The sequence below is a fragment of the Myxine glutinosa genome, chromosome 2, assembly GCF_964187855.1.
Source record: "Myxine glutinosa chromosome 2, kmMyxGlut1.1, whole genome shotgun sequence".
NCBI lineage: Eukaryota > Metazoa > Chordata > Myxini > Myxiniformes > Myxinidae > Myxine > Myxine glutinosa.
The window spans coordinates 191,957,184-192,101,362 of record NC_136262.1 but is presented as its reverse complement, the minus strand read 5'-3'; the positions used below and the strand labels follow the sequence as shown (position 1 = coordinate 192,101,362).

At 44.2% G+C, this 144,179-nt stretch overlaps 1 long non-coding RNA gene across 1 annotated transcript; it reads right to left on the bottom strand.

The window, feature by feature from the left end:
* Positions 1 to 52,638: 52,638 nt before the first annotated feature.
* On the bottom strand, positions 52,639 to 100,170 carry LOC137422185 (uncharacterized). The gene is made up of 3 exons (XR_013622595.1): positions 100,112 to 100,170; positions 52,837 to 52,907; positions 52,639 to 52,695 (listed from the first exon to the last, which is right to left on the bottom strand). It is a non-coding gene; the product is annotated as an uncharacterized LOC137422185 (long non-coding RNA).
* Positions 100,171 to 144,179: the final 44,009 nt, after the last annotated feature.

The following is a 144,179-nucleotide window of genomic DNA, read 5'->3' as shown; positions in this document are numbered from 1 at the left end:
CCTCACACCGGATGCCATCGCCTCTGCTGAGAAATTTCTGTGCAAAGCGTACAATGTGCCAAACTCTGTGGATACAGGAAACCAGGCTCGCTGTCTACGTTTCTCCACGACAAAGAAACCGGAAGCATTGCCACCAACGAGTGATGCCTTGAAGTACCACATAATGAGGGCGCAAATGACGCGCATAATGACGCGCAAAGTGCGCACAACCCATCCTTCCGTTGCCGAGGGACAATGGATGGACATCGGATGGAGAAGGTAAAAACACACCTATTCTGACTAAGCTCAGTGCTATCACAGATGGCTGCATGGAGATGCTGGCATGCCAATGCAAAACTGGTTGTAAAACTATGCGGTGCAAGTGCCGAAAATCCAATGTTTTCTGTACGCAGGCATGTAAGTGTACAGGTGCTGAAGTGCCGGATTTCATGTGCATGAATATTAGAGATAAGTGGGTGTGCGGAATCGCAAGGTATTACGAGGATATTGGAAGGAAACTGCTGTCGTGGATCTGACCTTTGTTACCCGGTGGTGCGAGTTAAATATCTGAATCCTAAATAGAGATCAACCTGGGCTGTAAATTATTTTTTTGTAAATTAAATCATTATTTATAATCATCGGGATGCCGTTTTTGTTGTAATTGTCTGAACAGAGAGGTAAATAGCTGTTGACGTAGACTTGCTACGTACAATCACAGTGAACAATGACAACTGTAGGAAGACAATGCTGCAATTGCTGCACAGTAATTTAATAGTATTGCCTGGACATGCAATTGCAGATAGCGTGAAGATCAAAGAACCGCTTGTTGGCAGTATATTCAACCTTTTGAGATATGACAAATCACAATACAACATCTTCTAAACCCAATTTTGCCCAATATTTAGACGTATATCAACAGAGTGAAAATGTGTGTCATTATAGTCCTTCATAGTGCCGCAATATGGACACGAATGAACATAAAAAGTGCTGTTGTTCTACAAAGGTAAAAGACATTCATAGAAATACCAAGAAATAAAAGCTGACATTCTGTCCTCTTGTCTCATATTCATCTTTTGATCTCAAATCCAAATTTCTTGAGTATATCGCAATAAGAACAAATTTGACTTAAATGGTTGAACACTTATGGAGGGCACTGTATGTGGGGATTGCTTTTCTGGGAAATGTTGGTTCCCTCTTAGACAAGTTGTACAAGATATTTTTAAACAATGAATAAAGTAAAATGAAGGTACAGTATCAAAAGCATGTACAGTCGTTTCACACTCACCAGTGATGGTTGGAGAGATGACTTGAGGAGGTGTAATGAGGTGAGAGTCACATGGAGGTAGGGGAGGAGAGCAGTGAGTCGTCTGCCTCTTCCTCCTCTACCTGCTGAAGTGATGGTGGTGTTTGTGGTGCATTGGCACAAAAAAAAACACACTTAACCAGCAGCTGGTGCTTTGTGTTGTTGTTTTTCTTGTCATCTTGATGTTATGGAGGTTACTGCATCGTTTAAACCGTTCAAGGAGAGCAGTGAGTCGTCTGCCTCTTCCTGCTCTACCTGCTGAAGTGATGGTGGTGTTTGTGGTGCATTGGCACAAAAAAAAAAACACGGAGAGCTGCTCTGCTCAAACCAACTTCAAGGTTGCACTTTTACTTGACTCACCTCATTTGCCTTTCAGGTCGTTATATAAACTGCGGGCTTTTGGTGAAATGATTTTTGGTGAAAAGGAAATACCTATTTTGGGGGGCAACCCCTCATAGACCCTCTTAGACCTGGATTTTATGAATGCCATGAACAAATTTTGGTGCATCATGGGTGATGAAGGTTGTGGTCAAGTTTAATCAGAATTGCATGTGTAGTTTCAGAGGAAAAAACAAATTCCTATTTGGGGGGGGGGGGGGGGGGGGGATAGGATCCACTTTGACCCTCAGTGTAGAACCCCCTAGACCCTGATTTTTTTTCATGCCATGAACAAACTTGATTTGCAACACCAAATATCATTTGTACCAAGTTTGGTCACAATCCCATCAGCATTTCGAAGAAGTTGCTGCAAGTGTTTATGGACGGACTGACGACGCGCCATCACATAAGCTCACCGGAATTATGTTCCAGGCGAGCTAAAAATATTGTAAACCACAAACAGTCAAAAACACCCATATGATTACCTTTTGAAACAGTCAATACTGCTGTTTATCACGAAATAGAAAGGGAGGAAACTCAGGGTGTGTTCAGTTACTAAGCACGCTAGCTAGCGCTTGCCAAGCCAGCTGTTCCTTATCATCGGTTTTGATGGAGTCATTGTGTGCTTGTTGAATGCTTGGCCACTTGTCGAGCAATCTCCAAGAAACCTGGTAACTGAACACACCCCAATGTTCTTGAGGCCAACCCTAGATCTACTGTAATATATATATCCCAGAGAGGAATGACCCTTGCTGCCACTCCCATAGGGAACGGATGTATCAGTATAAACAAATATACACACTTTTCATTGTTTATATACTGTATTTTACGTTGTAATACAGTACTGTAAATATATGTGAAATAAATGAGAAAAAAAAATATTACCGTTGAGTCAAAAAAAACAAAAAAAACAATCTACTTGTGGATGGTGAAGAGGAGAGTGGTGGGTGGGAGATCGGCGAGGAACATGGTGGAGAGGAGAGTGGTGAGTGCGAGAGGTGCGAGTCACTGAGAACCGTAGGGATCTCCCCCTTGCTGTGACAGTGAAGGCTTCTGTTGGCTGTTGAGATGATTATTTTCCTCCCTCCCTAAAAAGCATCAATGGTCGACTGCTTGCTACTCTGCCTCAAAGTAGCACCGAAGACATTCCATGACATTTATATAACCGACGATGTAATAGTGATAGATTGCCAAATAATCATGACGTAATGTGAAGCCTTGGTATCTAATTAGGATAGACGTTATAACGAAACAACGTTAACTGGGACGACGTTAAGCAGGGACACCCTGGATTTTGATTTCCGGAAGCAAGGATGGAAAACAGAATGATGTTGAGGAGGTAGAAGTAAGATATTTGGGAAGAAAGAAGCAAAACGAGGAATATGGTGGAAAGGCCGATTCCGAGAAATAAAAAGGCCTCGTCAAGATCTATTTTACACTTGTTAAAAAACCCCCACAACTTCCAAAATTTTGCTTATGTATCCATCTTGTCCACTTTTTGCATGCTCCTCTACCTTTCATCATTACCTGCATCCCTTGTTTGTCTCTCTCTGTCTATTTCTTCTTTTGTGCCCTGCTGTTTGCATTTCTCCCTTCTACTCCTGCTGTTACTTTAGTTATGTTGTGTCCTGCTCCCTTCTGTGTTCTAACTCTTCCACGAGCCTTGACTATGTACACAAAAAAGTGAAGACTTTCACGAATTATATTTTGTGAAAAGTGAAGACCTTCATTAAATAAAGTATTGTATGTATTTTTAAAAGCCTGGTGTTGGCTTCGCGGTTAGGGTGCCAGCTTGGGATCCTAGGATCCTGGGTTCGAATCCCGGGCGATCGCTGAATTAACGCCAGGGGGGTTGACTCAGCCTGTCATCCTTCCGAGGTCGGCAAATTGAGTACCAGCTTGCTGGGATGAATGATCCCGGTGTGTACCCCGGTTTAGAATAGGGACACCGTATCCCTGCGCATCGTAAGAGGCGACCAAGGGTTGGTGTCAGGAAGGGCATCCGGCCATAAAAACATTGCCTCAAACAGGGAACCATGATTGTCATGGGGGCCTGCCAGGCTAACCCCCGCTCAAGCGGGGAAAAATGGCCTTAAAACGACCATTCATTCATTAATTCATGTATTTTTAAAAGTCCATTCTCCTGAAGAAGGAAACATTTATGCCAACACAAAATACCGACAATAAACATAATAATGCAGCATGAATTACATATAATGATAAACTCAACTGCCACATTGTGCAACAAAATTATGATGTCACTTCAAAATACACATGGTTTAGTTTTGGAAGAATAAAGTACACTGTGCCAAATTAAAGTTCATAAATGAGGAGGAACAACAGATAATAAGCGTTACACCTAGGTCCCACATCGGTGAAGTGATGAGAGTTGACAAAGTGGAAGACGCAAGGCGGCCATCTTGGATTTTGACGTGGCGACCCAATTTTTAATAGCGTTCTCCCTTATGCGTAGATACACCCACACACCAGATTAGAAGTTAGTAGTTCGTTTATTTTTCAAGATATTTCGCTCACAAGGTTCAGACATACAGTCACGTGAAAAAGCAAGTACACCCCATGGAAAGTTTTGACATTTTCAACATATTTCAACATACAGCTATTTGATCTTCATTTCAACAATATTGATAGATAAAGGTGATATAATATAACAAATATCATGAAACATTTACATTTTGTAGTCCATTGTATAATTTAAATAAACATAAATGCAAATTTCGCATGTGGAAAAAGTAAGTACACCCTTGGCTCCAATAGGTGGTATTGCCCCCTTTGGCAGAAACAACATCAAGTAGGCATTTCTTATAACTGTCTCCCAGTCTCTGACATCGACTGGGAGAAATTTTTGCCCACTCCTCCATGCAGAATTCTTTCAGCTGTGCGATGTTTGAGGGGTTTCTTGCATGCACAGCTCGTTTCAAATCCCCCCCCACCCCCCACAACATATCGATGGGATTTAGATCCGGGCTTTGACTTGGCCATTCCAGAACCCTCCATTTCTTTCTTTTCAGCCATTCCTTGGTGAATTTACTGGTATGTTTAGGGTCATTGTCATGTTGCAAGGTCCACCTTCGGTTGAGCTTCAACTTTCCGACAAATGGCCTCACATTATCCTCAAGCACCCTCTGGTACAATGAAGAATTCATAGTGGATTCTATGATGGTGAGCTGCCCAGGCCCTGATACAGCAAACCTGCCCCAAACCATAATATTTCCACCACCATGCTTTACAGTTGGTATTCGGTTCTTGTGGTCAAATGCTGTCTTTGGTTTTCGCCAAACATGTCTTCTGGTACTGTGGCCAAATAGCTCCACCTTTGACTCATCTGTCCAGAGCACATTGTTCCAGAAGTGCTGGTCTTTGCCTAGGTTTTCATTGGCAAACTTTAGTCTTGCCCTGATGTTCTTTCTGGACAGCAAAGGTTTCCTCCTGGCAGACCTCCCATGGAGATCAAATTTGTGCAGCCTCTTTCTAATGGTAGACTCGTGCACTTTGACATCAACAGTGGCAAGAGCTACACGTAGGTCCCGTTATGACATTCTGGGGTTCTTCGAGACTTCTTTCAGAATCTTGCGGTCTGCTCTCGGGCTGAACTGGCTGGGGCGGCCTAGCCTGAACAAGTTTGCAGTTGTTTGGAATCTTCTCCACTTGTAGATGATCTTCCAGACAGACAAATGATTGATTTCAAATTGTTTGGAGATCTTTTTAAATCCCTTCCCAGACTCGTAGGCATCTATAACCTTCTTTCTGAAGGCCTCAGAGAGCTCTTTTGATCTAGGAATGGTGACGCCGCACACTTCAACAACAAAGAGCAGACCAAACTAAATGTCTGAGGTTTAAATAAGACAGGTTCCTCCAAGATCCTCTCTAACGATGTTCTAATCATTTGCACCTGAGCTGGTGCACTTGATTCAAATTTTAGGTATTTGAAGTAGTGATAAATGTAGGGGTGTACTTACTTTTTCCACATGCGAAATTTGCATTTATGTTTATTTAAATTATACAATGGACTGCAAAATGTAAATGTTTCATGATATTTGTTATATTATGTCACCTTTATCGATCAATATTGTTGAAATGAAGATCAAATACAGCCTTGGCATTTAATATGGAATATATTTTTTTCTTGACGGGTTTACTTTCTGAACTCAGTATATCAATCTGGTGAGTTTCTTTTACCCTTTGGTGATGTCTTTGTTGAAAGAACCATGTCACTGATTGTCTTTCGCAGCAAGAAGTCAATGACAGGATTATATCACAGGTGGCATGACAAAATGTAAGGACAGGTACATTTGACGATTGGCTTCACAATCGGGTATATAAAGGTTGTTGCGTTCTGTATTAGTGGAAAACAACTGCTGCACGTCTACAAAAGTTATTGCCGCTTCCTCTGGAGATGGTCCGTCAACTTGACAATGTTGTTTGTCATGGAGTAGTGGCTTTACGAAATTCTGGCATGAACCAGCGTGTTATTGCTCGGCAGTATGGCATCACTCAAGGTCAGGTGTCAAAGATCCTGAAACGAAATGCTCAGAGGGGTGTCCCCACTCCAATACCGAGGCCAGGACGTCCACGCAGAACCACAAGGAGAGATGATCGCCAGCTGCACCGGTTAGTCTGCAATGGCCGTACCAAGTCAGCTAATCAGCTTAGGGCTGAGTGGCAGCAACTGACAAATGTGCCTGTATCCAGAAGGCTAGTCAACCAACGACTGGTTCAAGCAGGCTATCGTGCCAGGCGTTCCCCGAGAAAGCCACGCCTGACCAGACAACACAGCCAGCGCCGATTGCAGTGGGCCAGAGAGCACCGTCAATGGCACCCAGGACACTGGAATCACGTGACCTTCAGTGACGAGTCTAGATTTCTGGTCTATCATCAAGATGGCCGCGTCAGAGTGCGCAGACAAGTGCATGAAGCCCACAACGAAGATTTATAGTGCCAAGAGTCCAAGGTGGAAGTGGTGGAGTGACCGTTTGGGCTGCTTTTCAGGCAGGGGGCAAAACTGACCTGGTTGTTCTGAATGGAAACCTGAACCAGTTCAAGTACAGGGTCATTCTGGAAAAAACATTGCTTCCATTTGCTCGTGCAGCATTTCGAGGAAACTTTGTCTTCCAAGATGACAATGCACGGCCTCATCATGCTCGCATGATCCAACACTTTCTTGCTGACCGTGGTGTAGAGCATATGGAGTGGCCTACCATGTCCCCGGATATGAATCTGACAGAGAACTTGTGGGCAGAATTAACGCATCAAATCGACAACTTGGACCAGAAGCCTACCTCTGTGCGTGAATTGCAGCAGGCTATTGTCACTGCATGGCAAGCGATTCCTGTCCAAACCTTGGCAAATCCCGTGAACAGCATGCCTCGACGTGTATGTGCTCTCCTGAATGCTCGTGGCGGTTACACGAAGTACTGAACTGTAATTTTAATGTCTGTAATCCCAGTCATAATTTAGCTTTTGTTTGTGTTGAAATTTTTTTTGGCTATTGTGCAAAATAAAGAGATACTTCTGGAAAACGTACAGAAGTTTAACACAGTACTGTCCATGAATTGAGTTCGATATCAGTTTACATCACTTTCAAGGATCAATTTATTTGCTTTGAAATGTCAAATGTGGTTTTTGTTTCTTTTAAAGGTCACATTAACAAAATCTAGAATAATTTCAACATAATTCCAATGAACTTTTGGTTCTAAGTCATCTTTAAAAGTAAGTTCACCCCCACAAAAAAAACATTCCATATTAAATGCCAAGTCTGTAGCTGCATGTTGAAATATGTTGAAAAAGTCAAAACTTTACATGCGGTGTACTTACATTTTCACGTGACTGTATATATGGTGACGGCCATCTTGGATTTTGACATGGCGACCCAATTTTCAATAGCGTTCTTCTTTATCCCTAGATACACCCACACACCAGATTAGAAGTTGGTACTTCGCTTATTTTTCAAGATACAGTATTCCACTCACAAGGTTCAGACATACATGGCGGCGGCCATCTTGGATTTTGACGTTGGTTGCACCCACACACCAAATTAGAATTCGGTCCTTCGCGTACGCACGTACGCACGCCCGCTCGCACGGACGGACTTCAAAATACACTTATGGTTTAGTTTTGGAAGAATAAAGTACACTGCGCCAAATTAAAGATTATAAACGGGGAGGAACAACAGATAATAAAAACAAAGGTCTAACCAGAGTGGCCTCAAAATGAATATCACTTGTTAGATCTCTACCTCAAGGGTGACCATCCTCACGAAGGCAACCATACCCCACTAGAGCAACGTACACAACTGCCATGCAGACTTCACCGTGCTGTTTAACCCTCCGGGGATCTTTGCCTGGACGAGGGTTAACCATGACCATCACCGCCGCGCCTCGGCACAATGTACCATTTCCTGTGTGTTTTATATTTCACGGCGATGGCCCCGCTTCACACAGGGGGCACAAAGGCTTCATCGGCTTGATATGGGTGGGAGAGGAGGGTGGGGTGGGTGGGTGGGGGATAGAGAGAGTGAGAGGAGGGTGGGTGGGTGGGGGATAGAGAGAGTGAGAGGAGGGTGGGTGGGTGGGGGATAGAGAGAGTGAGAGGAGGGTGGGTGGGTGGGGGATAGAGAGAGTGAGAGGAGGGTGGGTGGGTGGGGGATAGAGAGAGTGAGAGGAGGGTGGGTGGGTGGGTGGGGGATAGAGAGAGTGAGAGGAGGGTGGGTGGGTGGGGGATAGAGAGAGTGAGAGGAGGGTGGGTGGGTGGGGGATAGAGAGAGTGAGAGGAGGGTGGGTGGGTGGGTGGGGGATAGAGAGACTGAGAGGAGGGTGGGTGGGTGGGTGGGGGATAGAGAGAGTGAGAGGAGGGTGGGTGGGTGGGGGATAGAGAGAGTGAGAGGAGGGTGGGTGGGTGGGGGATAGAGAGAGTGAGAGGAGGGTGGGTGGGTGGGGGATAGAGAGAGTGAGAGGAGGGTGGGTGGGTGGGGGATAGAGAGAGTGAGAGGAGGGTGGGTGGGTGGGGGATAGACAGTGAGAGGAGAGTGGGTGAGTTTGATAGAGAGAGTGAGAGGAGAGTGGGTGGGTGGGGGATAGTGTGAGGAGAGTGGGTGGGTGGGTGGGTGGGTGGGGGATAGTGAGAGGAGAGTGGGTGGGTGGGTGGGGGATAGTGAGAGGAGAGTGGGTGGGTGGGGGATAGTGAGAGGAGAGTGGGTGGGTGGGTGGGGGAGAGTGGGTGGGTGGGTGGGGGAGAGTGGGTGGGTGGGTGGGTGGGGGAGAGTGGGTGGGTGGGTGGGTGGGGGAGAGTGGGTGGGTGGGTGGGTGGGGGAGAGTGGGTGGGTGGGTGGGTGGGGGAGAGTGGGTGGGTGGGTGGGTGGGTGGGGGAGAGTGGGTGGGTGGGTGGGGATAGTGAGAGGAGAGTGGGTGGGTGGGTGGGTGGGGGATAGTGAGAGGAGAGTGGGTGGGTGGGTGGGGGATAGTGAGAGGAGAGTGGGTGGGTGGGTGGGGGATAGTGAGAGGAGAGTGGTTGGGTGGGTGGGGGATAGTGAGAGGAGAGTGGGTGGGTGGGTGGGGGATAGTGAGAGGAGAGTGGGTGGGTGGGTGGGGGATAGTGAGAGGAGAGTGGGTGGGTGGGTGGGGGATAGTGAGAGGAGAGTGGGTGGGTGGGTGGGGGATAGTGAGAGGAGAGTGGGTGGGTGGGTGGGGGATAGTGAGAGGAGAGTGGGTGGGTGGGTGGGGGATAGTGAGAGGAGAGTGGGTGGGTGGGTGGGGGATAGTGAGAGGAGAGTGGGTGGGTGGGGGATAGTGAGAGGAGAGTGGGTGGGTGGGTGGGTGGGTGGGGGATAGTGAGAGGAGACTGGGTGGGTGGGTGGGTGGGGGATAGTGAGAGGAGACTGGGTGGGTGGGTGGGTGGGGGATAGTGAGAGGAGAGTGGGTGGGTGGGTGGGGGATAGTGAGAGGAGAGTGGGTGGGTGGGTGGGGGATAGTGAGAGGAGAGTGGGTGGGTGGGTGGGGGATAGTGAGAGGAGAGTGGGTGGGTGGGTGGGTGGGGGATTGTGAGAGGAGAGTGGGTGGGTGGGTGGGTGGGGGATTGTGAGAGGAGAGTGGGTGGGTGGGTGGGGGATAGTGAGAGGAGATTGGGTGGGTGGGTGGGGGATAGTGAGAGGAGATTGGGTGGGTGGGTGGGGGATAGTGAGAGGAGATTGGGTGGGTGGGTGGGTGGGGGATAGTGAGAGGAGATTGGGTGGGTGGGTGGGGGATAGTGAGAGGAGATTGGGTGGGTGGGTGGGGGATAGTGAGAGGAGATTGGGTGGGTGGGTGGGGGATAGGGAGAGGAGATTGGGTGGGTGGGTGGGGGATAGTGAGAGGAGATTGGGTGGGTGGGTGGGGGATAGTGAGAGGAGATTGGGTGGGTGGGTGGGGGATAGTGAGAGGAGATTGGGGTGGGTGGGTGGGGGATAGTGAGAGGAGATTGGGTGGGTGGGTGGGTGGGGGATAGTGAGAGGAGATTGGGTGGGTGGGTGGGGGATAGTGAGAGGAGATTGGGTGGGTGGGTGGGGGATAGTGAGAGGAGATTGGGTGGGTGGGTGGGGGATAGTGAGAGGAGATTGGGTGGGTGGGTGGGGGATAGTGAGAGGAGATTGGGTGGTGGGTGGGGATAGTGAGAGGCGAGTGGGTGGGTGGGGATAGTGAGAGAAGAGTGGGTGGGTGGGGGATAGAGAGAGTGAGAGGAGAGTGGGTGGGTGGGTGGGTAGGGGATAGATAGTGAGAGGAGAGTGGGTGGGTGGGAGAGAGAGAGTGATAGGAGAGTGAGAGGAGAGTGGGTGGGTGGAGGAGAGTGAGAGGTGGGTGGGTGGGTGGGGATAGAGAGAGTTCTGGGAGGGTGGGAGAGAGAGGGAGAGAGAGGAGAGTGAGAGGAGGATGGGTGGGTGGGGGATAGAGAGAGTTAGAGGAGGGTGGGAGAGAGAGGAGAGAGAGAGGAGAGTGAGAGGAGGGTGGATGGGTGGATGGGGGATAGAGAGAGTGAGAGGAGAGTGGGTGGGTTGGTGGGTGGGTGGGTGGGGGATAGAGAGTTAGATGAGGGTGGGTGGGTGGGGGATAGAGAGTTAGATGAGGGTGGTTGGGTGGGGGATAGAGAGTTAGATGAGGGTGGGTGGATGGGGGATAGAGAGTTAGATGAGGGTGGGTGGGTGGGGGATAGAGAGTTAGATGAGGGTGGGTGGGTGGGGGATAGAGAGTTAGATGAGGGTGGGTGGGTGGGGGATAGAGAGAGTTAGAGGAGGGTGGGAGAGAGAGGGCGAGAGAGGAGAGTGAGAGGAGGGTGGATGGGTGGGTGGGGGATAGAGAGAGTGAGAAGAGAGTGGGTGGGTGGGAGAGAGAGTGGGAGGTGAGTGGGTGGGAGAGAGAGTGAGAGGAGAGTGGGAGAGAGAGTGAGAGGAGAGTGGGAGAGAGAGTGAGAGGAGAGTGGGTGGGGTGGGTGATAGAGAGAGTGAGAGGAGAGTGGGTGGGTGGGTGATAGAGAGAGTGAGAGGAGGGTGGGTGGGTGATAGAGAGAGTGAGAGGAGGGTGGGTGGGTGATAGAGAGAGTGAGAGGAGGGTGGGTGGCGTGATAGAGAGAGTGAGAGGAGGGAGGGTGGGTGGGTGGGTGATAGAGAGAGTGAGAGGAGGGTGGGTGGGTGGGTGATAGAGAGAGTGAGAGGAGGGTGGGTGGGTGGGTGGGTGGGTGATAGAGAGAGTGAGAGGAGGGTGGGTGGGTGGGTGATAGAGAGAGTGAGAGGAGGGTGGGTGGGTGGGTGATAGAGAGAGTGAGAGGAGGGTGGGTGGGTGGGTGATAGAGAGAGTGAGAGGAGGGTGGGTGGGTGGGTGATAGAGAGAGTGAGAGGAGGGTGGGTGGGTGGTGATAGAGTGAGAGGAGGTGTGGGTGGGTGGGTGATAGAGAGAGTGAGAGGAGGGTGGGTGGGTGGGTGATAGAGAGAGTGAGAGGAGGGTGGGTGGGGTGGGTGATAGAGAGAGTGAGAGGAGGGTGGGTGGGTGGGTGATAGAGAGAGTGAGAGGAGGGTGGGTGGGTGGGTGATAGAGAGAGTGAGAGGGGGTGGGTGGGTGGGGGATAGAGAGAGTGAGAGGGGGTGGGTGGGTGGGGGATAGAGAGAGTGAGAGGGGGTGGGTGGGTGGGGGATAGAGAGAGTGAGAGGGGGTGGGTGGGTGGGGATAGAGAGAGTGAGAGGGGGTGGGTGGGTGGGGATAGAGAGAGTGAGAGGGGGTGGGTGGGTGGGGGATAGAGAGAGTGAGAGGAGGGTGGGTGCATGGGGGATAGAGAGAGTGAGAGGAGGGTGGGTGGGTGGGGGATAGAGAGAGTGAGAGGAGGGTGGGTGGGTGGGGGATAGAGAGAGTGAGAGGAGGGTGGGTGGGTGGGGATAGAGAGAGTGAGAGGAGGGTGGGTGGGTGGGGGATAGAGAGAGTGAGAGGAGGGTGGGTGGGTGGGGATAGAGAGTTAGAGGAGGGTGGGAGACAGAGAGAGAGAAGAGGAGTGGGAGAGAGGGAGTGAGAGAGGGAGGAAGGAATGGGAGAGAGAGGGAGAAGGAGAGAGAGAGAGAGAGAGAGAGAGAGAGAGAGAGAGACAGACAGAGAGAGACAGAGAGAGAGACAGAGAGGGTAGGGGGAGAGAGAGGAAGAGAGACAGAGCGGGGTAGGTGAGAAAGAGGGAGAGAGGAAGAGAGACAGCGAAGGGTAGAGGAGAGAGAGAGAGGTTGGAGGGGAGAGAGGGAGAGTTTGGAGGGAGAGAGAGAGAGAGAGGAGGGTGGGTGGGTGGGTGATAGAGAGAGTGAGGGGTGGGTGGGTGATAGAGAGAGTGAGGGGTGGTGGGTGGGTGGGTGATAGAGAGAGTGAGAGGAGGGTGGTGGTGTGGGTGATAGAGAGAGTGAGAGGGGGGTGGGTGGGTGGGTGGGGGATAGAGAGAGTGAGAGGGGGTGGGTGGGTGGGGATAGAGAGAGTGAGAGGAGGTGGTGGTGGGTGATAGAGAGAGTGAGAGGAGGGTGGGTGGGTGGGTGGATGATAGAGAGAGTGAGAGGAGGGTGGGTGGGTGGGTGGATGGATGATAGAGAGAGTGAGAGGAGGGTGGGTGGAGTGGGGATAGAGAGAGTGAGAGGAGGGTGGGTGGGGGATAGAGAGAGTGAGAGGAGGGTGGGTGCATGGGGGATAGAGAGAGAGAGAGGAGGGTGGGTGGGTGGGGGATAGAGAGAGTGAGAGGAGGGTGGGTGGGTGGGGGATAGAGAGAGTTAGAGGAGGGTGGGTGGGTGGGTGATAGAGAGAGTGAGAGGGGGGTGGGTGGGTGGGGGATAGAGAGAGTGAGAGGGGGGTGGGTGGGTGGGGGATAGAGAGAGTGAGAGGGGGTGGGTGGGTGGGGGATAGAGAGAGTGAGAGGAGGGTGGGTGGGGGATAGAGAGAGTGAGAGGAGGGTGGGTGCATGGGGGATAGAGAGAGAGAGAGGAGGGTGGGTGGGTGGGGGATAGAGAGAGTGAGAGGAGGGTGGGTGGGTGGGGGATAGAGAGAGTTAGAGGAGGGTGGGAGACAGAGAGAGAGAAAGAGAGTGGGAGAGAGGGAGGAAGAAATGGGAGAGAGAGAGGAAGGAATGGGGAGAGAGAGGGAGAAGGAGAGAGAGAGAGAGAGAGAAGAGAGAGAGAGAGAGAGAGACAGAGAGAGAGACAGACAGAGAGAGAGACAGACAGAGAGAGACAGAGAGAGAGAGAGAGACAGAGAGAGAGAGAGAGAGACAGAGAGAGAGAGAGACAGAGAGGGGTAGGGGGAGAGAGAGGAAGAGAGACAGAGCGGGGTAGGTGAGAAAAGAGGGAGAGAGGAAGAGAGACAGCGAAGGGTAGAGGGAGAGAGAGAGAGAGGTTGGAGGGAGAGAGAGAGAGTTTGGAGGGGAGAGAGAGGGAGAGAGAGGGGTGGATGAGAGAGAGAGAGAGGGTGGATGAGAGAGAGAGAGAGAGAGAGAGAGAGGGGGGTGGATGAGAGAGAGAGAGAGGGGTGGATGAGAGAGAGGGATAGAGAGAGGAGGGTGGGGGGGGGGGGGAGTGAGAGTGAGAGGAGGGTGGCTTGGCGGGGCACCGGGGCATAGAGAGACTGGTGGGGCATGGAGAGACTGGTGGGAGAGAGCGAGAGAGGGGTGGATGAGAGAGAGAGAGAGAGAGAGAGAGAGGGGTGGGTGAGAGAGAGAGGGGTGGGTGAGAGAGAGAGAGAGAGAGAGAGAGAGAGAGAGGGGTGGGTGAGAGAGAGAGGGGTGGGTGAGAGAGAGAGGGGTGGGTGAGAGAGAGAGGGGTGGGTGAGAGAGAGAGAGAGAGAGAGAGGGGTGGGTGAGAGAGAGAGAGGGGTGGGTGAGAGAGAGAGGGGTGGGTGAGAGAGAGAGAGAGAGAGAGAGGGGTGGATGAGAGAGAGAGGGGTGGGTGAGAGAGAGAGGGGTCGGTGAGAGAGAGAGAGAGAGAGAGAGGGGTGGTGAGAGAGAGAGGGGTGGGTGAGAGAGAGAGAGAGAGAGAGAGAGAGAGAGGGTGGGTGAGAGAGAGAGGGGTGGGTGAGAGAGAGAGGGGTGGGTGAGAGAGAGAGAGAGAGAGAGGGGTGGGTGAGAGAGAGAGAGAGAGAGAGAGAGAGAGAGAGAGAGAGGGGGGTGGGTGAGAGAGAGAGAGGGTTAATAAGGGAATTATTGTGCAATACTATGCACAACGCATGAGTTAAAGCATGCGAGTTAAAGCATTAAAGTATACAAAAGCCGAGGGAAGCAAGCAAAACAGAAAAGAACTAGAACGGCACTCAGCAGCGAGCATACCTATGCCAGGTGAACAGTTTACGTTATTTATCCCAGAGTTGACCAGAAAATCATAATACAGAATCACATTTAATGAAAATCATCCGTTCACAACTTTTTGAGATATCCTGTTATATATCATTTTTGGCCATATCACTCAATGGTGAAGAAACACATCAAAAATTCTCCTCGCTGGATCCAGATCCGGATCTTCACCAAAATTGATTTAATTCTCCCTTCAAGTCCAACAAGTTTCGTCCAAATCCATGCATAACTTTTTGAGATATCCTCCTATGTATCGTTTTTGGCCCTATCTCCCAATGTTGAAGAATCACTTGAAAAAATGAAATAATTCTCATATCCGAATCCATATTCAGATTTTCACCAAAATCGAATCGTCCTTGTCAGACACCCAACCGGTGCACCAAGTTCGTCCAAATCCGTCCACAACTTTTTGAGATATCCTGCTATGTTTCGCTTTTGCCCCATCTCCCAATGGTGAAGATTCACTGAAAAAATTGTCGTATCTGGATCCAGACTTTCACCAAAACTATTTCGTTCTTTTCACATACACGTCCTCTCTGCAAAATGTCGTCCAAATTGGTGCACAACTTCTTGAGATATCTTGTTCACAGACAGACAGATAAACAGACAAACAAACAAGAAATTTGTTGTGCACAGCACGATACTTGCGAAATCCCGAATAAGTTGTTGGCCTGTGGTGACCTCCAAAATAATTGGTGGTGGTATTCAGTGACCTGGTATGCAAATCCTCTTAAAACTTCGTCAATCGGATGAAAATTCAGGATTTTAGAAATTCGACCTATGTTGACCTTTGGTATATGTTGATCTCAAAAATAGTTGGGGGTTGAATTCAGTGACCTGGTAGGCAAATCCTCTTAAATTTCAAGTCAATTAGATGAAAATTGAGGATTTTAGAAATTTGGCCTATGTTGACCTTTTGGCCAAGGTTGACCTCAAAAATACTTGGTGGCTGAGTTTAGTGACCAGATATGCAAATCCTCTTAAAATTTCAAGTTAATCGGATGGAAATTGAGGATTTAAGAAATTTGACAAAGTTGGTGACCTTTGGCCTATGTTGACCTAATGACCTTTTGACCACAAAAACAATAGGCTTCTTGCTTATGACCAAATTAACCATTTGGTGAAGTTTGGTGAGGATTTCTTGAAAATTGTGACCTGTAGGCGACTGACATACAAACAGACAAACAGATAGACAGCCAGAATAACACCAATATATAGTCAGGTTCACTATGTCAATAAATTATATTTCGTTCAAAACCATGGTAGATTAGCAAACCTATACATTTTTGGAAAGGTTATAGCATAAGGAAACTAAAAATCAATGTTTACATTTGGAGAGATACCTGTATGGCGGCCATTTTGGATTTTCAAAATGGCCACTGTAAAATACATATTTTGTTCTATTTCTGCCTCTAATTACCCTAAAAACTTTAAAAAATATACTAAACCTATATTTTCAGGGACAAGGAATCCAATGAAAGTATCAAATTAGTGCTATGGGGAATGGTAAGACACGAATCAAAGGTTTTGAATTGCAAAATACTGTCTTTATATTCGCGATAGGTTGCATAATCAAATACATGTTAACATTTTGTACAGGCAGTTAATAACATCAAAATGTGTCACAATAATTCAAAATAGGTGTGAGGAATTCAAAATAACATCAAAATGTGTCACAATAATAATGTAAAATAAATATATTAACGGAATTTTTTTTGTATCAATGGCTGCTCCCTGGATGCATATTTCCTGAAAAAAGAAAGAACTGTTACAGTCAGAAGTCTGATTATGTCACCAATGGATTCCTTGTACCTGAAAACATAGGCTTAGTATATTTTAAAAAGTTTTTAGGGTAATTAGAGGCAGAAATAGAGCAAAATATGTATTTTTATGGTGGCCATTTTGAAAATCCAAAATGGCGGCCATACAGGTATCGCAAATCTAAACATTGATTTTCAGATTTTCCATGTAATAACGTTTCCAAAAATGTATAGGTTTGCTAATCTACCATGATTTTGAACGAAAAAACATAGTGAACCTGACCTAATACTTGAATGAGACCAATAGAATAAGTTCAACCAATATACATGAATGAATGAATGAATGAATGAAAAATCTTCAATTTTCGCAAGTAATAATAATGATAAGTAATAATCATGAGTATAAATCGTGCAATAGCCCAAAAGGGTTTGGCTTTGTTTGGACTCAAAGTACGGGGAATTTTAAACACTAGGGCATGCCCGTACTATATATATATCTAAAATTATATCCCCCCCCCCTCTATTTACATGAAATGGTTTGGTCCATTCGCAAAGCCAAAGCGAACGGCTTGCAAGTACGGTGACAATCCCCCCCCCTCTATTTACATGAAATGGTTTGGTCCAAAGCGAACGGCTTGCGAGCACGGTGACAATCCCCCCCGTCTATTTACATGAAATGGTTTGGTCCAAAGCGAACGGCTTGCGAGTACGGTGACAATCCCCCCCGTCTATTTACATGAAATGGTTTGGTCCAAAGCGAACGGCTTGCGGAGTTTGGTAAATAAATCGCCATAGCTCGGTAACTACTTGTCCGATTAATATGAAACCTTGAAAAGGCACATCCTCGGGTCCCCAGCAATATACCTGGCAAGTTTCAAGTATATCAGACCCGTGGTTGTCGAGAAACAGCGGTCACAGACAAACACACAGACACACAGACACACAGACACACAGAGATTACTGGAATTATAGATAGATGAATAAGATCAAACCTGAGACCCCACAAACATACCACTTATTTATTATTCTCTGTAAACAGTTGTCTCTCCAAATATCCACACGCACACCTACTCAGGTAACCACAGCAACGACGCTGGCAACTTGCAGCAGTTCATGCACACCCGAGGCCGATGAGGAATGAGAACAGACATGGAGAAAAAAAAATGTGGTGACTTGATTTTGAAGCCCATACCTGAATGGGGAAAGCTCCTCCCGATAAGGACAGACATCAGGACAGAAAGACAAACTGGCAAAGAATATACACCACCGGTCAAAAGTTTTAGAACACCTCAATTTTTCCAGTTTTTATTGAAATTTATGCAGTTTAATGTCTCGATGTACTCTGAAATTAAGCATAGAACAAATAAACAATTGGAGATAAAAAAAGAAATCATTGAATCATTTTTTGAACAAAATTTAATTTAAAATTTTGACTCAGCAAAGTAGCCACCATTTGCAGATATAATCGCCGAACACAATCGTGGCATTCTTTCTACAATGGAAATCAAATATTGTTCAGGAAGTTCTTCCCAACACTTGCAGAAATTCCCACAAATGTGTTGCACTTGTAGGTTGCTTTGCTTTCACCCTTCTGTCCAGTTCATCCCAAACCAGCTCGATGGGGTTTAAGTCTGGAGACTGTGCTGGCCCCATTCCATGATTTGAAGCCTACCGCCTTGTTCTTTTCCTCGAAGGTAGTTTTGACATAGCTTGGAGGTGTGTTTAGGGTCATTATCTTGCTGTAGGATGAACCCCTGACCAACTAGGCATATACCAGAGGGTATTTCATGGCGCTGCAAAATGCAGTGGTAGCCCTTTTGGTTCAGGGTGCCAGTCACTCTGTGCAAGTCGCCGACTCTGGATCAAGCAAAAGAGCCCCAGACCATCACGCTTCCTCCTCCATGTTTGACAGTCGGTGTCACACACTGAGGAACCATCCTTTCGCCTACTCGATGGTGTACAAAAACCCTGCGTGATGAACCAAAATTTCAAATTTTTGATTCATCGGTCCATAAGACCTTCTTCCAGTCTTCAGTAGTCCACTGGTGATGCTTCATGGCCCAGACAAGCCTCTTTTTCTTATTTTGCCATCTTAGCAATGGCTTTCTTACTGCCACTCGACCTGTCAAACCTGCAGCTCGAAGTCTTCTCTTTGCAGTTGAAACTGAGACTTGCTTACTTCGACCAGTGTTAAGCTGTGCTTGAAGCTGTTGTCCTGTGAGCCGCCTGTCACGCAAGCTGTTGACTCTAAGAAACTTGTCTTCTGATTCTGTTGTGGCTTTGGGTCTGCCAGACCTCTTCCTGTCAGAGTTTCCTCCAGTTTCCAATATACTACTTCCTGCAGTGCAATATTGTCCAAATAATGCTTCAAAGGGTGTAATAACAGTCTATTCCAAGACTGCTTTTATACAGACAGGGGGTTTGTAATCAAGTAATCAGCAGAGGTTGGGACACCTGTAGGAATTGTTTGCATCAACTTTCAAGACTTAATTTACTTACATTGCTGCAGAACAGCTGTAAGTTGTTAACCCATTACTTGTTCCCTGAAGAAGCCCTTCTTTTTTTTTTTACAATATAACTGTGCAATTTACATTATTTTCCCGTTTTTGCTAACTTAAACTTTTTTTTTAACCTCGAGCAGTTTACTGCTTACCTTTGTACCATTTCAGGTTATTCACTGGACATTAAACTGCGTAAATTTCAATAAAAACTAGAAAAATCGAGGTGTTCTAAAACTTTTGACCGGTAGTGTATAAGTAGGCTGGAACGGGCACTCAGTAGAGCGCATACCTTCACCAGGCTAAACAATTTATGTTTTGTATTCCACTGACAGGCCAGATCTCATTCCAGACCTGAATCAAAATCGAATTGACTTGTTCTTGCCACATCATTCACCAACTCATTCACTGAATTTTCTCATAACTCGACCACAACATTTTGAAATATCGTGCCACATACAATTTTGCCCCCGTTTCTCAATGGTGAAGAATCGCTTTATTAAATTTAAAAAATTCTAAAATCCGGATACGGATTCAGACCTTCACCAAAATAGGAACAATACGTCTCTCAATGGTCAAGAATCACTTGGAATACTAAAAAAGTTTCGCATCCAGATACAGATAATCACCAAAATCTAATAATTTTGTCCTTCTCACACACCCAACCTCTCAGCCACATCTTGGCCGAATCCGTCCAAATCCGTCCAAATCCAATTTTTCAGATATGTTGTTCACAGACAAACAAACAAACAAACAAGCAAAGACAGACAGACAGACAGGGGTGACAACAACATAACCAACACCCACCTTTGATGGCAGAGTATCAAACATGGAGAGACAACGGATCTCGTCCGAACACTTCGCTTTGACAAACTGGAAAGACACATGGCACGATTCAAGTTTAACGCACTTGGACCTGGAACCGGAAGTTCATGTTTATTTTGTTCAAGACTTGCCCTGCTGCCCTATTATCAGTTCACGCACTCCATCACCATGCTCTTCCATGAGGATCCATTTTACAAAGAAACTATAAGAACGGAAGATATAAAAAGAGTACAAAACAAGTCAGATACAAAGTACCAACACCCTCTCTCGCACGATCCCACACCCCCTCTCGCACGATCCCACACCCCCTCTCGCACATTCCCACACCTCCCGAGTGTGCGAGATTGTGGTAGTTCTCCATAATGAATGAATGAATGAATGATCGTTTTAAGGCCATTTTCCCCGCAAGAGCAGGGGTTAGCCTTGCGGGCCCCATGACAATCATGGTTCCCTATTTGAGGCAATGTTTTTATGGCCGGATGCCCTTCCTGACGCCAACCCTTGGGCACGCTCTTACGATGCGCAGGGATACGGTGTACCTATTCTAAATCGGGGTACACACCGGGATCATTCATCCCAGCAAGCTGGTACTCAATTTGCCGACCTCGGAAGGATGACAGGCTGTCAACCCCCCTGGCGTTAATTCAGCGATCGACCGGGATTCAAACCCAGGATCCTAGGATCCCAAGCCGGCACCCTAACCGCTAAGCCAACACCAGGCTAGGACTAGGCTCTTAATTAATAAAATTTATTGCAATGACAACAAACAACAACACAACATGCATTTTAAGGCCATTTTCCCTGCTAGTGCGGGGGTTAGCCTTGTGGTCCCCATGACAATCTTCTCCATTTTGCCCTATTTTCTGCATCTCTCCTTGATAACCCCCTTGCCTGCATTTCTTCTTCCACCATCTTTAGCCAAGTCTTTCTCGGTCTTTCCCGTCCTCTACTTCCTTCTACATTCATTTCCATCACTCTTCTCAAGCAGTCACTTTCATCCTTCCTCAACACATGACCAAACCATCTCAACCTCTTTCTCTTCACAGCATCCATCACAGGCTCTATTCCCATCATCTTTCGCAATTCATCATTTGTCTTCCTCTCTCTCAACGATACTCCACACATCCACTGAACCATTCGCATTTCCACCCTTTCCAGCCTTCGTTGCTGCTCTACGTTCATTACCCATGTCTCACTCCCATAAATCATAACACTTCTCACACATGCAGCATACACCTTTCCCTTCAGCTTCAACGACACTCCCCTCCTCATCAGCATGCCATTCAGTTCCCGAAACTTCTTCCATGCACATCTCACTCGAGCAACTGTTGCCGAGTCTGATCCACCTTCTGCATTCAGCACGTCTCCGAGGCAGCAAAATGTTTTCATACCTTCCAGCTTCACGCCGTCTCCAAGATCCAACTCAACATTTCCTCCATCTGTAGCTCCCTCTGTGCACACCTTACATTTGAATGTAGCTGCCACACTAGTTAATGACCCTCTCAGACCACGACATTTTTGATGAACCCACTCAGCGCACATTGTACATTGAATGGAGTTCACTCCGACACCCTTCCTGCACACAGCACACGGCACTTCCCAGTTATTTCCACCTCACCACATGCTTTACCACTTGCCATCACTTTCGTCTTTCCGATATTCACCTTCAGACCTTTTGTCTCCATACATTCCTTCCACTTGTTCATATTTTCATTCAGTCCATCCATACTTTCCGCAATCAACACCAGATCATCTGCATACGACAACTCCCACGGTAAACCCTCCTTTATGTTCTGAGCCAGCACCTCCATCACAGCTACAAATAGTAGTGGACTTAGTACCGACCCCTGATGCACTCCCACCTTCACCTCAAACTCACCACTATTCCCGTCCTTCGTCCTGAAAGCGGTGCGTGCTCTTTTGTACATTGCCATCACTACTCTGATCAACCATTCCTCCACTCCTAACTTCCTCAATGCCCATGTCACTACTTCGCGTGGAACCCTATCGAATGCTTTCTCCAGATCAACAAACCCAAGAAACAACTTCTTCCTCTTCTCCATGTACTTCTCCTGCAACTGCCTTGCAATAAAAAGCATGTCTGTCGTTCCTCTTCCTGGCATGAATCCAAACTGCATTTCGTCAATCTTTACTTTCTTCCTTATCCTCCTCTCCAACACCCTTTCCAATACCTTCATTCCATGCTCCAATAACTTTATCGCTCGATACGAGCCACAGTCCAGAGGGTCACCTTTCCCTTTGTATAGACTATAGAGTGACGAGCGTACTCAGTTCCCAATTCACTGGAATGCGGCCTTCTTTCACCACCAAATTGCAGATTACTGTCATTCTCTTCATACCCCAACATCCTGCTGCCTTCAACATATCTCCCACAACTCCCGTCGGCCCTCCCGCTTTTCTACTCTTCATTGCTTTTATCGCTTCCTCAACTTCCTTCTCAGTTATCTTCTCTGCTGGTCCTAAAACTGGGTGACTCTCTATGTTGCCATCCCATTCATTCTCTGCATTCAACAGCATTTCCATATATCTCTTCCATCTTGCTTTAATTCCATCTGGGTCCACAACGATTTGTCCCACTTCATCCATCAAGCAACTCACCCCCATCACATCACACCTCTCTTTTGCTATCTGCTTTGCAATCCTGAATACTGCTCTCTGACCCTCTTCTGAATCCAAGCGTTCTCCGAACATTTTCCTACATGCCTCCTGCGCCTTTGCTACCTCTTTCTTTGCAGCCTTCTTGGCTGCCTTTTCACTTCCATGCTCAGCTTTTTCTGCCCCCCGTACCCTTCGCCTTCTGCCACTCCTTGAACTTCTTCCTCTTCTCGTCAATCCTCTATCCAACTTCATCATCCCACCACCATGTTTCCGAGTGCCTCGGTGGTCCTTTTGTCCATCCACATACCTCACCAACGGCTCCCAACAGACTATCTTTCATTGACATGCAACCACTTTCAAGCTCAACCACATCATCCTCTACCCTACTCAGCCTCTCTTTTAATGCCTCCATCACCGTGTTAGGGTTAGGGTTAGGGTTAGACCGTCACCGTCACCTCTTTCAATCTCCACATCTTCATTCTCAGTTGGTACTTCACCCGCTGAGCTCTCCTCGCACCTTTCACCATTATGTCGCAGACAACCAAGTGGTGCTGTGAAACAGCCTCCTACCTACTCCGAACACCTTCAGGGATCCCACGGGATCGGGATCAGGATCGTGGGTCCCCACGGGATCACCTTCGTGTCCCAGAGGTGCCCCCTATCTCGCATACGCACCATCAGGTAGTCAACGGTTGTCGTCGACCCACCTGACGTGTATGTAACAAGCTTATTATCCTCTTTCTGGAACTGAGTTTTTCAAATCAACAAATCAGCTCCATCAGCAAACTCCAAAATCCTTTCACCTTCGCCATTTCTCACACCATATCCGTAATCCCCATGAATTCCCTCAAAACCGTCCATACTTCTTCCCACATGTCCATTTAGGTCTCCTCCTACCACAACAACTTCCTCATCTTTCACATTTTCCATCAGCTTCTCTATTGCACACCAGAACTTGGCCTTCTCTTCATCGCTCCGACCAACCTGCGGAGCATATCCCGAGATGACGTTCACCAAGAGCTTTCCAATCATCATTTTCACCATCATCAACCTATCACTCACTCTAGTCACTCTCACCACATTGTCTACAAACTCCTCAGAAAACAGGACACCAACACCATTCACGCCTTCTGGGCACCCTTGCCACACAAACTTGTATTTCTGTCCCTGCCTACCCTTCACCATTCTCACACCACTTCCCTTCCATCTCGTCTCCTGCACACAACATATGTCCACTCTTCTTCTGACCAATACTTCCACCACTTCGCCTGATCTCCCTGTCATTGTCCCTACATTCCATGTCCCAAACCTCAGAAACCGATCTCACGTCGGGCATCAGACTTTTCGTCGTCATAAATGGAGTGATTTCCACCCTTGCTTCGATCGGGTTCCCCACCTTGAGTTTTGACGAGAGGGAGTGGGGTCCCCCACGGGGTACTTTGGGCTGTACCCTGCCCATTGGAGTTGTAATTGTCGTGGTTCTCTTTTTGAGGCAATGTTTTTCTGGCCGGGTGCCCTTCCTGACGCCAACCCTTTTCGTCGCTTCTTACGACACGCAGGGATACGGTGTACCTATTCTAAACTGGGGTACACACCGGGATAATTGTAATGACAATGAGATCGAAATAGTTTAGTTCTTTGATGAATCTTAATAATACTATGCTATAGTTCATAATGATCTTGGAGAAAAGGATTAATTATATTATTGAGATGTGTGTATTTCTATGTTTTACAAACTTAGGAATTCAAGAGTGCAACTCAGACTCTGGTGGACTCAAAGGTCACCTTGTGATGGGAAGATATACATATCTTTCATGTGCAGTCTTGTGTAAATACTAAGTAAGGAATGGAGTTTGTGAAACAAACAACAGAACTTCTCTGTCATCAAGTTACCCATTGAGAAGATAATGGCTATCAAACTTCCTCGGCCCCCAATCAATCCCGTCCCTACTTCTTGCTTCCTAATCAGTGATCCCCATCCCCCAGATCTACCCCTCCCTAATCCCTTATGAGAATCCCTCAGCCCCCGATCTCCTCCCCCCTACTCCCTCCTACTGTGAAGACCCAATCATCATTCCCCTATTGTTCAAAATGATATAAATTGAGCTAAGTTTGCTCAATCGGTGAAGAATGCTCATTTCGATCAGGGTCCTGTGCTGTGAGTTTTATATATAATGTATTTCTGTTGTAACCAAATGAGTATTTTCCCAGTGTTATTAAAAATATTCACAAGTGTTCATGGTTTTGTTTATGTACACAAACCTGTTCTTCAACAATTTAAGTGTTCATGCCTTTGTTCATGTAAATCTTCTTCAACAATTCATTTGGTCGATTTTCCTTGAACCACATGTGGTTCACAATCTCCTGCAAAACAATGGATGTGTTGGAATCAAATATAAACACGATCAGGAAACACTGGTGAGCTGCTGTATTGCATTTTGATCCACAAAAACAGGTGGTCAGCAACCCCAACATGTGTAAAGATTCTTGTTCATGCAAATAAAACACTGCAGTTGAAAACTATCAATCCCTCACCGTCATCGTGAGCCTCTCCATTGGATGCTGCCAAAGCATCGCAGTCAGAAGGGAAACCAATGTTTTCCTTGCAAAGGTTGGTGGACTGTTTCCCACATTGAAGTCAGTCTTGTCATGTGATCTCTGCAAAGAAGAAAAACGAATGTATTTGTGACCGAATCAAAACAATCGTCACGATGTAATACTTATATTTGCTTAGTCAGTATATTCCAAACAAGCACCACTGATGCAATGACCAAGGTTTACTCGAAACTCTGCACAACACAAAAGGTGCACAACACAAAAAAATTCTTAGCTTAAAAAGAAACCCTCTCAAATCAATAATGATTGGATATTAAGTATTGTTACGTTTGTGTGGGGTAAAAGAAGAAATGCCTTACCCGAGATAGAATGGCATAAATTAGCATGCTCCGAGTGAATCCAAGAACCCACCCCGATGTAACTAAGTATGGACTCTGTGTAGAATAATATTGTATATGTGTCTCCATATGAGGGGTGGAGTTATGCTAATTAGGTAGGGCTTAAAGATAACCCCCAGTGTGTAATTGCCCTGTGATATTTCCCTTCGCTGTTATTGCATCAAAAAGGGCCGACAACACTAATCGCCGACAGTATGCCCGGACATGCTGATCGGCAAAGGAACCCCGCCCAGCCGAACATTCCTGAAGGACGATTAGACTCCGCCCCCCAACGACTCATAACGGGGAGGCCATGCCTAGCCTTTTGTGATTGGTGGAGGCGCGATGGGATGATTGAGTAGAGCTCGGTGATCGGGAGAGTGTGACATCAGCGTGGAACATCCGGGAGCTGATGGAAAGAGAACGCGGTCTCGCCATCATGCTCTCTCTGCCCTGGCGCTGGGGCTGGAGGCAGCGCTGGAGGCAGTCGCATTTCCTCCTTGTTCCGGCTTGTGGTCTTTGGTTTCTGTACGCTCTTGGGAAAGGGCTGGTGAGAAACAGCAGTTCGGGACAGTCGGGACAACAAGGCACAGGATCGACGTCGGTGGAGGACTGGGTCCATGTTGTGCGACTCCGCGCCATTTTGCACGTTTCCCACGCGGTGGTTTGGAGGCGACGAGCGACCAGCAAGCCTTACCAGCCATTTGGGGACACAAAGTGGAGTACCAGCCGATTATAAAAGGGATTTTATTTTCATTATCTTTTCCCCTGTTTGTATACGAGTCTGAGTGGAGACATCTCAATGAGGAATTTTAGTTTTTACCTCACCTTCCATAATTGCTTGCATTCTTTTTAATAAATTCATTATTTGTGAATTTTACTTTTCTCGTCCTGGTTCGTTTGTTTGTGGGTTCGGATTACCCCTGTGTTTGTTCCCGATCAGGTAAGACTTCGAACCTTCCCGCGCGTGTCACTACCGCCAACTTGGGTATACGCCTCGGAGTTAAAGCTAGTTTCGGTCATTCGTCTTCTTGGGGTCTCAACCCAGGGGACACGCCAGTATAAGTGGGTTTATTCGGCCTAGGGCGAGAGAAGAAAGGACACGGCTGTTTATTTCTGATACAGTGCCTTCTGAAAGTATTGTTACGTTTGTGGGGGTAGATGATTAATCTCATGGGGAAAGATAGGATCGTAAGTTTAGCTTGGACCATGTACACGAAGAGGAATAATCTCGATGTAATAAGTAGGGAAACAGGTTTTTTTTTTTTTTTTGTATACAAGATCGAGGCTCGTGCAAGAGCGAACATTGATCACAAAAAAGACAAACTGACGCATAAAACATAAAACATATGATAAAGGGAGCGGGAGACAAGATGGAGAGCAGGGATATCAGGAGATCTGTGGGAGGGAGAGGGCTTGGTGGGAGGAGGCATGGGAAGGGGGGTGGGGGGTGGTTCGAGGTTAAAAAAAAAACACACATGGACACTGCTTGGACTTCCAGGAAAGAAGATGGTATTTCAAAAAAGTGGATCTGGGGTGAATTAAAGGGGGTAGAAAATGATTAAGTGGATGGTTATTTATTATTTATTTATTATTAAATATAATAAGGTTATTAAATATAAGAGATGGTGGTGAACAGCTGTTTTAAAGACCTGGAGGGAGGAGTGGGATTGAAGAGAGTGAGGGAGTTTGTTCCAGAGGATGGTTAAAAGAGGAATGAAAGAGTAAAGGTGAATAGAGAGTCTTGATTTTGGCAATTTCACCAGAAGAGGGTTGCTGGCAGTGTGCGACCTGTAGGAATATTTGGGGGACAGAGCACACAGAGAGCTGGGGGAGCAAGGCTGGAGAGGAGTCGGTAGAAGACAGAAAGACCACAACCTGCCTGCGGTGAGTGAGTGAAAGGCCCTCGGAGTTAGTTTCATCGTGGGAGATTCCAATGATTCTGAAAGCTCTGGTTTCAACAGCGTGAAGCCGAGCTAGGTGTGAGGCAGGAGCACCGGCCCAGAGGGGGGAACAGTATTCCATTGAACTGCGGATGAAAGCCTTGTATGGGGTGAGGAGCTCAGGTGTGCCAAGGAAGGACTTCGCACGACGGAGGATGCCCAGTCGGCGACTGGCTTTGTAGGCCAGCTTGGAAATGTGGTTTTCCCAAGAAAGATCATGGCAGATAGTGAGACCCAAAAGCTTGAGTGACAGAAATTCTTGGAGAGGATTGTTCAGAAAGTAGATGGGAGGGTTTTCCAGTTGGTCTTTTCGGAGAGACATTGCAAGAGTGTGAGATTTGTCAGGATTGAAAAACATGTTCCACTTGTTTGACCAGTCTGTGATTTTGTCCAGGTCTGCAGAGAGTGAGGACGCTGCAGACTGCCGATCTGAGGGATGAGGAATGGAGCGGCAGATAGTGGAGTCATTAGCAAAGCGATAGAGAGGATTTTCCAGAGAGTCAGAGAGATCATTGATGAAGACCAGAAAAAGCACAGGGCCCAGAACACTACCTAGGGGAACTCCAGCCAGAACAGGAAGGGGAGATGAGAGAAATCCATTCAGGGCCACACATTGACTACACCCAGAGAGGAAGTACGCAAGCCATGCGTGGAGATTTCCATGGATACCATAGGAGGAGAGTTTGGTGAGCAGAGCTGGGTGCCAGACCGTATCGAAGGCACGTGATATGTCAAGGGAGACAGCTCTGATTTCCTGTTTGGCTTTGAGGACCTCCATCCATTGTTGAGACGGCAGAAGCAACATGTCCAGAGTAGAATGACCTGGTCTGAATCCAAATTGATGATCGGAGATCAAGCCATTGGAGAAGAGTAAGGATTTGATATCCGAAGCAATGATGGATTCCATGACCTTGCTAATAATTGGGAGCAGGCTGATTGGTCTGTAGTTGCAAGGATCTGTTTTTGCCCCTTTTTTGTGTAAAGCGGTAATGTTTGCTGATTTCCAAGATGCTGGCAGATGACCTTGAGCAAAAGAGAGGGTGAAAAGAACAGAGAGAGGGTGAGATAGAGCGGCAGAGCAGGATTTTAGGACCAGTGGGCTGATGCCGTCTGGTCCAGTTGCAGAACTGGACCAGACGTTGATCGTTATGATACAAGCAATTAGAAATCAGACAACAAACTATTCTCTACAAAGAATAAAAAGGTTTTTGGAAAGTTTAAAGATGAATTGGGTGGAAAGATAATGAGTGAATTTGTGGGATTGAGAGCAAAGGCTTATGCTTATAAATATATTGATAATAATATTGAAAAGTGTGATAAAAAGTTAAAGGGGATAAATAAAAATGTAATCAAAGAAACAATAAACTTTGAACATTATTACAGCTGTTTAACCTTTAAGAAAGAAGAGTATTGAAAAATGAATACAATACGAAGTTATAAACATCAATTATATACAGAGGAGGTAAATAAGAAGGCATTGGGGGCTTTTGATTATAAGAGGTTTATTATGGACAATGGAATTGACAGCCTCCCTTATGGTTATAAAAGTTAAGATAAGCATAAATGTGAAGATAAGTATAAGTGTTAAGATAATCAGAAGTGTGAAGATAAAACACAAGTGTTAAGATAAACATAGGAAATAATTTAAAAGGGAATGGGGGGTTTTAACGGGCTGCCTTCGCCTTTTTTACTAGTATATAAATAATAGAACCCAGCAATAACCAAACCAAAGAATGGAGAAAATCACAGTCTTGGTATAAAAATGGAAAACATAACAAATGTGGTGAATATCAAAAAACTCTTATTGAAGAGATAATCAAGACCAGCCTAAATAAATCAGACAGACTGAAGGGTTTAAAAAGATTTAATTGATGTCAAGAAATCAATGAAAAAATAATGTACACTACCGGTCAAAAGTTTTAGAACGCCTCAATTTTTCCAGTTTTTATTTAAATTGACACAGTTTAATGTCTCAATGTACTCTGAAATTAAGCATAGAACAAATAAATAATTGGAGACCATTATAACCAAAGTGTAGGTCTTTCCTTCAAATAAATTGCAAAGAAAGCCAAGGTGTCAGTGAGTACAGTTTCCTACACCATCAAAAGGCACTTGGAAACTGGAGGAAACTCTGACAGGAAGAGGTCTGGCAGACCCAAAGCCACAACAGAATCAGAAGACAAGTTTCTGAGAGTCAACAGCTTGCGTGATCGGCAGCTCACAGGACAACAGCTTCAAGCACAGCTTAACACTGGTCGAAGTAAGCAAGTCTCAGTTTCAACTGTGAAGAGAAGACTTCAAGCTGCTGGTTTGACAGGTCGAGTGGCAGTGAGAAAGCCATTGCTAAGCATGCAAAATAAGAAAAAGAGGCTTGCCTGGGCCATGAAGCACTGCCAGTGGACTACTGAAAACTGGAAGAAGGTCTTATGGACCGTTTAATCAAAATTTGAAATCTTTGGTTCATCACGCAGGGTTTTTGTACGCCGTCGAGTAGGCGAAAGGATGGTTCCTCAGTGTGTGACACCAATTGTCAAACATGGAGGAGGAAGCGTGATGGTCTGGGGCTCTTTTGCTGGATCCAGAATCGGCGACTTGCACAAAGTGACTGGCCACCCTGAACCAAAAGGGCCACCACTGCATTTTGCAGCGCCATGCAATACCCTCTGGTATACGCCTAGTTGGTCAAGGAATCATCCTACAGCAAGATAATGACCCTAAACACACATCAAGGCTACGTCAAAACTACCTTTGAGGAAAAGAACAAGACGGTAGGCTTCAAATCAAGGAATGGCCAGCACAGTCTCCAGACTTCAACCCCATTGAGCTGGTTTGGGATGAACTGGACAGAAGGGTGAAAGCAAAGCAACCTACAAGTGCAACACATTTGTGTGAACTTCTGCAACAGTGTTGGGAAGAACTTCCGGAACAATATTTGATTTCCATTGTAGAAAGATTGCCACGAGTGTGTTCGGCAGGTTATATCTGCAAAAGGTGGCTACTTTGCCGAGTGAAAAATTTAAATTAAATTTTGTGAAACAAAATGATTCTATGATATCTTTTTTTTAATCTCCAATTGTTTATTTGTTCGATGCTTAATTTCAGAGTGCATTAAGACATTAAACTGCGTAAATTTCAATAAAAACTGGAAAAATTGAGGTGTTCTAAAACTTTTGACCGGAAGGGTACTATAATTGTAAAATGATATGTGGTTCAGGTGGTGCTCAGACAAGAGCAATAAGAGAGGAATATCATTTCATCTCTGCCCAACAAAGATACTTAAACCAAGAACCGAGTTGAAACATACAATTATCAATATTCTCGATGGTGATGAGTTCATTGAGAAAATGAAGTTATTCCCTGAAATAGAACATAGTCAGATATTTTGGCTTTTAGTCAGAACATAGTCAGTTGGCTCTCTATATGAGTTCAAAGAAAATACCAATACAGGGTTTGGGGGTTGTGATGTATGTGAGTCCGGTGTGCGTCACCCATCCCATCCTCTACCTGAACCACCTTTAGAGTCCATTTTTCACTGCACAGCAAGGATTGGCCTTTTTCGGGAACAGTGGTCCCCTTTTTGAAGCAATGTTTTATGGTCGGGTGCCCTTCCTGCCACCAACCCTGTTAGTCACCTCTTGTGACACACAGGGAAATACCAGTGAACTGGTACTCAATTTGCCGACCTCAGAAGGATGACAGGCTGAGTTAACCCCCCTGGCGTTAATTCAGCGATCGACCAGGATTCAAACCCAGGATCCCAGGATACCAAGCTGGCACCCTAACTGCGAAGCCAACACCAGGCTTCCATCCTGCACATAAACATCCTAAACATAGTACCCATCCTGGTATTGTTATGATGAAAGCTATTGCAAGGTTTCATGTTTGATGGCCTGGTATTGATTCCGAACTTGAATCTTGTGTTCATCGTTGTGATACGTGTACGCAGCTCAGTAAGTCGCCAGCGAAATCGCCGCTGAGCCTGTGGTCGTGGCCTTCCAAACCTTGGTCCATGATTCATGTTGACTTTGCAGGTCCGTTCATAGGGAAAATGTTCCTTGTTTTCATTGATGCATTTTCCCAGTGGATTGAATGCTCTATCATGTCTACCAGCACTTCTGCTGCTACCATTGAGAATTACGTGTCATGTTTGCTACTCATGGTCTACCAGATGTGTTGGGAAGCGATAATGGTTTGTGTTTAACATGTCAGGAATTTCAGGGATTAATCAGGTTGAATGGCATCAGACATGTCCATTCTGCTCCATTCAAACCCGCTTCTAATGGCCAGGCAGAGCGTGCTGTGCAGATCATCAAGCAGGTATTAAGGCATGTTACTCAAGGTTCGCTTCAAACGCGTTTGTCACGCATGTTGCTATAGTCCGGGAGCCGTGGGGTCAAACCTGGTTTTGTCGGAGAAAGTTTTTTTTCTCTGCTGTTTCTTGTAGCCTGGGGGTAGCTCAATAAGATTCAGGAGGGTGCCTGGTGAGATCCCCTGGGCAACTCAAGATATCAACCCCTTCATGCCCTATGTGCCCAAATCATGAAAAAATGTGAACTTCCCATAATTTCATGGTGAATACTCACAACAAATGCATCAAATTTGCTGTCTCAGATATTTATTCACACCGTACTTAATGTACAATCAAATATGATTCAAATTTGAAACAATTAACCCTTTTCTGGCTGTTCCAAATCAGTGAATTTCCACAATTCTGATTACACACTTTAGAAATCGACATTTTGTAGATCAGAGTAAATGAAGAGAGAAATCTACAGAATAATGTCACAGTGCTTATGAGGAATTTTGAACCCTTCTTAACCCTTCTCTACCAACCCACAATAAAGATGTATCAAATCACGTTTATGTACGACAGGGTGGCCCAAAACGTGCCCCTGTCCAAAATTTGAAACGAGCAAGGACAAGTTCTGAAACCTACTGACAGATTGTATTGTGCTGTTTCATGTCCGACAATACATGGTAGAATTAGAAACACTGGCATTCTGATAATGGCCTAGTTCAGGCTACTTGGGTGTTGAGCATCCTATCCTGAAACATGCACAAAACGTTGTGCAAGCTAAGCCTTTAACCTGACAACTGCATCTTTTGGAGTTACAAAGGGGTTCACTTTTGCAGCCGCATCTGATCATTTCCAAAATGTAGTCTGGGGCAAGTTTGGCATTTTCTGGTATATTGGTTGGGCTCAGTGACCTGTTGATTGTGTCTTTCTTCCATCCAAATTCTTCATCTGTCATCACAAACCACAGAGACTTGATGGGCTTCTCCAGTAAACTCCAAGACTTGTTGGACAATGATGATATTGGCTTCTTCATCATAAGTCTCTAGATCATACCGGCTCCTTCTTTCTTCCTTCTTGATTTCGATGGGACAAGGGTCCTCCCCTGTCACAACCAACTTGTGTTTCTCCATGCTCCGTAGATGGAAAAGCCTGTCCTGAGTCAGTTCATCACATAATATTCGGATAAGCTGTTTCTTGTTTTCAACAGATGACAAGACAACCTTCTGGGCTGGAAGCTTCATTGTCCGTAGCAGATGATGCTTCCTGCTAACCCATGTCTCCCTGCCATCCCTCGTGACGGACTTTATACTGTATTCATGGTACCTGTCAAAGATGAGGTAAACGTCACTGTCTGTCAGGTATGAAGTTATCCGCTTCTTGACATTCGCAATGAAATCGGCTACTGTGCCATCTGCTGGCCAATGGATGGTCCAAAGAAGGGCTGATCCCCTAACCAACGTGACGTTTGCATCACCGGCATTCCTCCTGGAGACTTCAACCTGGAGCAACCTCTTGAGTGTGGACTTGGCTTTACAAATCCGTATTCCATCCTTCGTGAACATTGCGGTTGGGACAGGTGCAAGCTCATAGGAAAGGACATCCTTCACATCAATATCGTGGTCACTAGATAACAATGCGATGGCCCTTGAGTAGATGGCATTCAGATCATAGACTTTGGAGTCACCAACTTGGACAGATTTGCTTGTTGCTGCCATAGTCACCACTTTCTTGGGGATGGCATTGTAAAATCCCTCAGGCCAGGTCTTCTCAAAATCTTCTAACATTGCCTCTCCAATGTTCACGGCATTGTCTACATTGACAGATGGTGGAGTTAGCTTCCTGCTGATGATGTTGACAGTACTCCCCCCTGGATGTGCCTTGGGATCCAATGGATGAAGGCATGTGTCGAGTTTCTTTCGAAGTTCAGCCCTGTCCTTGGTGTCTGCTTCTATCCTTGCCTTGGCCTCCTCCTTGTGATACAGTTGAACTGTGGTGGTATTCGTCTCCTCCTCTTCCATTTTCCTCATATCTGACTCAATCTTACAGCAGATGTGATGGCTCAATGCCCAGATCTTCAAGGAATCTGACTTCAGGGTTATTCCGATGATTCCCCCTGTGCTATAACCGTATCTCATGAACGTTGATTCTATAAATTGGTCGCTCCACAAGCTGTTCCATATTCCGCTAATGTGTCGTGTCACATGTTGCCCCTGGAGAAAAGCCTTTGGACATGAGGGGGAAGCTTCTTCATGGAACGAAGGTAGTAGAGTCCATATCTGGCATAGTGTACATGGCCGGCTGCAAAGTAGTAAGGCATCATCTTTCGGAATGTGGCTAGGTGGAGAAGCCAATCACCCTCGCGTTCAGCCCTGATGTATGACATCATCAACAATGCTGGCTTCACCAAGACCTCAACCCACAGTTTGACGGTCCTGCTCTGGCTTGCAATATGATCCAAGGCTCTCATCAGGTCATCCATTTTCTCTAAATGGCGATCCGTGATCAGGCTCCGGACCACCTCCTCTGCCATCATCCGCAGGGCACGTACGTTCTGTGGGAACTTTTTACCGTTCAACATCTTTGGAACTCCTTCAAACACTTCTGAAAGGACATCAGATAGCCCACTTGCAGTCATCAGCGAACATATAGCCCCAACAAAACTCAGCAATGCATGCATACCCCCAAGACGCAAGTACATCTCTTTGAATCTTTGTGGTTGTGCCCATAACACCTGCACTGCAACCCGGTAGAGCTGTTGGTCGCTCGTCAAGATGCTGAACTCTTGTACCCTGACCATGGCAGTCAACATCGTATCAGGATTGGACGGCTTCATATTGATCAGTGGTAAGTAGAGTGCTTTCATTTTGGGCTGTGGGAGATGGCCCTGCTCCGCCCTGCTTTGTTTCGTGTTGTACCCATGAAATTCCGGGCAGCTGTCCTTTGTAATATCCTGAAGAAAACACAGGTCGGCCTCTGAAGCTCTCCTAACTACAATTGCTTGGTGAGCAAGTGACTTCTGAGAGGGGACAGCCTTAATGACTCCATGATGTGGCATTGGAGGCTGTTTAGGTCCCTGGTATCTATGGATGTCAAAGTCATATGGAACCTCTGGGGAATCTTTTGGGATCCTCTTGATTTTTGGATTGGCTTCCTCCTCTCCCTCATGTGGGGTCTGGGAGTACTGTGTGAGAAGGACGGCAAGTGAGTGTGTGGACTGCCTACCATTCTGTGAGCATATGTCAACATCAAAATTATCCACAATACCCTGAACTAGACCATCATCAGCATTGGATATGCCGGACAACTTTAAATCTGCTACTGCTGCTTGAGCGGCAGATTTCTTGAACCGTCGGTAGTCAGTGTATGAACTACAGACGCCATATGAATACGTGCTATAGATAAGCTTCTTGGGCTCACCCATCTTTCCTGCTAGGCCTACTTGTAAACTAGTCGCCTGGGACTTGACATTACTGGTGACAATTGAACCAATGAGCAGAAGAAGTTAAAACAATGAAGTGCTGCCACCTATTGTACTCCGAACTAACTGAAGTATCTCATTAACCTGAGTGACAATGGCAAACCATCAAATTCTCATTATTTTGTTTGTGTACGCCTTACACCACCCAAGCGTTCCACCATAAATCGATCAGAAAAGGGTTAATTATCCAAACTGTTGCTTAAACTGTTGTTTAAAAATGGTTTGCACATGCCCAACTGCATGAATAATCATAAAAACAAGCATGTTAGAGCCTTTGATAAACATACTTTGTGAAGAAACGAAGGGAACTCCCATTTGTCAGGATTTGGGCGTATCGGACATAAAGGGGGTAATATCTTGAGTTGCCCAAGGGATCTCACCGGGCACCCTCCTAAATCTTAATGAGCTACCCCCAGGCTACAAGAAACAGCAAAGAAAAAAAAATTTATCCGACAAAACCAGGTTCACAAAAATTCAGGCCTTTGGCTCCCAGACTATTAAGGTATATATCACGACCACATACCGAAACTTGAGTGCCACCAGCAGAATTACTTATGAAGCGAGACCTCAAAACTGCACTCTCTCTTGTTCATCCTGCCGTTGGTGAAACTGTTGCTAGCAAGCGTCAGTCAGAAGTTCTATCATGATCGCACGGCTGTGTTGCGTGACTTTGCTGTAAACGATCCAGTTTATGTGCTAAACAATGGCCTTGGAGCAAAATGGCTGCCAGGTGTAGTTCTTAACAGGGAAGGCACCCATGGTTTTTGTGTCGAGCTTAAGGATGGGCTTATGGTTAGGAAACATATGGACCAAATCAAGCGGCGTTATATTAAGTTGGAGGAAAATGCAAATCCTGCGGTTCATCCAGTTATTGTTCCGTTGTTCGAAAGAGCAACTGTCGTTTCCGAGCCTGCATCTGAAGCCTTCAGTGATGCGACTCCGCCCGAAGTTCCTGTACCTGTGCCTGCCGACAGTCCGGTACATTTGTCCATGTCACCTAAACCTGTGCCTGTAACAACTCCTCTGCGTAGGTCCTCCCGCACATCTAGACATCCAGACCGGTTGGATTTGTAATTAAGGGGTGAGATATTTTGATGTATGTGAGTCCGGTGTGTGCATGTGCCACACACGGGACTAGGAACGTGGAGTTGAGTGCAATGCTAATAAAGCGGATATAAAGTTGATTGCCTTCATTGGTCTGATTGTTCGTGCTTCCAGACATCACAGGGGTCAATTAAGGATTTCACCTTTGTTAATGGTTTAGTTGGTCAAATAATGTTGCTGTTAATGTTAATGTTTGTTAATGGTCTGCCATCTGCTTGGAAATCAGATAACATTACCACCTTACACAAGAAAGGTGCAAAAACAGATCCTTGTAACGACAGACCAATCAGCCTGCTCCCAATAATCAGCAAGGTCGTGGAATGGATCATCGCTTCTGGCATCAAATCCTTCCTCTTCTCCAATGGCTTGACCTCAGATCATCAATTTGGATTCTCCTGATCCGATCTCCAGCCTGATCTCCGATCTCCAGATCTGATCCGATCATTCTGCTCTGGACATGCTGCTTCTGCTGTCTCAACAATGGATGTAGGTCCTCAATGCCAAACAGGAAATCAGAGCTGTCTCCCTTGATATATATTGTGCCTTCGATACGGTCTGGCCCTGCTAACTGCTAACCAAACTGCTAGCCAAACTGCTAACCAAGCCCTGCTAACCAAACTCTCCTCCTATGATATCCATGGAAACCTCCACGCATGGTTTGCAGACTTCCTTTCTGGTCACAGTCAGCATGTGGCCCTGAATGGCATTCTCTTTTCTCCCCTTCTTGTTCAGGCTGGAGTTCCTCAAGGCAGTGTTCTGGGCCCTGAGCTTTTTCTGGTCTTCATTAATGATCTGGCCCTTCTGCTTCCAGTCCCTCAAGCGAGGAGGCTTGCTTCGATCTCTCCAAGACATCAAAGTTTGAGTATTTTCCCATTCGTGTCTTTGTCAAATTTCCACTGGTTATTTTATTGTGTATGTGTTATTGTGTGTTTCTATTTAGTTTTGGTTTTGTAATTATTGCAAATTTGTGTGTAATTAGTCGTTTTTTGTTCGCACCTCATGCGCGGCCTGGTCTCTCCAGGCTCCCTCCCCCTCCCCCCCCTCCGTCAGTATTTTGTGAATATAAGTTCTTTCCTTCATAGTATTTGCTTGTTTCTTTGATTTTCTTTTCTCCCCCCTACCTCTCACGAACATCTTACGCTTTGTCCAACGTATTAAAAACAAAACCAACAAACAAACAAAAAATTATATATTAATTCTTTCTCTCCTCCCGGACACGTGCTTGTTCGCTCTCCTCCTCGTCTCGACTTGTGCCCCGCCCCCTATATCTCGTTTTTCTTCCACCTCTGCTTCTTCTTTCGCAAATCCACGTCCTCACTTAGAGACTTTTCCCAGATTATTTTTCATGGTCTTGTTTAAATATTATTTAAATATGTTTAAACTGCAGCCGTGATGCTGCCGCCGCCCTCCCCCCCCACCCCCCCCCCCCACCCAGAATTTCCATGTTTTAAACGTTTCCCAGTGTCTACTCTGGATGAGAATAGGTACACCGTATCCCTGCATGCCGAAAGAGACGACTAAGAGGGTTGGCGTCAGGAAGGGCATCTAGCCATAAAAACATTGCCTCAAAAAGAGAACCATGACAATTACAACTACATATGGGCAGGGTACAGCCCGAAGTGGAGATCGGTTTCTGAGGCTTGGGACATGGAATGTAGGGACAATGTCAGGGAGATCAGGAGAAGTGGTGGAAGTATTGGTCAGAAGAAGAGTGGACATATGTTGTGTGCAAGAGACGAGATGGAAGGGAAGTGGTGTGAGAATGGTGAAGGGTAGGAAGGGAAAGAAATACAGGTTTGTGTCGCAAGGGTGCCCGGAGGGCGTGAATGATGTTGGTGTCCTGTTTTCTGAGGAGTATGTAGACAGTGTGGTGAGTGTCACGAGAGTGAGTGATAGGCTGATGATGGTGAAAATTATGATCGGAAAGCTCTTGGTGAACGTCATCTCGGGATATGCTCCGCAGGTTGGTCGGAGCGATGAAGAGAAGGACAAGTTCTGCTGTGCGATCGAGAAGCTGATGGAAAACGTGAAAGATGAGGAAGTTCTTGTGGTAGGAGGAGACCTAAATTGACATGTGGGAAGGAGTATGGATGGTTTTGAGGGAGTTCATGGGGGTTATGGATAGTGTGAGAAATGGAGAAGGTGAAAGGATTTTGGAGTTTGCTGATGGAGCTGATTTGTTGATTTGTAATACTCAGTTCCAGAAAGAGGATAATAAGCTTGTTACATACATGTCAGGTGGGTCGACGACAACCGTTGACTACCTGATGGTGCGTAGGCGAGATAGGGGGCACCTCCGGGACACAAAGGTGATCCCAGGGGAGGAGGCTGTTTCACAGCACCACTTGGTTGTCTGCGACCTAAGGGTGAAAGGTGCGAGGAGAGCTCGGCGGGTGAAGTACCAACCGAGAATGAAGGTGTGGAGGTTGAAAGAGGTGACAGTAAGGGAGGCATTAAAAGAGAGGCTGAGTAGGGTAGAGGATGATGTGGTTGAGCTTGAAAGTGGTTGTATGTCAATGAAAGCTAGTCTGTTGGGAACCCTTGGTGAGGTATGTGGATGGACAAAAGGACCACCGAGGCACTCGGAAACATGGTGGTGGGATGATGAAGTTGGGAAGAGAAATGACGAGAAGAGGAAGAAGTTCAAGGAGTGGCAGAAGGCGAAGGGTATGGGAGCAGAAACAGCAGAGCATAAAAGTTATAAGGCAGCCAAGAAGGCTGCAAAGAAAGAGGTAGCAAAGGCGCAGGAGGCATGTAGGAAAATGTTCGGAGAACGCTTGGATTCGGAAGAGGGTCAGAGAGCGGTATTCAGGATTGCAAAGCAGATAGCGAAAGAGAGGTGTGATGTGATGGGGGTGAGTTGCTTGAAGGATGAAGTGGGACAAATCGTTGTGGACCCAGATGGAATTGAAGGAAGATGGAAAAGATATATGGAAATGCTGCTGAATGCAGGGAATGAATGGGATGGCAACATAGAGAGTAACCCAGTTTTATGACCGGCAGAGAAGATAACTGTGAAGGAAGTTGAGGAAGTACGTGGTGAAGGCGATAAAACATTGAAAGCGATAAAAGCAATGAAGAGTAGAAAAGCGGGAGGGCCGACGGGAGTTGTGGGAGATATGTTGAAGGCAGCAGGAAGTTGGGGGTGTGAAGAGAATGACAGAGATCTGTAATCTGGTGGTGAAAGAAGGCCGCATTCCAGTGGATTGGGAACTGAGTACCCTCGTCCCTCTATAGTCTATACAAAGGGAAAGGTGACCCTCTGGTGTGTGGCTCGTACCGAGCGATAAGGTTATTGGAGCATGGAATGAAGATATTGGAAAGTGTGTTGGAGAGGAGGATAAGGAAGAAAGTGAAGATCGACGAAATGCAGTTTGGATTTATGCCAGGAAGAGGAAAGACAGACGCGCTTTTCATTGTGAGGCAGTTGCAGGAGAAGTACATGGAGAAGAGGAAGAAGTTGTTTCTTGGGTTTGTTGATCTGGAGAAAGCATTCGATAGGGTTCCACGCAAAGTATTGACATAGGCATTGAGGAAGTTAGGAGTGGAGGAATGGTTGATCAGAGTAGTGATGGCAATGTACAAAAGAGCGCACACAGCTGTAAGGACCAAGGACGGGAACAGTGGTGAGTTTGAGGTGAAGGTGGGAGTGCATCAGGGGTCGGTACTAAGTCCACTACTATTTGTAGCTGTAAATGGAGGTGCTGGCTCAGAACGTAAAGGAGGGTTTACCGTGGGAGTTGTTGTATGCAGATGATCTGGTGTTGATTGCGGAAAGTATGGATGAAGGAAAAGGAATGTATGGAGGAAAAGGAAAGATGAAGACTGAAGAAAAGGAAAGACTGAAGGAAAAGTGGAACAAGTGGAAGGAATGTATGGAGACAAAAGGTCTGAAGGTGAATATAGGAAAGACGAAGGTGATGGCAAGCGGTGAAGCATGTGGTGAGGTGGAAAGAACTGGGAAGTGGCCCTGTGCTGTGTGTAGGAAGGGTGTCGGAGTGAACTCCATTCAATGTACAATGTGCGCTGAGTGGGTTCATCAAAAATGTAGTGGTCCGAGAGGGTCATTCACCAGTGTGGCAGCTACATTCAAATGTAAGGTGTGCACAAAGGGAGCTGCAGATGGAGGAAATGTTGAGTTGGATCTTGGAGACGGCGTGAAGCTGGAAGGTGTGAAAACATTTTGCTACCTCGGAGTCATGCCGAATGGAGAAGGTGGATCAGACTCGGCAACGGTTGCTCGAGTGAGATGTGCATGGAAGAAGTTTCGGGAACTGAGTGGCGTGCTGATGAGGAGGGGAGTGTCGTTGAAGCTGAAGGGAAAGGTGTATGCTGCATGTGTGAGAAGTGTTATGATTTCTGGGAGCGAGACATGGGTAATGAACGTAGAGCAGCAACGAAGGTTGGAAAGGGTGGAAATGCGAATGGTTCGATGGATGTGCGGAGTATCGTTGACAGAGAGGAAGACAAATGATGAATTGCGAAAGATGATGGGAATAGAGCTTGTGATTGATGCTGTGAAGAGGAATAGGTTGAGATGGTTTGGTCATGTGTTGAGGAAGGATGAAAGTGACTGGTTGAGAAGAGTGATGGAAATGAATGTAGAAGGAAGTAGAGGACGGGGAAGACCGAGAAAGACTTGGCTAAAGATGGTAGAAGAAGAAATGCGGGCAAGGGGGTTAACAAGGAGAGATGCAGAAAATAGGGCAAAATGGAGAAGATTGTCATGGGGACCGCAAGGCTAACCCCCGCTCTAGCAGGGAAAATGGCCTTTAAAATGCATGTTGTGTTGTTGTTGTTGTATTAATGATCTCTCCGACTCTCTGGAAAATCCTCTCTATCTCTTTGCTGATGACTCCACTCTCAGATCAACAGGCAGCAGCCTCTTCACTCTCTGCAGACCAGGACAATATCACAAACTGGATAGAACAAGTGGAACATGTCCTTCAAACCTGACAAATATCACACTCTCACTTTGTCTCTCCGAAAAGACCGTCTGGACAACCCTCCCATATATTTTCTGAACAATCCTCTTGAAGAAATTCTGTCACTCAAGCTTTTGGGTCTCAATATCTGCCATGATCTTTACTGGGAAAACCACAATTCCAAACTGGCCTCCAAAGCCAGTGGCCGACTGGGCATCCTCCCCCGTGCGAAGTCCTTTCTGGGCACTTCTGAGCTCCTCACTGCAGTGAAACGCTGATATCTCAAACTATAGCCCAGGTGCAGTAACATCTTCTGTCCACTACAGTGCTCTGATAAATATCCGCTCGCTGACCGTGCGGTGACAGACCTGTGATAATTAAGCTATACTTAGGTGACGCTGTTTAAGGAGGTGAGAAATCGCGTTTGCATGAGGCTTGCTTCATCGTAGTTTATATCATGTATACTCTTTATGCTTATTAGAGAATTGACATAATGGCTGCTCTGTATTCTTTCTAGATGCTGTTTGAGATTGATTCAGATTAAACTCGGATGGAGAAAGAGGTTGTGAGATTCTGATTTTACAACACTCACCACGTACAAAGATTTCATCCGCAGCTCAGTGGAATACTGCTCTCCCCTCTGGGCTGGTGCTCCTGCCTCACACCTAGCTCGGCTTCACGCGGTTTCAACCAAAGCATTCAGAATCATTGGAATCTCCCGCGATGAAGCTGATTCTGAGGGCCTCTCTCTCTCACCGCAGGTAGGTGGTCTTTTTGTCTTCGACCGACCCCTTTCCAGCCTTGCTCCCCCTGCTCTGTCTGTGCTCTGTCCCCCAAATATTCCTGCAGGACACACAAGATCTGCCGGCAACCCTCTTCTGGTGAAACTGCCAAAATCAAGACTCTGCTCACCTTCACTCCTTCATTCCTCTTTTCTCCCACTTCTGCAACAAACTCCCACACTCTCTTCAATCTCTCTCCTCCCTCCAGGTCTTTAAAACAGCTGTTCACCACCATCTCTTATCTTCCCCCATCCAAAACCTTGATCTTTTCTACCCCCGTTAAAACACCCTATATCCGCCTCTTTGAATCCCCAACTTCTTTCCTGAAATTCCAAGTTGCCCCGAAATTCCAATCCCAAGTTGGTCTTTCTGTGTGATTAATGTTAGCTCTTTCAGGAGCCTCGATCTTGTATACAAAAAAAAGAAGAAAAAAAAGTAGTGTCCATTTGCTTTACACTGTGCACCTCTCCCTCCTTCCCAGCCCTCCACCTTCCACAGATCTACCGACATCCCTGTTCTCTTCTGTTGTTGTGCTTGTGTGCTTCCCTCTCTCCCCCTATTGTCCCCTGCTCCCTTCATTGCATGTTTTGTGTGTATGTGCATGTTTTCATGTTCAATGTGTTAGCCCATCCACGAGCCTCGATTCTGTATCCAAAAAGAAAAAGAAAAAAGTTTTTCAATTAGAAATTGAGGCAGTGGGATAAAGGAAAAATATCACTTCGGGGTCCATTGAGGATTTCATATTTGTTAATGGCTTAGATGGGGAGGGAGAAATAGACATATTTTTGGGGGGTTTTGGTGGGTAGCCCATAAGTTCCGACGCACTTTCCCCATTCACTTACATATAAAATTGGGTCTGCATTGGAAACAACATTTTCCTACTACTTACCTGTACCAAGTTTGAATTAGATCACTTCAGCCGTTCTCAAGTTATAGACCTATTATAGATTTTACCTTTTACCTTTGACCTCAAAATCCAATAAGTTAATCTTTACAACATTATACATACCTGTACCAAGTTTGAATTAGATAACTTCAGCCGTTCTCAAGGTATAGACCTATTACAGATTTGACCTTTGACCCCAAAATCTAATCACTTAATCTTTACATCATTATACATACCTGTATGAAGTTTGAATTAGATCACAGCAGCCGTTCTCAAGTTATAGACTTATTACAGACTTTGACCTTTGACCTCTAAACCCCAAAATCGAATCACTTCATCTTTACGTCATTCTACATAAGTGTACCAAATTTGGTCAGAATCCCATTACTGGTTCACAAGTTATCAAAATAACAGTATTTTTTTACCTAACATGACCTCTGACCTTTGATTTCATGACCCCAAAATCTAAACATTTCATCGTTACCTCATCATACATACCTGCACCAAGTTTGACTAAGATCCATTAAGCCGTTCTCAAGTTATCGCGGTAATGAAAACTTATCACGGATGGACGGACCGACGGACGGACAGCCGGACCGGACGGACAACCTGAAAACATAATGCCTCCGGCGACTTCGCCGGCGGAGGCATAAGAACACCACCATTTCCTAGCGTGTGACATCAGCACACGCTTTAATGGCGTACATTCCATTCCAGTATTGTATGTTCGTGTTTTACGTATGTTCTGTTTGCGCATTTTTAGAGGAGTGCGCATCTGTCATTTATACCATTTTTTGGAATTGCATAACTCGTGAGAGCGTGAGTAATGCTGCGATTAATTTTTTTGCACTGAACAACATGAAAACGTGTTTGTGATAACGCTCAGATTTTGGATAGATTGCCTTCCCTCTCCACCGCCTTCCACTCTCTGTTTCCGGAAACCCTCCATATGAACCTCTGAATCTTATAATGGGAAAGTCGTTTTAATTTACACGTTTTTCATTTCCAACATTTGCTCAACACTTGCTCTCAGGCTGAAGGCGAGGAGCCTTCTTCATGCTGATCGTTCCCCGTGCTGGTTCTTCATCCAAGCTGGGTCGTCATCCGTGCTGAATCATTCTCCGAGCTGGATCTTCCTTCGTGCGATCCCCCATTCGTGCTGTCTGCCGGATCGATCCATACGCCACGTGCAGGAACGGCCTTCACCAGAATCAACATCCTCTCGGTACGAGTCTAACCGGTGTGATTCATTCCCTGTGAGTGTGCCAGGTGCCTGCGTTGGGATTAGATAGGTAAGAATTGTTAAGTCTGCTTGAATTGTTAAGTCTGCTTCTCTTCCTTTTTTCTGTGCTACTGTGAATAAAAGACATGTACATTTCATTTCCCCTCGACCTGCTCGTGTGCGTCCTTTAACCCATTGACCCAGCATCGTCCGAAACCGAATCCGGTTGCTCAATTAGGCCCGTAGATTACGCAGGGTAAAGCTGCGAACCACACCGTGCGACCCACTCGGCGCACCTGATTGGAATAAGGTGTGGGAACGCGAGGGGTTCAATTCCCGGTCTTCCCGGCCACGTGGTCTCGAAGGTATTCGGGTCACGATCGATAACCCTTCGACCCGTGATTGGGAGATTGGCGATTGGAGGTGTTACGCAACCCACCGGGCACGAGTTTCCACTCGCGATTGACGGCCCATGGACCTGGTGTCTGTGGAGGAAACGGGGACTTAACCCCCCCCCCCACCCCCCTTAGTATGTCAACAGACCCGGGATCCGCAACAAAATCCCTGATTGTTGCGGATCCCGGGTCTGTCGACGTACTAAGTGGGAGGGGGGGGGGGGGAGGGGGGAGTGTTAAGTCCCTGTTTCCCCTCAGACTCCGGGTCCACAGGGTCGTCGGCCGCGACGAAGCTCGTGCCCGGCGGGTTGCGAAACAACTTCAATTGCCAATCTTCCAATCACAGGTGAAGGGTTATCGACCGTGATCCGAATACCTTTGAGACCATGTGGCCGAGAAAACCGGGAATTGAACCCCTCGCGACCCTCCACCTATTTCAATCAGGTGCGCCGAGCGGGTCGCACGGTGTGGGTCACGCTTTTACACTACGTTATCTACGGACCTAATCGAGCAGCCAAATTCGGTTTTGGACTATGCTGGGTCAATAGGAAGAGGAAGCACACGCGCAGGTCGAGAGGAAACAAAATGTGCACGTCTTTTATTCACAATAGCACAGAAAAAAGGACGAGAAGCAGACTTAACAATCCTTACCTATCTAATCCCAACACAGGTGCCTGGCACATTCTCACACGGGATAAATCACACCGGTTAGACTTGAACCGAGAGGACGTTGATTCGGGTGAAGGCCATTCCGTCACGTGGCGTACGGTTCAATCCGGCAGACAGCACGAAGGAGGTCGATCTGGTAGACAGCATGAAGATTCCAAGGAGGATGACATTGTGGACTTCACGACCAGCCCGTCATGAGCCAATTAATGGCACACCATGATCTGTCGGTCCGGCGTCACACACATCTCCCAGCATGTACCCGATGACACAACTGATAAGACTTTGCGCTTCCAGTCCTACATAATCGAGCTTTGCCAGGAGTATAATTTTTTTTTGTTTGAGGGTGAAAAACAGGAGTGTGGTTAATACACCGCCACTGTTAATACACCGAAAAATACAGTACCCCATAACGCCAAAGTGGAATTTTTGTAAAATATTTTTTACAAAATAATTGAAAGTGAAATACAGAAATATTTAATGTACAGTCACGTGAAAAAGTAAGTACACCCCATGTAAAGTTTTGACTTTTTCAACATATTTCAACATACAGCTATTTGATCTTCATTTCAACAATATTGATAGATAAAGGTGATATAATAAAACAAATATCACGAAACATTTACATTTTGTAGTCCATTGTATAATTTAAATACACATAAATGCAAATTTCGCATGTGGAAAAAGTAAGTACACCCCTACATTTATCACTACTTCAAATACCTAAAATTAGAATCAGGTGCACCAGCTCAGGTGCAAATGATTAGAACATCGTTAGAGAGGATCTTGGAGGAACCTGTCTTATTTAAACCTCAGACATTGTTTGGTTTGCTCTTTGTTGTTGAAGTGTGCGGCATCACCATGCCTAGATCAAAAGAGCTCTCTGAGGCCTTCAGAAAGAAGGTTATAGATGCCTACGAGTCTGGGAAGGGATTTAAAAAGATCTCCAAACAATTTGAAATCAATCATTCGACTGTCTGGACGATCATCTACAAGTGGAGAAGCTTCCAAACAACTGCCAGCTTGTTCAGGCCAGGCCACCCCAGCGAGAGCAGCCCGCAAGATGCTGAAAGAAGTCTCTAAGAACCCCAGAATGTCATCACGGGACGTACAGGTCGTTCTTGCCACTGTTGATGTCAAAGTGCACGAGTCTACCATGAAAAAGAGGCTGCACAAATTTGATCTACATGGGAGGTGTGCCAGGAGGAAACCTTTGCTGTCCAGAAAGAACATCAGGGCAAGACTAAAGTTTGCCAATGGACACCGAGGCAAAGACCAACACTTCTGAAACAATGTGCTCTGGACAGATGAGTCAAAGTTAGAGCTATTTGGCCACAGTACCAGAAGACATGTTTGGCAAAAACCAAAGACAGCATTTGGCCACAAGAACCTGATACCAACTGTAAAGCATGGTGGTGGAAATATTATGGTTTGGGGCAGCTTTGCTGCATCAGGGCCTGGGCAGCTCACCATCATAGAATCCACTATGAATTCTTCATTGTACCAGAGGGTGCTTGAGGATAATGTGAGGCCATCTGTCGGAACGTTGAAGCTCAACCGAAGGTGGACCTTGCAACATGACAATGACCCTAAACATACCAGTAAATCCACCAAGGAATGGCTGAAAAGAAAGAAATGGAGGGTTCTGGAAAGGCCAAGTCAAAGCCTGGATCTAAATCCCATCGAGATGTTGTGGGGGGATTTGAAACGAGCTGTGCATGCAAGAAACCCCTCAAACATCGCACAGCTGAAAGAATTCTGCATGGAGGAGTGGGCAAAAATTTCTCCCAATCGATGTCAGAGACTGGTAGACAGTTCTAAGAAACGCCTCCTTGATGTTGTTTCTGCCAAAGGGGGCAATACCACCTATTAGAGCCAAGGGTGTACTTACTTTTTCCACATGCGAAATTTGTATTTATGTTTGTTTAAATTATACAATGGACTATAAAATGTAAATGCTTCATGATATTTGTTATATTATATCACCGTTATCTATCAATATTGTTGAAATGAAGATCAAATAGCTGTGTGTTGAAATGTGTTGAAATATGTTGAAAAAGTCAAAACTTTACATGGGGTGTACTTACTTTTTCATGTGACTGTACATAAGTGTTCAAACCCATGATTCAATACTTCGTAGAAGCACCTTTGGCAGCAATTAAAGCTTTGAGTCTTCTTCGGTATGTATCGGGTTTGCACATCAGTATTTGGGGACTTTCTCCCATTATGCCATGCAGATTTGCTCAAGCTCTGTCAAGTTGGATGGGGAGTGTTGGTGAACAACAATCTTCAAGTCTCACTACAGATTCTCAATGCGATTAAAGTCTGGGCTTTGGCTGGGCCACTGAAGGACTTTCACGTTCTTGTTCTTGAGGCATTCCAGTGTTGCTTTGGCTGTATGCTTGGGGTCATTGTCCTGTTAGAACGTAAATCTTTGCCGCAGTCTAAGGTCTTGTGCACTCTGAAGCAGGTTCTCCTCAAGGATTTGCCTGTATTTAGTTCCATTCATGGTTCCCTCTATCCTTGCAAATCTCACAGTCCCTGCCACTGAAAAGCATCCACATAGCATGATGCTGTCACCACCATGCTTCACAGCAGTGATGGTGTTAGATGGGTGATGAGCTGTGCTTGTTTTTCCACCAGATGTAGCACTATGCATTCAAGCCAAATAATTCAATTTTTGTCTCATCAGACCACAGAATCATTTGCCTCATGCTCTGAGTCTTTCACATGCCTTTTTGCAAACTCCAAGCATGCTGTTGTGCCTTTTTCTCAGGAATGGCTTCCGTCTGGACACTCTCCCATAAAGCCTAGATTTGTGAAGTGCAGCAGCGACAATTGTCCACCTGGCAGTTTCTCCCTTCTCAGCCAAGGAACTCTGTAGTTCTGTCAGAATGGTCAGTGGGTTCTTGGTCACCTCTCTGACAAAGGTCCTTCCTGCCGGGTTGTTCAGTTTGGTCGGACAACAAGGGACTACCCTGGAAGAGTCAGGGTAGTTTCATATTCTTTCCATTTCCTCATGATGGAGCTCACTGTGCTCTTGGGAACTTTCAACATTCCAGAAATTGTTTTATATCCTTCCCAAAATCTATCCCTGCTCAAAATTATATCTAAGAGTTCTACGGACAGTTTCTTGGACTTAATGGTCTCGTTTCTGCTATAACATGCACTATCAACTGTGGGACCTTACATACAGTCACATGAAAAAGTAAGTACACCCCATGTAAAGTTTTGACTTTTTCAACATATTTCAACACACAGCTATTTGATCTTCATTTCAACAATATTGATAGATAAAGGTGATATAATGTAACAAATATCATGAAACATTTACATTTTGTAGTCCATTGTATAATTTAAATACACATAAATGCAAATTTCGGACGTGAAAAAAGTAAGTACACCCCTACATTTATCACTACTTCAAATACCTAAAATTAGAATCAGGTGCACCAGCTCAGGTGCAAATTATTAGAACATTGATAGAGAGGATCTTGGAGGAACCTGTCTTCTTTAAACCTCAGACATTTCGTTTGCTCTTTGTTGTTGAAGTGTGCGGCATCACCATGCCTAGATCAAAAGAGCTCTCTGAGGCCTTCAAAAAGAAGGTTATAGATGCCTGCGAGTCTGGGAAGGGATTTGAAAAGATCTCCAAACAATTTGAAATCAATCATTCGACTGTCTGGAAGATCATCTACAAGTGGAGAAGCTTCCAAGCAACTGCCAACTTGTTCAGGCCAGGCCACCCCAGCGAGAGCAGCCCGCAAGATGCTGAAAGAAGTCTCTAAGAACCCCAGAATGTCATCACGGGACATACAGGTCGCTCTTGCCACTGTTGATGTCAAAGTGCACGAGTCTACCATGAGAAAGAGGCTGCACAAATTTGATCTACATGGGAGGTGTGCCAGGAGGAAACCTTTGCTGTCCAGAAAGAACATCAGGGCAAGACTAAAGTTTGCCAATGAACACCTAGGCAAAGACCAGCACTTCTGGAACAATGTGCTCTGGACAGATGAGTCAAAGGTAGAGCTATTTGACCACAGTACCAAAAGACATGTTTGGCGAAAACCAAAGACAGCATTTGACCACAAGAACCTGATACCAACTGTAAAGCATGGTGGTGGAAATTTTATGGTTTGGGGCAGCTTTGCTGTATCAGGGCCTGGGCAGCTCACCATCATAGAATCCACTATGAATTCTTCATTGTACCAGAGGGTGCTTGAGGATAATGTGAGGCCATCTGTTGGAAAGTTGCAGCTCAACCGAAGGTGGACCTTGCAACATGACAATGCAGGCCTGTGGATTTCATGGAAACGATCGTTACCGGTAGCGTGTCGGTAACGTGATAGCAAAAACACGGAACCAAAAGTACGATTCCCATCACAGAAAGGCAGTGTAAGGCAAAAAGATGTAGTATTTACCTTCACGTGGTTTTCAGCTAACTATTTTAGAAGTTGAGTTTTATTTCCAACAAAATTAGGCTGGCAAAGCAGATGGCATGTAGTTTCCCGCATTCAGGTTCGCGATAAGACTTCCGCTTTGACGGACATGAGAAATCGGTCTAAATCACAGACTTCCTTTTCAAAATGGCATCCGTTGCTAAGCGAAAAAACCCCGAAAATGTCGCCTTAAAAACATTATGAAAATGGTCATTCAGCGACGATTTTGAAGCGAAATGCGATGGGGAAGGCTTGGTCACATTGCTTTGCTGTAAAGTATGTGCTACTCATTACACAGACATACGGAAGGAGGCATCGCGCCGGGGCATAAGCGGTCCACCACCGATGGCGATTGTAAACTACGTGAACGGCGTGACCTATGTTCACAAGGTAAAGGGAGACACTGACAACCGAACCAACTGCAGTACATTTGTTCCAATCCAGAATTTATTTAACAAATACTTTGGCCTATATCAGTACTGGGTAGGCCTATATTACATTGCTAAACGCAAATAATTTCAATATTAAAACATAAAGATTGACAACAGTTTCCAACAACAATAGTCCATAAATAATAAATAAATACAATATCATTGACATTTTAAAAATGAACGAAAATTTAATAATATTAATTTCTTCATTTTAAAACAGGATAAGCCCATCAAATTGACAGAATTTGCTCTTCTCTGATAATAAACATCTCCCTCAATAATGAACATGCGTTAATTACATTGCATACATGTAAATGACAGGATTTATTATTAGAGACTACATTTATAATTTTGTATTACAAATGTTTTGCTTTGCAAATTCTAAAGGAAAAAAAAAATCGTTTCCCATTAGGTTTGGGCATGGAACCGGAATTTTGTTTCCCATCGGTTCCCATAAACTTAAATCACGGAACCGAAAAACGGTTACCAATGAGATCTGAAATCCCCAGGCCTGCAATGACCCGAAACATACCAGTAAATCCACCAAGGAATGGCTGAAAGGGAAGAAATGGAAGGTTCTGGAATGGCCAAGTCAAAGCCCGGATATAAATCCCATCGAGATGTTGTGGGGGGATTTGAAACGAGCTGTGCATGCAAGAAACCCCTCAAACATCGCACAGCTGAAAGAATTCTACATGGAGGAGTGGGCAAGAATTTCTCCCAGTCGATGTCAGAGACTGGTAGACAGTTATAAGAAACGCCTACTTGAGGTTGTTTCTGCCAAAGGGGGCAATACCACCTATTAGAGCCAAGGGTGTACTTACTTTTTCCACATGCGAAATTTGCATTAATGTTTATTTAAATTATACAATGGACTACAAAATGTAAATGTTTCATGATATTTGTTATATTATATCACCTTTATCTGTCAATATTGTTGAAATGAAGATGAAATAGCTGTATGTTGAAATATGTTGAAAAAGTCAAAACTTTACATGGGGTGTACTTACTTTTTCACGTGACTGCAGAAAGGTGTGTTTCTTTTTAAATCATGTCCAATCAATTGAATTGGCCACGGTTGTACCCCAATCAAGTTGTGGAGACATCTCAAGGACGATCAAGGAAACTGGATGCACATGATCTCAATTTGGAGTGTTATAGGAAAGGGGGTGAAGACATTGATATTTGAGCTTGTCATTTTAAATTATGTTGAAATTTTTTTTTTTTTTCAATCCACTCACATTATGGGGTTTCGTGTGTAGATCAGTAACAAAAAATGTGAGTTTAATCCATTTTAAATTCAGGATGTAACACAACAAAATGTGAAAAAGTGATATGAATACCTTCTCAAGGCACTGTATGTGAAACAATCAAGACTCCCTTCACGCAACACACCCTCAGCATCAGCATCTCCTTCACAAGCATTCATGATAATGGCACCATTATAAACAATACTCACTTGAATAATATTACGTCCATCAAATTGAAGTCCAACAAAAAATGTCGTGAACAGGACGCCAAGTGCCCACACATCGACTGGGGGACCTTCGTAGCCATGCTCTGTGATCTCTGGTGCCATGTTGCCAGGTGTGCCCCAGACGTCATGAAATTTTTGACCATGTTTGAAACGTGTGGCAATGTTAAAGCCGATGACCTTCATGACCCCCTTATTGCTGTAAAGCACGTTTTCTAGCTGGAGAACAAAGAAATAAATATGTTAAAAAACACAAAACCTTGGGTGATAAATGATGTTGAAGGAAAGATGAGATGACAAAAAATTCCAGAAAGAGAAAACTTCAAAAAGCATCCGCTTCAAAATATGCCAGTCAGGAGTTTACATAATATGGAGGAAGTGGAAGCGAAAGTAGATAGCCAGGAGTACAAACAATAGAGTCGCAGGAAGTGAGACTTGGTTTAGCTAAATGACAGAAATTCAGGCCACAAGATGTGGAGGTGTGAAAGGAAAGAGAAAATCTGAGGAAGTGTCGCAATCTAGGTAAAGGACAATTTTATATCAAAAGAAAAGGACGATCTGAAGCAAGGAGTTAATGAAGAGTGTTCTGTGTGGATAGAGATTAGGGATGGAAGAATATTTAGGCATGTATAATCAGGCTCTTGGTGTGACGGAAAGGTAAGATTAAAAGGTTCATGAAGAATTCAAAAAGGATTGTGGTGAGGGAAGAGTACTGATTATGGGTGATGTTAATTTGCCAGGGAAAAACTGGGTTCAGAAACAGAGAAAGGGCAGAGGAGGAATTTCGTGATCTTGTCCAGGATTGCTTTTTAATGCAGTTTGTCGATAATCTCATGAGGAGCAGTGTTAGACCTCTTATGAGGTAATATTCTGAATATAGTGGAGAAGGTTGAGGAAGAACAGCATTTATGGCCAAGTGACCATAACATAGTGTGTGGAAGTGGATTCTGTGAAGACAAGATTGACATAGTAGGATGAGGTTATCAGACGTCAGGAAGGAAAATTTTGAGAGCATGAGGAGAGTTCCCTTAAATTGGGATAAATTACCAGGAGGGCAATCAGGATCAGAGAAATCGGCAACCTTCAAGAAGGAAATGTGCAACAACATCTTTGCAATGTCGCCATGAACAGAGCTATCAAAATTAAACATAAATTCCAACAGTGGGGGGCTGCCTTTTTCACAGACTACAACCGAGCTGGAATGGGTATTTAATTTTGACACCTTACTTTCTATTTATATTTCAAGTTCAATTCCTTATGTAATGAACACAAAAAGGGTCGATATGTGACAGATCCTCCCCTCTTTCCCTCCATTGTAAGTCATTACCCAACAATATGAATTTTGTTCTGTCCTACCCTCTCCACTTCCCACTCCCATTCCTTCCTTTACTCCAACAAAAATGGTTTTCATTGCAGTGCTACGCAGAACGTATCACGGCCTGCACTGGTGTAGTTGGTTACCTTGATATCCCTGTGCACAATGTTCCGGGAGTGCATGTACTCAACAGCATCAGCTATCTGGGGGAAGAGGGGGATGAAATGTTCAAACATGAAGACAGATTGTGGTTGTTAAGATTTTACAATTTTTGCAATTATTTCTGTTATATTTCAAACCACGTCATGAACATTACACTGAGGCTGAAACCAACTTCAGCTCACCTGCTTCATGGGAAACCACAACCGTTTATCTGTACGTTTCCTCAGAAGATGAATTTGGGAAGCGAGTGAATCTGCAACATCAGACAGCAACATACAAGGCAAGGCAATGAGAATTTTCATTTTTTCACAAACGAGTAGAGGAAAAGTTGTTTTGTTTTTGAAGATTTGAATGTTTCATTGTTAAAATAAACCAAAAAAAAAAATGAAAAAGATAAAATTTTCCTGGCAAGAGCAAAGGTCATGGAAGAGCAAGGTGATAGAGGGCCACATTTGGACACAAGTAGGGGAAAGAATGAACAGGAAAAGGGGAGGGAGAGAGAGGGAGAGGGAGAGGGAGAGAGAGAGAGAGAGAGAGAGTGAGTGAGTGAGTGAGTGTGAAACACAGGACATTAGAAGTGAAAGGTAGAATGAAAAGAGGGTTCATGGGGAAAAAGAACATTGAGGAAAGGATGAAGGGTGACAATAGATGGTGGTGCACCACCTGCATCAAGTCTTCGAGGGGAGAATGTGATTGAATAGTTTCTGGAGGGCAGTTGCAGATTTGGGAGAAAAGAGGAACAAAAAAGTTGAGGTGTGTGGAAAGTGTGCACTTTGAGTTTAACCAGGAGGGGATTACTAGAGGAACTTGTGTCGTGAAGCAGCGGGAGACTTATCAGTCGTGGTATAATGTCGGTTCTGGTGCGGACCACATTCCCCACATTCCCCACATCCCCCTTACCCCCAGACCAAAACTGCCTCAACTCAAAAAACAGGAAGTGACTCACCACAAACCGGAAGTGACCAATTAATTCTTCATTTTTCAGATTTCACGATTTTCAAAAAAAAAAAAAAGATTTTCAAAATTTCTGATTTGTCAGCTTTCACGATTTTCTCGAATTTCCCAAAATTTCCAAAATTTCCGATTTTCACAAAAATAATTATAAAAATAAAAAATTAATTTTTAGTTCAAAGAAATACTTTCCCTATATAAAATACATATGGTGTTGACTTATCTGAATTTTGATATTAAAAATATTATCTTTGAAGAACCAAAGTATAACAACAACAACGGAATTACCCATTATCGTATTATGATTAAATATAATTATGATTATACTCACCCACAAAGCGGTATTAGAAAAGTGTATCGAAACACCAACGTTGTTTTCATGGGGTATTAAAGTGAATGAAAATAATGTTAAAGAGCGCAGAGTTGAATCATATTTGCTGCTGCTTGTTATGTATAATTTGCGCTTCCCCCCCAACGACGACAGAAACAAAAACAATAGAAATGTTTGAAGAAATTCCTGACGCATTTAAAACACATTTGATGAAATCTGATGTTATTGAAAAGATGAAAAAGGAGCAGAACAAGTTTAGAGCCCATGTTAGCGGACTTAATATATTTTGGCGAAAACGTGATGGAGGAATTGCTATTGAAGGTTACCCACCAACAATGTATCCAAAACTTTCAAACAAATACGAAAAGTACAGAGGTGGATAAACATCCTGAAATTCTAACTTCGTTTTACGATAACAAAATCACTGAAGAATCATGCATCGAAGATCATCGCATCAAGCCGGAGGAATTGATGGGTGTGAACTGTAAAGTTATCTGCGCTATTGAGGTATCAAATATTTTTATCGGTGGTGCGGGTCCGTCCATTCAATTGAAGGTAAATAATGTAGTTGTTCAAGAGCTATTTCAGAAAACAAACAGGTTAATGATTAATATTAACAATCTTACATCCCAAAATAAAATTACGGAAGCAGCAGCGATGGATGTTTAACGATGATAGTACTAACGACACAACATAGGTAAATAAAATGAAAAAATATATAATTAAAATTTATATGATAGGATGTGGGTAAGTTGTGGTTAAAATTATAGAAATATAACATTTATAAAAACTTTTTTTTTAGAGTATATAAAATGGACGAACCCATTTTTCAAAATATTTCAAGATATATTTAACACAATTAGACGGTGGGTTGAATCGCTTCTAATATGTATACATAATTATAATGCAAATAGGGATAACAACACACAGGATGAATGATTACCCGCTATATATTTTCAAACATATATAAAATGGATGATTTTTTTTACCTGTGTGGGAAAGTAAGATAAAATTTAATAACCATAAAAACCTCTCCAATTCGTTAAGATGTCTAATAGTCGGTTCAAGCGGATGTGGGGAAACCTGTTTGCTTTTAAAGATGCTCCTTACTCCAAAATTTTTAGATTATGAAAATTTAATAATTTTCACAAAGTCAAGTTTTCAACCAGAGTACCAACTACTATCACAAGGTTTTAATGCGGATCTTCAAAAAGAAGATATAATTGGGTTATTTAAGCTCCAACACAAACTAAATGAGCACAACATTGAAGATGTAATGCAACTATTTTGTGATACTCCACAAAAACGGAAAAAGAAATCTAAACCCACATCATCTACAACCACAAGTTGTACTCTCACTGATAATACGGATGATATACCTTCACCCCAAGATTTAGATGAAAGAAAAAAGAACCTCGTTATCTTTGATGATTGTCTTAATGAGAAAATTCAGACGGTTATGGACAGCTACTATACAAGGGGGGGGACATTCTTCTTGTAATTGTATTTATATTAGTCAATCATACTTTCAACTCCCTCGTCGCTCAATGAGAAACAATGCTAATACTTTTATTTTATTCAAACTAAACGCATTAGATATAATCAATTTTTGGAAGGATAATTGTTCTACATTATGTAGTAAAAAGGAATTTGAGGGCCATATGAAACATATGACTGAAAAATATAAATATATTGTTGTTAAAGAAGATGATATAATAACTAATAATTTCTTTACATAAATAAAATGAATGCTGAAGAACGAGTAAGAAAATTTAAGGAACATCAACAATTACTTTCAAAAGTTGTGAAACAAGAGGAAGAGATAAAGAAGAAACGGAGACAAAAGCTATTAGGTGAAGACGTATTTGAAAGAAAACAAGAGAAGTTTTTTAAACCTCTTTTAAAATCTACCGACCAAAAGGTGGTTTCATTTCAACATCCTACGATAGAATATACTCCCAAAAAACTTCAAATGATAAAATATTTTAGTCAAACGACAGAGCAAGAGCTGAGAGATATCGGAGCATCAGCATCTGATTATGAAGAATTAGTCCGGCGCTTTGAGGAGGCAAATAAACTTTCTAATTTTGTTGCGAATGAATGCTCTTAGAAAAAATGAATATAAAGAGGGCTGAAAAACCAAAACGGGTCTCATTCCATCAGAAAAAGAAGAACCAACAGCGTTTTATTTTGTCAACGAGGAGGTATGGGCATTTAACAATGAGTTAATGTTTTTGAGTGAAACTCACCCAAATGTTAAATTAACCCCTAGATTAATGTTTCTTCTCACACACACCGGACAAAGAAACGCCAGACTCGGTGATTCAAAATATTTAGAGGCACCACTTGATATGGAAAGAGAGGAAGATAGAGAGTATATTGAGCTGATAACCGCGATTGATTACGAGGGGTATATTAAGGGTAAAGGTAAGAAAAATGAGAAAGAAAAAGATATTCTTAATGCTTTAGATAAACTTGGATTGAGTTCAGGCTCCGGCGTTAGTTTTCTTCCGAGTGACTCATCATAATTAGTTAATAGGCTATTACTGTTGCTGGGTAGTAGGGAGGCGGGAAACAACAATTGTTTTAATGAAATATCAGCTATTCTAGATCAGTTGATGAATAGGAAAATAATTAATAAATGTCAATACAAAGATCTTTTATCTCACATGCAATAAAATGAGAAACACAACTCTTCGATTTGATTTTACAACGAGCGATCACACGGCTTCATTCCCATACCCAATACAACATGATCCCACAAAAGAATATGAAGTGGCGTTATTGTCTATGGAAGCCTATAATACCTTGTTTAATATCACAGAAACGAATAACACGTTTAATTATGATCCGGGAACTGGATATAAAACTATAGAAGTACCCCCCCCCTCTCCCCCCCCCCCCCCCCCCGGAGCTTACTAGATACCTGTACTATGTTCAGAAATTTCACGTGTTATGAAAGAACAAGGTGATGAACCAAAAAATATCGAAATAGATACTCAAAAACATTCATCAAAATCAACTATTCGACTTAAAAATAATTATAAAATAGATTTCACGATTGATAGTATTCATTCCGCGAGATGTTAAGTTTCACCGCAACAAAGCTTGAGGATAATAATACATTTGTCAGTGATAACATATCCTCAGGTATAAATTCAATATTAATTCACTGTGATTTGGTTGATGGTGCTCATGACGATGGAGTAAAAACAAATACAATATTTTCATTCAGCACTTATTCAACTCCAATAGGTTATAAATTCATTATGGAGACAAAGAATCTTACCTATTTGCCCGTTTCAGGAAAAACCATTTCTAAAGTAAATTTTAAGATAACCGATCAGGATCACCGTATGGTTTCTTTCAATGGTGAAATTATATTTTATAGAATTCACCTACGTGAAGTTGTTCAACAATCAACTGTAGATCAACTACGCAAAGTTCTTCAACAAATAATTGGAAAAATTATATAATAACTATAAACTAATTAATAAATGAACACCCAACTGTTTTTTCTAGAATGTAGTTTTAACACGAGTGATCAAGATAAAAAGAAAACTTACCAAGAGTTAGCGTTTGGAAAAATAGGTCTTGTATTTACTCGGGAAAGAGGAGAGGTTATGTTAACGTCGAGGGGGGAATTTTAATTCCGTCAAAATTTTCAATGAAAGATAAATTATGTTTTTAAAAATTGTTTTGGCTGCCAGACACTAATTATTCATGACAAGAACGAAAAATCAAAGTGGATAAATTGAATAAATCAAAACTAAAATGTTAAAAGTTTTTTATTCTACTTAGAATAAAAACACGATGGTTGTTGTAAGAAAACATGAGTTAAGAAAATATAAAATTATTACTAAAGATACGAAAGGTGTTAGTAAAACAGCTGGGAATGGGATTGGGGAAGGTATGTATCTTTCACCATACTATAAGGGTCAAGGTATGTATCTTTCACCATACTATAAGGGGGAAGGTATGTTTCTTAGGAGAGGATACTATAAAGCCTACGAGAGAACATGGTGCAGGAGATCAATTTAGAAATAAAGGAGATGGGTATCGGTTCTAATTAATTGATACTCTAATGGGTATCGGTTCAACTATTCTTAAACATAAAGACCTAATTGGTTCAACCTCTTCTGCCATGGGAAATGTAGCGGGTGCTGTAAAGAGTATAAAACATGCTCAAAAGGAGTCTCATAAACTACAAGCGATCAAAGAAATTAAAAAAGGTAAAACTGAACTAACTCCACAAGAACGACGAAGAATGATTGAAATAATTGGGGCGGGTTTTCAAAAGTTTTAAATATTTTATTAGTATCACACGTAAATATAATAAATTTATTTATTATATTTTTTATTGTTATATATAAAGAATGGAGGCGATTGACAACATGTATGATTTGGATGATACTATTATCACCTCAAACTCAACGAAAAAAGAAGATTATTATAAGGTAAATGCTGTAACAGGAACAGATTGGAATACAAATGGAACAAGTGTTACGCCTCGGTGCCCCGTCGGTGAAGTGATGCGAGTTGACAAAGTGGAAGACACAAGGCGGCCATCTTGGATTTTGACGTGGCGACCCAATTTTCAATAGCGTTCTCCCTTATGCGTAGATACACCCACACACCAGATTAGAAGTTAGTAGTTCGTTTATTTTTCAAGATATTTCGCTCACAATGTTCAGACATATACATGGCGGTGGCCATCTTGGATTTTAACGTGGTGACCGAATTTTCAATAGCGTTCTTCCTTATGCGTAGATACACCCACACACCAGATTAGAAGTTAGTAGTTCGTTTATTTTTCAAGATATTTCGCTCACAAGCAGGGGCGCCGCCAGGGATTTTGGGCCCCATGAAAAGATATCACTATGGGCCCCGATGAAGCACGTGCACACATTTTTACCTCATGTTCTCATAATTTTTAGGGCCCCTGTCAGTGCAGGGCCCTTGGAATCATCCTAACTTTTCCCTCCCTTACGGCACCCCTGCTCACAAGGTTCAGACATATATATGGTGGCGGCCATCTTGGATTTTAACGTGGCGACCCAATTTTCAATAGCGTTCTTCCTTATGCCTAGGTACACAAACACACCAGATTAGAAGTTGGTACTTCGCTTATTTTTCAAGATATTCCGCTCACAAGGTTCAGACATACATGGCGGCGGCCATCTTGGATTTTGACGTGGCGACCCAATTTTCAATAGCGTTCTTCCTTATGCCTAGATACCTCCACACACCAGATTAGAAGTTGGTACTTCGCTTATTTTTAAAGATATTCCGCTCACAAGATTCAGACGTACATGGCGTCAGACATACATGGTGGCGGCCGGGCCATCTTGGATTTTGACGTGGGTTGCACCCACACAACAAATTAGAATTCGGTCCTTCGCTTACGCACGCACCCACGCACGTACGTACGCATGCACGCACGTACGCACGCATGGACGGACGGACACACGGAGAGGAGAAAACCATAGTCCCCCTTTTGCTCCGCGGTGCGACGGGGGACAACAAAAAATGTTGAGATAAATAAATAATCAACAAACTTACTTGAACCTAGCCGATAGTTTCTTGTTGTGTAAATTTAAATTCAATAAGGCTGCAGCTGACACAAACGTTACACTCGTAAATGATTTCTTCTGGAAAATGTTTGATTATATTCGTTTGTATATTGGAACGCAAGAAGTGGAAGCGGTTGATTATGTCTCTGCTACATCTGAAATGGTGAAATTCACATTATATTCACATAGTGATAGATGGGGTAAGGGAACTGCCGAAGACTTTATCCCCAATATGTCAAAGGGGACAACCGAAGATCACGGTTATGCTCAAAGGAAGTTAATGTATAATGGTGATGAGGCAAAACAAGAGAATAGTTTTACCGTAGCTGTGCCCCTTAAAGGTATATTTGGATTTTGTGATCATGATGAAGTTCTATTTGGCCTTAAAATTAGATTTCAACTACACAGGAATGTTAACGAAAATAGATTGTTTTTTGGGGTTGCTAATGCTCTCGGGGATAACAATAAATTTGTTATTAATGATCTGTGTTGGTATATCAGCGAATATAGTCCTTGTCTTAAAACGGAAGAGATGTTGAATAGAAGACTTAACTCAAAGACCCTGCTAAATGTATCATATCTTAAAAGAAGATGTCAACACATTAAACTTGCCCAAACCACTTACACGTGGAATTTGGGTGTTCTCGAAGGAAAACCTTGATACCTGTGGCTCATTTTTAAGAAGCCCGATGGAGATACTGCTTCTGATAAGAATAACGCGTTGTGTGATGATGCTAAGGTAAAACACCTTCGGGTTTCTCTAGATGGTACATTTTACCCTCGAGATAGATTGGAAATTAATTGGGAAAATAATGATTATGCTGAAGCCTACAAGTCTTACCAAATGGTGGGTGAAAGCAACGGTAATATGGATCCCATTTTGGATATGGCGTCGTTTAAAAATCTATATACATTCTACGCGATTGACCTGAGCGCTCAAAAGGAAACGATAAAGTCCAATAGAGTTGATACTTCCCTATTCATTGAAAGGGAGGGAGATGGCGAACTTGATGCATATTGTTTGTTCTTGGAAGAAACAGAACTACAGATTAATACGAATAATGGTGTTATGACTAATATCACATAAGTAACAATACAATGATTATTTTTTACATTTTATAATAAAATGGCAAGAAAACTACTTCAGGAGAATTTTAATTTTTGTATTCAAGGACACTTGCAAGAAAAGGGAGCAAAATCTTTAAGATCTGCTTAAAATATTAAATAAAAATGAACTTCTCAAAGTTATGAAATATAAAAGTCTTTTAGAAAATGTTAACAAATCCTATTGGTACCCCATTGTGAGAAAAATAATTATAGCTTCAAGAATAGCTCAAAATCCAGATGATTATATGCATAATGTCCTCTGGGGAGATGCTTTAAGGATAACAAGAGAGGAGGAAGAGAGAGAGGAGGAAAAGGAGAAAAAGGAGAAGGAAGAGGAGACAAAGGAGAATGAGGAAAAGGCCAGGGAGGAATGGAAGAAGATGAAGGAGGAATTGGAGAAGATGAAGGAGGAGGAAACAAAGAAAGCTCGAGTAATAAGGGAAGCAATGGAAACAGAAGCAAGGGAAGCAGAAGAAGAGGAGAAGAGGAGAAGAGGGAAGCAGAAGAAGAGGAGAAGAGGGAAGCAGAAGAAGAGGAGAAGTGGGAAGAAGTGACAATAGAGCATGAGAAGGAAATGACAGCAAGGATAGCAGGTATAGTAGAGGAGGGAGTAGGGGAAGGGTTGGCAAGGGTCGAGGAGGAAACAAGGTTAACAAAGCCAGCAACGATAGCAGAGATAGCAGCAATGGTAGCAAAGGAAGCAGGGGCAAGGATAACAAGGTCAACAAAGGAAGAGGAGGAAGTAGAGGCAACAATAGAAGAGGTGGTAAGGGCAGCAAGTGAAGATGTGGTAAGGGCAGCAATAATTGAGGAGTGAATACATAGAATTGGTAAAACTAATTTGAAATTATTTAATTTCAAATTAAATAACCATTTACGTTTTTGAAATATACATGAGATTAATACTATGACAGGGAATACCATTCCATCTTCCCACCACCAAATCTGTTTGTATTCCCTGACTTTGTATAGTTATATGATTGTCTTGACTCTTTGTCATACAAACCATCGCTATGCTACCATATATGTTTTTATTTCCAAACTCATGTATTAGCTGGCTACTAATTGTGTTTCCACATACCGCATTATGGTCACCAAGGGGGTAATATTCTTCTTTACGGGATCAAATAAAATCTTGTAGGTCTTCCAAGTTTATTGAAAAGAACCAATAATTATACCCTAGCTCAGGCATATCATACCCCATTTATCAATTATAATATTAACAATAGCCCCTCTTTATAAAGTTTAATTGTAATTGGTACGTTAAATTTAATACGAAAAGGTGTATGATCTGGAGAACCAGGTGTTGTGACTAATTTCTACTTGTTTGTCATAACGTGCTGTTTTCTCTTGGGATATATATTGTAATACATCACCTAATCTCACCAAGTCGTTGTTACCCGTGGGACTCGGACAAATTGATTAACTTATAACTCTTTTTCATATTAAGATTTTTAGTTATATCATATTTCTGTCGTTCAACCTGGGCTTTTGTGTAATAATTTGATAAATCAACAGTCATCTGTTGAGATCCCCTAAAGATAGAACCATCTTTTCCAACGTAGGTCATTTTAAATAGAGTAAAAATAATATCAGAAAACTCTTCTTCTTTTTTTTTCATATACAAGATCGAGGCTCGTGAAAGAACCAACATTAATCACACAAAAAGTCAAACCGACACATAAAACACAAAAAATAAGGGGAGCGGTAGACAAGATGGGGAGAGAGGGGGAAGGACACAAACACAACATTTGAGAGCAGGGACATCGGGAGAAATGTGGGAGGGGAGGGCTTGGGGGGGAGGTGAGAGAGGTATAAAACATGAACACTGCAAGGACTTCCAGGAAAGAAGTTGGAATTTCAAAAAAAAAAGTGTGTCTGGGGTGAATTAGCAGGAGTAGAACAGATCAAGGTTTTGGATGGGGGAATATAAGAGATGGTGGTGAACAGCTGTTTTAAAGACCTGGAGGGAGAAGTGGGATTGAAGGGAGTGGGGGAGTTTGTTCCAGAGGCAGGAGAAAAGGGGAATGAAAGAGTGAAGGTAAGCAGAGAGCCTAGATTTTGGCAGTTTAACCATAAGAGGGTTGCAGGCAGATCTTGTGCCACCTGAAGGAATATTGGGGGGAGCACAGAGAGAGCTGGGGGAGCAAGGCCGAAGAGGAGTCGGTAGAAGACAGAAAGACCACCAACCTGCCTGCGGTGAGTGAGTGAGTGAAAGGCCCTCGGAGTTAGCTTCATCGCGGAAGATTCCAATTATTCTGAACGCTTTGGTTTCAACAGCGTGAAGCCGAGCTAGGTGTGAGGCAGGATCGCCGGCCCAGAGGGGGGAACAGTATTCCATTGAGCTGCGGATGAAAGCCTTGTATGTGGTGAGGAGCTCAAGTGTGCCAAGGAAGGACTTCGCACGACGGAGGATGCCCAGTCGGCCACTGGCTTTGGAGGCCAGCTTGGAAATGTGGTTTTCCCAAGAAAGATCATGGCAGATAGTGAGACCCAAAAGCTTGAGCGACAGAACTTCTTGGAGAGGATTGTTGAGAAAGCAGATGGGAGGGTTTTCCAGTCGGTCCTTTCGGAGAGACATTGTAAGAGTGTGAGATTTGTCAGGATTGAAAGACATGTTCCACTTGTTTGACCAGTCTGTGATTTTGTCCAGGTCTGCAGAGAGTGAGGAGGCTGCAGACTGCCGATCTGAGGGATGAGGAATGGAGCGGCAGATAGTGGAGTCATCAGCAAAGAGATAGAGAGGATTTTCCAGAGAGTCTGAGAGATCATTGATGAAGACCAGAAATAGCACAGGGCCCAGAACACTACCTTGGAGAACTCCAGCCAGAACAGGAAGGGGAGATGAGAGAAATCCATTCAGGGCCACACGTTGCCTACAATCAGAGAGGAAGTCCACAAGCCATGAGTGGAGATTTCCATGGATACCATAGGAGGAGAGTTTGGTAAGCAGAGCTGGGTGCCAGACCATATCGAAGGCACGAGATATGTCAAGTGAGACAGCTCTGATTTCCTGTTTGGCATTGAGGACCTCCATCCATTGTTGAGACAGCAGAAGCAACATGTCCAGAGTAGAATGACCTGGTCTGAATCAAAATTGATGACCAGAGATCAAACCATTGGAGAAGAGGAAGGATTTGATATCCGAAGCAATGATGGATTCCATGACTTTGCTTATAATATTGGAAGCAAGCTGATTGGTCTGTAGTTGCAAGGATCTGTTTTTGCACCTTTTTTGTTGAAAGCGGTTATGTTTGCTGATTTCTAAGATGCTGGCAGATGACCTTGAGCAAATGAGAGGCTGAAAAGAACAGAGAGGGTGAGATAGAGTGGCAGAGCAGGATTTTCGGACCCGTGGGCTGATGCCGTCTGGTCCAGTTGCAGAATCAGAGTCGAAGTTTCACAAAAACTTCTCCACCTTGTCAGGAGACAAGGACACATAGTCCAGGAGCAGTTGGGTTCGACTGGGAAAGGTGGGAACAGAGAGAGATGGGTTTGGGACACAAGATTTTGAGGCAAACGCAGAGTTGAGGCATCTGGCTTTGTCACGTGCGGTGTCAACTGTGTAGCCATTTGAGGTAAGGGAGGGGATGGAGGGGGAACAAACACCAGAAACGGATTTGACCAGACACCTCCAGTATTTGGAGGAAGGAGACCTTCAGACAGGTTTGAGAGTTCAATCTTGAGTGTGGAGAGATAGAGCTTCCTGGCACTCCTGAGTGTAGACAAACACTTGTTCCGAGCTTGGTGGAAGGAACTGAGATTGCCTTCAGTTGGATTTGCCTTCCAAGAGGCAAAGGCAAGCTGTTTCAGGGCAACTGCCTCACCACAAGATTCAGTATACCATGGACGGTAGGAAGGGTAAGACAACTGAAGACGAGATGGGATAAATCTGTGCATGAGAAAGAGAGCAGTTTGCTTTGGAAGAATTACCAGGAAGAATTGATGTCAGAGGCAGTAGAGATGGGAGACCAGTCCAGATGATTTATGGCTGCTTGCAGACCGTGCCAGTCAGCTTGAGTGAAATGCCAGACTCGTCGGCGCTGAGGAGGCTCTCTGAGAATGGCCAGAGAGATGTCCACTTCAACAAGCACATGATCAGAAGAACCGATTGGAGCAGAAGAAGAGCAGCAGACATTTGCAGGGAAGTTAGTCATAACCAAGTCCAGAAGAGAAGATACTCCATTGACTGAGATCCGGGTCGGGAAATTGACAGATTGTGTCAGTCCCAATGAGTCGCAGAAGTCCTTTGCTGAGGTGCCATGGCTGGTGAGAGAGGAACCCACACCCAGCCAGCTGGCATGATAACAGTTGAAGTCGCCACATATGAGGAAGAGAGAGTTTGGATGAGTTGATAGAAGTTGGTCCATGTTGTCCGACAGCGAAATGTAAATGGAGTCATCACTGTTTGGAGGACGGTACAGAACACATATAAACAAAAGGTGGGAGCGGAGAGGAAGCCGTAGCCAGAGGTACTCCTGGGGGGGTGGGGTGGAGAGAGGGCAGTGCAAGGAGAGTGAGGAAGAGAGTTTTTGATAAAGACAGCCACCCCACCACCAGGACGAGGCTCAGGTCTATCATACCGGAGGAGGGAGTAACCAGGAAGAGATATTAAGGAATCAGAGACATCTTGAAGGAGGAAAGTTTCTGTTAAGCAGATCAAGTCTGGATTGTCAGAAGCAACCTGAATGGAGAGATCAATCAGGTTTGAGCAAAGGCCCTGGATGTTTGAGGTCCATACCGTTAATGAGGAGAGAGGGGGAGCATCGGGTGCAGGACAGGGGAGGGGAGGGGTAGGGTCAGATGAAGGATGAGAGGGGGAGGTAGGAGGAGCAGTTGATAGTGTGTCAGAGATTACAGAAGAGTTACAAGAAAGGGAAGGATGAGGAGGACGAAAGGTTTGATGGTGATGGGATGAGGCACAGTGAGGGGTTGTTTGAGGGGGAGGGGCATAGGAAAGTAGAAGGTTGGGGGACGTGGAGGTATGAGATAGAAGGGAGACGAAGTGGGGAGGAGGCAGCTTTGAGAAGGAGGTGGGAGGAGGGAGAATTTGGGAGGGATGGTTGGGGGGGAGATTTGAAGGGGAGGGGTTGGGGGGGAGTTTTAAATGGGAGGGGCAAGGGGGGAGTTTAGGAGGGGAAGGGCAAGGGGAGAGTTTAGGAGGGGAGGGGCAAGGGGGGAGTTTAGAAGGGGAGGGGCAAGGGGGGAGTTTAGGAGGGGAGGGGCAAGGGGGGAGTTTAGAAGGGGAGGGGCAAGGGGGGAGATTTGGAGGGGAGGGGCAAGGGGTAAGATTTGGAGGGGAGGGGCAAGGGGGGAGTTTAGGAGGGGAGGGGCAAGGGGGAGTTTAGGAGGGGAGGGGCAAGGGGGGAGATTTGGAGGAGAGGGGCAAGGGTGGAGATTTGGAGGGGAGGGGCAAGGGGGGAGTTTAGAAAGTGGATGATTTATGAAAGATGAACATTTATAACAAATTGGGTTTATTGTGATTTTCAAGTTCGTGATCCGTTTGAGAACGATGGAGGAGGGGTGGAATGAATGAGAATTTAGAGCATGTAGTGAGAAAGAATTATAAGAGATTGAATATTTTTTTGAAAAGGAATGAGGTGAAGAGGAAATTGAAAGGAGCCTTTTAAATAGGAAGAAAAACAGCGTGTTGTAATAAACCACTGAATAAAACACTGCAGGGGAAAGTTTAAACATGTTTAAACAGTACTGTGAAGAACAGTCTTATATTCACAAAGATACCAACGGGGAGAGGGCCTTGAGGGACAACCACGTGTCACATGAACAGGGCAAAAGGTGGAAGGCAAGGCGATAATGGGGGCGGGGCGGGACAGCGCACATGGACAGAGGCGCACAATGGGACAAAAGCACACGAGGAGAAAGGGAAATAAAAGTTTTTTTTGTGTTTGTTTGTTTTGGGGGGGGGGGGGGGGTGGGTTACAACGTTAGACAAAGAGTAGATGTTCGGTGAAGTTTGGGGGAGGAGGGAAAATCAAAAAGCGAGCAAAAACAGCGAAGGAAGGAACAAACTTCGACGGGGGAAGCCTGAGGCTGCAAGGCCGCACACGCACGGCAAACAGAAACGATTAATTTATGAAAGATAAACACCGAGAAACTTCCAAGGGGCACACTACAGGTTCACACGCGGAAAGATAAATACAGTTTCGACAAAATACAATTGTGAACAATGACTTAACTTTGAAAACGTGGAGACCGTGTGGAGCTTCAAAAATCCGTGACGTCGTCTCTTCATTATTGTTGAGGTGAAATAATACGTATAAACATAATTGTCCACGACATTTGGAATTTAGTTCTTGGACTTGAAGCGTTTGACAAACACCATGCTGCAAGAAGTCTTTTACTTCAAGAGGTGGTGGAAGTCCATAACTATCGAAATAGTATTTATCCCCACCATTATAAATGCAAGTCCAATGAGATCCATTCTCACGATTATCTTCTAAATTCATTATAATATTCTTTGTATTTTTAGCCAACTTTGGTAATTCATCCCTCATACAAATACTTACGTTATCGAGGTTTAGCTGTTTGCAATATTTATCGAGTTCTATATTTGACGTTGTATTCTTTCCAAAATGTTTAAACCACTTCTCCATTTTTATTTTCGAAAATAAATGTTCTTTTTATTTCGGGGAAAGATATAATCCATTACATCTTTTAGTTAGTTTTACACCTGCCTGTGCGATAGAGGAAAGCATATCTCCGACTAACGATCTCGCCCTATCAGGCAGACTTTCAAGCCTTTCAGCAAAATCTACAATTACATCACTTCCACTAATTTGTTTCTCCGTCCCCTTAAGTTCTTTCTCCAACGCCTTGTTATGTCTTTCCAATTCTTTTTGGGCTGCTAGTTGTGCTTTCCTTTCGTTAGCGTTTTTTACCGCTGCTGAGATACCACACGTCGCCGCCCCCGCTGCACTTACAGCACCAGCCATTAGGGGAATTAGGATTAGAAGTGGAAGAAATCCCCCATTTATTTCCTTTAGTGAATATTTCTTCAACATAGGTTTTGACATTTTAAAACTAAGTGAACCGGCACTATTTAGTTTTTACTCCTGCACCTTTGTAAGCAAAACACTAATTCTCATATCACCCTTTCTTTGAATTGTACGAATGGTAATCGTACAAGGTTTTTGATTTTGGATACAAGATGATAGTTTATTGCGATTTGTTTGATTAATATATACATCAGTTGGTACTTTACTCATTTTATATATATTCCAAAAAGAAATTTTCTATATTCCAAAAAGAAATTTCATATATATTCCAAAAAAGAAATTTCTCATATACGGTGCGTGGGAAAAAACACTTCTTCAAATTTTTCTGAAAAGAAATTGTCTATATATGATGCCAAAAAGCAAGCAGTTGGGTGTTGGCTTTTACCAGAAAATAGTCTAACTTCCTCAAACCAGCCTGTTTCTCATGATAACAACCCTCATGTTAGGTCAGCTTTTCACATTTTTAGCCGTATGTGGATGAAAAATTTGCTCTGATGGAGAACACGACCTACTGTTACGCTCGGCCTTAATGATTGTTGTTATGAGTATTGTTGCTGGTTCGAAGTATTCTAGATATTATGCTTATTGTGACTTAAGGGAAAGGGTTGTTGTGAGTAAAAAATTTAAAAGCGCTCCTGGTAAAATGTGGCCGGAAATCCGGATCGAGACCGGAAGAGGTGGAGCGAAGGAAAGGAGGTGGGAGGAGATCGGAAAGAGAGGTGGTGTTGGAGGCTCCGGGCCGAGCGTTTGACGTACAGTGCGAGGGAACCTTGCGTCCTTGAAAGGAAGTTCGGTCGATAAGAAATATCGCCAGAATGCGGGGAGCCTGTGTCGCCGGGTATTCTCAGTGAGGTTCCGGAGGATCCAGACCTTGAGAACCCGGGTTGGAGCGAAAGCCGTCCGCCATTTTGGCCACGCGAGCACCCTGCAGGGAACAGGCTTTCGTCGTGTCGGCTGGGCATTATTCCCGGGTGGATTGCCGGGAACGGCCGTGCCAGAAAGGGGCACGGGCGAATTCTATGGAGGCTCGCGGGTTGAACCGCAACGTGTACGTCGGAGCGAATCTTTGTGAGGTTCCTCTCCACCGCTGTGTTGCTGGGGGCTGAGCACGTGACCTCGGGGTCGTCTCGCTCGTCGACGCCTCAATTGACCATCGGGCCTTGGCTCCCCGATCGCGGGAGCGCACAGACATTGGGACTTCGCCTTGGAGGGAAGCAGAGACATTGGGGGAGGTGCCGTGAGTGTAGGGTTAAGGGGCTTGACAAGGATTTTATCGTAAGATTTGAAAGTAGGGTGATTGCCCCCATTGCTGTATGGCTCTTTGTGTGGGATTTATAATATATTATGGTTTGTTTATAACCGGGTGTGGTTGCATCATTTGATTCGACTGTTTCATTTGCTGGTTCCAGTGAGGGATAAAAACATCTTTCTGCCGGGGACCCTCTCGGGGTTCGGAGGTCCACCGAGACCAGGGGTAATGGGGGGGGGGGGGACCCCGTAACAGAAATTGGGGGCTCGTCCAATTGATATTCGTGGACTCGCAATTGGGTCTGCGTCCGGGAGCTAAATAAATTCCTAAATTTAGTCCGGGAAAGAATTCCGAAGTTTGGAACTTTTTCCAACATTCCCAAATTTTTTCCAAAAACAAACAAAAATAAAAATAAAAATAATACTTTTGTTTTTGTTTGTTAGAAATTTCTTGTGTGAAGGTTAACAGGTGTTACCAGTAGTCACTATGGCGTTTGACGCAGAGAAGTTTACAGTGACCCCGAGTGAAGCACAGTTCAGAGCGTTAGTAAAATCGGATCTCTGGAAATTGGCCAAACATTTTAGCTTGGAGGTCCGAACTAATATGAAGAAGGCAGAGTTGCAGACAGTGGTGATACAATCTATGGTGGGATTAAAAGCATGGGAAGAGGTAGCCTGGGATTGGTTACCAGAAGAACAAGAAAATGTGGAGCTCCGGAAACTGGAGATGCAATTACGGAGCCAGGAAAGGGAAAAAGCACTGGAAAGAGAACTCCAGGAAAGGTTAGAAGACAAAAAAAAACAGAGGAAAGGAGAGTGGAAAGAGAGGAAAGGAGAGTGGAAAGAGACCTCGAAGTAGAGGAGAAAAGAGCCGAAAGGGAGTTAAAGGACCGTGAATTGGCGCGTCAGCAGGAAATTAAAGTCAAGGAGCTGGAGTTAATGAGAGAACGGGGAGAGGTACCATCCCTGCTGACTGGTTCGACACCTAGTCAGAACACCTGGGATGTTGGCAGACATATGAGGCTGGTCCCACCCTTCAATGAGAAGGAGGTAGCCAAGTTTTTTCCACACTTTGAGAAAGTGGCTCGACAGTTAAACTGGCCTGAGGAGTACTGGTCCATACTAGTGCAAAGTGTTCTGGTGGGTAAAGCTCGAGATTTATTCGGCTTTACCGATTGACCAATGTGCAGATTACGAGGTATTGACGAAACACATTCTCAAAGCCTATGAATTGGTCCCGGAAGCTTACCGGCAAAAATTCTGGAATGCCAGGAGGAGGGAGAGTGAGACCCACGTGGAGTTTGCCAGATTGAAAGAAACCATGTTTGATAGGTGGTGCGATTCAAAAGGAGTTGGGAAAGACTTCGAACTATTGCGACAATTGATCCTGGTGGAGGAATTCCAACAGAGTGTCCACGAGGACATTAAAATACACCTGGAGGAAAGGAAAGTACCAAAGTTGTATGAGGCAGCGACCATGGCAGATGACTATGGCTTAACCTACAGGATGGGGTTCCGCAACCCTAACTTCTCGCCTAGACTTAGCCAGGGGAGCTATGGTATGGCAGGGGCGGAGAACGAAAATTCATGGGGGCGGCCTCGAGAGGAGGACCACTCTGATATCACGACTTCTAGAGGTCAGAAGTCAACGGTTTCAAGGCAGACGTATCCTCCGTGGGCGTCGAGGAAGACCACGAGGTTCTCCTCCGGGCCTACTTGCGCTTTTTGCCATAAACCAGGACACTTTATGTCCCACTGTCATGCTCTGGGAAAGGAAAATCAGGAGCAAGACCGACTAGTACAACTCCGAATGCGATGGCAAACGTGAGAAATCACCCGCAGAAGAGTTACCAACCATTTATTTATGAGGGGTTTGTCTCACTGGAGGGAGACTCGACTAACCCAAGACCTGTTTAGGGTATTGAGGGACACAGGAGCACATCAATCCTTAATGCTTGAAGGCATTTTGCCATTGTCGGAGAGTACAGCAACTGGTGATAGTGTTCGGTTACAAGGGATCGGTGGCTGGGTTAGCGCTCCCCTTCATTGTCATCAATCTAGAGTCTGATTTGGTGTCAGGACCGGTCACCGTGGGGTTGCAAGCCACTCTTCCTGTAGAGGGAGTATCAGTTGTGGTTGGGAATGATTTGGCCGGGGGTCAAGTTTCTAGTAACCTGATGGTTGTGAAAAAGTCCGATATGGGAAATAACACCACACCAGTCAGGGATGGAGGCAAAGTTGGCAAGCTTTTTGTAGGTGGACTGAACTTCAAAACAAAGGAAGAGGTTCTGGAGTCTACCTTCAACAAATATGGACCGCTTTTGGAAGTGCTGCTGATAAAAGACAGGGAGAGCCAAAAGTCAAGAGGGTTTGGCTTTGTCACATTTGAAAACTCAAAGGAAGCCAGAAATGCAGAAAAGGATCTGAATAACCAAGAGTTGGAGGGTCGGACCATAACAGTAGGGAAGGCATTTCGTCGGCGTCGAGGGGGCTACAGAAGAGGACAACTTGGCGGTAGTGTTGGTGGTGGCCGCAGCCGATATTGCTATGGAGGCTCCCAGAGTTACGGCAGCTCCCGAAAGGACGACTATCAGGGTAGTGGCCGAGAAGGAGACCGTTATTCACGTGACTACAGTGACAGGTGGTCCAACCATGAATCTTAGGGAAGTTAGAAAGAGGTGAAGCATTGAATGCTGCGGAGCAGCCGAGCCAAAATTCCTACACAGATTAGCCGTGAACGCCACGTTCCTAAAGGCGTCCAGGTAGTGAACTTTCCTTCATGGATTAACCGTGAACGCCACGTTCCGAAAGGCGTCCATGTGGTAAACGTTCCTGCACGGACTAACGGTGAACTTCACGTTCCTAAAGGTGTCCATGTAGGGAATACTCAGCTCGGCCTCCCGGGGAAAAGTGCTGTCAGGAGGCACTAGGTGGTTTGTTGACAAGTTGGCCTGCAAAGAAAGTTTTCGCTGTGGTCAAACTTTCTTTACTGAACGGTGGAAGTGTTACGGACTCGACCTTAATGATTGTTGTTTTGAGTATTGTTGCTGGTTCGAAGTATTCTAGATATTATGCTTATTGTGACTTAAGGGAAAGGGTTGTTGTGAGTAAAAGATTTAAAAGCGCTCCTGGTAAAATGTGGCCGGAAATCCGGATCGAAACCGGAAGAGGTGGAGCGAAGGAAAGGAGGTGGGAAGAGATCGGAAAGAGAGGTGGTGGTGGAGGCTCCGGCCCGAGCGTTCGACGTACAGTGCGAGGGAACCTTGCATCCTTGAAAGGAAGTTCGCTCGATAAGAAATATCGCCGGAGTGCGGGGAGCCTGTGTCGCCGGGTATTCTCAGTGAGGTTCCGGAGGATCCAGACCTTGAGAACCCGGGTTGGAGCGAAAGCCGTCCGCCATTTTGGCCACGCGAGCACCCTGCAGGGAACAGGCTTTCGTGGTGTCGGCTGGGCATTATTCCCGGGTGGATTGCCGGGAACGGCCGTGCCAGAAAGGGGCACGGGCGAATTCTATGGAGGCTCGCGGGTTGAACCGCAACGTGTATGTCGGAGCGAATCTTTGTGAGGTTCCTCTCCACCGCTGTGTTGCTGGGGGCTGAGCACGTGACCTCAGGGTCGTCTCGCTCGTCGACGCCTCAATTGACCATCGGGCCTTGACTCCCCGAACGCGGGAGCGCACAGACATTGGGACTTCGCCTTGGAGGGAAGCAGAGACATTGGGGGAGGTGCCGTGAGTGTGGGGTTAAGGGGCTTGACAAGGATTTTATCGTAAGATTTGAAAGTAGGGGTGATTGCCCCCATTGCTGTATGGCTCTTTGTGTGGGATTTATAATATATTATGGTTTGTTTATAACCGGGTGTGGTTGCATCATTTGATTCGACTGTTTCATTTGCTGGTTCCAGTGAGGGATAAAAACATCTTTCTGCCGGGGACCCTCTCGGGGTTCGGAGGTCCACCGAGACCAGGGGTAAGGGGGGGGGGGGGACCCCGTCATTCTCTGATGATGAAGAGGATTTTGATCCCTCCCAATATTGGTGAGTTCAGATAATGTTATACCTTTATTTATTGAAAGTCTTGTATATAATTGATGATTTAACTAATTATTTACTTTTCTTTTTTTATTCCAACATTTCACATTTGCTCATAAGTGAAACAGATCGTTGTGGAGACGATCTTCACGAAGAGTGGCTTGCCTTAAATGAGGTGTTCGATGAATTCCATGTTGTTCACCAAGCCTTTCACAATGATTTACATTCCTGAATTTTACCCCCAATGTGAAAGCCACCACCCCCGACGAAGTTACCCAATGATTCCACATCTTTAGAAGAGTTGCTGGAACGGTATGTTGATGTTAAATGGAACTTATCTTACAGTATTAGCCACGAATAACATAGTTACAAACCCTCATCAAATGAGATGTTGAAATGGCTGTTTGTTTGTTTTGTCCCACCACAGTATTACTGATGAGGTGCAAGCAGCCGATAAGATGAGTCATGTTCAGGACAGCAGTCAAAAACCATCCCAGGTAATTAATTATTCACCTCTGAATGGTTACTAAATGGTTATTAATTAATATATGTTGTGTTCACAAGTTTATATTTATTCTGTGTATGTGGTGTGTGGTTTTCCATAGGAGGAAGTTGAGCAGACATTTCACAACACATCGCTCTCTCCCTCGCTGCCGTTTCAAGACCCCTCACCCTCTCACCTCCTCTCTCCCCCTTTCAAGGATTTTTATTTTTCAAACAACCATTATATCATGAAATATGTTGCAGATATGTGTAATAATACAATGTATGTTTATGTATTAATTATTTTGCCTTTATAAAAAATTTTTGGATTTGAAACTACAAAAAGAGGATAAAGGAGGAAGTAAAAAAAAAAGGGGTCGTGTGCCCTCACCAATGACCCAACCACCCTCCCTCGTCCTGCCCCCTTCCCTCCCCATGTGTGGGGAGGGGTCGGGGGTGGGATAAGGGGGGAGGGGTGGTTGGGTCCAAGGGTGGGGGCACACAAAAAGGGGGTGATGGGGGATTACATCTTCAACGTCATGTGTGTGTGGGTGTGGTGTGTGTGTGTGTGGGTGTGGTTTGTGTGTGGGGGTGTGGCTTGTATGTGGGGGTGTGGCTTGTGTGTAGGTGTGGTTTGTGTGTGGGGGTGTGGCTTGTATGTGGGGGTGTGGTTTGTGTGTGGGGGTGTGGCTTTTGTGGATATGTGGGTGTGAAGGAAATTTTTTAATTAAATGAAGGTGGGGTGATTCATACGAATTCACCAATAAGCTAATCCTTGTATGGGGGAGAATGAGAGAGTATGGGGGTATGAGAGAGTATGAGGGAGAATGAGGAAGTATGAATGTGGTGTATGGTGTGTGGCTATTGTCTCAAGAACATTATATGTTGAGTTTTGTCTTTTGTATTTCTTGTGAATAAAATGCCCCCACAATTTCTTCACCATGTAAATCATATAATTTATAAGTCCAAGGTACTGTATCCACCACCTCAACGATGTTAAAAAGTTCATTCGTCCATTTCTTTGTATAACCCTTCTCAAAATGGCTTTTCCATCTGTATATTCTTACAATATCGCCAACTTTGAACTTTGGTTTTCTCAAATTAATCTCCTTTTCATATTTCAGTGTTGTAACCGTTTGTGCTTGTTTTTCTTTAGTGGATGAATGTACCGCATTGTTGTAATTGTCAACAATATCCTGAATTATAGTTAACCATTGTTGAGAACCAACGTGTGTGAATTTTTTTATATAACCTCTCTTTCAAAGTACGATTAAAACGCTCAATGACAACTGCTTTTCCTTCATTAAATGTACTGTATAATGTAATGCCATGCTCTTGAAGAAAGTTCATGAATATGCTGTTGTAGAACTCCGTCACCTCATCGGTCCACAGCTTCTTAGGTGTTCTCTTACTTTTATTAAATATCTGTTGGAAGGTTAACATCAGAGTATTACCTCTCTTGTTTTTCAGAGGAACAACCCAGGCAAATCTACTTCTCAAATCAATAACGGTTAAAGCATACTTGTACCCTTTGTCATTATTCAGTTAAATTAAGTCAGCAGACCAGATGTAATCTACACCTTTGTAATAAACCTTCCTTCGTTTAAACTTTGTGATCATAGGTTTGTTTAACTCATTGGCTAAAATGACTCCTTCCTCAGGTTTAATATCATCCTTGGAGATTAGACATTTTTTTGAAGGGCAGCCCCCATCCCAAATCTCAATTTAAGAGCTATCGCATTCTTCACGAACATCTTCTCCAATTTCTCTCTCAGCGGTATATTTTTTATCAAAGACAGATTATACAGCATTTCTTTATCAACTTCGTGTTTTCCGGCTAATGTATCGTTTTTACCATAAGCAATGTCATGCTTCATACACACTTCATCAGTCTTGTTTTTAGGTTTAGACCAAGGTGGAGGGTTGCCATCCTCATCTAATCTTTTTTCCAAGTTTGTTCCAGGACCACAGAAGGAATAACCCGGAAGATGCAGTTCCCCTGGAATCCCCGTTGTTGTAAATTTAGTCCCTGATAGAAATTTTTGTATATCACCCCCACTTTTAGGTGAGATGAAGACACTTTTTAGCACCGCATATTGCGCATTCTCCCTTTTCACAAACTCTATTCTTTTTATTTATACCGTACGATATATTTTTAGTTTTGGTTTTCTTTTTACACTTGATACAATAACTCATTTTATTATTAGATTAATTTATTTTTTAATTATGTCTATGTGTCCATTTGGGAGATAATCGATTCCATTGTCTAAAATAAACCTTTTATCATCACAAGCCCCAAGAGCTTTCTTGTTCACCTTCTCTGTATATAATTGATGATTATAACTTCTTATCGCATTAATGGTTCTAAACTCTTCCATCTTTAAAGTTAAACAATTAAAATAATGTTCAAAGCCTATTTCTTCTTTAATAACACCTTTCTTTATTCCTTTTAACTTCTTATCACATCTTTCAATATTATTAGCAATATATTTCTAAGCATTTCTAAGCATATTTCTAAGCATTCAATCTAACATATTCAGTCATTACCTTTCCTCCTAATTCATCCTTAAACTTTCCAATAACCTTTTTATTCTTTGAAGAAAACAACTTATCGTCTTGACTTATAATTACTCGTGTCGTACGAGTCAATATCCTCAAGCATATCTGAATAAACATCTTCTGTCTTAATTTCCAAAATAAAACTATCCATATCCGTATAAAGTAGAGAAACATTATCTTGATATTTCTTCTTCAAGTTATTGTAAAGGTAATCATACATTAGTAATTTTGACAAATCAAGAACCATCGTTCCTATATAAATACGTTTATCCATTTCAATCCTCTCTTTTTGCAAATAAAGAGCAACAAAGTTCTTTGAAAACACTACTTCTCTTTGAAAACTAGGTTTATTAGTTAATTTTGATGCTTGTTTCCAAGATGTAGTAAGTTTTATGTTTTGTCTATTTCTAAGATTTTCCATCGTCTTTCCAAATACAGAATTATTCATCAATTTATAAAAGTCTTTCTCAAAATCAGTTTTTGCTTCGGTTCTCCTTTGCTTGTTAAAATCAATATACTTCTTCAACCAATGACTTTGTTTAAACTGTATAACTCTATGAATCTTCTTCAGTATCAATCCTGCTGATAAATATTGCTTTAGGTTCCTTTGGTGTAAAACATAATTTTCTTTATCATATAATGTAGTAAGTAATTTTTCTGTTGATTTACCTTTTATATTAAATTATCGTTTATAATCACTTAGCTATTCTTCTTTCAGACATTCTATAGTTGGGGCATATGGTAGATCTTTATGTTTATTATGAAGTTCTTCAGGATATTTCAAATCAACCTCAAAATAATATCCAACTTTCGAATCATCCAATTCTTTTTGTGAGGATGTAATAATGTTTTGTAAAACCCCTTCATAATCTCTCTTCAAACCATTTGAACCCTCTATAAGGTAAAGCTTGAGACAAAGCCCACCCATACAAATTATTAGCATCATAATACATCAGGTTAGAACTATCTTTCGTATCATCATAATTAGGAAGATACTTATTATTGACTTTAGCATATCTCTTAGAACATACTTGTGATATTCCTCCACTTTTAGCCTCTTCCATCATTAAAAGCATATCTACATCGGTGATTAACTCTAACATTAACTAACATTAACTCTAACATTAACTTAACTCCCCGAAACAAGTGTGTGTCCACCCTCAGGAGAGCCAGGAAACAATATCTCACCGTTCTCAAGACCGAACTCTCTTATCTGTCTCCCTCTTCCAAATCCTGGTGGCGTCTGGTCAAATCTGTTTCTGGTGTTTGTTCCCCCTCCATCCCCTCCCTCACCTCAAACGGCTTAACGGCTGACTCCGCACGTGAAAAAGCTGAATGCCTCAACTCTGTGTTTGCCTCTAAATCTTGTATCCCAAACCCATCCCTCTCTGTACCCACCGTACCCAGTCGTACCCAGCTGCTCCTGGACTCTGTGTCCTTTCCTCCTGACAAGGTGGAAAAGTTTCTGTCAACCCTCGACTCTGATTCTGCAACTGGTCCTGACGGCATCAGCCCACGGGTCCTAAAATCATGTTCTTCCGCTCTTTCACTCCCTCTTTCTGTTCTCTTCACCCTCTCTTTTGCTCAAGGTCATCTGCCATCTGCTTGGAAATCAGCCAACATCACCGCTTTGCACAAAAAAGGTGCAAAAACAGATCCCAGCAACTACAGACCAATCAGCCTTCTCCCAATTATCAGCAAAGTCATGGAATCCATCATTGCTTCAGATATGAAATCTTTCCTCTTCTCCAATGGCTTGATCTCTGATCATCAATTTGGTTTCAGACCTGGTCACTCTACTCTGGACATGCTGCTTCTGCTTTCTCAACAATGGATGGAGGTCCTCAACGCCAAACAGGAAATTAGAGCTGTCTCCCTTGACATTTCACGTGCCTTCGATACGGTCTGGCACCCTGCTCTGCTCACCAAACTCTCCTCCTTTGGTATCCATGGAAATCTCCACACATGGCTGGTGGACTTCCTCTCTGGTCGTAGTCAATGTGTGGCCCTGAATGGGTTTCTCTCATCTCCTCTTCCTGTTCAGGCTGGAGTTCCCCAAGGTAGTGTTCTGGGCCCTGTGCTTTTTCTGGTCTTCATCAATGATCTCTCTGACTCTCTTGAAAATCCTCTCTATCTCTTTGCTGACGACTCTACTCTCTGTCGCTCCATTCCTCATCCCTCAGATCGGCAGTCTGCAGCCTCCTCACTCTCTGCAGACCTGGACAAAATCACAGACTGGGCAAACAAATGGAACATGTCTTTCAATCCTGATAAATCTCACACTCTTACGATGTCTCTCCGAAAAGACCGACTGGAAAACCCTCCCATCCACTTTCTGAATAATCCTCTCCAAGAAGTTCTGTCACTCAAGCTTTTGGGTCTCACTATTTGCCATGATCTTTCCTGGGAAAACCACATTTCAAATCTGGCCTCCAAAGCCAGTCGCCGAATGGGCATCCTCCGTCGTGCGAAGTCCTTCCTTGGCACACCTGAGCTCCTCACCACATACAAGGCTTTCATCCGCAGCTCTATGGAATACTGCTCTCCCCTCTGGTCTGGTGCTCCTGCCTCACACCTAGCCCGTCTTCACGCTGTTGAAACCAAAGCGTTCAGAATCATTGGAATCTCCCACAATGAAGCTAACTCCAAGGGCCTTTCACTCACTCACCGCAGGCAGGTTGGTGGTCTTTCCGTCTTCTACCGACTCCTCTCTGGCCTTGCCCCCCCAGCCCTCTCTGGGCTCTGCCCCCCAAATATTCCTACAGGTCGCACAAGATCTGCCTGCAACCCTCTTATGGTTAAACTGCCAAAATTAAGACTTTCTGCTCACCTTCACTCCTTCATTCCTCTTTTCTCCCACCTCTGGAACAAACTCCCTCACTCTCTTCAATCCCACTCCACCCTCCAGGTCTTTAAAACAGCTGTTCACCACCATCTCTTATCCTCCCCCATTCAAAACCTTGATCTTTTCTACCCCCGCTAATTTCGGTCCCCTTGTGTTTTATACCACTCCCCCCCCCCCCCTCCCTCCCCATCCCACGCCTCCTGCCCCCAAGCCCTCTCCCTCCCACACTTCTCCCTGCTCTCAAATGTTGTGGTTGTGTGCTTCCCCTTCTCTCCCCATCTTGTCTTCCGCTCCCTCTTTTTGTATATTTTGTTTGTCTGGTTGATTTGTTTGTGAAATAAATGTTAGCTCTTTCACGAGCCTCGATTCAGTATACAAAAAAAACAAAAAAAAAACAAAAACAAAAAAACATCTGTTTCATCATTTTTAGCATAGCACTCCAAGCCAATCCAGGAGCGGTGTAGTAGTGAACGGGGTCTAACCCGTATGATTGTTTATTATGACAAACTGTTCTAAAAGTTTCAAAGACGTCGACTAGTCGTAAGACGTCGGGTTTAAGATACAAATCACATGATACTCGCCAAGGTTCTTTATGTTAAACGTTTTCCAAATATTTTGTGCGTGACCATAATCTTTATCAGTTGTATGACATTTATTTAACTCGTTATAGAAATATTATTTTTGGGGAAGTTGTGTTTCTTTAAATCTCTCGAATGAATCCATGTAATCATACGGATATATCCCCTTTTGTTATAAGAGTTCACGTTCGTTTTGATTTGATACATACTCTGAAAGACATGGAAAGTTTTTAATATTTGATGCTAAGGCAGATAATGGACTTGCCATAAATTTAAATGAGTCAGGAAACCTGATGTGAGCTGTAATATGCTTTGTCAAAATTATTTTTGAACAACTTAATGTTATGGTTGAAGGAACTCTTTTTGTGAATGAAATGTAGTTCTGATCTGTGTTAGGAATTGCCGAAATACTCCCATATGTTTTTGAAAGTTCATTAATAAATAGATGCGTATCATAATGGGAGTTATTGTGAAGCAAGATGGGGATGAAGTTGGGGCGTTTATAATTAAGATTACAGTCTCGATGGGCCGGGCCTCTATATTTGCCGGTGTAGCAGGATTCTCTCACTCCCCTAAAATCTCACTCGAGTGATTCTGTCCGAGGATAAAATCACTCTAGAGTGAACTAATCCTAGGACTAGCACACTCAAGAGTGTAATTATCCTAGGACAGAATCACTCCCCCTGTCAGGATCAACACACTCCCTCCAGCATCAAAGCACTCCCCTTTAGGATAAACTCAATCCCCCAGAAAGAATGGAAAGATATATTTAGTTACTTTGGAAATATAACTCACGGGATGTTAGATATCGTTGCAATGATCAACAGAGCTTTTACTATGTATTTTAGTGAATACCGTGTGAGCATGTGCATCATATTGTCGGATCTTAATATTCAATTGTTGAATACATGTACGATATTTGAGCCCATCATTATTTCAATACAACAAAAGAAGACATGAGTCCCGTTTTCCCTGTATATTTAATCAATACTCCCGTTCATTTATATTCACATGAGAGTTATTATACTTTGTTATGGTTTTAAAAATATCATGCAGTGTACTTCATTTCATATCTATATGTATACCTTTGTACACTCTTCCGAGTGTATTCAGTGTGATGTGGGTAATATTTACATATCTTTGGATCTACATATTCGGTTGTTGAATACTATATCGTTCCAGCTCATCAGAGGTAATTAACGAAAAACTTCACATATTTTCCATGTAATTTTAATCAATTATCCGGTCCTGTAGATTCACATTTCAATAAAATTAGACGTTAAGTAAGTTGTCATGGTTGAAAAATATTTATTCATACACATATATTAAATAAATGTATTGCATGAATATTTACATTTCATAACATTTTAAAACCAGTATTTAATATTTCTTAAAAGTGCAGTAAAGTTATAGAACGTAACTTTAAATGACATATTATATTGTCGCGTGACCGTCTTTGATTAAAATCAGACGGTCACGGAAGCCGATCGCGAAGGCCTAAGTCGCTGAGGCGAAAACTCAATGGCGGACTCCGGAAAACAAAAAAACTACACCAAAGCGCGCGGGATGGAGGGGGGCGCGAGAGCACTGCAGCCGTACCTATTACATCAATCACACGGGAAACTGCTTTCAAGTATGTACAGCAAAATAATACAAGGATTTATTGTAATAAGAATCGGGACAGGGAAACGCGACGATAAACCTAATTCCTAATTTAGGATCCCACACACACAGACTTTGGATACAGACGAGGGATTGTGAATTAATTAAAGAACACGTTCGTCGTGTAATTGGGGAATGTGGGGTGCAAGCTTATCTGTCTGCAGTCGTGTCCGCCGACGTCCCACGCGGCCCTCTCCGTCCGCCTCCGAGCACCACCAGGCCTCGCTCCAAGTGCCACAAGGCCTCGCTCCAAGCCTCTCGCCGCTCCTGAGGTCCGTGCACCAAGCACCACGCGTCCAACGCACCAACAGCACCACGCGTCCAACGCAGGCCAGCGAGCTCCACACGAGGTCGATCTCCAACATGAGCATGAACTCAGAACCAAGAAGAATGGCAAAAAGGGGAGAGGGCACAAGTGCGACTGCACACTATGAGCCAAGTCCAAGTTCGCTCTGCTCGCCCATGAGCCAAGCGCATCCTTTTTATAACCTTGCCGCGGTGACGTCAGCCTTGGCGCGCCACCCAATCAGTGCCCTCCACCGACTCGTTGGCTGGAGGTTCACGCCTACCGCGCCACCCCAACACACGTTCCCTGTTCCGTGGTCATAGCGCGTGGTACTCGATGTGGTTCGGCCTGTCGGAGGTGTAATTGGCAGCGGCCATCATCGGCGGTGCCCCGGCCTGGTTTCCTTGACTGTTCGTCTTTCACAGTCATGTCAGGGAAGGGAGTTATTTAGTGTTGCAATAAAAATCCTACCTAAGTGTCTGCAGGTGTGCATTGCCATAAGGGACAAAGGTTTAGCTACCAGGTGTGACACACAGGGGCACTACTCTTTAATCCCTATGCTAGTTATCACTGGAACATCCTGGTATGCTCACAGGTATACTCTTAACCGACAAAACGCCTACACATGAAAATTACAGGTCAGATTCCTTACCGCGACAGACGAAGCACGTTACCTACAGAGATCTATCTGGCTCTACATATCACTACCCTACCGACATAACAATATGTTGAAATGAAAATATCCTTTTAGTATAAAATATCGTAAATGTATCGTAATGATTACTGCGAATGCTCTAATATCAAAATACACTGGAACCCCGCTATAACGAACACCAGTATTACGAACTTCTGGATATAACGAACGAACTTCCTGTCCCCCACATATTTAATGAGATTCTATTGTTTAACGTAAGGCAAATCAATATGGCGACACCGTCCCGTAAACGCAAGATCTTGTCAGTTGAAGACAAGCTCCGTATCATTGATCATCTCAGTCTTGGTGAGAAAGCAGCAAACCTTTCCAGAGAATACGGCATTCCTAAGAGCAGCATATCAATGTTCAAAGGAAAGGAAAAGGAGTTACGGGAATTTGTCCACAAATGCAGTCAACAAGATGGTTTGAAGCGGAAGAAAATGCGGCAGGCGAATGACGGCGATCTCGATCAGGCAGTCTATCTACGGCAGGCATATAGCCAATGAAGAAAACACCGATCCTGAGTTTGATGAGAGTGACGATGTCCTTTTATCGGAAATTGCCAGAGATTTACAGCACATTGCTGAAGTTAATGGCGAGGATTTGGATAATCTTGCAAGATTATGGGTGGACGTCGATGAAGACGTTCCCGTGACCAGTTCGATGACCGATGAAGAAATTATCGCCTCCGTTCGTGAAACAACACTGCAGTGTGACATCGAAAGTGACTCTGATGACACCAATGAACCACAAGAAGTTCCAGCAACATCTGATGTAATTGCCGGACTTGAAACAGCACTTTCCTGGTTTGAAGGGCAACTAGTCGACAGCATTAAAGTTTTACAGCTCCGTCAGCTATTATCTTATGCAGGCAAAGAAAACGCCACCTCCAAGAGTAAACAATCCAAGATTACCAGTTTCTTCACGCAGTAAATTGAACATTCGGTGAATATTACATGTAATAATAATAATAATAATGCATTTATTTTATATAGCGCTTTTCAGGAAGCCCAAAGACGCTTTGACAGAGTGCAAAACATAATGCATAGCAAAACATAAAAACAATTGCAAAAAAGAAGAATCAATAGGGAAATATTCAAAGCACAAAGGAGGGAGAAGGAGAGGAGATAGTCAGGGGTTAGATGCTGTGGGTTAAATGTTGAATGCAGTGTTGAACAGGTGGGTCTTGAGTGATGTTTTGAATGTGGTGAGTGAGGAGGAGTCTCTGATGGTGTGAGGTAGCGAGTTCCAGAGGGTGGGAGCAGCGATGGAGAAGGCCCTGTCCCCCCAGGATCTAAATTTGGTCCGGATGGGGGGCGGGGGGGGGGGGGGGGGGTCAGGAGGTTGGTACCAGCAGAGCGGAGGCTGCGGGTGGGAGTGTGTCTGGAGAGGAGGTCAGCCAGGTAGGATGGGGCCAGGTTATGGAGGGCTTTGTAGGTCAAGAGGAGGATTTTGTACTGGATTCTCTGGGAGATGGGGAGCCAGTGAAGCTTGTAAAGGACGGGGGTGATGTGGTCACGGGTCCGGGAATGGGTGAGTAGACGGGCACGGAGTTTTTTTGTTTTTTTTTGTATACAAGATCGAGGCTCGTGAAAGAGCGAACATTAATTACACAGAAAGACAAACCGACACATAAAACATATAACATAGGGAGCGGTAGACAAGATGGGGAGAGAGGGGGAAGGACACAAACACAACATTTGAGAGCAGGGACCGAGAGACATGGAGACATCGAGAGATCTGAGAGAGGGCGAGGGCTTTGGGGGGGGGGGGGGCGTGGGAAGGGGGCAGTGGGAAAGGTATAAAACATATGGACACTGCCAGGACTTCCAGGAAAGAAGTTGGAATTTCAAACAAGGTGGATCTGGGGTGAATTAGCGGGGGTAGAAAAGATCAAGGTTTTGGATGGGGGAAGATAAGAGATGGTGGTGAACAGCTGTTTTAAAGACCTGGAGGGAGGAGTGGGATTGAAGGGAGTGAGGGAGTTTGTTCCAGAGGCGGGAGAAAAGAGGAATGAAAGAGTGAAGGTGAGCGGAGAGCCGAGATTTCGGCAGTTTAACCATCAGAGGGTTGCTGGCAGATCTTGTGCGACCTGTAGGAATATTTGGGGGACAGAGCACAGAGAGAGCTGGGGGTGCAAGGCCGGAGAGGAGTCGGTAGAAGACAGAAAGACCACCTACCTGCCTGCGGTGAGTGAGTGAAAGGCCCTCAGAGATAGCTTCATCGCGGGAGAGTTCTGAATGTATTGGAGTTTATTGGTGATTGTTGAGGGTGAACCATAAAGGAGGCTATTGCAGTAGTCCAGACGGGAAGTGATGAAGGCGTGGATGAGGTTTTCTGCAGCCATGGAGGAGAGGGATGGACAGAGACGGGCGATGTTTTTCAGGTGAAAGAAGGCTGTCTTTGTGATCTGTTTAGTGTATTTGTCGAAGGAGAGGGTTTGGTCAAAGATGATGCCAAGATTCCGGATGTGAGGGGAGGTGGATACTGGGAAACCGTCGATGTTGAGGGCAAAGTTATGGGTGGACTTGGTGAGCGTTTTTGGGCCAATGATGATTATTTCAGATTTATCACAGTTAAGTTTGAGGAAGTTGATTTGAAGCCAGGATTTTATTTCAGTGATGCAGTTTGTCAGGATAGAGTGGGTGGCGGTGGAGATGGACATGGTGGAGATGAAAAGCTGGATGTCATCGGCGAAGCAGTGGAATTGGAGACCATGACGGCGGATTAAGTGACCGAGGGGGGACAGGTAAAGGATGAAGAGGAGGGGGCCAAGAACTGAACCTTGGGGGACACCTTGGGGGAGGGGAGCAGTGGGGGATTTGCAGTTATTGATGGAGATGAACTGACGTCTGTCAGAGAGGTATGATTTAATCCAAGAGAGGGCAGTGCCGGTAATGTTAAAGGTGGTTTCAAGTCGGGTGAGGAGGATGGTGTGATCGATGGTGTCAAAGGCGGCACTGAGGTCGAGGAGGATGAGAATGTTGAGGTTGCCAGCATCAGAGGAGAGGAGAAGGTCGTTGGTGATTTTGAGGAGAGCAGTTTCAGTACTGTGGTTGGAGTGGAATCCGGATTGGAATGTTTCATACAGGTTATTGGCAGAGAGGTGATGTTTGAGTTGAGTGGCTACAGTGCGTTCCAAAACCTTTGACAGAAAGGGTAGGTTGGAGATGGGTCTGAAGTTATTTATGGTGTCAGGGTTTAGTCCAGGTTTTTTCAGAATGGGGGTAACAGCAGCAATTTTGAGGGATGGTGGGACGATGCCTGTAGACAGGGAGGAGTTTATTGTTGCAATGATAAGTGGAGAGAGAGCAGGAAGGGGGGCCTTGACAAAGCTGGAGGGGATGGGGTCAAGAGTGCAGGTGGCAGTTTTCATTCCGATGAGGAGTTCAGAGAGGTCAGTAGGGGAGACTGGGGAGAATTGAGACAGGGGATGGCAGGATAAGGGGGGGCAGGTGGTTTGAGGGGGAGCGGGTGCGGCGGTGGTCAAGCTGTTGTAGATGTTTTCAATTTTGCGTTGGAAGAATGAAAGGAAGGAGATGCAGTTGTCTATTGTGAATGACTGGGTGGTGGTGTTCAGGGGGCTGAGGAGTTTGTTTATTGTAGAGAAGAGTGCTTTTGGGTTTCCGGAGCCAGAGTGGATAATTTGAGAGTAGTAGGCGGAGCGGGCGCGGGAGAGGGCATCTTTATAGTGTTGTATGTGGTCCTTGTAGGCCTGGGAGTGAACTGTGAGACCTGTTTTATTGCGGAGTCTTTCAAGTTGGCGAGCACGAGTTTTCATCAGGCGGAGTTCAGGGGTAAACCAGGGAGCAGAATGGGTGAAAGAAACTGTTTTGGTTTTTATAGGCGCAAGTTGGTCAAGGCAGGAGGAGAGAGTGTGGTTGTAGTAGTCAGTGAGGTCAGAAGGGGTGTGGAGGTCAACGAAGGGAGAAGTGGACATTTTTTCAGAGAGGGTCAATGAGAATGAGGTAGGTGAAAGAGCGTTTAGCTTACGGAAGTTGATAGTGCGATAATGCCTTGGTGCTGGGGTGGGGATGTTGATGGTCAGAGTGATGGCTAGGTGGTCAGAGAGAGTGAGGTCGGAGCCAGAGAGATGGTGCAAAATTAGTCCAGTAGAGCAGACAAGGTCCAAAATGTGACCACGGTTATGGGTAGGAAAGTTGACATGTTGAGTGAGGTTAAAGCAGGTGAGTAAATCAGTGAAGTCAGTGGTTAGCGTGGAGTCAGTGGAGTCCATGTGGATATTGAAATCACCAAGGAGGAGGATTGAGGGGGAGAGGGAACATAGCTGGGTCAGAAAGTAGGAGAAGTCAGACAGGAATGCTGGGTGTTGTTTGGGAGGGCGGTAGACAACAGCCATGTCTGACTGTGTGTGACCAGAGAGTTTAAAAGCCAGGTGTTCAAATGATGGAGCAGATGAGATGGAGATGAGGTTGGTCTTGATGTCTTGTCAGTGAATAACGGCAATTCCACCACCTCGGCCCTCCGAGCGTGGTTTATTGATGTAAGAATATCCATTGGGTGTGGTGAGGTTGAGCGTGTAGTAGTCCAGTGGTTGTTGCCAGGTCTCAGTGAGACAGAGAAAGTCCAGTTTATTTTCCAGGATGTAGTCGTTCAGGATGAGGCATTTGTTGTTGAGGGACCGGGTATTGAACAGGGTGAGCTTGATGTTGTTTTGTACGGCGGGTATGAATCCAGGTGATTTGGCCAGGGTTCGCAGACAGGAGGTGCGATTTTGTGCGTTGTTGTGACCAGGTGTGTTGGGACGATGAGTGGGAGTGCGCTGAGCCGACCAGAGGATGGGGATGGAGTGACCTGATTGTAAATAAACAAACTTACGACCGGAGCCACGGTGAATGTACCTGGGTCGATGCAGGAGTCCATTCGATTTGATTGCAGAGATGCATGATGGGGTGGAGCGGGTTTTAAGCAGGAGAAGCCTTGCGGCGGAGTACCGCAGAGCCATGCCAGCAGGAGCGAAGGGACGAGCACGAGGCCAAGGGTGAGGAGGCGAAACAATCGTCACAACCCACGGGAGTGGGCCCGAGGAAACAGCGAAGGAGCCGAGCAGGTGAAGCCAGGAGCAGAGCCGGGACCATGCAGAGGGCAGACAGGAGCGAAGAGACGAGCACGAGGCCAAGGTTGAGGAGGCAAAGCGGCAAATGCAGCGGCAAACGACCGCCGCCGCTAATCAAGATCACGGCGGCAAACCGCCACCACCGCCGCTGCAAACAATGGGCACAACCCACGAGAGTGAGCCCGAGGAAACAGCGAAGGAGCCGAGCAGGTGAAGCCAGGAGCAGCAGAGCAGAGCCGGGACCGTGCAGAGGGCAGACTCAATGGCCAAAAATCCACCACGACCACCAGGAAAGCAAGATACGGACAATGGTCCAGTCAGAGAAGCGGCGAGCAAGTGACGCCAGCGTCCTCTCACGACCGGACCGGAAACGTACCAATGTACTTGAACATTTTATTTATACATGAACTTTTAAACAATGACACAACAGCAATGCTTTTAAAAGTTTTTTATTCATACAATCGAACAATAAAATGTACATGAATGAACTATACAAAGAGTTTGTTGTTTTGCATATGAATAGGTGTGATAGAATGGTGATTCGTACGTTATTCAGTATTACGAACACTTCAAAATAACGAACTTTTTTTTATGTCTCCCGAGCAGTTCGTTATATCGGGGTTACAGTGTATGTTGTTATTTGAATGTTAAATTTATACTTTTCTTTATTTGATTTACCCAGTTTAATACAGGGATGCGAAAAACATTGTATTTTTATTTTTAGGGAGAGACGTTTACAAAGGACATCATTCTGCCCTGTTTATCAATTCATTTATCATTTTATGTTCATATTCATTACCTTTGTCATGGTTGTATGTCATTACCATGCAATAAATATTGTTTAAATCACAAAAATATATGGGGGGAGTGTTATAATCCTGGGGAGTCATTTGATCCTGCAAGGGGGAGTGTTAAAATCCTAGGGGGAGTGATATCATCCAAGGATAAAACCACTCGAGAGAATTTTCCCAAGGAAAATATCACTCTAGAATGATTTAATCCTGGGGAGTGATGCTATCCTCCTACACCGGTAAGATGACAATGATCTCTAACCTTTACATTCGTTGGATCATCCTCCAAATCAATTTTCTTATCACAAATATGACAGATGCTATTTGATTGCCCAAATTCTGTTTCTTCTTCTTTTGTTAGAGGATTCATCGGTTTATTGGTTTGTTCCATTATCAACGTTAAGAGAGCACAGTCCTCTTCTAATCGTTTTATAAACCCAGAAGCCCCGTCTTCCCCCCTATAAATTTCTAGTTTGTTGTATTTATTGTCAACAGATGATTTAATACAATAACAGAAACCGCAAGGAGTATGTTTTTGATATTTATTCGTGGATGATTCGTTTGGATTTGAAGAAACGTTATCCATCTTCTCAAGAATACATTCAAAGTCGGCATATATCACGAATGGATGGACTATAGTTTTATTGAAATCTTTGAATGATATGTTTGAACCTTCTGCTGGCATATTAATTACGTTGGCTTTATGTACGACACAGTATTGTAAGTGTTTGTCTAATCTTTCTTGACTATTAAAGAAGTTGAGACATCGCTCACAGATGTATTTTTTAGCCTTGTGTTTGTTTATTTGTGAAGAAACTAATCTTGATAAATTTTTGATGGAAGCATAATGTGAATTTTTTTCCAAATTATAATATAGAAGGTCAATATGAGTTTCATCATTTTTATAGTTTTCAGAAGTTTGTAAAACCTGAACTTTGTTTTTACCCGTTAGTCCGTAAACATTAACAGATAGATTATTCATTTTCTCAAATTTAGGAATATCAGATAATACCATTGGAAATTGCAGATCATTAGTACAAAGTGTATTTTCATATTTAATATAATGTGATACCCTTTCAGCATTCCATTTAGGAGGATGTAAGTGTGCAAGAACAGCCAATAGAAAACATTTATGATCATCATTTTGAATATTAACAAGCATTACGCCGAGGTCCCCCGTCGGGGAAGTGATGTGAGTTGACAAAGTGGAACACGCAGAAAACATGCGATGATATGATATTTCGCTCACAAGGTTCAGACATACATGGAGGCGGCCACCTTGGATTTTGACGTGGCGACCCAATTTTCAATAGCGTTCTTCCTTATGCTGAGATACACCCACAAACCAGATGAGAAGTTGGTACTTCGCTTATTTTTCAAGATATTCCGCTCACAAGGTTCAGACATACATGGCGATGGCCATCTTGGATTTTGACGTGGCGACCGAATTTTCAATAGCATTCTTCCGTATGCGTAGATACACCCACACACCAGATTAGAAGTTAGTAGTTCGTTTATTTTTCAAGATATTTCGCTCACAAGGTTCAGACATATATATGGTGGCGGCCATCTTGGATTTTGACGTGGCGAACCAATTTTCAATAGCGTTCTTCCTTATGCCCAGATACACCGACGCACCAGATGAGAAGTTGGTACTTCGCTTATTTTTCAAGATATTCAGCTCACAAGGTTCAGACATACATGGCGGCAGCCATCTTGGATTTTGACGTGGCGACCCAATTTTCACTAAAGTTCTTCCTTATCCCTAGATACACCCACACAACAGATTAGAAGTTGGTACTTCGCTTATTACCTTCGCAAAAGCGGAAGGTTATGTTTTGATCGCTGTGTATTTATTTGTATGTCTGTGTGTGTGTGTGTGTGTATGTTATTCGCATAACTCAAAAAGTATTCAACCGAATTGCATGAAATTTGGTGGGATGATTGGTTATTATACGGGACACATTTGATTAGATTTTGGGAGCAATCGGGTCAAAGGTCAAGGTCAAGGTCACGAAAAGGTCAAAATCGTATTTTTGTTGTTCTGTTCCCTACACTCCCATGCCAAGTACAGAACAGTAGCTGCGGCGAAGGTATGCGCTCTACCGAGTGCCCGTTCTAGTTTTTCAAGATATTTCGCTCACAAGGTTCAGACATATATATGGTGGCGGCCATCTTGGATTTTGACGTGGCGACCCAATTTTCAATAGCGTTCTTCCTTATGCCGAGATACACCCACACACCAGATTAGAAGTTGGTACTTCGCTTATTTTTCAAGATATTCAGCTGACAAGGTTCAGACATACATGGCGGTGGCCATCTTGGATTTTGACGTGGCGACCCAATTTTCAATAGGGTTCTTCCTCATGCCGAGACACACCCACACACCAGATTAGAAGTTGGTACTTCGCTTATTTTTCAAGATATTTCGCTCACAAGGTTCAGACATACATGGCGGCAGCCATCTTGGATTTTGACGTGGGTTGCACCCACACACCAAATTTGAATGCGGTCCTTCGCTTACGCACGCACGCACACATGCACATACGCAGGCAAGCACGCACGGACAGACGGACGGACGGACAGACGGAGGGGAAAACCATAGTCCCCCTTTCGCTCCGCGGTGCGACGGGGGACAATAACCACCTTTTTAAGTTTTAACTTTCTTGGTAAATCAATGTAAGAAGAGGCTTTAAGAGGGTTTAATTTTATAACGTGTATATCAACAACAAACAACAACATGCATTTTAAAGGCCATTTTCCCTACTAGAGTGGGGGTTAGCCTTGCGATCCCCATGACAATCTTCTCCATTTTGTCCTATTTTCTGCCTCTCTCCTTGTTAACCCCCTTGCCCGCATTTCTTCTTCCACCAACTTTAGCCAAGTCTTTCTCGGTCTTCCCCATCCTCTACTTCCTTCTACATTCATTTCCATCACTCTTCTCAACCAGTCACTTTCATCCTTCCTCAACGCATGACCAAACCATCTCAACCTGTTCCTCTTCACAGCATCAATCACAGGCTCTATTCCCATCATCTTTCGCAATTCATCATTTGTCTTCCTATCTCTCAACGATATTCCGCACATCCGTCGAACCATTCGCATTTCCACCCTTTCTAACCTTCGTTGCTGCCCTACGTTCATTACCCATGTCTCGCTCCCATAAATCATAACACTTCTCACACATGCAGCATACACCTTTCCCTTCAGCTTCAACGACACTCCCCTCATCATCAGCACGCCACTCGGTTCCCGAAACTTCTTCCATGCACATCTCACTCGAGCAACCGTTGCCGAGTCTGATCCACCTTCTCCATTCAGCATGTCTCCGAGGTAGCAAAATGTTTTCACACCTTCCAGCTTCACGCCGTCTCCAAGATCCAACTCAACATTTCCTCCATCTGCAGCTCCCTCTGTGCACACCTTACATTTGAATGTAGCTGCCACACTGGTTAATGACCCTCTCAGACCACTACATTTTTGATGAACCCACTCAGCGCACATTGTACATTGAATGGAGTTCACTCCGACACCCTTCCTACACACAGCACAGGGCCACTTCCCAGTTCTTTCCACCTCACCACATGCTTACCACTTGCCATCACCTTTGTCTTTCTGATATTCACCTTCAGACCTTTTGTCTCCATACATTCCTTCCACTTGTTCATCTTTTCCTTCAGTCCATCCATACTTTCCGCAATCAACACCAGATCATCTGCATACAACAACTCCCACGGTAAACCCTCCTTTACGTTCTGAGCCAGCACCTCCATCACAGCTACAAATAGTAGTGGACTTAGTACCGACCCCTGATGCACTCCCACCTTCACCTCAAACTCACCACTGTTCCAGTCCTTCGTCCTTACAGCTGTGCACGCTCTTTTGTACATTGCCATCACTACTCTGATCAACCATTCCTCCACTCCTAACTTCCTCAATGCCCATGTCAATACTTTGCGTTGAACCCTATCGAATGCTTTCTCCAGATCAACAAACCCAAGAAACAACTTCTTCCTCTTCTCCATGTACTTCCCCTGCAACTGCCTCACAATGAAAAGTGCGTCTGTCGTTCCTCTTCCTGGCATAAATCCAAACTGCAATTCGTCGATCTTCACTTTCTTCCTTATCCTCCTCTCCAACACCCTTTCCGATACCTTCATTCCATGCTCCAATAACTTTATCGCTCGGTACGAGCCACACTCCAGAGGGTCAACTTTCCCCTTGTATAGGGGGACGAGGGTACTCACTTCCAAATCCACTGGAATGTGGCCTTCTTTCACCACTAGATTACAGATCTCTGTCATTCTCTTCACACCCCAACTTCCTGCTGCCTTCAACATATCTCCCACAACTCCCGTCGGCCTTCCCACTTTTCCACTCTTCATTGCTTTTGTCGCTTCCTCAACTTCCTTCTCATTTATCTTCTCTGCCGGTCCTAAAACTGGGTTACTCTCTATGTTGCCATCCCATTCATTCTCTGTATTCAACAGCATTTCCATATATCTTTTCCATCTTCCTTTAATTGGAAGTTTTTTGGAAGTTTGGAAGTTTTGGAAGTTGGAAGTTTGAAAAAAGTAAGTTATTGGAAGTACAGACTTGGCATTTACTATGGAATATTTTTCTTTTCTTGACTTGGGTTTCCTTTCTGAACTCAGAATATCAATCTGGTGAGTTTCTTTTACGCTTCGGTGATTTCTTTGTTAAAAGAACCATGTCACTGATTGTCTGTCGCAGCAAGAAGTCAATAACAGGATTATATCACAGGTGGCGTGACAAAATGTACGGACAGGTACATTTCACGATTGGCTTCACAATCGGGTATATAAGGCTTGTTGCATTCTGTATTAGTGGAAAACAACTGCTGCACGTCTACAAAAGTTATTGCCGCTTCCTCTGGAGATGGTCCGTCAACTCGACAATGCTGTTTGTCATGGAGTGGTGGCTTTACGAAATTCCGGGCTGAAACAGTGTGCTATTGCTCGGCAGTATGGCATCACTCAAGGTCAGGTGTCAAAGATCCCGAAACGAAATGCTCAGAGGGGTGTCCCTCCTCCAATATCGGGGCCAGGACGTCCCCGCAGAACCACAAGGAGGGATGATCGCCAGCTGCACCGGTTAGTCCGCAATGGCCGTACCAAGTCAGCTAATCGGCTTAGGGCTGAGTGGCAGCAACTGCCAAATGTGCCTGTATCCAGAAGGCTAGTCAACCAACGACTGGTTAACGCAGGCTATCGTGCCAGACGTCCCCTGAGAAAGCCAAGCCTGACCAGACAACACCGCCAGCGCCGATTGCAGTGGGCCAGAGAGCACAGTCAATGGCAGCCAGGACACTGGAATCACGTGATCTTCAGTGACGAGTCTTGATTTCTGGTCTATCGTCAAGATGGCCGCGTCCGAGTGCGCAGACAAGTGCATGAAGCCTACAACAAAGATTGTATAGTGCCAAGAGTCCAAGCTGGAGGTGGTGGGGTGACCGTTTGGGCTGCTTTTCATGCAGGGGGCAAAACTGACATGGTTGTTCTGAATGGAAACCTGAACCAGTTCAAGTACACGGCCATTCTGGAAGAAACATTGCTTCCATTTGCTCGTGTAGCCTTTCGAGGAAACTTTGTCTTCCAAGATGACAATGCATGGCCTCATCGTGCTCACATGATCCAACACTTTCTTGCTGACCGTGGTGTAGAGCATATGGAGTGGCCTGCCATGTCCCCGGATATGAATCCGATAGAGAACCTGTGGGCAGAATTAACGCGTCAAATCGACCACTTGGACCAGCAGCCGACCTCTGTGCGTGAATTGCATCAGGCTATTGTCACTGCATGGCAAGCGATTCCTGTCCAAACTTTGGCAAATCTCGTGAACAGCATGCCTCAACGTGTACGTGCTCTCCTGAATGCTCGTGGGGGTTAGACGACGTACTGAACTGTAATTTTACTGTCCGTAATCCCAGTTGTAATTTAACTTTTGTTTTTGTCAAAAAATTTTTGGCTAATGTGCAAAATAAAGAAATACTTCTGGAAAACGTACAGAAGTTTAACACAGTACTGTCCGTGAATTGAGTTCAATATCAGTTTACATCACTTTCAAGGATCAATTTATTTGCTTTGAAATGTCAAATGTGGTTTTTGTTTCTTTTAAAGGTCACATTAACAAAATCTAGAATAATTTCAACATAATTCCAATGAACTTTTGGTTCTAAGTCAACTTGAAAAGTAAGTTCACCCCCACAAAAAAATATTCCATATTAAATGCCAAGTCTGTAATTGGAAGTTTTGAATTTTTTTTCCATCTGGGTCGACAACGATTTGTCCCACTTCATCCTTCAAGCAACTCACCCCCATCACATCACACCTCTCTTTCGCTATCTGCTTTGCAATCCTGAATACTGCTTTCTGACCCTCTTCCGAATCCAAGCGTTCTCCGAACATTTTCCGACATGCCTCCTGCGCCTTTGCTACCTCTTTCTTTGCAGCCTTCCTGGCTGCCTTATAACTTTCATGCTCTGCTGTTTCTGCTCCCGTACCCTTCGCCTTCTGCCGCTCCTTGAACTTCTTCCTCTTCTCGTCAATCCTCTTTCCAACTTCATCATCCCACCACCATGTTTCCGAGTGCCTCGGTGGGCCTTTTGTCCATCCACATACCTCACCAACGGCTCCCAACAGACTAGCTTTCATTGACATCCAACCACTTTCAAGCTCAACCACATCATCCTCTACCCTACTCAGCCTCTCTTTTAATGCCTCCCTTACTGTCACCTCTTTCAACCTCCACACCTTCATTCTCGGTTGGTACTTCACCCGCCGAGCTCTCCTCACACCTTTCTCCCATATGTCGCAGACAACCAAGTGGTGCTGTGAAACAGCCTCCTTCCCCGGGATCACCTTTGTGTCCCGGAGGTGCCCCCTATCTCGCCTACGCACCATCAGGTAGTCAACGGTTGTCGTCGACCCACCTGACGTGTATGTAACAAGCTTATTATCCTCTTTCTTGAACTGAGTATTACAAATCAACAAATCAGCTCCATCAGCAAACTCCAAAATCCTTTCACCTTCTCCATTTCTCACACCATATCCGTAACCCCCATGAACTCCCTCAAAACCATCCATACTCCTTCCCACACGTCCATTTAGATCTCCTCCCACCACAACAACTTCCTCGTCTTTCACGTTTTCCATCAGCTTCTCTATCGCACACCAGAACTTGTCCTTCTCTTCATCGCTTCGACCAACCTGTGGAGCATATCCCGAGATGACGTTCACCAAGAGCTTTCCAATCATCATTTTCACCATCATCAGCCTATCACTCACTCTAGTCACACTCACCACACTGTCTACAAACTCCTCAGAAAACAGGACACCAACACCATTCACACCCTCCAGGCACCCTTGCCACATAAACTTGTATTTCTGTCCCTGCCTACCCTTCTCCATTCTCACACCACTTCCCTTCCATCTCGTCTCTTGCACACAACATATGTCCACTCTTCTTCTGACCAATACTTCCACCACTTCTCCTGATCTCCCTGTCATTGTCCCTACATTCCATGTCCCAAACCTCAGAAACCTATCTCCACTTCGGGCTGTACCCTGCCCATATGTAGTTGTAATTGTCATAGTTCTCTTTTTGAGGCAATGTTTTTATGGCCGGATGCCCTTCCTGACGCCAACCCTCTTAGTCGTCTCTTACGACACGCAGGGATACGGTGTACCTATTCTAATCCAGGGTACACACTGGGAAACGTTTAAAACATGGAAATTCTGGGGGGAGGGGGGGGGGGGGAGGGCGGCGTAAGCATCACGGCTGCGGTTTAAACATATTTTAATAATATTTAAACAAAACCATGAAAAATAACTGGGAAATGTCTCTAAGTGAGAACGTGGATTTGAGAAAGAAGGAGCAGAGGTGGAAGAAAAACGAGATATAGGGGGCGGGGCACAAGTCGAGACGAGGAGGAGAGCGAACAAGCACGTGTCCGGGAGGAGAGAAAGAATTAATATCTAATTTTTTGTTTGTTTGTTGGTTTTGTTTTTAAAACGTTGGACAAAGCGTAAGATGTTCGTGAGAGGTAGGGGGGAGAAAAGAAAATCAAAGAAACAAGCAAATACTATGAAGGAAAGAACTTATATTCACAAAATACTGACGGAGGGGGGGGAGGGGGAGGGAGCCTGGAGAGACCAGGCCGCGCATGAGGTGCGAACAAAAAACGACTAATTACACACAAATTTGCAATAATTACAAAACGAAAACTAAATAGAAACACACAATAACACATACACAATAAAATAAGCAGTGGAAATTTGACAAAGACACGAATGGGAAAATACTCAAACTTTGATGTCGTGGAGAGATCGAAGCAAGCCTCGTCACTCGAGGGACCGGAAGCGGGTATGATATAACGTGTATTTCACGTGTATATCGATGAAAAGTATTCTAGTAATCGTAAATCCACTACCCACAAGCAAATGATCCACCTGTTCTTCTTGTTCTATAAGTTTATCATAAACATCCGTTAATAAGAATCCCTGGAGTGATGCAATAAAGTAAGGTTTTGTTCTCATATAACGTTATATAAGAAGATCCTCTATTTCAGTATTTGGTTTTTTCAATTCCATTTTCACTCCCATATAAAATTTAAGGGGTTTAATCTCACCCAAAACATTCTTTACTTCGCCTTTCAATGGCGGGTTTGACTGTTTCAACCGCCTCAGCTATTGATTTTGGTTCTGTGGGTGGTAAATTTAAAATCCTTATTTTAATATGTCCATTAAATGCTCCATCCATCACAGTCCTTAATCGTGTAACCCAACAACTTTATGTGTTTTTGTGATTTAAGATGAGTAGGAAAGCTCCTCTTTAAGACTTTCTTATCACAAACGTGACAATATTTTGTTTCTCGTTCGGGTGGAGCTCCCATATGTAAAAGTTTGAGTGTGTGTTTGTGTGATTTAAGATAAGTGGGAAAGCTCCTCTTCAAGACTTTCTTATCACAAACGTGACAATATATTTTTTCTCGTTCAAGCGGCACCATCATCTGTAGCTCTTCAGCCCTGTGTTTGGGGGTGAGCTCATGATTTTTATAATGTTTATATTCACGTTCACAAACGTAGCAATACACCATTTTAATATACTATATTTCTTTAAACTAAAAATTTTTTTTTTTAAAGTTATTATTTCTTATTTAAAGGATTAGTTTGTAATAGTAAGGGATGAGAGTTATTTTATGGAGGGTAACCGACCGCATGACCCTCGGATTGCGACGGGGGTCCATGCTTGTTCTCCATGGGGATTCACATTCGCTGTCATAAATATTCACAAATGTTTACAAACGAGCAATACCAATATTCGCAAAATAATTGTTTTTAACCACATGGTTAAAAAACTGATTGTTATAATTATTTTAGAAATTTTTGGAAAATGTGAAAATTGGGAAAAACTACAAATTGGGGAATTTTGAAAATCAATTTTTTTCATTTTTTGAAAATCGTGAAATCTGAAAAATAATTAATTAATTGGGCACTTTTTTTTTTTTTTTTTTTTGTATACAAGATCGAGGCTCGTGAAAGAGCGAACATTAATCACACAGAAAGACAAACCGACACATAAAACATATAACATCGGGAGCGGTAGACAAGATGGGGAGAGAGAGGGAAGGACACAAACACAACATTTGAGAGCAGGGACCGAGAGACATGGAGACATCGAGAGATCTGAGAGAGGGCGAGGGCTTTGGGGGGGGGGGGGGGGCATGGGAAGGGGGCGGTGGGAGAGGTATAAAACATATGGACACTGCCAGGACTTCCAGGAAAGAAGTTGGAATTTCAAACAAGGTGGATCTGGGGTGAATTAGCGGGGGTAGAAAAGATCAAGGTTTTGGATGGGGGAAGATAAGAGATGGTGGTGAACAGCTGTTTTAAAGACCTGGAGGGAGGAGTGGGATTGAAGGGAGTGAGGGAGTTTGTTCCAGAGGCGGGAGAAAAGAGGAATGAAAGAGTGAAGGTGAGCAGAGAGCCGAGATTTCGGCAGTTTAACCATCAGAGGGTTGCTGGCAGATCTTGTGCGACCTGTAGGAATATTTGGGGGACAGAGCACAGAGAGAGCTGGGGGTGCAAGGCCGGAGAGGAGTCGGTAGAAGACAGAAAGACCACCTACCTGCCTGCGGTGAGTGAGTGAAAGGCCCTCAGAGATAGCTTCATCGCGGGAGATTCCAATAATTCTGAAAGCTTTGGTTTCAACAGCGTGAAGCCGAGCTAGGTGTGAGGCAGGAGCACCGGCCCATAGGGGAGAACAGTATTCCATTGAGCTGCGGATGAAAGCCTTGTATGTGGTGAGGAGCTCAGGTGTGCCGAGGAAGGACTTCGCACGACGGAGGATGCCCAGTCGGCGACTGGCTTTGGAGGCCAGCTTGGAAATATGGTTTTCCCAAGAAAGATCATGGCAGATAGTGAGACCCAAAATCTTGAGCGACAGAACTTCTTGGAGAGGATTGTTGAGAAAGTAGATGGGAGGGTTGTCCAGTCGATCTTTTCGGAGAGACATAGTAAGAGTGTGAGATTTGTCAGGATTGAAAGACATGTTCCACTTGTTTGACCAGTCTGTGATTTTGTCCAGGTCTTCAGAGAGTGAGGAGGCAGCAGACTGCCGATCTGAGGGAAGAGGAATGGAGCGGCAGAGAGTGGAGTCATCAGCAAAGAGATAGAGAGGATTTTTGAGAGAGTCAGAGAGATCATTGATGAAGACCAGAAAAAGCATGGGGCCCAGAACACTGCCTTGGGGAACTCCAGCCTGAACAGGAAGAGGAGATGAGAGAAACCCATTCAGGGCCACACGTTGACGACGACTAGAGAGGAAGTCCGCCAGCCATGCGTGGAGATTTCCATGGATACCAAAGGAGGAGAGTTTGGTGAGCAGAGCGGGGTGCCAGACCGTGTCGAAGGCACGTGATATGTCGAGGGAGACAGCTCTAATTTCCTGTTTGGCATTGAGGACCTCCATCCATTGTTGAGACAGCAGAAGCAGCATGTCCAGAGTAGAGTGACCTGGTCTGAAACCAAATTGATGATCAGAGATCAAGCCATTGGAGAAGAGGAAAGATTTCATATCCGAAGCAATGATGGATTCCATGACTTTGCTGATAATTGGGAGAAGGCTGATTGGTCTGTAGTTGCTAGGATCTGTTTTTGCACCTTTTTTGTGCAAAGCGGTGATGTTGGCTGATTTCCAAGCAGATGGCAGTTGACCTTGAGCAAAAGAGAGGGTGAAGAGAACAGAGAGAGGGTGAGATAGAGCAGCAGAGCAGGATTTTAGGAACCGTGGGCTGATGCCGTCGGGTCCAGTTGCAGAATCAGAGTCGAGGGTTGACAGAAACTTTTCCACCTTGTCAGGAGGAAAGGACACGGAGTCCAGGAGCAGCAGGGTACGACTGGGTATGGTGGGTACAGAGAGGGATGGGTTTGGGACACAAGATTTATTTACCCCTTAAACTACCGGTTTGTGGTGAGTCACTTCCTGTTTTTTGAGTTGAGGCAGTTTCGGTTTGGGGGTAAGGAGGATGTGGGGAATGTGGTCCGCACCAGAACCGACATTATACCACTACTCTTATCAGTCTCTTCCAAGACACTCTGTCTTTTGACAGGCCGCATAAATGAGATGAGCCGCCCCGTCAGCCATGTGTGGAACTCGCAATGTGTTTCAGCCTCATCACATAATATGATAATTTTGAGAGCTTCTCATTTAACAGAAACCAAATCAGGTAGTGATGCTGCCATCTCATCACCTATGTGAGAGGAAGCACAATCACAAACAGGTCTTCTGGATCCTGTGGAATATAAAGCTCTCAAGAGGTCTCCATTGGCCAACGCAGACACCGTGCAGGCTATGAGTTTAAGGGATTATTTGGAATGATGGAATCTGCAGCTCAGTTTGGGAGACAGCTTTGATATGTGATCCACGTCATGGCTGATGGTGAAGCCTATAAAGACAAGAAAACGAACCACTTCCTGTGTCTGACCAGGAAAATAGATCAGTTGTTTTTTTTGGGTTTTTTTTTACAATCTTGCCAAAGTGACAGAGTGAAACTGAGATTTGTCAGAACTGAAAGAGATGGTCCAACAATCAGGACATCATAATTCATGTTTACTAATTACTAACTTATTTAGCTACTCAAGTAAAAGTGTGACTTGATAGACACCAACAGTGGATTTTCAGCAAAATTACATCAGAAACCTTACCTCCTTCCACATACTCCAACACGAGGTCGACTCGGTGATCCCATTGAAGTGAATCCATGCTGTATATTTCGATCAACTTGACTGAAGAGAAACAAGATAGTGGAGCACAAGTAAATATGGCATAAGCATCTTACCCAAAGTCAAACACCTTTAAACAACATGATAAACATGCACATTTTGTGTGATGACGAGTAGTCAACAGGTGAGCCTCAACAGGCTCAACATAGTCCTTTCACCATCACCATACATTATCTTGTCTGTAAACATTTGGGCAGAACGGCACCACTCATAAGTGCATCGATTAAATAAGCATAGGTGAGTGCGGGAACGGTTGATACCAGTATAGAAATGGTCCAAACGAGCCTGGAACGGCAGGGGGTATCTGGGTAGTGTGTGATCGAATCGCAATTCGAATCGAGTAGACACAGGTTGACCAAACAACTTATGAGAATTCTTCCGATAACACGACATTTGGCAAACAAACACTCAGATGCAGGTGGCCGAGTATATTTGATTTACAGTGTGTTGGGGTCTCATTATTGTGAACACAAACGCAAATGAAATGTGCGTTTTTTTTTTTTGTATACTGAATCGAGGCTCGTGAAAGAGCTAACATTTACTTCACAAACAAATCAACCAGACAAACAAAATACCCAAAAAGAGGGAGCGGAAGACAAGATGGGGAGAGAGGGGGAAGCACACAAACACAACATCCGAGAGCAGGGAGATGTGTGGAAGGGACAGGGCCCGGGGGGAGGAGGCATGGGAAGGGGGGGGGGGGGGGAGGGATAAGTATAAAACACAAGGACACCAAGGACTTCCTGGACAGAAGGTGGTATTTCAAAAAAGTGGAATTGGGGTGAAATTAGCGGGGGTAGAAAAGATCAAGGTTTTGGATGGGGGAAGATAAGAGATGGTGGTGAACAGCTGTTTTAAAGACTTGGAGGGTGGAGTGGGATTGAAGAGAGTGAGGGAGTTTGTTCCAAAGGCGGGAGAAAAGAGGAATGAAGGAGTGAAGGTGAGCAGAGAGTCTTGATTTTGGCAGTTTAACCATAAGAGGGTTGCAGGCAGATCTTGTGCGACCTGTAGGAATATTTGCGGGACAGAGCCCAGAGAGAGCTGGGGGGGGGGGGCAAGGCCAGAGAGGAGTCGGTAGAAGACGGAAAGACCACCAACCTGCCTGCGGTGAGTGAGTGAGAGGCCCTTGGAGTTAGCTTCATCGCGGGAGATTCCAATGATTCTGAATGCTTTGGTTTCAACAGCGTGAAGGCGAGCTAGGTGTGAGGCAGGAGCACCAGCCCAGAGGGGAGAGCAGTGTTCCATTGAGCTGCGGCTGAAAGCCTTGTATGTGGTGAGGAGCTCAGGTGTGCCAAGGAAGGACTTCGCACGACGGAGGATGCCCAGTCGGCGACTGGCTTTGGAGGCCAGATTTGAAATGTGGTTTTCCCAGGAAAGATCATGGCAGATAGTGAGACCCAAAAGCTTGAGTGACAGAACTTCTTGGAGAGGATTATTCAGAAAGTGGATGGGAGGGTTGTCCAGTCGGTCTTTTCGGAGAGACATCGTAAGAGTGTGAGATTTGTCAGGATTGAAAGACATGTTCCACTTGTTTGCCCAGTCTGTGATTTTGTCAAGGTCTGCAGAGAGTGAGGAGGCTGCAGACTGCCGATCTGAGGGATGAAGAATGGAGCGACAGAGAGTAGAGTCGTCAGCAAAGAGATAGAGAGGATTTTCAAGAGAGTCAGAGAGATCATTGATGAAGACCAGAAAAAGCACAGGGCCCAGAACACTGCCTTGGGGAACTCCAGCCTGAACAGGAAGAGGAGATGAGAGAAACCCATTCAGGGCCACACGTTGACTACGACTAGAGAGGAAGTCCGCCAGCCATGCGTGGAGATTTCCATGGATACCAAAAGAGGAGAGTTTGATGAGCAGAGCGGGGTGCCAGACCGTATCGAAGGCACGTGATATGTCAAGGGAGACTGCTCTAATTTCCTGTTTGGCATTGAGGACCTCCATCCATTGTTGAGAAAGCAGAAGCAGCATGTCCAGAGTGGAGTGTCCAGGTCTGAAACCAAATTGATGATCAGAGATCAAGCCATTGGAGAAGAGGAAAGATTTCATATCTGAAGCAATGATGGATTCCATGACTTTGCTGATAATTGGGAGAAGGCTGATTGGTCTGTAGTTGCTGGGATCTGTTTTTGCACCTTTTTTGTGCAAAGCGGTGATGTTGGCAGATTTCCAAGCAGATGGAAGATGACCTTGAGCAAAAGAGAGGGTGAAGAGAACAGAGAGAGGGAGTGAAAGAGCGGAAGAACATGATTTTAGGACCCGTGGGCTGATGCCGTCAGGTCCAGTTGCAGAATCAGAGTCGAGGGTTGACAGAAACTTTTCCACCTTGTCAGGAGGAAAGGACACAGAGTCCAGGAGCAGCTGGGTACGACTGGGTACGGTGGGTACAGAGAGGGGTGGGTTTGGGACACAAGCTTTAGAGGCAAACACAGAGTTGAGGCATTCAGCTTTTTCACGTGCGGAGTCAGCCGTGTGGCCATTTGAGGTGAGGGAGGGGATGGAGGGGGAACAAACACCAGAAACAGATTTGACCAGACGCCACCAGGATTTGGAAGAGGGAGACAGATAAGAGAGTTCGGTCCTGAGAACGGAGAGATGTTGTTTCCTGGCTCTCCTGAGGGTGGACACACACTTGTTTCGGGCTTTGTGAAAGGAAATGAGATTTCCTTCCGTTGGATTTGCTTTCCAGGAGACGAAAGCAAGTTGTTTCTGGGCAATAGCCTCACCACAAGATTCCATGTACCATGGACGGGAGGAAGGGTATGACAACTGAAGACGAGATGGGATAAATCTGTGCATGAGAGAGAGCTATTTACTTTGGAAGAATTCCCAGGATGAGTTGATGTCAGAGGCAGTAGAGATGGGAGACCAGTCCAGATGATTGATGGCTGCTTGAAGACCGTGCCAGTTGGCCTGAGTGAAATGCCAGACTCGTCGACGCTGAGGAGGCTCTCTGAGAATGGTCAGAGAGATGTCCACTTTAACAAGCACATGATCAGAAGAGCCGATTGGAGCAGAAGAAGAGCAGCAGACATTTTCAGGGAAGTTAGTCATAACCAAGTCCAGAAGAGAAGATGCTCCGTTGACTGAGATCCGGGTTGGGAAATTGACAGATTGTGTCAGTCCCAGTGAGTCACTGAAGTCCTTTGCTGAAGAGCCATGGCGGGTGAGAGAGGTACCCACCCCCAGCCAACTGGCATGGTGACAGTTGAAATCACCACATATGAGGAAGAGAGAGTTGGGATGGGTAGATAGAAGTTGGTCCATATTATCAGACAGCGAGATGTAGATGGAGTCATCACTGTTTGGTGGACGGTACAACACACATATGAACAAAAGGTGGGAGCGAAGGGGAAGCCGTAGCCAAAGGTATTCCTGGGGGTGAGGTGGAGAGAGGGCAGTGCAGGGCGAGTGAGGAAGAGAGTTTTTTATAAAGATAGCAACCCCACCTCCAGGACGAGGCTCAGGTCTATCATACCGGAGGAGGGAGTAACCTGGGAAAGATACCAAGGAATCAGAGACATCATGAAGGAGGAAAGTTTCTGTTAAGCAGATCACGTCTGGTTTGTCAGAAGCAACCTGTATGGAGAGATCAGTTAAGTTTGAGCGAAGGCCCCGGATGTTTGAGGTCCATACTGTTAAGGAAGAGGAAGGGGAGGTGTTATTTGAGGAGGGGGAAGAGTGAGGCTGAAGGTTGAGGGAGAAGAAGGTGAAAGTTGGAAGGGGGAAGAAGCGGGGAGGACGCTTTGAGGAGGAGGGGTGAGAGGGGAGTCTAGGAGGGGAGGAGTGAGGGAGAGTCTCGGAGGGGAGGGGGGGAGATTTGAAAGGGATGGGTGATGGGGAAGATTTGGGGGGGAGGGGCAAGGGGGAAGATTTGAAAAAGATGGGTGATGGGGAAGATTTGGAGGGAAGGGGTGAGATTGGATTTTGAAAAGTGTATGATTAATGGGAAACGAACATTTATTGCAAAATGAGTTTCTTGAGACATTCGAGTCAAAAATACATTTGAGGACGCTGAAGGATGGGTGGAGTTCTGCAGAGTTTAGGGAATGAATGAAAGATGCACTGTAAGAGATGGAATTCTTTTTTGGAATGAATAGATTTGGTGAGCAAGTCGAAAGCATTCTTTTATAGAAGAAGAAGAAAAAGGTGTTATAGAATATGACAAAATAAAGTTCTTCAGGGGACAGATGAAACATTTTTTAACAACGTGATCACGTGATCACGAACAACGTGGTCAAAGAACGAACGAACAAATAAGAACGAACAAACGGATAAGAACAGAGAAGGAAAATATTTTTTTTGGTTTTTTTTTGAGATTTTAAAACAAGGAAGTATGGGGTGAAAAGACCGTGAAAAACAGAGACAAAGTAATTGCAGCGCGATCGAAGAACCGCTGAGACAAAAACAAAAGCCTCAAGCCAAGGGCTGACACGGTAGCCTACTAGTACTATACTAGGCTTCAGAATACACGATACGAAAAAACCGACGATTCTGTACACAGGTATGAAAAACCAACACCGAGAAACCTATTAAAGTCACCCCAATAGGTACATACACCGAAAGAAAGATACAGATTCGACAAAAACACAATTGTGAAAAATTACTTAACTTCGAAAGCGTGCGCGCAGGGACAGCTTTGAATAGACATGAAGACCAATCTTGTGCATGCGCAGATTATCAATTATCATGCGCAGATTATCATTCGCAGATTCTTCACGGTGTTCAGGATACTTTGGGTCTTCGTGGTCTTTAAGGGTCTTTTCAGTTTACAGGGTATTTTGGGTCTTCGGGGTCTTTTGGGTGTTTAACAGTCTTTAAGGGTCTTCACGGTATTTTGGGTCTTCGGTGTGTTTATGGGTTTTTGGGGTATTTTGTGTTTTCAGGGTACTTCAGGGTCTTCTGGGTCTTTAGAGTGTTCGTGGTATTTTTTGGTCTTTCAGGGTCTTGTGCCATTTTGGGTCTTCATGGTATTTTGGGTCTAACAGTCTTCAGGGTATTTTGAGTCTTCAGGGTCTTCATGGTATTTTGGGTGTTTGGGTATTCATGGTATCTGGTATCTTCATGGTATCTCACAGTTTTTCAGGATATTTTGTGTCTTCAGGATCTTTTCAGTCTTTTGGTTCTTTGGGGTATTTTGGGTCTTCAGAGTCCTTTGGGGGCCGTCTGTGTCCTTAGGGTATTTTGGGTACGCTGGGTCGTTTTGGTCCTCTGGGTCATTTGGGTCCTCAGGGTTGTATGGGTCTTTTGCATCCTCAGGGTCTTTTGGGTCCTCTGTCATTTGGGCCCTTGGGGTTGTTTGTCTTTTGGATCATTGGAGTATTTTGGGTCTTCAGGGTCTTTTGCGTCTTCAGGCCCCCTGTACCTGAGGGGCGTTCGGATCCCCGGGGAAGCGCTCCAAACGAATCAGTTTCTTTCTCCATCCTTCGGAGGTCGTCTCAAAGGAAGATTGCAATAAATTGTTGTGAAAGTAGAGTCAGAGACCTTGCATGATAGGAGGCTTTATTGCAATCGACAAGGGACCCCGAAGAACTATTGCATTCGAATGGCAGTCACTCAATCTCACAGCTGGATACATATGCAAATCCACCCATCCCCGCAGGGACCGCCCCTGACAGACAGTTATGTGCATCACGCACGCAACAGGCCCTCCTTCGTCTGATTCATCACAGTGTCTTTCAGTCGACAGGGTATTTTGGGTTTTCGGGTATTTTAGTTGTTTGGGGTCCATTGGGGTCTTTTGGTCCTTTAACCGGTGGACACAGCCGTCATGTTCAAAAAAAAATTCCCATTAAAATTCCCCCTTCCCCCACTCAAATCCCTCCAAACGTACTACTCAAAGCTTTTAGAACCTACCCTTATGGATGTAAGGGGGACACAGACACACAAACACACATGCGCACACACACACACTGTGTTTTATATGGTAGATATGGCAGATATGATAAAGAAGAAAAAGAACCACCTTCAGAGGCCATTTTTACCTACAGAGCAGGGGTTGGCCTTTTTTGGGCACCTTATGGTAGATATGGTAGAAATATCTACACATATCTACATATATGTACATATACATCCATATACATCCAGATACATATACATACATATACATACATACACATACATATACATACATGTACATATACATACATATACATATACATAAACATATACATACATATACAATATACATACATACATACATACATATACATATGTCGAGATCATGCATTTAGTTATGCCTTTTGACGTATCTAATTGCTGTTTGCTTCACAATGAAATGTACAATTAAACTTATTATCCTTTTACATGGCTTTTCGATTCGTTTTACAGCCACAACCAAACATGCTTCATGTTTGAAAAAAATGCTGCTGATAACACTTTCCAAACTGCTCGCTGTGAAAGCCTTCCCAAAAGGATATATCTTTTGCAACTCTTACCCTTGTCCAAACTCAAGGTCTGGTTAACATCTATGCTCTTCTCCCACACTTTCCCTTGGCTCATGCCAAATAAGATAGGACAAGGGTGGGGGGCTGCTAGTCCACTTTTCCCTCCTTTGTTTCCCAGTGCTGAGCATGCAAAAATAGTGGAGATTTCTATCTCATTTGAAAGTACTAGGGCATGCCCGTACTATATCTATATCTAAAATTATATCCCCCCCTCTATTTACATGAAATGGTTTGGTCCATGAAATGTTTTGGTCCATTCGCAACGCCAAAGCGAACGGCGAACGCTTTACATGAAATGGTTTGGTGCATGAAATGTTTTGGTCCATTCGCAACGCCAAAGCGAACGGCGAACGGCTTGCGAGTACAGTGACAATCCCCCCGGGGTTTTAATTAGTTTTAAAACATCGTTTAACGCCAACATAGCGCCAACATAGTTTGCCGACGGGAAATAAATGAATACGCTCTCAAATGTGCCATCCGAGGCAGAGTGTGTTCGCCACGTTCGGCACACGCGATAGCTCGCTGCTCTCTGATTGGTTGAATCGTTCGTGGGTGCAAAAAAACATGCGTGCAAACAACAACAACAAAAAAAAACTTTGAAACCACGTGGCAGTAACGACCACAGAACCCCCCCCCCCTCTATTTACATGAATGGTTTGGTCCATTCGCAACGACCACAGAACCCCCCCCCCTCTATTTACATGCAATGGTTTGGTCCATTCGCAACGCCAAAGCGAACGGCGAACGGCTAAATCGCCATAGCTCGGTAAGTACTTGTCCGATTAATTTCAAACCTTGAAAAGGCACATCCTCGGGTCCCCAGCAATATACCTGGCAAGTTTAAAGTATATCGGACCCGTGGTTGTCGAGAAACAGCGGTCACAGACAAACAAACGTACAAACGTACAAACAAACAAACACACAGAGATTACTGGAATTATAGATAGCTATAAAGAACACACTTCGTCGAGTTACTTTGAGACGGTCTGGGCGTTATACTGCTTGTTAAGCTGGATATCCCCAACGTCTCCCGCAGCTGTTTACGGATTTTAATAAACGCTTGTTTACTCCTTGATTTCTAGTTGTGAATCCAGGTTCGATTTCCGACATCCTGGTGTCAAAAGTGGGATCCAACTCGGAGCGAGATTTGAGAGACAGACCCTGTGGAGACAGGAGAGAGGCTGGCCAGCACTGATTTGATTAAGGTGAGCTTTCATGCTGAAGGGGTCATTCCAAATTGAGCTCTGTTCACTCACCCAGGCTTTGTCTGTCTCCCCTTTCGTCGCTTCGTGCTTGGATCACGAACAAATTGTAAGTGCAGGCCTATTTGGCTCGGAGTATCGAGCTGTTTATTGATCTACCAAGGATAGGGGTCAGTTAGCAGGAAGGGGGGAAGTGAGGCTAGGCTGCCGCAGGGCAACGCCGGTAAAACCAAGAACTTCCCAGGACAGGGCAGTCTAGAGACAAGATGGGGTATGCCATTGCATACCAGGGAAAGTATAGGCTGCGGGCTAACGAAGAAGACCCGAGGGACATGGCCAGGAAAAAAGAAGAGTGCAGGTACCAGGTAGGCTTGGCAGGAGGGGTAGTGGCAACTACAAGGTCAAGCCAGGAAGCTCTAGACAAAGCTCTAGACAAAATAACCTTCCCATCCGACTATTGGAAACTGTTCGGGGTGGTGGAAAGAGGAAGCGATGAAGAGCCAGGCAGCGGCGAAACAAGCTAGCCTGGCAGGAGAAGTATTGACAAGGACAGAGGACAATTAAGAAAATAGTCAAGCAAGCGAACCAGCGACTGATGCCGCTGGTTCTGGATCAAGACCCCATAGTAGGGGAGGTAGTTACCAGATGCCTACCCTCCCAAGACCTGGGCCCTGTCCCCGGGCTCCAGGCACCACCCTCCCTGCCCACACCCTTTTCACCCAAATTTGCACCTTTTCATCCCGTCCTCAAATCCCCATTCCTTTGAATGATGTGAGAGGAACATGAATGAATGAGGATTGTTGAACAAGATTGTACAAAGAGACGAGTGTGCATGAATTTATGCTGTAATGTATGATTGCAAGGATGTGTGTCATTGACGTGTGCTTGGCCGACTTATGGACGTGTGTATGATTGACAAAGGGCTTCTTGTTTTGTCTGCATAAATTGCGCAAAGTAGATGGGTTTCGGTGTGAAGTTTTGCAAATATCTCGCAGCGCTTTGCGTACATAATTTGTGAACGAAAGAGAGAGTTCGGTGAGGTGAAAGATTGTTTTGGGAGCCAGCCGCGTGGTAACTCACGAGCCGTGGGGAATCGCGAGGCAAGAGAATGATTCCGTCTATTCGGTGGGAAATGCGCATATTTAATGTGTGTACATTGATGACATTTTGAGTGGCTTGGGAAGCGAAATTAGGATTTATATAATACTAGGACGTGCCCGTACGTGGGTGCCCGTTCCTTGGTGCGGCCCAGCATCTAGTCGAGACCCAGTCACCCAGGCCGATCACCCATTCCGACCCCAAATTCCTCATCGACGATAACTAAACAATATATTATATGAATCGCACCGTACATACCTCCTTCTAGATCTTGTTCTTGTCTTGATATACTCACTCAGGCTCACTCTATCACGACTGAGTCCTCCCAGCTCCTCCAAATGGCGCCCGCTACGCCTCGAATTACTATCCGTAATGGCGCACGCGCTCTCACATCGGCCACGCCTACGCAACAACGTGTTCTGTGATTGGCTGGCCTACCCCGCAACCTGTTCTGTGATTAGTTTGGTAAATAAATCGCCATAGCTCGGTAACTACTTCTCCGATTAATATGAAACCTTGAAAAGGCACATCCTCAGGTCCCCAGCAATATATCTGGCAAGTTTCAATTAGATCGGACCCGTGGTTGTCGAGAAACAGCGGTCACAGACAAACACACACACACACAGACACACACACATACACACAGAGATTACTGGAATTATAGATAGATGCGGATTATTAGAGCACAATGATTAATTATGATATAATAAGATTTGGGAATCGGAGCGACACGTGACCAACCAGCAGTCGGGAAAATGATGCAACGAGCCGAACAATGACTGCACCTTCGTGGGCAGCCAAAATTAAGGGCTCAGAGTGGAGACGCGTGGAGCTGCCGCGCGAGGAGGAGACATGCAAGCTAACATTGTGCTCGTGGGTGGTGAGCATGGCCCCACAGGCAGATGAGGGAAAGTATTTGAGATTTGATGGTTTGAGAAGGGAAATGTGAATTTAACGTCCATCCGAGGGATAAAAAACTTCCGGTTTAGTTGTGGTATTCAATTGTCGGTATGGTTATGGCTTGCACCGTGTCAATGACATATGCTGGTTCTTCAGTGCAGGAGGTGTGCACTAGGTAGAGGTGGAGCTGCATGGTGGAGCATGCCTCCCAAGAAAGGCTGTGAAGTTTTGAGATGAGAGCAAGTGTTCCGCATTTCGATTGAAGATAGAGGTGGCTTGTGGTAGCAGGAATTCCTGGGCAAATTTGGTGTAAGCGGTTGTTATTTTGGTTCATCAAATGTTTGCATTGGTAATGTGGAACCTCTCTGATTGTCTGTCTATCTGTCCAGATACGGAGCTCTTGGAGAGCCAAGATGGGCTGAGGTTGACCAAGCAATTGTTGTATTTGTAAGATGAAGACGTCTGTTACCCCAATTACTAGAATTCAAGGAATCAAAGAGGAATCTGGAATCTGGAATTGTCTGTGTCTGGAATTGTGAAGCATATTCCCTCCAAAAGTCTTTCACCCCTGTGTCTGTCCCTGTGTCTGCCTGGCTTTCTGGCCGTCCATGGAGTCATGTTTCTGAAACACCGATTTTGGGGGGGTGCGGGTGTGCCGCGGAGCTCGGGTGCACCTGCGGTGAGTTGTGGTGGTCTGGGGTGAATGTTCTACTGGAAGGTGGTTTGGTGTGAGATGTTAACCACAACCTGACGGTGTTGTTCGTGGTGGAGGCCTTGTGTTAAAGTTGGGACGTGTTGCCAGGGGTCTGGGTGGCTGCACTGTCGGCGTGGTTGAGGTGTGGCTGGCACCTCGTGTGGTTGAAGGTTGCAGTTTGCGTGGAATGCAATAAACATGCCCGACGTTTGGAGGGAATCCAAGGAATGCTTTGTGAGGCTCCAGATAGAGGTTGGTTTGCAGGTTTCACGGAGGGAGAGCGAACAAGGACGGTGGCTGGGCTGGTGAGAAACTGCCTGGTTTTATGTTGATTTTGGACATCAATTTTTCAGTTGCGCTGATTTTTGCTGCATTAATTTTTCTATATTTCCTAAAATGATTATCTAATTGCTAATATTGCTGTGGGTTGACAAGTAGGATAGAATACGATCTTAATTCCTATAGTCCAGTGCATATGGGACGGGGGAAATGTAAGATGACGTCAGTGTGCTCCGAGTTGGAAGGAAGACGAGGTCATCACATTGGCTCCCTTCCAATGTCAGAAGGTAATTGGAGAGGTGGGGTGCTGATTTCTGCATGAGGTTGGCAGAATTTGCCCTTTGTTGGCAAACGACTTTTGTTTGCATTTCGTTTAATAAATGAGCTGGCATATAGAGACTGTGGATTAGACTGCGCCAGTCTGGAGAAGTGGTGTTCTTTGGAAGTGAGTTCGAGTTTGGTTGGGTTCTGGGGCTTGAAGTTCGCCTCTGTTGCCTGTCTGTCTGTCTGGTAGGTGCAGACTGGAAGTTTGCGATGATTACACCTCACCACCACGTAATTCAAAACACCCCACCACCATGTAATTCAAAACACCTCACCACCATGTAATTCAAAACAACCTTACTACCATGCAATTCAAAACACCTCACCACCACGTAATTCAAAACACACCCCCCACGTAATTTAAAACACCTCACCACCATGTAATTCAAAACACCTCACAACCATGTAATTCAAAACACCTTACCACCATGCAATTCAAAACACCTCACCACCACGTAATTTAAAACACCTCACCACCAAGTAATTCAAAACACCTCATCACCAACTAATTAAAAACACCTCACCACCAAGTAATTCAAAACACCTCACCATCACTTAATTCAAAACACCTCACCACCATGTGATTTAAAAACACCTCACCACCATGTCATTTAAAAACACCTCACCACCACATAATTCAAAACTGCCACCACGTTATTAAAAACACTTCACAACCACCGAAACAAAAGTTTAAGGGAGTAGTTCAGTGACAACAGACACTGCCCAGATATGTATATGTATAGATAAATGACTGTACCTGAGTTGCTGTTTTGTCATGGTTTACACCAATCATAATTCAAACAATCATAATGCACAAATGTATTTGTAATATACGTGATATTACATTTTATAAAGAATTGAAGTTGAAAACTTAAGTTGCAAACAAAAAATTTCCCAAAAAAATTCCTGAAAAAAAAAAACATTGAAAATTTTTCTAAAACAAAATACGCTTAGGACATACCGACGGGAAAGATAGATGCATACCAGAAGTTTGGTACGATTTCACAAAAGTTTGAGGGAGTAGTTCAGTGACAACACAGGACAACACAACACAACACAACACAGACACTGCACAGATATATATATATATAGAGACTAGCTTGGCTCGGCTCGCTGCGCTCGCCTCACCAAGCGTCGTTACTGAGGAGCGGGCTTATTTTAGCTGAGGATAATGACTGTACCTGAGTTGCTGTTTTGTCATGATTTACACCAATCATAATACAAACAATTATTTTGCACAAATGTATTTGTTGTGTTTGTGATATTACATTTTTATAGGCAATTTAGGTTGAAGATTTAGGTTGAATGTTTTTTTTCAAGAAAGAACCCCTCAGCACATACATAGGGGAGAGGTAGGTGCAGACTGGAAATTTGGGACGATTACCCCTCACCACCACGTGATTCAAAACACCTCACCACCAAGTAATTTAAAACACCTCACAGCCATAAAACAAGTAATAAAAACACCTCACCACCACGAAATTGAAAACACCTCACAGCCATAAAACACGAAATAAAAACACCTCACAGCCACAAAATTAAAAACACCTCACCACCACTTCATTTAAAAACAACTCACCACCACGTGATTCACAACACCTCACCACCACGTAATTCATAACCTCCCCACCACGTAATTCAAAACACCTCACCACCATGTGATTTAAAAACACCTCACCACCACGTCATTTAAAAACACCTCACCACCACAATTCAAAATACCTCACCACCACAATTCAAAATACCTCACCACCACGTGATTCAAAACCACCACCACGTTATTAAAAACACTTCACAACCACGGAAACAAAAGTTTGAGGGAGTCGTTAAGTGACAACACAGACACTGCCCAGATGTGTAGATATATAGATAAATGACTGTACCATTGAATGATAAGATAATGATAAGTTGCTGTTTTGTCATTGTTTAAACCAATCATAATTCAAACAATTATTTTGCACAAATGTATTTGTAATATAAGTGATATCACATTTTATAAGCAATTGAAGTTGGAAAAAAAAAAATTCCCAAAATATTTCACCCAAAAAATTGGAAAATTTTTCAAAAAAAATACCCTGAGGACATACCGACGGGAGAGATATGTGCATACCAGAAGTTTGGTACGATATCAAAAACGTTTGAGGGAGTAGTTCAGTGACAACACAAGACAAGACAAGACAAGACAGACGCTGCACAGATATATATATATATATATATATATATATACATATATATATATGTATATATATATATATATATATATATATATATATATATATATATATATATATATATATATACACATACATACATACACACACACACACACACACACACACACATACACATACATACATACATACATACATACATACATATATATATACAGTCACGTGAAAAAGTAAGTACACCCCATGTAAAGTTTTAACTTTTTCAACATACAGTAGTCTAGTAGGAAGACTAGGTCCCCCTGCACCCCCCGGAGATATACTTCTAATCAGTGTTTCTAGATTGGAAAAAATGTGTAGAAAATGACTAGCTATGGCCCCAAGCTGAAAAAATGTCCCACATACCATTTTTATGCAAATTACTGCTGCAAATTTTATGCAAAATTATGCAAATTTTATGCAAATTTTTGATGAGGAGTAGAGTTGAGGGGTCTTTGAGGGCTTCATCGAGGTGCTCTCGGTTGCAAGACTGGGTCATTCTGAGAAGCACAGCAGGGTCAGAGATCATGATGTTCTCCTCCTCAGTGAATCTCTCCATCAACAGCCTCTCCATTGCCTCACACACTGTTTTGAGGCAAAAGAGGGACTTTGCGTAGGCCTTTCCACTGAGAACACCTTTGAGAGATCCACTTGTTACTAGTTGTGCCTCAAAGAGAATCTCTGCATATCCAGAACCACGCATCTTGTGTCCAGTGAGCATCCCGATGTAGTTCATGGATGTGTGGAAGGGTCCAATCGTTACTACATGACTAGCAAATTCATTTGGCCAGCGCCAGATGATGGGAAGGGCTTTCATGCAGACACCCAGATCAAATGTATTCAGGACCCATCTCTGACCCACCTCAGCAGTTGCTGCCTCGGAACGCTTCAGTAGCTCACGAACAACTGCGTTGTCTGTGATCGGTCTGTGCCTGGTGCCTGCATGGCATGGCAATGGCCTGCAGCCTGTGCCTGGGCTAGGGGGTTTCACCTCTGCAACTGGTTCTCCCCCACCCAGCAAATCAACAGTCGACTACTGCACGCCTATCCACCAACCGATCACAGACAACGCAGTTGTTCGTGAGCTACTGAAGCGTTCCGAGGCAGCAACTGCTGAGGTGGGTCAGAGATGGGTCCTGAATACATTTGATCTGGGTGTCTGCATGAAAGCCCTTCCCATCATCTGGCGCTGGCCAAATGAATTTGCTAGTCATGTAGTAACGATTGGACCCTTCCACACATCCATGAACTACATCGGGATGCTCACTGGACACAAGATGCGTGGTTCTGGATATGCAGAGATTCTCTTTGAGGCACAACTAGTAACAAGTGGATCTCTCAAAGGTGTTCTCAGTGGAAAGGCCTACGCAAAGTCCCTCTTTTGCCTCAAAACAGTGTGTGAGGCAATGGAGAGGCTGTTGATGGAGAGATTCACTGAGGAGGAGAACATCATGATCTCTGACCCTGCTGTGCTTCTCAGAATGACCCAGTCTTGCAACCGAGAGCACCTCGATGAAGCCCTCAAAGACCCCTCAACTCTACTCCTCATCAAAAATTTGCATAAAATTTGCATAATTTTGCATAAAATTTGCAGCAGTAATTTGCATAAAAATGGTATGTGGGACATTTTTTCAGCTTGGGGCCATAGCTAGTCATTTTCTACATATTTTTTCCAATCTAGAAACACTGATTAGAAGTATATCTCCGGGGGGTGCAGAGGGACCTAGTCTTCCTACTAGACTACAGCTATTTGATCTTCATTTCAACAATATTGATAGATAAAGGTGATATAATATAACAAATATCATGAAACATTTACATTTTGTAGTCCATTGTATAATTTAAATAAACATAAATGCAAATTTCGCATGTGGAAAAAGTAAGTACACCCTTGGCTCTCATAGGTGGTATTGCCCCCTTTGGCAGAAACAACCTCAAGTAGGCGGTTCTTATAACTGTCTACCAGTATCTGACATCGACTGGGAGAAATTTTTGCCCACTCCTCCATGCAGAATTATTTCAGCTGTGCGATATTTGAGGGGTTTCTTGCATGCACAGCTCGTTTCAAATCCCCCCACAACATCTCGATGGGATTTAGATCCGGGCTTTGACTTGGCCATTCCAGAACCCTCCATTTCTTTCTTTTCAGCCATTCCTTGGTGGATTTACTGGTATGTTTAGGATAATTGTCATGTTGCAAGGTCCACCTTCAGTTCAGTTTAACTTTCCGACAGATGGCCTCACATTATCCTCAAGCACCCTCTGGTAACAAGGAAGAATTCATAGTGGATTCTATGATGGTGAGCTTCCCAGGCCCTGATGCAGCAAAGCTGCCCCAAACCATAATATTTCCACCACCATGCTTTACAGTTGGTATCAGGTTCTTGTGGTCAAATGCTGTCTTTGGTTTTCGCCAAACATGTCTTCTGGTACTGTGGCCAAATAGCTCTACCTTTGACTCATCAGTCCAGAGCACATTGTTCCAGAAGTGCTGGTCTTTGCCTAGGTGTTCATTGGCAAACTTTAGTCTTGCCCTGATGTTCTTTCTGGACAGCAAAGGTTTCCTCCTGGCACACCTCCCATGCAGATCAAATTTGTGCAGCCTCTTTCTAATGGTAGACTCGTGCACTTTGACATCAACAGTGGCAAGAGCGACCTGTCGGTCCCGTGATGACATTCGGGGGTTCTTAGAGACTTCTTTCAGCATCTCATGGTCTGCTCTCGGGCTGAACTTGCTGGGGTGGCCTAGCCTGAACAAGTTGGCAGTTGTTTGGAATCTTCTCCACTTGTAGATGATCTTCCAGACAGTTGAATGATTGATTTCAAATTGTTTGGGTTTTTTTCAAATCCCTTCCCAGACTCGTAGGCATCCATAACCTTCTTTCTGAAGGCCACAGACAGCTCTTTTAATCTCGGCAAGGTGACGCCGCACACTTCAACAACAAAGAGCAAACCAAACTAAATGTCTGAGGTTTAAATAAGACACGTTCCTCCAAGTTCCTCTCTAATGATGTTCTAATAATTTCCACCTGAGCTGGTGCACCTGATTCTAATTTTAGGTATTTGAAGTAGTGATAAGTGTAGGGGTGTACTTACTTTTTCCACATGCGAAATTTGTATTTATGTTTATTTAAATTATACAGTGGACTACAAAATGTAAATGTTTCATGATATTTGTTATATTATATCACCTTTATCTATCAATATTGTTGAAATGAAGATCAAATAGCTGTATGTTGAAATATGTTGAAAAAGTTAAAACTTTACATGGGGTGTACTTACTTTTTCACGTGACTGTGTGTGTGTATATATGTATATATCTTTATATATATATATATATATATATATATATATATATATATATATATATATATATATATATATATATATACATATATATATATATACGTATATATATATATACATATATATATATATATATACGTATGCATGACATACGTATATATATGATGGCCTAGCCAATCCCATGAAGCCCATGAAGGCCCATGAAGCCCATGGCCCATGAAGGCTGAGGCCTTCATTAAGTTTGAGTGAAATCCATACTTACTAATGTTTGGGTGATTTAGCGCCTTCATTATCGAAGCTTCATGACAGAGCTGCAAAAAAAAATAGAAATAAAATGAAAGAAGGAGAAAAGAGAAAGAGAAAATTATACAAATTCCTTCTGTAAGGTGGATTAAGGTTCAGACACACAATCACAATAACCACAAGATTGTAACTCAAACACAAGGACGCAAAGCCTCAGGGGCCAAGAGACAAATATGTATCACAGATAAAGGTTCTACCAGGACAGTTCAGGGTTAAGTTAAACTGTGTTGTTAGTTCAACAGTTAAAAACACCACTATCTCCATACAAACACATAAACTTACTCCTAATGAAGCTTCCAAAGATGTTGCCCTCTTCAAAGCAACCTGAAAGAGGCGACAAGAGATCGTATTATTACATCTCAGTTACAATGTGGGAAAATGAGTAAAATATGTGATATTGGTGTGTCACGATATACAATTATTTTATCTGTTTCTGCTGACGTCAATGTCGGAGTTAAATGACATAAAGGAACAACTTCACATGGACGGATGATAAAAAGGGGAATAGGTAAACGGTTACATCAACACACCACAAGTGAATCTATTTTGAGTGTTAATAATTGGAAGGACAAAACCATCGTTCATGTCATCAGAAATAGAGAAGATACATTCAGATTCAGGAGAATTTCCTGATCCATTTGCTCTCATCCTTCTTCCATGTGTCTCTCCGTCGTGTCCATCTAACCTGCTATCTGTATTTTCCACTGTGTTCAGTTCTGTGTTCTGCCTTGCTCTCCCACGAGCTCTTCCATATCCCAGAAAGTGAAATGAAGACACAGGAAGTTTTTCACAAGCATTTTTTTTGTTGTATACAAGATCGAGGTTCGTGTAAGAGCTAACATTAATCACAAAAAAAAAAAACTGACACATAAAACGTATAATAAAGGGAGCGGGAGACAAGACGGGGAGAGAGAGGGAAGCACACAAGTACATCAGTAGAGAACAGGGACATCGGGAGATCTGTGGGAGGTAGAGGGCTTGGGGGGAGGAGGCATGGGAAGGCGGGCGGTGGGGGAAGCTTGTACCTTTACTCGATTTTTTTCCTCCTCTTGAGAGCAGACATACATGAATCCACCTCTTCCTTCTCCAATTTTAGAGATAACCAACATCCCGTACTGGGAAAGGGGGGTGAGGGAGGGGGGGGGGGGGGGGTGAGGGAGGAGGGGGGGGGGGAACAAAGGCACAAATAGAGCTTCACAACAGTGCTTCTGAAATAAAATAGAAACAAGAAAGCACCATCAGATTGCAGACTCTTGCCAGGACGTGCTTTTAGTGGTTTTTAGGCTTTTATATTGAAACAAATATGGCGGCCGAACCACATGACCAATGATGTCATCATATTATTTTCTCCACCTATTTCTCCCGAGATGACAATGAAAAAATTTCATCTTGAACGGATGAAGTTTTGTACTGATGAATTATGACATCATAATGGAGGCACCTATGCTGTCATCATTAACATATGTTATCGCCCATGAAGAGTTCTTTACAATGAGCCATGTCTCAATTTTTTTGATGCAGTGCTTTTGGAGATATAGAGGTGCAAAATTTTTCGTTTTTTCCACGATGACACCCATACCACGTGACCAATCACGTCATAATCATCTTACTATAATTCACCAAATGTCTGTCCGTCTGTTCGCAGGTACCGCAAAAACGGCTGAACCGATTGCAACGATATTTTGGGTGGGTAATCCTGGGACCCCCTGGAGTAAAATAAGCTATATTGTTTGTCCAATTTTCCAGTTTTTCCAATTTTCCCAAACACGATGGAATAATATTTACCGACATGAAAAGCGTTGCGGCTTTTGTTGAAATTATACGTACCAGGAGAGAGTAGATTGACGCCTGACGAACTCTTCCTATATAAACATGCGGCTCCGAAGAAACACGGCAGCGTGTGCAAAGCGACTGAGAAAAAGGTGTAGCGGCCGCTTCCGTGTTACAGATTCGGCGCGCACTCTTCACACATAAACGTGCGACTGAGAAAGACGTGTAGCGGCCGCTTCCTTCCGTTTTGCAGAATTCAATCTTTTTTCAAAATGGGCTCCATGTACTGTTTAGATTTTGATAATTTACGTGTCATATGATTTAATGGATGTATATATTGTCGTGCGCCTCCGGTTAACACCAGAGACCCCGGATAGGCCTAAACGGTTTTATTGGAGGTGACGACCAAACACGGATTCGGCTATAAAACGCGGAAGGAAGAAGGAAAATGGAAGGCTGCGGCAAAAGCTTACCTTCAACGAACCCACGGCAGCTTCAGTCCTGTAAGGGAATTAACTCAACCGGGCACAGGTTTAAAAGGGGGTGGAAAATAATACAAGGGTTTATTGAAATAAGAATCGGGACAGAGAAACGCGACGATAATCAAATGAAAAATCGGTCAGAGACCGAGGACTTGCCGGAATTTACTTTTTTATCGGCCATTTAGGACAAATATGGTGGCTGAACCACGTGACCGATGACGTCATCATTAACATATTTTATTCCCCATGGAGAGTTCTTCACAATGAGCCATGTCTCAATTTTTTCTGTTCAGCACTTTCGGAGATATCGAGGTGCAAAGTTTTTCCAAGATGGCGGCCGAACCACGTGACCGATGACGTCATCATTAACATATTTTATTCCCCATGGAGAGTTCTTTCCAATGAGCCATGTCTCAATTTTTTCTATTCAGCACTTTTGGAGATATGGAGGTGCAAAGTTTTTCGGATTTTCCAAGATGGCAGCAGAACCACGTGACTGATGACGTCATCATTAACATATTTTATTCCCCCTGGAGAGTTCTTTCCAATGAGCCATGTATCAATTTTTTCTATTCAGCACTTCCGGAGAAATGGAGGTGCAAAGTTTTTCGGTTTTTCCAAGATGGCGGCCGAACCACGTGACTGATGACGTCATCATTAACATATTTTATTCCCCATGGAGAGTTCTTTACAATGAGCCATGTCTCAATTTTTTCTGTTCAGTACTTTCGGAGATATAGAAGTGCAAAGTTTTTCGGTTTTTCCAAGATGGCGGCCGAACCACGTCACCGATGACGTCATCAATTGGGCACAGTCTATTCCAGGGCAAGACCAATATGTGTGCAAAGTTTGGCGATTCTACGTGCAACGGTGTAGACGCAGTGCTGCAAACAGACAGACAAACAGACAAACAGACAGACAAACAGACAAACAGACAAATGAAAAATCGGTCAGAGACCGAGGACTTGCCGGAATGTACTTTTTTATTGGCCATTTAGGACAAATATGGCGGCCGAACCACGTGACCGATGACGTCATCATTAACATATTTTATTCCCCATGGAGAGTTCTTTTCAATGAGCCATGTCTCAATTTTTTCTGTTCAGCACTTTTGGAGATATAGTGGTGCAAAGTTTTGCCGTTTTTCCAAGATGGCGGCCGACCACGTGACTGATGACGTCATCATTAACATATCTTATTCCCCATGGAGTTCTTTACAATGAGCCGTGTCTCAATTTTTTCTCTTCAGCACTTTTGGAGATATAGTGGTGCAAAGTTTTGCCGTTTTTCCAAGATGGCGGCCGACCACGTGACTGATGACGTCATCATTAACATATTTTATTCCCCATGGAGTTCTTTACAATGAGCCGTGTCTCAATTTTTTCTGTTCAGCACTTTTGGAGATATAGTGGCGCAACGTTTTGCCGTTTTTCCAAGATGGCGGCCGAACCACGTGACCGATGACGTCATCATTAACATATTTTATTCCCCATGGAGAGTTCTTTACAATGAGCCATGTCTCAATTTTTTCTATTCAGGACTTTTGGAGATGTGGAGGTGCAGAGTTTTTCGGTTTTTCCAAGATGGCGGCCGACCACGTGACATATGACATCATTAACATATTTTATTCCCCATGGAGAGTTTTTTACAATGAGCCATGTCTCAATTTTTTCTGTTCAGCACTTTTGGAGATTTCGTAGTGCAAAGTTTTGCCGTTTTTCCAAGATGGCGGCCGACCACGTGACTGATGACGTCATCATTAACATATTTTATTCCCCATGTGGAGTTCTTTACAATGAGCCATGTCTCAATTTTTTCTGTTCAGCACTTTTGGCGATATAGTGGTGCAAAGTTTTGCCGTTTTTCCAAGATGGCGGCCGACCACGTGACATATGACGTCATCATTAACATATTTTATTCCCCATGGAGAGTTCTTTACAATGAGCCATGTCTCAATTTTTTCTGTTCAGCACTTTTGGAGATATCGTGGCGCAACGTTTTGCAGTTTTTCCAAGATGGCGACCGAACCACGTGACTGATGACGTCATCATTTACATATTTTATTCCGCATGGAGAGTTCTTTACAATGAGCCATGTCTCAATTTTTTCTGTTCAGTACTTTCGGAGATATAGAGGTGCAACGTTTTTCGGTTTTTCCAAGATGGCGGCCGAACCACGTCACCGATGACGTCATCAATTGGGCACAGTCTATTCCAGGGCAAGACCAATATGTGTGCAAAGTTTGGCGATTCTACGTGCAACGGTGTAGACGCAGTGCTGCAAACAGACAGACAGACAGACAGACAGATTAAAAATCGGTCAGAGACCGAGGACTTGCCGCAATGTACATTTTTATCGGCCATTTAGGACAAATATGGTGGCCGAACCACGTGACCGATGACGTCATCATAAACATTTATTCCCCATGGAGAGTTCTTTTCAATGAGCCATGTCTCAATTTTTTCAATTCAGCACTTTCGGAGATGTTGAGGTGCAAAGTTTTCGGTTTTTCCAAGATGGCGGCCGAACCACGTGACCGATGACGTCATCATTAACATATTTTATTCCCCATGGAGAGTTCTTTACAATGAGCCACGTTCCAATTTTTTCTATTCAGGACTTTCGGAGATATGGAGGTGTAAATTTTTCCGGTTTTTCCAAGATGGCGGCCGAACCACGTGACCAATGACGTAATCATTAACATATTTTATTCCCCATGGAGAGTTCTTTACAATGAGCCACGTTCCAATTTTTTCTATTCAGGACTTTCGGAGATATGGAGGTGCAAAGGTTTTCGGTTTTTCCAAGATGGCGGCCGAAACACCTGACCGATGACGTCATAAATTGGGCACAGTCTATTCCAGGGCAAGACGAATATGTGTGCAAAGTTTGGCGATTCTCCGTGCAACGGTGTAGACGCAGTGCTGCAAACAGACAGACAAACAGACAAACAGACAGACAGACAAACAGATGAAAAATCGGTCAGAGACCGAGGACTTGCCGGAATGTACTTTTTTATCGGCCATTTAGGACAAATATGGTGGCCGAAACACGTGATAGATGACGTCATCAGTAACTTATTTTATTCCCCATGGAGAGTTCTTTTCAATGAGCCATGTCTCAATTTTTTATATTCAGCACTTTCAGAGATATGGAGGTGCAATTTTTTTCCAAGATGGCGGCCGAACCACGTGACATATGACGTCATCATTAACATATTTTATTCCCCATGGAGAGTTCTTTCCAATGAGCCATGTCTCAATTTTTTCTGTTCAGCACTTTTGGAGATATAGTGGTGCAAAGTTTTGCCGTTTTTCCAAGATGGCGGCCGACCACGTGACATATGACGTCATCATTAACATATTTTATTCCCCATGGAGAGTTCTTTACAATGAGCCATGTCTCAATTTTTTCTATTCAGCACTTTCGGAGATATGGAGGTGCAAAGTTTTTCGGATTTTCCAAGATGGCGGCCGAATCACGTGAACGATGACGTCATCATTAACATATTTTATTCCCCATGGTGAGTTCTTTACAATGAGCCATGTCTCAATTTTTTCTGTTCAGGACTTTCGGAGATATGGAGGTGCAAAAATTTTCGTTTTTTCCAAGATGGCGGCCGAACCACGTGACCGATGACGTCATCATTAACATATTTTATTCCCCATGGAGAGTTCTTTACAATGAGCCATGTCTCAATTTTTTCTGTTCAGCACTTTGAGATATCGAGGTGCAAAATTTTTCGGTTTTTCCAAGATGGCGGCCGAACCACGTGACCGATGACGTCATCATTTGGGCACAGTATATTAGAGGGCAAGACAAATACGTGTGCAAAGTTTGGTGATTCTACGTGCAACGGTGTAGACGTAGTGCTGCAAACAGACAAACAGACAAACAGACAAACAGACAAACAGACAAACAAACGAACAGATCAACATACTTGCCGGAATCTTTTCCGGCAAGTAACAAACAAACGAACAGATCAACATACTTGCCGGAAATTTTTCCGGCAAGTAACAAACGAACAGATCAACATACTTGCCGGAATCTTTTCCGGCAAGTAATGAAAAATCGGTCAGAGACCGAGGACTTGCCGGAATGTACTTTTTTATCCGCCATTTAGGACAAATATGGCGGCTGAACCACGTGACCGATGACGTCATCATTAACATATTTTATTCCCCATGGAGAGTTCTTTACAATGAGCCATGCCTCAATTTTTTCTATTCAGGACTTTTGGAGATGTGGAGGTGCAGAGTTTTTCGGTTTTTCCAAGATGGCGGCCGACCACGTGACATATGACATCATTAACATATTTTATTCCCCATGGAGAGTTTTTTACAATGAGCCATGTCTCAATTTTTTCTGTTCAGCACTTTTGGAGATTTCGTAGTGCAAAGTTTTGCCGTTTTGCCGTTTTTCCAAGATGGCGGCCGACCACGTGACTGATGACGTCATCATTAACATATTTTATTCCCCATGTGGAGTTCTTTACAATGAGCCATGTCTCAATTTTTTCTGTTCAGCACTTTTGGCGATATAGTGGTGCAAAGTTTTGCCGTTTTTCCAAGATGGCGGCCGACCACGTGACATATGACGTCATCATTAACATATTTTATTCCCCATGGAGAGTTCTTTACAATGAGCCATGTCTCAATTTTTTCTGTTCAGCACTTTTGGAGATATCGTGGCGCAACGTTTTGCCGTTTTTCCAAGATGGCGACCGAACCACGTGACTGATGACGTCATCATTTACATATTTTATTCCGCATGGAGAGTTCTTTACAATGAGCCATGTCTCAATTTTTTCTGTTCAGTACTTTCGGAGATATAGAGGTGCAACGTTTTTCGGTTTTTCCAAGATGGCGGCCGAACCACGTCACCGATGACGTCATCAATTGGGCACAGTCTATTCCAGGGCAAGACCAATATGTGTGCAAAGTTTGGCGATTCTACGTGCAACGGTGTAGACGCAGTGCTGCAAACAGACAGACAGACAAACAGACAGACAGACAGATGAAAAATCGGTCAGAGACCGAGGACTTGCCGGAATGTACTTTTTTATCGGCCATTTAGAACAAATATGGCGGCTGAACCACGTGATAGATGACGTCATCATTAACATATTTTATTCCCCATGGAGAGTTCTTTACAATGAGCCATGTCTCAATTTTTTCCATTCTGCACTTTTGGAGATATGGAGGTGCAAAATTTTTCGGTTTTTCCAAGATGGCGGCCGACCACGTGACATATGACATCATCATTAACATATTTTATTCCCCATGGAGAGTTCTTTACAATGAGCCATGTCTCAATTTTTTCTGTTCAGTACTTTCGGAGATATAGAGGTGCAAAGTTTTTCGGTTTTTCCAAGATGGCGGCCGAACCACGTCACCGATGACGTCATCAATTGGGCACAGTCTATTCCAGGGCAAGACCAATATGTGTGCAAAGTTTGGCGATTCTACGTGCAACGGTGTAGACGCAGTGCTGCAAACAGACAGACAGACAAACAGATGAAAAATCGGTCAGAGACCGAGGACTTGCCGGAATTTACTTTTTTATCAGCTATTTAGGACAAATATGGCGGCCAAACCACGTGACCGATAACATCATCATAAACACATTTTATTCCCCATGGAGAGTTCTTTACAATGAGCCATGTCTCAATTTTTTCTATTCAGCACTTTCGGAGATATGGAGGTGCAAAGTTTTTCGGTTTTTCCAAGATGGCGGCCGAAACACGTGACCAATGACGTTATCATTAACATATTTATTTCCCCATGGAGAGTTCTTTACAATGAGCCATGTCTCAATTTTTTCTATTCAGCACTTTTAGAGATATGGAGCTGCTAAGTTTTTCGATTTTTCCAGGATGGCGGCCGAACCACGTGACCTATGGCGTTCTCATTAACATATGTTTTCCCCCATGGAGAGTTCTTTACAATGAGCCATGTCTCAATTTTTTCTATTCAGCACTTTCAGAGATATGGAGGTGCACGGTTTTTCGGTTTTTCCAAGATGGCGGCCGAACCACGTGACTGATGACGTCACAATTAACATATTTAATTCACCATGGAGACTTCTTTACAATGAGCCATGTCGCAATTTTATCTGTTCAACACTTTCGGAGATATAGAGGTGCAAAGTTTTTCGGTTTTCCCAAGATGGCGGCCGAACAACGTGACTGATGACGTCATCATTAACATATTTTATTCCCCATGGAGACTTCTTTACAATGAGCCATGTCTCAATTTTTTCTATTCAGCACACTTTCAGAGATATGGAGGTGCAAAGTTTTTCGGTTTTTTCAAGATGGCGGCCGAACCATGTTACCGATGACGTCATCAATTGGGCACAGTCTATTCCAGGGCAAGACAAATACATGTGCTAAGTTTGGCGATTCTCCGTGCAAAGGTGTAGACGTAGTGCTGCAAACAGACAGACAGAGACAAACGAACAGCTCAACATACTTGCCGGAATCTTTTCCGGCAAGTAACAAACAGACAGACAGACAGATGAAAAATCGGTCAGAGACCGAGGACTTGCCGGAATGTACTCTTTTATCGGCCATTTAAGACAAATATGGCGTCCGAACCACGTGATAGATGACGTCATCATTAACATATATTATTCCTCATGGAGAGTTCTTCACAAAGAGCCATGTCTCAACTTTTTCTATTCAGCACTTTTGGAGATATGGAGGTGCTACGTTTTTCGGTTTTTCCAAGATGGCAGCCGAACCACGTGACCTATGATGTCATTATTAACATATTTTATTCCCCATGGAGAGTTCTTTACAATGAGCCATGTCTCAATTTTTTCTGTTCAGCACTTTTGGAGATTTTGTGGTGCAAAGTTTTGCCGTTTTTCCAAGATGGCGGCCGACCACGTGACTGATGACGTCATCATTAACATATTTTATTCCCCATGGAGAGTTCTTTACAATGAGCCATGTCTCAATTATTTCTGTTCAGCACTTTTGGAGATATAGTGGTGCAAAGTTTTGCCGTTTTTCCAAGATGGCGGCCGACCACGTGACATATGACGTCATCATTAACATATTTTATTCCCCATGGAGAGTTCTTTCCAATGAGCCATGTCTCAATTTTTTCTGTTCAGCACTTTTGGAGATATAGTGGCGCAACGATTTGCCGTTTTTCCAAGATGGCGACCGAACCACGTGACTGATGACGTCATCATTTACATATTTTATTCCCCATGGAGAGTTCTTTACAATGAGCCATGTCTCAATTTTTTCTGTTCAGTACTTTCGGAGATATAGAGGTGCAAATTTATTCGGTTTTTCCAAGATGGCGGCCGAACCACGTCACCGATGACGTCATCATTGGGGCACAGTATATTAGAGGGCAAGACCATTATGTGTGCAAAGTTTGGCGATTCTCCGTGCAACGGTGTAGACGCAGTGCTGGAAACAGACAAACAGACAGACAAACAGACAAACAGACAAACAAATGAAAAATCGGTCAGAGACCGAGGACTTGCCGGAATGTACTTTTTTATTGGCCATTTAGGACAAATATGGCGGCCGAACCACGTGACCGATGATGTCATCATTAACATATTTTATTCCCCGTGGAGAGTTGTTTACAATGAGCCATGTCTCAATTTTTTCTATTCAGGACTTTTGGAGATGTGGAATTGCAAAGTTTTTCGGTTTTTCCAAGATGGCGGGCGAACCACGTGACAGATGACGTCATCATTAACATATTTTATTCCACATGGAGAGTTCTTTACAATGAGCCATTTCTCAATTTTTTCTATTCAGCACTTTCGGAGATATGGAGGTGCGAGGTTTTTCGGTTTTTCCAAGATGGCGGCCGAACCACGTGACTGATGACATCATCATTAACATATTTCATTCCCCATGGAGAGTTCTTTACAATGGGCCATGTCTCAATTTTTTCTATTGAGCACTTTCGGAGATATGGAGGTGCAACGTTTTTCGGTTTTTCCAAGATGGCGGCCTACCACGTGACTGATGACATCATCATTAACATATTTTATTCCCCATGGAGAGTTCTTTACAATGAGCCATGTCTCAATTTTTTCTGTTCAGCACTTTTGGAGATTTCGTGGTGCAAAGTTTTGCCGTTTTTCCAAGATGGCGGCCGACCACGTGACTGATGACGTCATCATTAACATATTTTATTCCCCATGGAGAGTTCTTTACAATGAGCCATGTCTCAATTTTTTCTGTTCAGCACTTTTGGAGATATAGTGGTGCAAAGTTTTGCCGTTTTTCCAAAATGGCGGCCGACCACGTGACATATGACGTCATCATTAACATATTTTATACCCCATGGAGAGTTCGTTACAATGAGCCATGTCTCAATTTTTTCTGTTCAGCACTTTTGGAGATATAGTGGCGCAACGTTTTGCCGTTTTTCCAAGATGGCGACCGAACCACGTGACTGATGACGTCATCATTTCCATATTTTATTCCCCATGGAGAGTTCTTTACAATGAGCCATGTCTCAATTTTTTCTGTTCAGTACTTTCGGAGATATAGAGGTGCAAAGTTTTTCGGTTTTTCCAAGATGGCGGCCGAACCACGTCACCGATGACGTCATCAATTGGGCACAGTCTATTCCAGGGCAAGACCAATATGTGTGCAAAGTTTGGCGATTCTACTTGCAACGGTGTAGACGCAGTGCTGCAAACAGACAGACAGACAAACAGACAAACAAACGAACAGATCAACATACTTGCCGGAAAATTTTTCCGGCAAGTAACGAACAGATCAACATACTTGCCAGAAAATTTTTCCGGCAAGTAATGAAAAATCGGTCAGAGACCGAGGACTTGCCGGGATGTACTTTTTTATCGACCATTTAGGACAAATATGGCGGCCGAACCAAGTGACCGATGACGTCATCATTAACATATTTTATTCCCCATGGAGAGTTCTTTACAATGAGCCATGTCTCAATTTGTTCTATTCAGCACTTTCAGAGATATGGAGGTGCTAGGTTTTTCGGTTTTTCCAAGATGGTGGCCGAACCACGTGACCTATGACGTCATCATTAACATATTTTATTCCCCATGTAGAGTTCTTTACAATGAGCCATGTCTCAATTTGTTCTATTCAGCACTTTCAGAGATATGGAGGTGCAAAAATTTTCGGTTTTTCCAAGATGGCGGCCGAACCACGTGACATATGACATCATCATTAACATATTTTATTCCCCATGGAGTTCTTTACAATGAGCCATGTCTCAATTTTTTCTGTTCAGCACTTTTGGAGATATAGTGATGCAAAGTTTTGCCGTTTTTCCAAGATGGCGGCCGACCACGTGACATATGACGTCATCATTAACATTTTATTCCCCATGGAGAGTTCTTTACAATGAGCCATGTCTCAATTTTTTCTATTCAGTACTTTCAGAGATATGGAGGTGCAAAGTTTTGCCGTTTTTCCAAGATGGCGGCCGACCACGTGACTGATGACGTCATCATTAACATATTTTATTCCCCATGGAGAGTTCTTTACAATGAGCCATGTGTCAATTTTTTCTATTCAGTACTTTTGGAGATATAGAGGTGCAAAGTTTTTCGGTTTTTCCAAGATGGCGGCCGAACCACGTGACCTATGACGTCATAATTAACATGTTTTCTTCCCATTGGAGAGTTCTTTACAATGAGGCATGTCGCAATTTTTTCTATTCAGTACTTTCGGAGATATAGAGGTGCAAAGTTTTTCGGTTTTTCCAAGATGGCGGCCGAACCACGTGACCGATGACGTCATAAATTGGGCACAGTCTATTCCAGGGCAAGACCAATATGTGTGCAAAGTTTGGCGATTCTACGTGCAACGGTGTAGACGCAGTGCTGCAAACAGACAGACAGACAGACAAACAGACAAACAGACAAACAAACGAACAGATCAACATACTTGCCGGAATCTTTTCCGGCAAGTAACAAACGAACAGATCAACATACTTGCCGGAAAATTTTTTCCGGCAAGTAACAAACAAACGAACAGATCAACATACTTGCCGGAATCTTTTCCGGCAAGTAACGAATGAAAAATCGGTCAGAGACCGAGGACTTGCCGGAATGTACTTTTTTATCGGCCATTTTGGACAAATATGGCGGCCGAACCACGTGACCAATGACGTCATCATTAATTGTTTTCTAAACTAATTTATTCCTTGATGATGCTCAAGAAATTTCATCTTGATCGGATGAAGTTTTGTACTTGTCGAATTATGACGTCATCATGGAGGCACCTATGGCATCATCATTAACATATTTTATTCCCCATGGAGAGTTCTTCACAATGAGCCATGTCTCAATTTTTTCTGTTCAGCACTTTCGGAGATATCGAGGTGCAAAGTTTTTCCAAGATGGCGGCCGAACCACGTGACCGATGACGTCATCATTAACATATTTTATTCCCCATGGAGAGTTCTTTCCAATGAGCCATGTCTCAATTTTTTATATTCAGCACTTTCGGAGATATAGTGGTGCAAAGTTTTTCCGTTTTTCCAAGATGACGGCCGAACCACGTAACGTAACCGGATGACATCATCATTAACATATTTTATTCCCCATGGAGAGTTCTTTACAATGAGCCATGTCTCAATTTTTTCTATTCAGCACTTTCGGAGATATGGAGGTGCAAATTTTTTCGGCTTTTCCAAGATGGCGGCCGAACCACGTGACTGATGACGTCATCATGAACATATTTTATTCGCCATGGAGAGTTCTTTACAATGAGCCAGGTCTCAATTTTTTCTATTCAGCACTTTTGGAGATATGGAGGTGTAAATTTTTTCGTTTTTTCCAAGATGGCGGCCGAACCACGTGACCGATAACGTCATCAATTGGGCACAGTCTATTCCAGGGCAAGACCAATATGTGTGCAAAGTTTGGCGATTCTACGTGCAAAGGTGTAGACGTAGTGCTGCAAACAGACAGACAGACAAACAGACAGACAAATGAAAAATCGGTCAGAGACCGAGGACTTGCCGGAATGTACTTTTTTATCGGCCATTTAGGACAAATATGGCGGCCAAACAACGTGACCGATGAAGTCATCATTACTTGTTTTCTAAACTAATTTATTCCTTGATGATGCTCAAGAAATTTCATCTTGATCGGATGAAGTTTTGTACTTGGCGAATTATGACGTCATAATGGAGGAACCTATGACATCATCATTAACATATTTTATTCCCCATGGAGAGTTCTTTACAATGAGCCATGTCTCAATTTTTTCTGTTCAGTACTTTCGGAGATATAGAGGTGCAAAGTTTTTCGGTTTTTCCAAGATGGCGGCCGAACCACGTCACCGATGACGTCATCAATTGGGCACAGTCTATTCCAGGGCAAGACCAATATTTGTGCAAAGTTTGGCGATTCTACGTGCAACGGTGTAGACGCAGTGCTGCAAACAGACAGACAGACAGACAAACAGACAAACAGACAAACAGACAAACAAACGAACAGATCAACATACTTGCCGGAAAATTTTTCCGGCAAGTAACAAACGAACAGATCAACATACTTGCCGGAATCTTTTCCGGCAAGTAACGAACAGATCAACATACTTGCCGGAATCTTTTCCGGCAAGTAACAAACGAACAGATCAACATACTTGCCGGAATCTTTTCCGGCAAGTAATGAAAAATCGGTCAGAGACCGAGGACTTGCCGGAATTTACCTTTTTATTGGCCATTTAGGACAAATATGGCGGCCGAACCACATGGCTGATGACGTCATCATTAACATATTTTATTCCCCATGGAGAGTTCTTTACAATGAGCCATGTCTGAATTTTTTCTATACAGGACTTTTGGAGATGTGGAGGTGCAGAGTTTTTCGGTTTTTCCAAGATGGCGGCCGACCACGTGACTGATGACGTCATCATTAACATATTTTATTCCCCATGGAGAGTTCTTTACAATGAGCCATGTCTCAATTTTTTCTGTTCAGCACTTTTGGAGATATAGTGGTGCAAAGTTTTGCCGTTTTTCCAAGATGGCGGCCGACCACGTGACATATGACGTCATCATTAACATATTTTATTCCCCATGGAGAGTTCTTTACAATGAGCCATGTCTCAATTTTTTCTGTTCAGCACTTTTGGAGATATAGTGGCGCAACGTTTTGCCGTTTTTCCAAGATGGCGACCGAACCACGGGACTGATGACGTCATCATTTACATATTTTATTCCCCATGGAGAGTTCTTTACAATGAGCCATGTCTCAATTTTTTCTGTTCAGTACTTTCGGAGATATAGAGGTGCAAAGTTTTTCGGTTTTTCCAAGATGGCGGCCGAACCACGTCACCGATGACGTCATCAATTGGGCACAGTCTATTCCAGGGCAAGACCAATATGTGTGTAAAGTTTGGCGATTCTACGTGCAACGGTGTAGATGCAGTGCTGCAAACAGACAGACAGACAAACAGACAGACAGACAAACAGATGAAAAATCGGTCAGAGACCGAGGACTTGCCGGAATGTACTTTTTATTGGCCATTTAGAACAAATATGGCAGCCGAACTACGTGATAGATGACGTCATCATTAACATATTTTATTCCCCATAGAGAGTTCTTTACAATGAGCCATCTCTCAATTTTTTCCATTCTGCACTTTTGGAGATATAGTGGTGCAAAGTTTTCCCGTTTTTCCAAGATGGCTGCCAAACCACGTGACCAATGGCATCATCATTAACATATTTTATTCCCCATGGAGAGTTCTTTACAATGAACCATGTCTCAATTTTTTCTGTTCAGCACTTTTGGAGATATAGTGGTGCAACATTTTTCGGTTTTTCCAAGATGGCGGTCGACCACGTGACATATGACGTCATCATTAACATATTTTATTGCCCATGGAGAGTTCTTTACAATGAGCCATGTCTGAATTTTTTCTGTTCAGCACTTTTGGAGATATTGTGGTGCAAAATTTTGCAGTTTTTCCAAGATGGCGGCCGACCACGTGACATATGACATCATCATTAACATATTTTATTCCCCATGGAGAGTTCTTTACAATAAGCCATGTCTCAATTTTTTCTGTTCAGCACTTTTGGAGATATAGTGGTGCAAATTTTTGCCGTTTTTCCAAGATGGCGGCCGACCACGTGACATATGACATCATCATTAACATATTTTATTCCCCATGGAGAGTTCTTTACAATGAGCCATGTCTCAATTTTTTCTATTCAGCACTTTCGGAGATGTCGAGGTGCAAAGTTTTTCGGTTTTTCCAAGATGGCGGCCGAACCACGTCACCGATGACATCATCAATTGGGCACAGTCTATTCCAGTGCAAGACCAATATGTGTGCAAAGTTTGGCGATTCTACGTGCAACGGTGTAGACGCAGTGCTGCAAACAGACAGACAAACAGACAAACAGACAGACAGACAGACAGACAGACAAAACAGATCAACATACTTGCCGGAATCTTTTCCGGCAAGTAACAAACGAACAGATCAACATACTTGCCGGAATCTTTTCCGGCAAGTAACAAACGAACAGATCAACATACTTGCCGGAAAATTTTCCGGCAAGTAACAAACAAACAGATCAACATACTTGCCGGAATTTTTTCCGGCAAGTAACAAACGAACAGATCAACATACTTGCCGGAATCTTTTCCGGCAAGTAACAAACAGTAACAAACCAACCGATCAACATACTTGCCGGAATATTTTCCGGCAAGTAACAAGCACTTGTTCCATTTTTTAGATTGTTCCACATCAAATTGTTTATTGCATAGAATAATTATAAGCATTGAACATGTTTTTGCTTCAATCGCTACGCAGGTTAATATTTTGGAGTGATAGAGGCAGTGGCGGCCTTCGAGGTGTGTATCCTGTGCAATTATACGTGGCCCCCAGATAACACGCCCTCTCCCCCCCAATATATCGAGGTTCCCAGATAACACAGGCCCCCAAAATCTCTGGGCTCACCCCACCGATCGTGGTCCACAATCTGATAACACAGCGCAAAGGGAATGCTCCATCCCAAGGAAATAAAGCATTGTCATGCGATGAATCAATTTAAAACATGTTTTTCTTGATATTTAGGCAGGTTAGGACCGGATTTGAGATGGATATTGTTACGGGGTCCTCTGAAATCTCCTGGTCTCGGTACCTCCGAACCCCGAGAGGAACCCCGGCAGAAAGATATATATGTTATTCCCTGTCGCAATCAATCACTAATGACACCATCCATGAAACCATCAAAGGAAACAATCCAAATCAATAAAGAAACCACACCCTTGGTTGTCAATGAACAAATATTATATTAAAAGCACACAAAAAGAACCATACAACAATGGGGCAATCAACGCTACAATCAAATCTTAAGATGGTAACACCTTATCTAGTAACGTGACCCCAAACTCATGGCACTCCCAGGAAATGGAACCGAGCCCTCCTCAATGTCTCTATAACCCTCCAAGGCGAAGTTGATGCGCTCCGGCGATCGTTGGAACAATGTCCGATCAAGAGCAACCGAGGCGTAGACGGTCGAAGCGACACAGAAGTCACGTGGTCCAATACCCAGCACTCGTGGTAGAAAGGGAAATCTCCAAAGACGCACGTGTACACATTTGCCGTTCAATCAGCGAACCACAGGTCAATCTTCAGACGCCGCTGTATTGCACAGCCGTCCCCGGCAAACCACTGGAGGATAAACCCAACCGACACGACAAAAACCTTTTCCGATGAAGGTAGCGTGCGGGATGAAATGGCAGACAGCTCACACTCGAGCCGCGGCCTTGAGGCAAAGATTCTCCGGAATTTCACCCTTGTACCTGGCTTCGCAGGCTTTTCCACAACTCCAGCGATAACACCGATGGCCCGAGATTCTTTCAAGGACTCAAAGTTCACTCGCCCTGTACGCTCGACCAGGCTAGGTACGGAGCTTTTTTCAGAACGCCTTTCACTCCTCACGACTTCTTCTTCTTCACCGCCTTTTTCTTCCGGGTCACGGTCCGATTTCCTGACTCCTTTTTACCATGAGCGCTTTTAACCTTTTAACCACAATAACCATTTCCCTTAAACAACAATACCCATAATACTTAGAACCCACAACAACAACAACACAACATGCATTTTAAAGGCCATTTTCCCTGCGAGAGCGGGGGTTAGCCTTGCGGTCGGTCCCCATGACAATCTTCTCCATTTTGCCCTATTTTCTGCATCTCTCCTTGTTAACCCCCTTGCCCGCATTTCTTCTTCCACCATCTGTAGCCAAGTCTTTCTCGGTCTTCCCCGTCTTCTACTTCCTTCTACATTCATTTCCATCACTCTTCTCAACCAGTCACTTTCAGCCTTCCTCAACACATGACCAAACCATCTCAACCTGTTCCTCTTCACAGCATCAATCACAGGCTCTATTCCCATCATCTTTCGCAATTTTCACTTAGAACCCACAATAATAACAATAACAGCAATAATAATAATAATAATAAGTGCGGAATCCATAACACTTCCCCCCCTCAAGAAAGAAAGTTTTCGCTGTGTTCAAACTTTCTTTGCCGGCAAACTCTTTAAACAAACAAAAAATAAACCCTCAACCCCAAATCCCAATTCCCGTGAGCAGCAATTATCAACATCTCAAAAATAAAGCAACAAAATTTTACAACCCACAGAGATTTCCAAGGTTAATTGACTCTGGACAAAGCGTCAGCCGCGACATTGTCCCTGCCCTTTCCATGTTCAATTTCCCCGTTGGACTCCTGCAAAGCCAAACTCCATCTCATCACCCTCTGATTTTACTTTTCGTTTCTTTTGAATGAAGGTTAAGGGGTAGTACTCGAAGACCCAAAGTCAAGCAAATCTACAGCACTTTTTCCGGGAGGCCGAGCTGAAAGCCAGGTTCCATGGTGGTTGGGTGGTGAGGCCTGGAAGTATTCACTACATGGACGCCTTTAGGAATGTGGAGTTCACGGTTAGTCCGTGCAGGAAAGTTCACTACATGGACACCTTTAGGAATGTGGTGTTCACGGTTAATCAGTGTAGGGAAGTTCACTACATGGACGCCTTTAGGAACGTGGCGTTCACGGTTAATCCGTGTTGGAATCTTGGCTCGGCTGCTCTGCAGCATTCAGTGCTTCAACTCTTTCTAACTTTCCCAACAATCACGGTTGGACCACTTGTCACTGTAGTCACATGAATAGCGGTCTCCTTCTCGGCCACTGCTCGGATAATCCTTCCTTCGGCTGCCGTAACTCTGGGAGTCTCCATAATAATATCGATTGCGGCCACCACCAAAACTACGACTCCGTGGTCCTCTTCTGTAGATCCCACGACACCTATGAAATGCCTTCCCTACTGTTATGGTCCGACCCTCCAACTCCTTGCTATTCAGATCCTTTTCTGCCTCTCTGGCATCCTTTGCGTTTTCAAACGTGACAAAGCCAAACCCTCTTGACTTTCGTGTCTCCCTGTCTTTTCAGGGAGAGGACTTTGTCTTTGTTTTCAGGCCAGCAGCACTTCCAAAAGCGGTCCATATTTGCTGAAGGCCGACTCCAGAACATCTTCCTTTGTTTTGAAGTTCAGCCCACCTACAAATAACTTGCTAAATTTGTCGCCATCCCTAACTGGTGTGGTGTTACTTTCCCTACTCGGCTTTTTAACAACCATCGGGTTACCATAAACTTGACCACCGGCCAAATTATTCCCGATAACAACAGATACTCCCTCTACAGGAAGCGTGGCTTGTAAACCGACGGTGACCGGTCCTGACACCAAATCAGACTCTAAATGGATGACATGAAGTGGAGCTCCAACACAGCCACCAATCCCCTGTAAACGAACACTATCCCCAGTTGCCGTCTCCTCTGACAATGGCACGATGCCTTCAAGTATTAAAGATTGATGTGCTCCTGTGTCCCTCAATACCCTCACAGGTCTCCGGTTAGTCGAGGCTCCATCCAGTGACACAAACCCCTCTGAAATAAATGGTTGGTAACCCTTTTGAGGGCGATTTCTCACAATGGCAATTGCGTTTGGAGTTGTACTAGTCGAACTCAGCTCCTGATTTCCCCTTTTCATGGTGTAACACCGGGACATCAAGTGTCCAGTTTTATGGCAAAAAGCGCAAGTAGGCCCGGAGGAGAACCTCGTGGTCTGCCTCGAGCCCCCCGGAGGATACGTCTGCCTTGGAACTGTTGTCTTCTGATTTCTAGAAGTCGTGGTATCAGAGTGGTCCTCATAGTCATCTCGAGGCCGCCTCCATGAATTTTCGTTCTCCACCCCTGATGTACCATAGCTCCCCTGGCTAGGTCTCGGCGAGAAGTTAGGTTTGTGGAACCCCATCCTGTGTGTTGAGGCATAGTCATCTGCCATGGTTGCTGCCTCATACAACTTTGGTACTTTCCTTTCTTCCAGATGTACTTTAATGTCCTCGTGGACAAACTGCTGGAATTCCTCCACCAGGATCAATTGTCGCAATCGTTCGAAGTCTTTCCCAACCCCTTTTGAATCACACCACCTATCAAACATGGTTTCTTTCATTCTGGCAATCTCCACATGGGTCTCACTCTCCCTCTTCCTGGCATTCCGGAATTTTTGTCGGTAAGCTTCCGGGACCATTTCATAGGCTTTGAGAATGTTTTTCTTCAATACCTCATAATCTGCACATTGGTCAATCGGTAAAGCCGAATAAATATCTTAAGCTTTACCCACCAGAACACTTTGCACTAATATGGTCCAGGACTCCTCAGGCCAGTTTAGCAGTTGAGCCACCTTCTCAAAGTGTGAAAAAAATTGGCTACCTCCTTTTCATTGAAGGGTGGAACCAGCTTCACATGTCTGCCAACATCCCAGGTGTTCTGACTTGGTGTCGAACCAGTCGGCATGGATGGTACCTCTCCCCGTTCTTTCATTACATCCAGCTCCTTGAGTCTAATTTCCTGCTGAAGTGACATTTCACGGTCCCTTAACTCCCTTTCAGCTTTTCTCTCTGTTTTTTTCTCCTCCAACCTTTCCTGGAGTTCTCTTTCAACTCTCCTTTCCTCTGCTCTTCTTTCTTCGAGTTCTCTTGCAGCTTTCCTTTCCTCTGCTCTTTCTTGTGCTTTTTTCTCTTCTACCCTTTCCTGGAGTTCTCTTTCCTGTGTTGCTCTTCTTTCCTCGCTCTGCAATTGCATCTCCATTTTTTGGAGCTCCACATTTTCTTGTTCCTCAGGTAACCAATCCCAGGCTACCTCTTCCCATGTTCCTAATCCCACCATAGATTGTATCACCAATGTCTGCATCTCTGCCTTCTTCATATTAGTTCAGACCTCCAAGCTAAAATGTTTGGCCAATTTCAAGAGGTCCGATTTTACTAACGCTCTGAACTGTGCTTCACTAGGGGTCACTGCAAACTTCTCTGCGTCAAACTCCATGGTGGCTATTGTTAACACCTGTTAACCTTCACACAAGAAATTTTAAAAATAACAAATTTTTTTCCTTTTTTTTGTTTTTGGAAAAATTTGGGAATGTTGGAACAAGTTCCAAATTTGGGAATTCTGGGAATGTTAGGGAATTCTTTCCCAGACTAAATTTAGGGGATTTTTAGATCCCGGACGGCGGACGCAGACCCAATTCCGAGCCCACGAGTCAATTGGACAACAACAACAACATGCATTTTAAAGGCCATTTTCCCTGCTAAAGCGGGGGTTAGCCTTGCGGTCCCCATGACAATCTTCTCCATTTTGCCCTATTTTCTGCATCTCTCCTTGTTAACCCCCTTGCCCGCATTTCTTCTTCCACCATCTTTCGCCAAGTCTTTCTCGGTCTTCCCCGTCTTCTACTTCCTTCTACATTCATTTCCATCACTCTTCTCAACCAGTCACTTTCATCCTTCCTCAACACATGACCAAACCATCTCAACCTGTTCCTCTTCACAGCATCAATCACAGGCTCTATTCCCATCATCTTTCGCAATTCATCATTTGTCTTCCTCTCTCTCAACGATACTCCGCACATCCGTCGAACCATTCGCATTTCCACCCTTTCCAACCTTCGGTGCTGCTCTACGTTCATTACCCATGTCTCGCTCCCATAAATCATAACACTTCTCACACATGCAGCATACACCTTTCCCTTCAGCTTCAACGACACTCCCCTCATCATCAGCACGCCACTCAATTCCCGAAACTTCTTCCATGCACATCTCACTCGAGCAACCGTTGCCGAGTCTGATCCACCTTCTCCATTCAGCATGTCTCCGAGGTAGCAAAATGTTTTCACACCTTCCAGCTTCACACCGTCTCCAAGATCCAACTCAACATTTCCTCCATCTGCAGCTCCCTCTGTGCACACCTTACATTTGAATGTAGCTGCCACACTGGTTAATGACCCTCTCAGACCACTACATTTTTGATGAACCCACTCAGCGCACATTGTACATTGAATGGAGTTCACTCCGACACCCTTCCTACACACAGCACAGGGCCACTTCCCAGTTCTTTCCACCTCACCACATGCTTTACCACTTGCCATCACCTTCGTCTTTCCGATATTCACCTTCAGACCTTTTGTCTCCATACATTCCTTCCACGTGTTCATCTTTTCCTTCAGTCCATCCATACTTTCCGCAATCAACACCAGATCATCTGCATACAACAACTCCCACGGTAAACCCTCCTTTACGTTCTGAGCCAGCACCTCCATCACAGCTACAAATAGTAGTGGACTTAGTACCGACCCCTGATGCACTCCCACCTTCACCTCAAACTCACCACTGTTCCCGTCCTTCGTCCTTACAGCTGTGCGCGCTCTTTTGTACATTGCCATCACTACTCTGATCAACCATTCCTCCACTCCTAACTTCCTCAATGCCCATGTCAATACTTTGCGTGGAACCCGATCGAATGCTTTCTCCAGATCAACAAACCCAAGAAACAACTTCTTCCTCTTCTCCATGTACTTCTCCTGCAACTGCCTCACAATGAAAAGTGCGTCTGTCGTTCCTCTTCCTGGCATAAATCCAAACTGCATTTCGTCGATCTTCACTTTCTTCCTTATCCTTATCCTTATCTTCTTCCTATCTTCCTATCTTATCCTATCTTCTTATCCTTATCCTACACTTCCTTATCCACGAGTCAATTGGACGAGCCCCCAATTTCTGTTACGGGGTCCTCCGCAATCTCCTGGTCTCGGTAAACTCCGATCCCCGAGAGGAACCCCGGCAGAAAGATATATATGTTATTCCCTGTCGCAATCAATCACTAATGACACCATCCATGAAACCATCAAAGGAAACAATCCAAATCAATAAGGAAACCACACCCTTGGTTGTCAATGAACAAATATTATATTAGAAGCACACAAAAAGAACTATACAACAATGGGGCAATCAACCCTACAATCAAATCTTAAGATGTTAACACCTTATCTAGTCACGTAACCCCAAACTCACGGCACTCCCAGGAAATGGAACCGAGCCTTCCTCAATGTCTCTATAACCCTCCAAGGCGAAGTTGATGCGCTCCGGCGATCGTTGGAACAATGTCCGATCAAGAGCAACCGAGGCGTAGACGGTCGAAGCGACACAGAAGTCACGTGGTCCAACACCCAGCACTCGCGGTACAAAGGGAAATCTCCAAAGACGCGCGCGTACACATTTGCCGTTCAATCAGCGAACCGCAGGTCAATCTACAGACGCCGCTGTATTGCACAGCCGTCCCCACCAAACCACCGGAGGATAAGCCAAACCGACACGACGAAAACCTTTTCCGATGAAGGTAGTGCGCGGGACGAAATGGCGGACGGCTCTCACTCGAGCCACGGCCTTGAAGCGAAGATTCTCCGGAATTTCACCCTTGTACCTGGCTTCGCAGGCTTTTCCACAACTCCAGCGATAACACCGATGGCCCGAGATTCCTTTCAAGGACTCAAAGTTCACTCGCCCTGTACGCTCGACCAGGCTAGGTACGGAGCTTTTTTCAGAATGCCCTTCACTCCTCACGACTTCTTCTTCTTCACCGCCTTTTTCTTCTGGGTCACGATCCGATTTCCTGTCTCCTTTTTACCATGAGCGCTTTTAACCTTTTAACCACAATAACCATTTCCCTTAAAGAACAATACCCATAATACTTAGAACCCACAATAATAATAATAATAATAACAGCAATAATAATAATAAGTGCCGAATCCGTAACAATATGGACGTTCCGGACAAAAGCACCAATTTTTCCCACAGGTTACCCGTTACCTTAGCTTTCATTTTTGATAGGAACCACTTCTTTCCGAATACATTATGGCGGCCATCTTGGATTTTCAAGATGGCCACCATGTAAAAACAAACATCTACCAATATCCCAGCTTTGAAGTCACTTAGGATCACAATCTTGGTGTCTAAACATACATTTTCTGGGTCAAGGAATACAACTATACCATTTCGAAAAGCAACAGACGATTTTTATTAACACAAAAAGGAAATTAATATAAAACTTGAAAAAAAATAAAACGGAACACTGTTAATGTACCACAGTCACTGAAAATACTGCAAGGACTAACTATATCAACAGTAAATGTGACGGTATATTGTCAACACACAATATATCCTGTGTGAATATGTCATGTCATGAATAATATGAATGTCATTAATTCATGTCATGAATCAACACACAATATGAATATGTCATGAATGTGTCAACACACAATACAACACACAACACAACCGCACATGCATTTTATTCCCAGCCTACTTCTCACAGTGACAAATGCAGAGTTCAGCGCACTTCCAACGTGCCTTTCTGCATGTGTACCAAGCGCCACATCCACTTTGAATCTTGCAGCTACATTTGACTATTTCACTGCAGGCCTTGGAGACCACAGGTAACATGTTCCACACAGGAACCCATGAATTGCTGTCCTCATTGAGAGTCCAGCCCCAATCTTCTGGAGTATGTGCGTGTTGTTCAATCTGCTCACTGGTGCACCATATTCCTGCCTGATATGCAATTCGTTTTGTGTGCTGCAATAGTGCATCCTGGGTTGGGGGAAGTCTCTCCATTGTCTTCCCCTTCTGGCAAAACAGCTCCTTTCCAGCTTCATCCACATGTTGCAGGTCACTGGTCTTATCATACAGGATAACAGCGAAGCGTTCCAGCAGCTGGAAATGTTGAGCACCAACCTCTACTTCTGTGTAAGGATGAAGTGCCATGTCGGTAAAGGCACATGTCACACCGTGATAGCAGTTCCAAGCCTCCCATCTGACTTATTGCCTCTTCCAAAGAATGCAGATGTAGTAGTATCACGTCCCGTGAAACTGTGAAAGATTATGGAGGGCCAGGGATTTCTTCCGACACAGGTCTTCGTATATATCATTGATGTGATGATATGTAAAGTTCTTGCCCGTACCAAAGGCAATACAAATGCTCACATCTCGGCACAGGGTGATCAGGTGATGGAACTTGCCAATGAGAATCACCACTGCACTACCGGTCAAAAGTTTTAGAACACCTCAATTTTTCCAGTTTTTATTGAAATTTAAGCAATTCAAGTCCAGTGAATAACCTGAAATGGTACAAAGGTAAGCAGGAAAACAGACAGACCATTATAACCCTTAAAAGTGAAGGTCTTTCCTTTAAAGAAACTAGCAACGGTACCCACCCTATGGGCGGGGCTCCAATTAGCAAGCCCAAATGAAAAGGCAAAATATCAGAAATTGAAGGTTTTTTTAAAATTTTAAACGATTCATATAAACATCCGTTGAAGCATATCACACGCAAATCTTCAAAATCTAAACAGTATCTTTAGAATTTCAATAAAAGCCACATCACTGTTCATATCGGTAAATATTATTCCATCGTGTTTCAAATCGTGATCGATACACTATGATCGTGATGATCGTGATCGTGAATCGTGATCGATAATAATAGTGTTCACAATCACTATGTCGTATGTACTCCCGATACTTGTACCAAATTCCCGATACATGTAACTGTACCAAATCAACAGTTAAAAGGATTTTGAGCCGATAGCTGTTACGGCCTTGGCAAGATCGATGGAGACAGCGTTCATTACACTTTTAATGAAGGACACTGTCTCAAGCCCCAGTCCACATCACGGATGGGGCTCAGCGGTTTACCCGAGCCTGACGGCGAAGGACAAGGTACACGCTGGCCCGTCCAGTGTAGCGTGCGTGCGGCCCCAGACATCGAAGGGCATTAAATGTTCATTAAACATTAAACATTCATTGAACATTAAACGTTCATTAAAGTATTACAAAACGAAAAACATTACGAAATTACGTTCACACCGACACGTCAAACACTACCGTGAACACATACATCGTCACAATGAGAACATCCTCACAATGGACGTTATGCGAACGTGAATGTTATGCGGGAGTCCAAACCTGAGAATACTGGAGACCAAAGCTGAAATTGGGAAAACTAAATAGCCTATTTTACTCCTGGAGATCCCAGGATTACCCACACGAAATATCGTTTCGATCGGTTGAGCCGTTTTTGCGGTACCTTCGAACAGACGGACAGACATTTGGTGAATTATAGTAAGATTGCAAAGAAAGCCAAGGTGTCAGTGAGTACAGTTTCCTACACCATCAAAAGGCACTTGGAAACTGGAGGAAACTCTGACAGGAAGAGGTCTGGCAGACCCAAAGCCACAACAGAATCAGAAGACAAGTTTCTGAGAGTCAACAGCTTGCGTGATAGGCGGCTCAAAGGACAACAGCTTCAAGCACAGCTTAACAGTGGTCGAAGTAAGCAAGTCTCCGTTTCAACTGTGAAGAGAAGACTTCGAGCTGCAGGTTTGACAGGTCAAGTGGCAGTAAGAAAGCCATTGCTAAGATGGCAAAATAAGAAAAAGAGGCTTGCCTGGGCCATGAAGCACCGCCAGTGGACTACTGAAAACTGGAAGAAGGTCTTAAGGACCGATGAATCAAAATTTGAAATCTTTGGTTCATCACGCAGGGTTTTTGTATGCCGTCGAGTAGGCAAAAGGATGGTTCCTCAGTGTGTGACACCAACTGTCAAACATAGAGGAGGAAGCGTGATGGTCTGGGGCTCTTTTGCTGGATCCAGAGTCGGTGACTTGCACAGAGTGACTGTCATCCTGAACCAAAAGGGCTACCACAGCATTTTGCAGTGCCATGCAATACCCTCTAGTATATGCCAAGTTGGTCAGGGGTTCATCCGACAGTAAGATAATGACCCTAAACACACCTCCAGGCGATATAAAAACTACCTTCGAGGAAAAGAACAAGACGGTAGGCTTATAATCATGGAATGGCCAGCACAGTCTCCAGACTTAAACCCCATCGAGCTGGTTTGGGATGAACTGGACAGAAGGGTGAAAGCAAAGGAACCGACAAGTGCAATACATTTGTGGGAACTTCTGCAACAGTGTTGGGAAGAACTTCCCAAACAATATTTGATTTCCATTGTAGAAAGAATGCCACGAGTGTGTTCGGCGGTTATATCTGCAAATGGTGGCTACTTTGCTGAGTCAAAAATTTAAATTACATTTTGTTAAACAAAATGATTCCGTGATGTCTTTTTTTTATCTACAATTGTTTATTTGTTCTATGCTTAATTTTAGAGTACATTGAGACATTAAACTGGGTAAATTTCAATAAAAACTGGAAAAATTGAGGTGTTCTAAAACTTTTTACCAGTAGTGCACATCCGTATCAACAGTGCGCACCAGACAGTTGGTACAGCCATTCTGAAGAGCATCCTGTAAGTGGATCAGCAGCCTGGTGTCTGCTTCGTCATGATCACATGTTGACATGGATCGATCGGTTCCTCGAAGAATAGCTGCGACGTCAGATGTGATGGTGATTTCCTTCTCTTCGGGGCACTCTACAGTGGCAATCTTGTTGGAAAAGAATGCAAACAGTTCCTGTTTGTTGGCTGGGTCACGTAAGAAGTCGGCCCAGTTTCCTGGGAGCTTGTTCTTGCCTGCAACCTTTCTCTGAACACCCTTTCCTCGTTTTTCTCTAGTGGATTCGTTGATGCAGCTGGAGATGTATGT